Below are 136,742 nucleotides of genomic sequence, written 5' to 3' on the forward strand. Positions count from 1 at the left end.
GTGTGTGTGGGGGGGGGGGGCTAGGGGGATGGGGGGGTTGTGTGTGTATGTTGGGTGCTTTTGTGAATATGTTTTTATGAAATGCTTTCCGAGACACTCTCCAACTTTCCTCCCTCCTTGCCTGTCTTGTTTAGCTTCCAGTTGTCATAGAAACCTTTTGGCCTTTTTAGCATAAGTTTTGTCAAGGGTCGCCAATGATGCTCATCTCCATAGTAACTGACTTAAAAAGAAGAAAAGATTCAAACCTTCCAACAAGAAGTGTGACATTTACTTACAGGCATATTGCTGCAAGAATGTGCATTTTCTGGGACATAGAGCATTGACTGGCAGACATAAGACTAGGAGTTAAGAAAGTATTAATCTATACCAACGGTGTAGCAGCTGCAAGTCCATAAATGTCTTATATGGGGCTATAATTTGACTGTTGATGGGTTCCCCCCCATGCTTCCCATTTCACTCATAAGTATCTTTACACAAGCAGTAGCACACATGTTTTCTATAAATAAAAATGTGAAAATCAGGGAAAACAAAAGAAATCTCCTATTTTGTCTATTTACAAGCTACAGCACAGCTTGCCAATACAGGAAGTTAGAAAAGTGGTTTAAAACTTTAATGAGCCATTTGGGAATAAGAGTAACATACATAAAGCTAATTTTTTTTCTGGGGTCCACTAGATGGAATTTCACAAAAAACATTTCAGATTTATACATTGTGAAAAATATGTATGCCCAATTTAAAATGTATACACACATCTACATATATGGAGAAAATTGCTACAACAACAGGTATGTTTTAAGATGTCAAACGTGGCTTTGTTAACTAAAAACACAACACCAACTTTCAAACACGGCAGTGAGGGCAGGCATCATCCCAAGGGCCAGTTTTACTGTCAGAGATTCAGGCGAATTTCACAAAGTAAATGAAATGACGAAAGACACATACCATATCAACTCTATTTTAAACGCAGACACAGCAAGATTTTCCAATATTATAATTATCCAAAACATCCCAAACATTATCCAAAACATTTTTAAAGGAGGTCCACACTTAGCATCTTCTGAACAATCAACGAAATACAGAAAATAAAATATGACTGGCTAAAACTACCAGTTATATAATCTAATAAATCTGTAAGTTATATAAAATGTTTAAAGAGTAGAATAAAAACAGTAAAACAAAACAAGACCAAAGTTGAAACTGAGTCAAGTCTATTGACAACGTACAAATATTTCACAGCTAAATGAAGCTGTGCAGCTCGAGTATTCATACTGAAATCGTTTCCTTTCCAGTGGGGATCCTCATCATGTGTTTGTTTAAATTTGATTTCTGGGTAAATCTTTGTCCACACACATCATAATAGAAAGGTTTCTCTCCCGTGTGGATTCTCATGTGAATGTTTAAACTTGATTTATGGCTATATCGGTTCCCACATAGATCACACCAGAAAAGTTTCTTTCCCATGTGGATTCTCTTGTGTGTTTTTAAACATACTCTATAGCCAAATCTCTTTCCACACTTTTCACAAAAGTAAGGTTTGTGCCCTGTGTGGATAAACATGTGTTTATTTAAAGATGCTTTCTCTGTAAATGCTTGTCCACAAACATCACAATAGAAATGGTTTTCTCCTGTGGGGATTCTCATGTGAATGTTTAAACTTGATTTATGGCTATATCTGTTCCCACATACAGTACATCACAACAGAAATGTTTCTCTCCCGTGTGGATTCTCATGTGGGTTTTTAAACCTATGCTATGGCCAAATCTCTTCCCACATTGATAACAAAAGAAAGGTTTCTGTCCTGTGTGAACTATCATGTGAGTGTTTAAACTTGATTGATTGCGAAATCTTTTTTCACAAATATCACAGCAGGACAGTTTTTGTCCTGTGTGGATCATGGTGTGTTGGTTTAAACGTGAGTTATAGCCAAATCTTTTTCCACATAAATTACAAGAGAAAGGTTTCTGTCCAGTGTGGATTCTCTTATGTATATTTAAATTGGTATGTTTTCTTCCAGTAAATGTTTTACCACGGTCTTCGCAGCTAATCCTCACTCCTGTCTGTACTTTCCTTTGTGAGTCAACATTTTTCTTCTCTGTAAAACACGCATTAACCTCAGAGGTTGAAGACTCCATTTCTAAATGTGTCGCATGTTTCTGAGGAGAGCAACCGTGAACAAAATGATCAGTACTCTCAGATGAGCTAACAGGTTTGCGAACAATGTTTCTGTCTGACTCAAGAGCTTTGCTCCCCTTGCAGGCATTGTGCCTGTCTACATCATCGTCCTCTTTCTCATCCTCGGCGCCTATGGAAATGGAACCATCTCCACGATTTTGTCTAGTGATATATATTCCCCCATTATTCTCTTCTGGAAGCTCACTGCCTTTAATCTGGTCTTGATAAAACTGTGAGAGCAGAGGGGGTTGTTTATCATTTTCACTCTGTATTGGCGTGCCCGTGACTGGAAACCTGATAGCATTGATCTCCTGCGCCGCCCCCAGACTGATGCAGACTACATCCTGTTTCCCCTCCAGGTGGTGGAGCTTAGGGTCATGCAGGTCAGCACAAGATCTGTGATATTCAGGGGCTTCTTCTTTAATTGCCATCATCTGCTTAACAACTGCAGGAAACATTGAAGCACATTATACATATTAGAAAAGGTCACTTGAGTGAAATGCTCATCCTCTCTGGCTTCTTTAAAGAAGCTTTGGAGCAAAGATTTGTCTGTTGATTGTTTGTGTATCCAGTAACTGTAAATAAAGTCTGAAACTGGAATATCTGAGCTGTGGTGACGTTGCCAAAGTGGTTTTATTATCTCTAACCTGAGAGAAGGTGAATGCTTCATCTGTCTCTAGGCCAAGAATAGCAATAGCGTTTCACTTTACCCAGCCACCGCTGCGGGTAAACGGCTCCTTTGTTCATTGAAGCTGCAACTCATTGACCACCAGAAATTTTTCTGTTCACACAGTTCTAAGTAAGAGGCTGTGTTTTGGTAGAAGAAGCTACATCAACTGAGGAAGAAGAGGGAGCTGGTTCTAATGAAGGACAACAATCCAATTTATTTGAGCCATTTATTTGGGAATTGCGCAAGAAGGCAATGGCCAGGCTACTGGGAAAGTAGTTACCACTAAAAAAAGACCCCTTAGGGAACTAGATAATTTGTATGTTTGAAATTAATGAAAGATTTTTGATATTAGGTAATATATACGGTTGTAGTAATCAAATCAAAACAAAAGATTAATTTCAGAATTAATAATTTAAAAGATCTGTCTCAAAGATATCTAAACTGTGACATTATTTTTGGAGGAGACAACAAGATGGTAATGGATGAATGGCTGCATACGTAGATCCCCTTAGAGATTTCAAAAACATCATTACAACTCAGAACGTGCGCTGACTTTCCCACCACTGACAATGATCAAAGAAATATTTTGCTAGAAAAATTAATTGTTTAAAAGAGTCACCAAGACAGAAATCCCCAAAATTAGTCTCTTTAGCTTCATTACTTGCTCACCGGCAAGTGATAGGTCGAAACAGTCCCTGTGTGCTGCAGCTTCTACACATGTAACCTTTACACATAAATCCAGCCTTGGCTACAAAAGTATTTAATCTCTCCTTGAACTTTTGCCTCAGGGTGTTCCTGATGCCACACTTTTATGTACAGGAAGCAAAGAGCAGAGACGAGCAGAATACATTTTGTGACTAAAAGAAGCATAAAGGGTAGTGGGGGCGAAAAGAAAAACGAGTCGACAGACAATCAGGGAAAAGTGGACAAACAAACACCTGGTTTGTTTTCTCCCATGTGCTTTCATACAACACCTTCATGGTACTCAGAGCTGCTTTGTTGGTATTTCATCCACGATTTGTGCATTTGGAAGCTGAAAGGCCACAAGGTTGAAAAGGGTAAGAGGATAATGAAAGTTAAAAAAATAATTACGATTAGCCTCCACTTAGAGAGAGGTCGCAGAGACTGCGAGGGAAATCAGGGGCAACCGATTTCTCACAGATTAATCAGTTAATAACGGATGTCGCAGGAATCAGCAGTTTGAGTGTATTCGCAGAGATAAGAGCTGCTGCAGAGACTAATGGCAAGACAGACAACAAGAGGGGCTGGTGGGTGGACGTGTGAGACAGAAGGAGAGAGGAAAAATAATGAAGGCAGAGAAAATTGTATAAAATGGTGCAGGCAAATATTTCAGATTCTAACTCTGGTTGATTCAATCTGTTGTTTTGACAGTCGGCAAGAGACAGACAGAGTGCTGGAAATTACTAATCAGCCGAGAAGGAGGCATGACAAGGGCTAACGCAAGAGAAGACCAGACAGTGAGGGAGGACGAAGAAGGAAAGGGGTTCGTGGGCGGATGTGAGAGCGAGTGGCGATGAAGGGGACACCGGGGGAACGAGAGACGTGGGGTTGAACGGGCGAGGAGGAGAGAGGACACTGAGAAGTCAGGAGAGTTGCTGAGCGCACTTGCATATTTCATCTCAGTTGAGCCAAAGAGCAGAAGCTGCGAGAGCGAATAATGAAACAGGGGAAGCCTGAGTGAGGGAACAGCTTTGCACTGACTAATACTCGTTACTATAGCAGCGATTTAGCATCAGGGTTGGAGAGTGGTTACATAAGAGTGGCCAGTAGCATCCTTCATTAAATTTGCACTCGCATCTTGAGTAGGACCTCTATCCCGATCAGCTCATCAGGACTCTGCTTACCTTGGAGATGGAGGCTGGGGAGGCTGTTTTTAGCATTCTGCACCCCTTTGATGTCATCGTGCAGGTCTAATCTTTTAATCCCCAACTCCGAGATACATCCCTGATTCTCATAAGTCACAGTTATTAGTCTCTGTTCTTCTGGAAGTAAACGGGAGTAACATTCCAGCCACAAACGTGTACTGTTGGATGCACATTTCTCTGTACAGATGTGCAAGAAATAATCCCATAGTTCTGTTGGTTGTGTACCTTGAAAACATTTTTCCTTTATCTGTATTTAGATCAGGGCAACTGGCTTTTCAATATAGAAATATAGTGATCACATAAAAAATCAAAACTAGAGAAAGGAGTTTACTGAGAAACCAAGAAGGAATCTCCCTGCTGCAAAAATCAACAACTTTAAGTTTGAGTTACACCTGCAGCTGCCCAGAAGAACAACCCCAACGCCTTCACGAGGCTTCTCTTGTGGTCAGACGAGACAAAATCAAGCTATTTGACCACAAATAGTGTTGTGTCACCACTGCATGGTGTTGATAGCATTTATGCTGAGGGTCTATTTTCCTGGCAGCGATACTTACGCACAAAGAGGTTGGACTCTCAAACCTCAGTTCAGATCAGTGTTTAGACGATTGAGACAACGAGGAAACAACTGGATGTTCCAACAGGACAATGATTCCAATAACAGATCCAAGCTGTGTCTGGAATAGATAAAGCGGGCGCAAAAGGTCAGCACCAGAGTGCACGGATATTTAACAAATTTCCTGCTATCATTTTTGTGTCAGCTGCCGCTTTGCTTTCTAAACATCGCCTACAGAAAGTGGCTTAATGAAAATTGCGTGTTTTACAGAACAGAATGTAACCTGGCAGTTCGAAGTCAATGTAGCAGCTGTTTTTGTTTTTCTCTCCCCCTGGCAATCTGCACTTTATCTCAGTGACTGGAGCGACAGTTGTGGAACACCTGTCCCAATGGCGCGTGCCGTTTTTAGATAAGCAGTAAAATGTCTTCACGTAATCAGCATTAGTGAAGATAGTCTTGAGAATCATCACGCCCAATTGATGGTGATGGTGAATATATTAATTTTTAATCATGTGTTCATTTAAAAATAAAAAACAACAACAAAAAAAGAACCCTTATTTGTCCACGGTCCGATCAGATGCCCTTTATGAGGGAGAGGAGGACAAACATGAGGAGAAGAGGTGAAAGAGAGAGAGAAAGGCAGCTTTTACTTGGATGTTTTACGCAACATTCACAAATATAAAGGAACTCTGAGGCTTTGAAAGGGTGGCTTGTAATTAAATGGTTGTCTCTTTGACATATGAGTGTGCTGCATTTTAATGCCGGCTGGCGCAGAAGCAGGTAGACTGGAGACGGAAAGAGGAGCAGATAAAGATTTACACAGACAAAGAGTAAATCTGAATATGTGTTTGTGTGTGTGTGTGTGTGCGTGTGTGTGTGGGGAGATTTAGAGAAAGACAGAGAGAGAGAGAGGTGTGGAAAGAGAAACAGATTAAAAGGAAGGACTGAAGGGTTATCTCTAACTGTAATGATGCTCTTGTTGTGAGTGGGGTCATTTAACCTCAGACAAAAGGGAGGAGTGATGGGTGCCAGAGAGAGAGGAGAGAGGGAGAGATTGTTTTTTCCTGTTTAGTCAGGAAGGTTACGATGACACAGAGCAGCGATAATGAGAAAAGGAATAAACGGGTTCTGTTTGGACCTTTTTTGTTGCCGCATTCCATTTGTTTTCCTCCGTATTTGACTATTCCCTCCAAAACACGTGGAGGTGTGTCACTGTCACGAAATGGCAAATGGATCATTTTGCAAGGGAATGTCACTTTCCATAACAGGTAGACTCAAAAGTGCTTCAAAATTATTAAGTACAAACACCAGAAAGTGGGAATGACAAAGGAAAAGTTTTAAAAACAAGGGATGATGTTTGTTCATCTTTCAGAAATTACGTCATTGACACAATCAAATATTTTATTGCTGACGTTCCTTTCAGAGCTGTTCTTTAACAACTGTTCTTGATTTTACAGCAAGTTTTGAAAAGAAAACCAATCTCTACAAACTACTTTTATGAGCACATGAATAAACATTAATGAGCTTCTGGTCACTGCAGCCTTCAGGATATTAATGTCAAATTGGTGTTATTACTATGCTTGCTTATTTTCCCTCTTATTTTTATATATGTATATTTTTATCATTAGTACAACTTGAGTTTCCAAGAGCAGGAAGGTTGCTTTGTTTGTAGGATATCCAGGTGACATTTGGAAAGAATTAAAAAGAAGTAAATTAAAAAGATGTTTTTTTTAAACTCTGCTTGCAATATGGCTTCAGGACTAACATTGTCAGCAAGTTCGGAAGTGCCTTAAAAAAAAAAGAGAGAAAAGAAATAATTGCGTTATAGGAATCCATCCAAATTGTTGTCGACGCCTGTTTTAATAGACCTCCCTGAACAAATTATGACTGCTTTTAAGAATGAATTATAGTCGCTTAAGGAGAAAATGTATGAAGTATGTTGGACCTCATGGTTTCCCCCCCACAAGCAGGTTTTTTTTTGACAGTATTTATAGGCTGTTACAAACTGCAGGACAGGCCAGAGATGTTCTCAAGAGAATCGTTTTCACCTTCCAGAGTTTCAATCTTGATCTTGCGGCCATAATTCTTCCATTTGTGATCCGGTGGGTGCGTTGCTGATGTAGAAACATGCTGGTGAAGTCAACAGCTTAAATGCTTTAAAAACTAGTTCTTACCCTCAGCCTGATAAAACATTCTTTGTATATATAAGTAGTTGCTGTGAATCAGATGCCGTTGAGATTGCTGCAGGCCCTTCATTTGGTAATCTCAACATAATCAGAAACATTTAGATGCTGCATATTGCTTAAACTGTGTGCTTAATAAAATACAAAATCCAGTTTTTGGAAGAGGAGAGAAAAAGAGGGCAGGAAGGGAAGTTTTCTATTGCCTTCATGCATGTGCAGTCAGTGTGGAGCTGGCACCACTTGCTTACTTCTAAGGAGACTTTTTAAAAAATGTTATTAATCTGAAACAAACAATACGACCAATCAACTCATGTGTGCTTCTGGGTTCGTTTTCAGCTCAGACAAAGTGGAAATACGCGCCAAAGTTCCTGTTCCAGGATGAGTATTTTAATCCATATCAAGCTCGTGCAGCGTGACGTCTGACTGCCCAATTTCTGAAATTGCGCAGTGTGCGCGCCAAGCCTATCGGGAAGCCGACGCCATAGTGACTCACAAAATACTTGTAGTTTTCCTTCCATAAAGAGCAGAACCAAAAGGCGGAGTAAAAGGTTCACTAGAGCAATATCTAGCCACCATATCAAATAACCGAAGAGCTGACTGCTCCCAGTCTGACATCAGATTGGTATGGCGCCTCAAGAGCCCCTTCTGTTGACTCTGAAATGTCTCAGCTTTTAGCAAACGTGCCAAATGCTCTGGTATTGGCGGCGAAAAAGAACACAAGACTCTTCAAGCACTCTTGAGGAATAAAAATGTCATCGGTTATTTTTATTGTTGACTGCAAGTCCTAACGAAATCCTGTAAATGCTGTGTTTCCGTTATAGGAAGCAGTGTGCAATATGCTTTCCTTCAGTCTTTTGCTTAAGCTTGTGACGTTTGGTTCTGGTGGTTTATAATCTGAAATTTTCTGAAAAAAAAGTTAACTTTGTGGTGCCCAGATAAAAATATTTAGATTTACCAAGCAGCAGATGCAAGAATGACACTGTCTGATGGGGTCTGGACATGAAATTTGTGCTAACATGAATCTGTCTGACCTAGGATGGTTGCACCAACGGGACAATTACACGCCATTGTCCTTCTGCTGTAAGAATCAAAGCCTTCGGTTTGCTGGGTGTCAGATGCTCTCTTTGGTCCTCTTCCTGTAACACACACACATACAGTTCTCACACATACACACGGAGGGGCTTTTAAGCTCTGTGTAGGCTGCTCTGTGGATAATTTATAACTGTAAATGGAGTCATGTGTGTGTGTGCATTTGAGAGAGGGGATGTAGAAAATACAGCAAAGGAAGGGAAACAGGGAAAGATTTCAGGGGCACGTCTTTGTGCTAAAAAAGCTAATATCGCTTCAAAATGTCTTGAAGTGGAAATTCAGATGTCATACTTCTGTGCTTTTTATTTTTCTTTCCTGTGTGATTTTGTTATGCCAAAAACAACATAGCCTCCAGTTGTGAAAAAGACTTGATTAGCCGTTTGATTCAAAGCAGATGCTCCAAAGCTGTGACTCAGAGATCAGTCGTTCCCAACAACTGAGCACGAAGGAACTGTACATGTGCAGTGTGTGAACACATTTGCCTACAGAATAATCATTAAATCACAGAAAACACTACAAACACAAGCTGTGAGCACAAGGTAGTTTAACTGTGGGGTGTGTGTAGTTCAATAATAACATTAAAGTTATATCGAAACATATAAAAGACAAAACGTTTTCTAACCTTTGTAAAGAGCTGGGGAGTTAGGCAGTGGAAAATTTAATCTGAGATCATTTAACAGATAAATAGTTCAGTTATGGAGCCATTTCGTACCCAACGTTTCACAGATCAAAAAAAAAATTAGAAGCTAAAGTGAAGGTTAAAGCTCTGCGGTTTTTCTTCCAGCAAATTCTGAAAACAGAGCAAAACCAAATGGCTTTGCTTTGTGCTAACATGAGCACAAGTTGTGTCTGGGCAAAAGTCCAAAAATTGACACAATTTTCTCTTCAGTGTTTGTTGCTTTTTGTTTTGTTTTGGGGTTTTCTAGGTGAAAATTTGCACTCTAATCAAAAGTACAATATTTTTGAAGCTGCACTTCAAAAATATAAATATATCAGTTCATGTTTTTTGTCTTTGCATTGGCTGTATAGATATTTTGTAAGAGTTCATGAAAAGTCTTCTGTTTAAACTTTCTAATCAGTGTTACCAGGGTTACTATTCATCCATGGTCTGCTTCACAGTTTGTCATGCTAAGTGCCTGATAAAAATCTATTTTGTGTTTCTGAACATTTTGGTGCAGCAGTGGAGAAAACAGGTAAACACTGCTAAAAGAGAAAGAGAAAGACCTAAAAGGATGTAGTCGAAAAGCTTTTATTAATTAATCTCTTTCTTGTTATGTCACAAGAGGATAATGTGCTTTATAAAGAGTTTGATTATACGTCGACTCCTTAACTCGTGTCAACAACTTTGATGTTAACAATTCCTTATTCTCAGTGCTTTAAGTATTTAGATGAGACATATCTCACAAAGCCTGGCAAGTTTAAACAGATGTGGTTGTTACACTCGATAAATGCGACATTGCATGCAGATTAGACTGCGTTTAGCGAATAGATCGTATCCCATTGTGAGGTAATTACTGCAGGCAGCTGGGAAACTTGCCGATATGGTTCATTGTTAAGATAATCAAAAGAAATTCAAACCCTTTATATCCTCCACACACTAATCTTTGACTCAAAAGCCGTGCAAAATATTTTAAATAGAGACATCATTACGGTCACACTCTGATGGAGATGTGAGAAATTGATCTTGGTGACCTTAAAGGCTTCAGGATATCTTTTATATTTCTAAATTATTGCACTTTAATACTGCATTAGATTACCTCATTCCATTAAACACAGCAAATCTTCCTTCATTTCTATTGAATTCAGTTTTTTGTAGAGCATTGATTCATAGCAAATGCCTTTTTATGGTTATTTGCAAGATAAACACCCTATTTACAAATGTACAGATGTATTTAATCCAATCATGTTGACATTTTAAATACACTTCAACTGGATCCCAGTTTTGATGCAATGAAGAAGTTAGCATTAGCTTGTCTCTTGCTCATACGTTGGGTTCTTTGGTGGCCTCATCAGTACTCATCGTCACTATAATCCACAAAAGACGGTGCTCTGTCCCGAGGCTTGCTTTCACTTGTGTTAGTTGAAGTAAGAAAACCTCAACATGACTCTGCAACAGTTTGCACAGTCAACACAAGTCATGTTGGCGTCATGGACTGAAGCTGCAAAAGCCCATTTTTTTCAACCCACCGTCAACATGTTTGGACAGAATTTGGGATTCATTGGTCCATTTGGACCTCCAGTCATTTGCTTGTTTTTGCATTTTATTCTTAGCTTGGTCTTTTATTGCTGTCCATCTGCCTGAGCATGACGAGAAGAGCTGTTTGTTTGGAGATGATGTGTTCCACTTTCGTGATTCTGCTGGGATGGTATTTACAGGCGTAATCAGCCACCTGTCATGTGGAAGAATGTGCTTCGCCTTCATCTGATCCCTGCGGATCTTAGACATGGATTGTTCTCCTGATGGTAGTCCACGTGAAATGTCTCTAATATGGTTTGTAAAAAAAATGGCAGTGAGATCGGTGAACCCTGCTAGGGTGGTATGTTGAAGGACGATATTGTTATATTATGCAGGATTTTTCTCATAGTTTATGGTTTCTGCAAAGACACTTTACCCTTGCTGCAATCTATCATAATCACCTGCAGGTGTTGGTCCGATCAAATTAAGACTTTTTAGAACTTTCAGCACCAACTATTACGAGCTTCACTTGAATGCATGTTGTTTAAGTTGCACGTATCATGAAACATGTTTGGGGAAGATGCATCATGAATTCAAACTCAAGTACTTTTTAAAAATTATTTGTAGGTGTACCTTGTGTATCAATCAATCGAGTCTATTTGTATAGCACATTTCAGCAACAAGGCAGTTAAAGTGCTTTACATTATTAAAAAAAAGACAAATATAAAATGGCAGAAACACAACATACAGTCAACAATTGTGAAAACCAGAGACATTACATTTTAACGAGTGCCATCATTAAAATCATCAGCTGCGTGTCGAATATATTGTTCAATGTTCCATTTATTACGGTTCAAAAGCATCTCTGAGTTCCTTTAAAGCAAGGTTTTTAGGAACTCGGTGTTTCAGTGTAATCATTATTCTTTGAAAATGAATAATGATTGTAAAATGAGTGTAAAATTGTAAAGTGTTGGAAATAAATCTCTTACCCTAATTATTTTTACAGCTGTTAAAATATCATGCTTTAAATGAGATTTAGAGTAATCAGTTCATTTTTCAAATTTTGAGCTCACAACAGACCTTCCCACATGACATCCTGTGATGACTATTATGGGCTATTATATTCTTTTACATCGTCGCAACAAGATACTTGACTGAGGAGCACAATTAAGCAACCCAAAGAGCAAAGGGAAGCTCGGGCGCACTTACAAAGGATGGAAAGGAGAGACATAAATTGTGAGAAAACGAGGAACGGGAACTAAAAGGACAGCTAAAGAGAAATAAAGAAGGAGCAATGCACCTTAGGGATCGCATTTGTGAAGATGAGAGCAGGAATAACATACAGAATAGCCTGTTAGAGGAGAAAATGAAGAGGAGCACAAAGGACAGGGGGTGTTGGTGCCCCGAGGTCGTTCCTTTCAGTAAAACTAATTTAATTGCCTCGTTAAGAGAGATCTGGGTTCTTTCCTCTTGATTGGTTGGCTAAACAGACAAGTCCTGCTAAGGCAAGAAATACAGGGTCCATTTGAACTTAAAACATTTGAAAAACGCACAGCGGTCACACAGACTGGCACAGATTGCTTTACATATGAAGGAACATGTGAATGAGCATATGGGTTTAGGTCATAAATTTCCATATATGGAAGGGGAGACATAAATGTGGACAAACACACAAAATTTGTCAGACAGACGTTTGCATGCTTTATATTAATGCTCTCCTTCATTTACACACAAACACTGTAATTCTGGACGTCATGCATTCACTGCAGTTTATTAATGAGAACTGAGACCAAACAGCTGTCAGTGTGTGTGTGTGTAGTGTGCGGTGTGTTTCAGATACAGACAGTGATCTGTGTTTAGTGAAAAAGCTTTTAGTTTCAGGAGTCTTGAGGGGAACCCAACTTGAAGATTACACAAACTCACACACACACACCCCCACATGCACACACACCACATGTTTTCACAGCTATCTTTGCGGGGACTTTCCATTGACTTCCATTCATTTCTAGAGCCTTAACCTTACGCTTACCCTTACCCTTATCCTAACCCTATCCATTACATACCTAGCCCTAACCCTAACCAAAATTCAATTCACACCTTAGTTCTAAATCTAACCCCTGACCCAAAAACAGCATTTCCTGGTCCCCACAAGGAGCAGTGTGTCCCCACAAATTAGTATATGTCAGGAAAATGGTCCCCACAAGGTATTAGAAACAAATGCACGCCCTCACACACACACACACGCAGACAGCTGTGTGACCTCTCTGTCACTCCACCTACGCTCCCTCCCTGCGTACCCACGGACAGCTTTGTCCACAAACTCCCTGCAACATTTTAATTTCCCACAAGTCTCTTCCGCTCTCTGTCTTCGTTCCTTCAGTCCCTATCGAAAGATGGTTCAAGTGAATGCATTGCTGTTCATTTCCGTTGCGCTGCACATGTGTTCTTGATTAAAACCAAAGCCAGAAAATAGAGAGACTGCATAAACATTTGATTAATAAACTTTCATGGTGGAAATTTGCCTTTGGATAAAACCACCAATAGTTTGCAGACTCTTTCCAGTGAAAGGTAAGCGGTTTTCAAATTTCTTTGCAAATTAAAATTAGAAATTATTGTGCACCTTTGTATTTGACTCCATGTTATTTAATGTGAGTCCAAGGCACATTTGTGGTCATTACTATAAATGCATAGCATAAAGAGCCATTAACATTGCGCAGTCGGCAAACATCACAGTCTATTACATCAAGCACATGCCTTACACGCGGACTTGTTTTCACTCCTGATCACGAGACAAAGATCGTTTATAAGGCTTGAGTCTCAGACAACGAGTCCGAGTCAAGTCTTGGAAAAAACTAGCTGATATATCTGGTACTGTTTTGCTGTAGTTGCTCTCATACTCGTCTGACAGATCAGCTCTCTTGGCTACATCTACTTACAGATCCCATTCCGGTCCCATCCAGTTAGGTGTCCCACAGGGTTCTGTTCTGGGCCCATTGTGTCATATTTTACTGACAGCTATCACTGTTATGCAGACGACATACAGTTGTATATTTCTTTTCTTCCCCTTGAAGTTTCAAAACAGCACATTTTGCTAAAAGTCCTAGATTCAATTAAAAGCTGAATATCTGGGAGTTATATGCAATTAAATTAAAGAAAAAAATGGAAAAAAGTGCTCTTTGCACTGGAAAACATGGCTGTAAAAATAAAGTTGATCGTTGGGCTACTTGCTGTTTTAGTAAAATGTTAGAAACCTTGGGGTGACCTTCGACTTAGGTTTTACACTTAAAAATCATGTCAAATCTCTGGTTTGATCCTATTTCTATCAGTTAAGAAATACAGCCAAACTTAACCCCATTGTCTCTCATCCTGAAATGGAAATCTGAATTCATGCTTCTGTTTTATTATTATTTTATTACTATTGTGATGCCCGTTACACACGTCTAACCAAGACTTCCCTGGACTTGTTGCAGTCTGTACAAAATGAGGCGGACAACAAAATGAACTATTTATCTTTTCCCCTGCACTTTATCGTGATGCACATCCAAGTAAAAACACACCAAGGGTTGAGGTAGCAAAACAAAATGCGGGAATGTCACTTTAAAATAAGACTTTTAACCTGCAGCTTAATATTTTACTTGGTAAACGGGCTTCAAAAACGTCACCGAATTGCTTTTGCATTGCAGAGGCATTTCACTCGCAGATTCTCATACACATAACACTCAGTTCATCTTTACAATCAAGCCAAATTATCCATTTGTAAGTGTGTACTTCCTGTATTCATCTGCCGCAAATTAATTTCAATCAGATAATATTGATTATCTAATTAGCGGGGATAAACATCCACACTGAGGAACCAAGCGGGTGACGCGTTGCTGCTCTAAGAGAATTGTTTCAGAGCTCTTCTCATTAGCATCTCTTTCCACCTGTCTGTCTCAGCGCCACTCACTGCAGAGAAACTAACATTTTTAAAGCCATCCTTAACACAAAGGAGGGAAGCTGAGCCCAGGCAGATACAGGGCTGGGAGAGAATGAGGGGATCAGAGAGACGGAGCCAGAAAATATAAAAAATACGAGGGAATACGTAAACAGGGTGCAGTGTGAGGGGAGGAAATAATTGAAAAGCTCAAGAAATGGATGAGGGGATGATGAAGGCAGAGCGCAAACTAGGTAGAAGTGAAGATGGGGGAACAATGAAAGATGAAGGAGGCAGATGGGTGAGGGAAGAGAAAGACAGAAACCAAATTTCAATATAAAGCAGATGCAAAGCTCGCCGGTGACTCACCTGGCGCTGACGCTGGATGTGTTTGGTTTAATCAGCTTTACTGAGGAGGAATTGGGCTTGGTATGAATCAGAAAAATCTCGCACATCACAGTTGTGTGCACAAAAACTTTGTATTTTATTTACTATTTCAAGATGGCTTCTGCCATCTTGAAATTCTTTAATTTGCAATTTCATACCACCTTTAATTACTTAGACTGAAGAGCAGAAGAAGATTCGTGTCAGTGCAGAAAATGTAACACCAAGTTGAAACTTACTTAGACACCAGTTTTCATGTGTTTATGTTAATCAACCTCAGTTCTGTTCAAGCTTGATTTGTGTATCTTCCACTTCAAAGTGACGTTGAAAGCAGAGAAGTAATCCATAGTCTGAGAAGCAAACATAAAACAAAGACAGGATAATGATCTCTCTCTTCAGGTTGAGAAACCTCAGCGTTGGTGGCAGGTTTAGATGTTTTAAATCAATTACTGGCATTTTCCTGGGATCCCTGATTACATGCTGATATCTGCAGGAAATTAGAAATTAGTTGTTCCTGAAATACATGATGGAAACTTTTAAAGCCTATTTCAGGTGTTGGATTATTACATCAGCTTGTATTTCATTCTTGCTGCCAGTGAAAATGCTCACATGTCAGCTTAGTTACAAGGACATGAGGACAGGATGGATTTTTGACCAATTTTTGCAACTATGTTTGTATAAAGCAGCTCATAGCTTTTCCTCCCATCAGCACATTGAGGTCAATGCATCACATAAACTCTGCTGACCTCAGTCGGTATTTCTGTTATCTCTGTGGCAGTCACAGAGTCAATTGCTTGAACCCCACCAAATTACTGCTCAGTTTAGCTTTTTCCTGGAGGGGTGAGCGTTTCTTTTAAAAGCTCGATTTGTGCTTGTGTGTGTTTATTCCTCAGGCAGGGGTCCAGAGCACATTTCACGCTGCTATGGCAACTGGGCCGGCACCCCCCACCTCTCCTTCGTGGCAAGTGCGCTAACCCACAGACAAATGAGCACACGCTAAGACAAGCGCCATAAGGCTCTTCTAGGTGATGCACTCAGTTTTCAACTTGATTACAGAGGATTTGCTACACTGGGACAGGAAGTGACACGAGAGAGGTTAATAGGACAAACGGTGGCAGAGCCACTGAAGCACTTGTGATGTTAATCTGTAACTGTATCTGAACATCTACAAACACAACACATTTCGAAAACGTTCACTTGTTTTTCCACTTGATTAAAAAAAAAAAGACTTGAGCGTTCACTTGCTCTGGACGCCAATATGTTTCTGAGCGGATGACTCACTTCCATTACTAATTCAGCGTTGCTCATCCAAACCACAACGCTCTGCTTTTATCTGTGACAGTTCTGCTGATGCAGTACACCCCTGCTGCCAGCCAGCCTCCACTCTGCACACCATTTCATTTGGCCTCCAGATGTGTCGTAGTAATTAGTCTGTTTAATGGCTGAGGATGTGAGTGAAGTGCCCACATTGCTACTGTTTAGATTGTTTTTTTAGGGGGGAAAGGGGAGGCAAAATCAACAGGAGCCTAATACACAAAACACCTACTTCTCCCCCCCACCCTCTCCAGCCAATTAGAGCAAACACAAAAGGTTTCAAACAAGCAAATAAAAGCTCATGACATGAAACTTAATTTAATGTTGGTTTTGTGGCTGATGTGTTTACATCATCTTTTTCTGCGACTATGATTTCTTTTCTTTGTGACTTTTTAAAAAGCCTTTCAAGACTTTATTTGGCCGTCACCAGCTGAATGCAAATCATTAGAAAAGGTCAGAACTGACAGGATTGTCTAGCGAACCTGAAATGAACTTTATAAATGTTATTTCACATAAAGTGCACGTTTCTTGTGCATGTCTATACAGAAAAACAAAACTTTGTTGTAGATTAGTAAAAACTGTATGTACACACACACATAGTTTTGATGACTTAACCGCAAGGTGAATTTTGTGTCAGTTTGTTTTATTTTCTAAAGAAGGAGCAAGGAAAGTCAGTAAATCTTTTTTTTTTAATCTCTTGTAAAGTTCTCAGTTAGATTACGATATCCAACACTGCTGCACTTTGCTGATTCGGTTTTTTTGACCATAGGTCTCTTTTAAATTCATGTATATGCATCTTTTACTATCACCAGGCTTGGCCTAAAGCCTAAAGGTAAACGTATGGGGCAGTCATCATCTAATACAACAGACAAAGTAAATATTGAACATTTCAATATTTTCTTTGTTTAAATAATTCTAATTTAAAGCTCACACTAGATGTAGACAACATCCAGTGGATCAACACAAACAAAGGAACCAAAGCAAATTTACAAAATCAGATTGGCACAGACAATAAGTATTAACGCCGTTGTCCAAATCTTTACTCAAGCTCAAGGTTTTCTTCTGCAGTGGAGAATTACAGCATGAGTGTGCACCGAGGTTTATTCCTTATCTAGTTTTCGGTGAAAATCTGCTGTTTCCAGGTCTTTTTGAAGTCCCCTCCAGTGTCTAATCAAACAGCTCTTCTGATTATTCCTTTGACTCCTCTGTGAAAAATCTCATGAGGTGCACCTGGCGGTGGCTGCTTTCTGACTACAGCTCCAACAGAGCTCACTACAGAAGTTTAGAAATGCAAAAGAAAACATTACCGTTAATATAATTTGATTCCTCTCACCACTTATTCATTTTCACGTGTGCAGCTTACTTGGGTTGTTGCCAAAAAAACGATGTTAATTTTATGTCAGTGGCCCCACCAGTACGCTAGAGACCGAGAAAACATATCAATGTGTCCGACGCATATTTTACCCACTGTTTAAATGCAGGGGACGTCTCGTGTAAATGCACTTTTGGAAAATTAAACATTGGGCTGACTAGAATTTACTTAAATGTCAACAGCTCTTCAAAGTGTGCGAGAAGGCCTGGGAGATGGGAAAGGTCTGCCTGTGGGATACTCAGATGATGGAGAGTGATAAAATGAATGCAAGTGGTGCTAAAGCACAGAGAAAGAGAGACAGACAGAGAGGGAGTTGAGATTGGTCCCCCCCCCCGTCGGAAGATTGAGGATTAACCATGGAAAGGCACTTTTCTGGATTAATTTCAGTGGTTAGAGTGAATCATTTTGAAGCACTTTATTCGGATGCGTGCGCATCATTTAGCCATCTGTTCTTTCGGGACAAACTTAAGTGATGTCATTCGCAACTAAACTTTCGATGGAAGAGGTTGTTCCCGTATTCCCTGCCAGCTGTAAAGCCTGAGGGTAGTGCATGGAGGATACAGAGAGAACAAGTTGTTCATTGAAATGTCTAAATCTGTGTGGTCATTATTATTATGATTGTTTGTGAGATAACAAACCAGAACAAACTTTTAGAGTCTGACCATATGAGTTCAGATTTCTCTGGCCTCCTCCCACAGTAGAAAAACATGCATGTTAGGTTAAATAGTTTTTCTAAACTCCAGTTAGGAGCGATGGTGTTGTCCTGTGTGTCTCTGTATCCATGTGAGGGACTTGCGACCTGTTGAGTCCCTCCACAGCCCTGCATCGATTAGCAGGTATAGACAGTATAAACGACTTTCAGCTGATGCTGTTCTAACCTTTTTTTCATTTTTTACCTAATTTCTGTCTGTTGGTCTTTTGTCATCCACTCCCACACATCAGGTAATTCTTTGTACTTTCCCAGATAATTGTTTCTCATTGTTTATTTGTTCCCTTTCTCTTTCCCCCTCCAGGGTGTTTTCTGTTTTCTTGGTAGTCGTCTGTTTTTGGACTCGGTGTGTGGGTGTTTTTTTTCTTCATGTTGTTTTTCTTGAAAGAAAAATCTACTCTTTTTTTAAAAGTTTATTCAAATTCCTGTGACATGCCGTGGTAAAAATGCAACAGGAATGCAATATCACAATGTTTTTCTGGTTTGTCTTTGTAGCTGATTTCAGCAAGTTCTTGTGCTAGATGTGTTGAGTTACTAGGCTAATGCATGTTTGCAAAGTAATGATGTCCAACTAATTTGAAGCCTTATTACACAAGAACATGGATTACATGCAATACAATTGCACACAGAGACAGAAAGCTGGATTTCTGTGAAATGTAATACCAAATATGTGTGTGTTACCAGGAGGCAGAGCCAAGATCCCAGAGATGGCCAGAAAGTTAATTGTACCATTGTCTGATACAGAAATAGGAAAACAGCCTAGCATCCCCTGGGGATCAATGCCTCTGTGCCAAAAACAGAAAACTATTGTGAGTTCAGGCCAATAAAAAGGCAGACTGGGGTCCAGTAAATCCCAAAGGCAGCTACGTTTCTGCAAGTTCCCAGTTCATGCCTCAAAATATGCAGACATGCGAGTAATATTAAAAGGTTATCCATTTTAACAGGAAACACAATTGTATTTATCTAAGAACGCGTACGACTTTTACAGCTAGATCTTCTCTATGACACTGACAGAGCAACAGGCAATTGCATAGTTATTTCATAACCTGTAACATTTGAAAATGTCAAGCCATTCGTCATCAAGAACAGAGACGGAATCTGGGAAGTTTCAATATACAGTCATATTCAATAGAGGATTATTGAAAAAGTGTACTTATTTCAGTAACAAACTGCTTTTTTAAGCATGTATTTTTGCTACTTATGATTATTTTCTACTTAAAGCTTTTGAAAACACAAAGATTTAAGATTAGAATATTACACCAGAGCAAAAAGAAATCCCACTTTTAAAACAGAAACATGGACTAGGTTTCATACTTGTTTGTGACTTTAAAAAAAATAAATTCTTGTAATTTGAGAAACCTGATCCGAATGCATATTCTAATTTATTAAACACGACTGAATGTGACAGCTACATATCTATCTTATGATACAGACTGTATGTAAGGCTTATCACAAACATACTTAGCAGCAGAGTGCAGCAAATATTTGTATCCTTCTGCTGCTATGGCTTAACAATGAGAACAGAAGCATGGCCCAATATAAAAAAAGGTTTCACCAAACTCTTTAATAAAACCAAAAAAAGATATAAATCTACAAAGATATGGTTTCATTATTAGTACAGGTACAATAATTTCCAAAATTATTATAAGGCTTTAAATAAAAAGCTGGCTGGATGGAGATACTTATGTTTTAATTCTCTTCATTTTTTTTTTTATTAAAAGTTAGCATGTTAACACGGATGCTCTCCCACCACATATGGTGCCGCTGTAAAACCAGACATGCCAGCTGCAGACTTAAAATTCACTTCCTGTGGTTTGAATTTTCTGATGTCGCAGCAAAATCAATCTTTCACTGTCATCTGCAGCCCACAGCTGCTAAAAAGCAACACTTTCTATGTCCCTGCAGAAACAGATGTTGTTATTTTAAGTAATAAGAACAACGCTTTTCAGAGAAAATAAATTTTATTCTGAGAAAAAAAACAAAGCAAAATTGAACAGTGACTCACAGACCACTAGGAACTAGTTCATCTGAAAAAGATGCTCAACACACATCAGACTGTAAAACAATTTTACTATTCGACCTTGGTGGTTCAAATGTAGCGGAAAATGCTACAATAAAATACGTTTACAGAGGTGTCAACAAAGATGGCTGCCATAACGTGTCTCGTGACTTTTATCTAGCAGCCCAAACCAAGTTTAAAAAAGATAAGTAACATCATCAAGAATTGATTTTATTTCAGTAATTCAGTCAAAAAAAGCGAAACTCCTCTATCATATGAATCCTCTTTTTTATCACCCTTTTTCCTTCCACTCAACTTTCCATCTACCGAATTGGATACAGCTCACCTGGCAGTGATTTTTTTTGTGACTTTTTGGAGAATGTTGGCTGGATAAGTATCAGTCAACGTCATGTTTGTGTGGCTTTTTTCTGTGTCTGTTGTTGATGTTTATTTGTCGCAATGTTTGGATATTCATATTCTAGTTTTCCAATAAACATAATTTTGCTTTATAATTGACAAGAATTAAATAAGTAAAGGTGAAATAAATAAAAACGTTAACAGAAGAAGTAGCTGCATTGCTCTACTTTCTGTTTCCAAGGACAGTTTCAGCTGCTTCATGAATTCTTATGTTCCATTTGCTTTCAGTTGAATGGAAGAAAATGCACGATGACAACTTGTGATGGAACAAAAATATTTACAAGTGCCAATCTTTGGAAACTAATGTGTGAAAAAAAATGCTTCAAATGGTGATTTATGAAAACACGACCAGAAACACTGAGGAGTCTTCAGTCTCACATCATTTCTTTTTAGTCCTGACTGACATTTCCATTCCAGATACAGCTGGAAGTACAGTTAAAGAAAAATATTCCCTTAAATCTTTTTTATTTATTCTCTTTGTTGATGAGATTGGGTTCAGATATGGTTATTAAACCATAGCCAAATGATTTCACAAATGTGTGAATTTGGTTTTATGAATTAAACAGTAAGGCAGGAAAAGATCTTGTTTCAGAGATGTTCATTTCTTTCAGGAGTTATTGCAAAAATGTTTCTGAAAATATTCCTCAATCAATGACACAATCATTACTAATAAAACAAGAGATTTTCTGCACTCCAAGTGGGTTTGAGGCCATATGTAGAGATGACTAATCCTGAGTAAAATCTAACCTAGCAGTTAGTTGAAAATGCCCCTAGCAGAGCCGCTGCCACAGATACCAAACTGTTGGTATTTGCAGCCATCTTTGTACTGAAGTTCCTGGGAAAGGTCAATATTACATGGCCACAGGGCAATGAGGGCCTCTTTGTTGTATTTATTAGCAGGCACACCGTCTTCATTTAACATCGCTGTCTGAAGCCTGGTCCAGATTGTTAAACACCACAGCATATTCGTGTAATTTGAAGTCGTTGCATTGATCCCCACAGGGAGCTTCTCCTTCAACAGCACCTCTACTGCCGTAAAGTAGGCCTGTGGGGTCAGACAGCCATTTAAGTGCAAACCTTCTTGCTGTGCAGGTTCTAATGTTACTTACTGGTGCTATTGCTCCTTGTTGCAAAAACCTTGTCTTAAAAGCACAACTTAGTCTCATAGTCATCAACTAAGACAGCGTGAAGAACAATTTTACAGACCAGGAGAGAGTTGGTGTTGCCTCTTCCTTCAGAATCGAGTTTCCGAGCTTCCTCTCTTCAGCGTGCTGCTATTAAACTCCTCCTGCTCGAAGCTCAGATTATTATGCGACCTGGATATCATGAGCAGCTTCTCTCGCTTGCTGTAGTCGCGTCTGTCTGTCGGGGACGCCGACGCGTCCGAGAGCCGCTCCGCCTGCTCTTCCCGGTCCTCCAGGCGCGTGTATCCCTTGCTGCTGCCTCTGTTCCCGCTGTGACTGCGGCTGCTGTTGCTGCGGTCGAGCCGCGGCCAGCTGGGGTGCTTCCGCTGTTCCGAGCGCACGCTCAGCACGCTGGGCCCACGCTCCAGGTCCAGGGATTTGGAGTGGCTGTGGCTGTTCAGCATGTGCAGGGAGGAGTTGGAGCCAAAGTCGCTCCTCGCCGCTCCCGGCGAGAGCCAGCAGCCTGAGGTAGAGGAGGGAGCCGGAGAGAGGCTGCAAGAGGAGAAGGGAGAGCAGCGGGAGGAAGAGGACGCCGAGTGGCTGCGTTGCAAGCCCGGTGGCTTGGAGGCCTTGGCGACAGATGCTACTGGCACCACCAGAGACTCCATGGAGCACAGAGGCGCTGGCCTCTCTCCCTCCCTCCTCTCGCCTCCTCTGTCCTCTTCGGTAATTGCCTCCATTTCTGGTTCATCAATTACGCAGTTGTTTAGCTTAATAACGGGGAGAGTAAAGGCAGAGATGGAGGAGGAGACAATAGACCCCGCATGGTGTCCTCCCTTCTCCCCGTCTCCGTCCACTGACCACTGGTGTCGCACTGAGTCGGACTGTGACAACCCAAGCCCGGCGCCGTAAAAGGGCCCATCTTTGTACAAGGGCGCCAGCAGTCCCGCAAAGCTGCAATCCAACCTGGCCTGCTCTCTGTGTCTGTGCAACTCTTCATCCCCAAGCAGCACCTCCTCCTCCTCCGTGGACCCGACTCTGCTTCCAGAACGAGACGAGAAGCCCAGGAGGGAGTTGCTGGCCAGGCGCGCTGCTGTGTCAGCCCCAAAACCTCGACGATCGCCCACGTCCCGCGCACACACGCTGCTGCGGTGATGGTACTCCCTCTGCCGGAGGCGATGGATGTCGATGACCGTGGAGTACATGTCCCTCATGTGGATTATCTAATGCAGAGGACAGCTTGGTTAGCTGGAATCACCTGCGGTCGTTTGCCACATCTAGGCCTCGTCCACATAATAGCTGGATCTCTGAGAAACCGGAGATGTTTTAGGTGATTTGGCACGTGAACTCTATTTAACATGATTTCAAACGCTTATTAAAAACTCTGACCAACGTGGAGATTTGAGAATTCTCCTTATTCACATTTGGGTGTGTGCAATGGAAATCGGAGACTTAGAGGTCTACGCATTTCAATCCCTTTTTGCTTGTTCGTTTGCACAATCCCAGCTGCACCAAAATGTTGAGCTGCAGAGGAAGACTACTTAGAGGCTTCCTCTTTTCCAGCAGATGTCCCTCCCAGTGTCTCCCAACAGACACAGAAAACTTGCTTTTACATGATTCCCAATTAACATTATCTTGTGTTTTATTAACTTTATATTCTAACACGGTATTTAAAAGTAGTTCAACTTCTCTGCCTGTCCACCCAAATGAACCTCCTGGCGCCATATTTCGGTCCTAACAGGAAGTCGTGGTTGTTTTTGAAGGATTGTGATTGGTTGACATACATTGTAGCTTTAAGCTACACTGCCCCCCATGGGTCTGACATGTTTAAAACAACGCTCAGTGGCGTAATTCAGCAGGTTTGCGTGGATGAACGCTTTTCGTAACCCAATCCCGTGTGTACGATATTATTTATTCAAACGATCAGGAGACGGATACTCGTTCATTTAAAGACTCGGCTACATGTGTACGAGGCCTCAATTGCAATAGATTACTCAGCACATTTGGATAACTAGGAAAGGGAGATGCTGAGAGGAGGGGTTTGATCAAATCAAGGAGGAGAAGAAAAGACCAGACGAGACGAGAAAATGTCATCAAAAGCAAATTGCAGACATAAAAGTGAAAGCAGGTCCAAAGAAATCAAATCTGGGTGTTAGTGGGGTTGCGGTACATGCTGAGAGCAGAGTACATGCTTTTCACTTTATAAAGAGACAGAAATAAGAGAAATGGGAATATGGGACTGGCAAGGAATCATTTAAATCATCACTTATCCACAAAGTAAAATCGGCTTGCAAGCGTTATTTAACTTATCTGATGCAAATGGAAAATTGATGGATGATCTGAGAAAATTTCACCCCCACCTTAGTCTCCCTGTCTCTGTTTTCATGAAGTATTGCATTAGCGCAGATGAAGATAAAAATCCCTATGCCCATGGTGAAAGGCCCGAGCATCTTCATCCTCTCAGAGTGAAGATGTTGTTCCAGAAACCGCATCAGAGCGCCGCCCGTCTGCTTTGAAGGCGAGTCTAAAATCAGAGCACAGAGAAAAACGAGTAAAAAGAGTTTAAGGGAATCAGGCTTGGAGCAGCTTTGTGAAGAGCTAATGTTACCTTGAACATCATGGCTTGCGTTGGTCACACCCTTCCCCACCTTGACTTCGTTTCCTCCTCCTGTCGATACGGCTTTATTGTGCGGCCAGTAACCTAGGGTCGCCATACCAATCCCTACTGCCAAGATGATAAGTCCCAGGAAGAGAAAAAAGCCAGAAGCTGAGTAGAGTCGAAGCTTTCCTCGGACCACCACGACGTCTGTGCGTCGCTTCCGCTTTCTAAGAGAAACATTAGAGGCATAAAATATTGATTTATATATTGGTTCAAAGCAACCATACTATCTTCTACTCTTTTATTGGTCTTGGACAACATTCCTGGAACGTATTTATAAGATTCTGCTTAGAGTTCGATGGCTTTTTCAATCAGAAATCTAAAGCAGCTTTTGTGTTTGAGAGAGTTGGATATGAGGCTTTTTCATTTGTTTCTTACTTTCCAGGTAAATTTTTAATCACACACTGCAGAACATAATGTCAGGTGCGAGTAAGAATGAGGTAAAAAGTTAAAAAGGCAAAAATCCTGATGAAATATTCATCAAGACCACTTCAAAGTGTATTCTTTGAAGGAACATTTGAGTAATTGAGAAAGTTTTATAAGGTTTCAAACTTGAAATTTACTGAAAAGAAAGCTTTTCAACAGATTTTTTTTTTGCTGATTTCTTTAACGCAACAGAAAAAGTTGCACAGCTGAAAGAAAATTTGTGTTTGAAATTCCCAAAGAAACATCACCTGGGCGCGCCCTCTTTAGCCAAGCCTTGTGACGCGGGTGGTATGGGCCGATGCTGAGAGCGGGCCGAGTCCTGGCGCTTGAGCTTGGCCAAGCCTGTCAGTACACCTGCTGCTGCAGTCATCCTTTACCTGCAGACACACATCAAGAGGTCGTTGAGTTAATTAGTGGTGCTTAATTAAAAATATATATATATATATTCTAATCATTCAACATCACAGATGATAAATTCACTGGAAAAGCCGTTTTCTATTCAGTTTAATGCTGCAAAATCATGCCATCCCAATACCTGAAAATGTCATTGCTAAAACTACAACGCACCAGGAATGCATGGAAACAAATGAATACATTCATTTGAAATGAAAATGCAGTTTTTTTATGGTTAGAGTAGATCTAGGCATTTTTCTTTTACAGTCTACAGCAGGGCAAACAGATATTTGCAACATCTTCAAACGCGTTCACTCAGCAAACATGAACCTGGTTGAGTCGTGCTCCTGAAGTCTGCGCCCGGCTATCAGCAGAAAAAGACCATTTCTTTCCACCTTTCTGCTTAATCAAAAGCCATAAATCAGCCAACTTCAGGATAACCAGTACACAGAAGACGAAAACTGATAAGAGGAGAGAGAAATTTCTGCAGAATAGTGATAAAAGTACATCATTCTGTTGATAATGGTTGAATTCATACAATGGATGACCAGCCTGGAACGTTTTATCCATTATTTATATTTTCTTTGAAGCTGTCCAGTCTATTTTCTCTTTATCCAAACTACACTAAAAGATGCTCACCTGCTCTCATCTACTACACATTTCTCCATTCTATGATATATCCTCTAAACATAAATAAATGAGTCAAATTCCTTTAGAAAAAAAATACTGGTTGAAACCACCTTTCTGTGTATTATTGATTGTGGTGATATAGTGTTCATGTATTCATGTATCCACTTTAAGGAGCCTTGATTCGATGCAACAGACTTCTTCACATTTCAGTTCAAGTGTAGAATCTGACTCATCGCTGCATTGTCTGTGACGTGGTCGGTTTAATCAGCAGCAGACGACGGCATTGGCATGTTTTTATTTATCAGGATCAACCAAGTGAACTCCCACTTTACCCCAGTAACCTACTCTGTCGGCTTGAGTAGGCTCTCATCAGTTGTTTCTGAATGTTTCTAGGGTTTTCAGAAATTTGAGCTTTTATTTCGCCGCACCATGCCACATTCACATCCGCGAACATTTCATGTGTTTCATAAAACAAACTTTAAAGGGGGAGTATTATGTAAATGTGTTTGTCGTTCAATTTTGTTTATTACATATTTATTTTATTTACTTCTGATTTGTGTGGTTGTGATCTGGGCCACGTCTCTCATGTGAAATAAATTTCTAATCTCAATGGGACTTCCTGGATATATATAAATGTAAAAAAAAAAAGAAGAAGAAATTTAATGGATGTATATACTTGTGCGAGATACTGTAGCGTTGTTGCACCCCAAACTGACTCCCACCTTTTTTATATCCAAAAGGCGCAACATGTTTTGCAGGCATGAATCTCTTAAACCAGATAACATAAAGCAGAGAAGAAAGGGGATGTTAGATACGACACATTCGCATCGTTCTTTGTAGTAATGCGAAGAATATTAGCAATACAGTAGATGAAAAGGGCGGCACGTTACGCATCTAACAAACGTCAGCTGGCTGTGCAGAGGGACTCTACTACCCGGCACAGCATCCCTCCCACTAAATGGAGCGGCACTGATCTGAATAACTTCATTGTACCTGCAAGCTTCGAATTGAGAGCCATGGAGGACACTGAAGCACAAAGACATTTCATTTGGCATCCTGAGGGGCAAACGTCAAGAAAACTAAAAAAAACTGGAGTCTGGATGTTGCAGACAGACAAGAATTACAAAAATTTAAAACAGGTACACATATTAGCAAAGAGAAAACAGACTACCAGCTACTTTGATGAGCAGATATCCGTGGATGTGCATCTGCAGTGTTCAGAATGCTCTACAGACACAAGGACACTTAATAATCAGAGTATAGCATTTCTCACAACGCTGCCGAACTTTGTTGTAAGGGATCATAACTGCATTTGTCTGTGTGGTTCAGCCAGTGCAAATGAAACGTACATGATGCACAGATTTGCACAGCGAGCACAACAATTTGCGCTTATTATAACCAATGTCATGTTTTAGGTAGCCAGCCTCAGGACAACATGACTTTGCAGAAGCTGTGTAAATTTAATTAGAGTTCTCCTGCAAGGGGGTTTTTAAAGATAGAAAAGTACAAATAGTCACCAAAACCAGATCAGCTCCTAAGTCCCAGTCAAACCTTGTTTTTGTTACATTTCAGTTTTTGTTGCTCTCCTTATGTATCATTAAGTTATGCAAATGTAGCAGCATTTAAATGAACCCTCAGCGCTGCTCTCCACCAGCTCTGATGTCTATTAATAGCTATTAAAAGAAGAGAGCTTGAAAGAAACACCAGATTATGTTTAAGAACCTTCATTTGGGTTCAAATGTTCTATAATCTGGTTTCAGATGAACATTATCTTTGTCCTCGTGGAGGATTAAATTGACTGTTTTTAATTCTGAGTAACTTGAGTGTTGCATTCCACCAGAAATGCTAAATATTTATCTTGAATGTCTAAACTTATTTGTACATTTGCAGTTGCTGCGTTGTTCATGACATTGTCGTAAGGCCGGGAATCTACATTTAAATACATAATAGCAAACATTGCTTCACAAAAGTGTCATCCCTCAACAATCCCAAACAGCTAACAGCACGATAACAGGAGCTGTTCGCCATTAGGGAATTATCAGAGGTCGTGATCACTCAGTTTCCTTGTGCGAACATTTGGCTCAGTGCTTAGAGTTTGTGCATTGCAAAGTTGTGTTATGTGTTGTTGTGTCCTTTGGCAGGGGGCTTGACCTCATGCATATATTGGTGTCTAGTCCATTCATCAATATGTGTGAGTTCAGGTATTTCATCAACAGAACCCTCCAAAAAAACTCACAGTCAACAATTTTTTAATGCAATCTTTAGTCCTAAATTGAACTGTGGACCAGAAAGCACGACTTCATCTTGTGAAAGCAGTCTGTGTCATAAGCGGAGAGCGAGACACTCAAGCTGTCGGTCTGTCATTAGGCGAACATGAGGAGAAGAAGAAGAAGAAGAAGAAGAAGAAGCAGTGCTCTCTCTTATACATTTTAAGCAGGTTAGACTTTCATAATCCTGTTACACTTTAATGAATATTACAAGGAAATGAAAGTAGAACAACCAGGGCAGTTGTTGCTTAGTTACATTAACCTCATTCTAAAGGTATTTTACCATTCTGATCGCTAAAGGCTCCAAAAACCAAACTAAAATTTTTCAATATTGGACACAATATTGTGTCCAATATTAAATTAAATGGTAACTGAATTTCTTGAGGGAAACCAGCATCCCCCCATGTGGAAATCTGCACAATTAATCTCAAATTTATTGTTGTTTCATCTTCATTGTAATCAAAAATATTACAAAGAACTGTTCGGTCAGCAATAAATGTCTAATTACTTAATCACTATGTAGTCAGGTGTGCATGAGGTAACATTTGTTGTTGCTAATAAGTTGTTTCATTGCCACAACAGTACAGAAACAACAATTTAAATAAAACCTGACTGAAATGAATTTTGATTTTTACCCAAGAAGCACATGCAGTTATTTTTCCCTCGAACCCTCTCATCGAAGTCTCAGCACAGCTACCCAGTTTGTTAGACTGATCCTAGTTTTCAAATGGTCATTTGAAAACTTTTTGCGTGGACTCGGATTATCCTTGTCTGATATTAAAATAAGCTTAAAGGTCTGAACATTTCCATCCCAGATCTAGTTTCACGTTGTTTATCTCGCTCCCCCTCCCATCTCATGTTGTCTTCTCACTCTATTTTTATCCTCTCTCTAATTTTAAATCAGTCTAATTTGGTCACTTCTTGTTCTTCTTCTTTCGTTCCCTTTCTCCTCTACCCTAAAGGAATAATCAAAGCGCTAACAAATCTAAGGAAGCCAAAAATTGCCTAGCACCGGAGGGTCTCTCCTCCTCCTACCCATCTTTTCTCCTTCAGCCATATATATATATATATATATATATATATATATATATATATATATATATATATATATATAAATATATATGTATATTTATCTTGTCAATCATCCTTTCAGTTACCAAAGAGGGCTTTATCACAGATGGTGAATCACACACAAGGATAAACACAAGCAGCCACTTTTCTCGGGATTGATCTGGTTCAGCTCTCTCCTTTTTGCTCCTCGATGTGCGTCAAACATGAACCCACACAGCGTTTTTCAGCAACAGGAGAGATTTCTTTCGTTCACTTGTTCCAGGAATAGGAGGCTAACGGCTGACAATAGAGAACAAGAAAGAGAAAATTGACTGAGTGAGGAAAGGAAGGGGGAACAGAGAGGGAACAAGGAAGTGCTTTCATCCTTGCACCTGCCAAGGTGCAACAATGAGTCATGACCTAAACCTCGCCGGAAAAAAAGCTCCTCCGAGACAAAGTGGCGGCAAGCAAGGGAAGCGAGATCTGTCGATCAACAAGATAAGAGAGAGAGAAATGCCTTTTTTTGGGAAAATGAGGGGAATCAAGCCTGTTGCGTTTTGTACTGTAGTCTTAACGAGTCTGGAGTGAGAAACACGCAGAGCGGAGAGGAAGAACTGTTGCTGTAACAGACACGCCAGAAGCCTAACGAGAAACCACTCTGGCTCTGACACAATGAGCCGAGAGCCTAAATCAAATGGAGAGCCAATATTCAGAGAGCGAGCTCGACGGCTAACAGACAGTCAGTTCATCTGAGCCCATCATGCATATTAAACGTTCTCCGAAGGCACAGGATTTAGTTGTTTAAAAATAACCACATCCCATCAGTTCTGCGATTACATTATGCTTTGTGTTTGAATTCACGACCCTTTTCTCCCCCTTAGCTAATAAAAATGTGAAATCTCCATTTGGTGAATAATGAATTAGCCGTGCGATCACCTCAGTATAATGAATAAATTGCTCTCGTTGTTAATCTGCGCACACTCACTGCCAGGCAGGGATGATGTTAAAGCCATTCGACATCCTCAAACATTTTCTTTTACACAATTCACTCAAACATCTTGAGAAATGTTTCCCACCCTGTGTTGTATCTTTTCCTCACAGCGCCGTCACCCGCTGCACGTCTATGTTTACCCTGCACTTATTATGTCTTTGAGCAATGACAGGTGTTTTTAAGGATTACCACAAATTCCCAGTTCCATATGACACATCGCACGAGATTATTGTCCCTATAGCAACTACATCTGCTGCTAGGTGACATGTTTCTATAGCAACAAACCAGCTGTGTGCACAGGAATCACAACTACAGAGTAATTACGGAGTAAAAGTGAGCCATCTCTCCTCTTCATCTTTGTTTTGCAGTGAAGAGATGTCCCTCTGTTTCAGTTACAATTCAAAGTGGGCCTGTCTGAACTTTAAGACGGCTCTTACCAGCTGCTTACTGCCTGCTTAACTTTATTAAGGTGCTTAACCTTTGTCACCAAGAAAACATGAAACGCAGCGTAAACAATGGGCAGCATGACATAACAGACGACTTCGCAAAAAGTCTATGTGACATTGGATGCTTAAAGGTATACCACATATTTCTGGATGGATGGATGGATGGAATCATAAAATTGACATTCTTGTATACTTATTTTTATACATCCTGGACAATGTTTCCTACTTTTCCACACTCCAAAAGATGTTCAAACACTTTCTTCAAAACTCGCAGATGTCACATTTCAGCGGCATTCTTAAAAAGAAAGAAAGGAAAAAGTGTGACACAACTGCAGTTAGCCTCGCAGCACAGCTGGCTGCTGCAAGACACGAGGAATGTGGATCATGAACAAATCCTTTTAAATACGAGTCCCGTTCTGTAACTTTTATGGTGTAAAGTAAAAATTTGGAATGAAACGGTTGCCGTCCTCTTATCAGTTGGAAACGGGTACGGCTGAGAGGAGAAGGAGGAGAAAAGGAGGCGACGCCAAAGGAAACTGGCAAGGAACAAGGGGGTGGGTGTACAGAGGCGCACGGATCTGGCAACGGATGCGACGTGAATAGAGGTGATGGTGAAAGAGAGACCTAGATTCAGGTTGTTAATTACATCTCTTTTGGATTTGCGCCAGAGCTCTAGATTTACGCAGTCTCCAGCTCCTTGCTTTAGGAAGAAAAGTGGAAAGGGAAGTGAGGACAACAGTTGGGATAGTACTCAAAAAAGGAAATGGGGAGGGTGGAGAGGTTGAAACCAGACGGAGGCAGCATGAGGATAAAGACAGAAACGGCTATTCTACATGTGATTTTATAAAACACACTGATAGACTTTTCATTCTCTGTACACAGACTTTGTTATTTACTTCAATAAACTGCGTGCACAGATGTCATAGAGTAAGGCGAACTGAGATTTAAAAGAAAGAGAAAGACACGGAAGGTCTGACAAAAGCCTGGCAAAACAGAAGCTCTCCACTGAAAGACGTGCTTCACAAAACATCCCAAGCAAATCTTATACCTTTAAGTTTAACTGCCTGGGAATCTGTCCGAATAAGCACTTCAGATTACACATCAAGCAACTCACAATTTTAAAAACCAGTGTTTTAATTCAATTAGAATGATAGGAATCAGTTATGCTTTATGTTTAACATGTGAGTTGGAGAACCCAAGTAAGGTTTAGTTTTCAGAGGCAGATATTGAGAGGGACACTGAGGTAGCTGGAAGGAGACCTTTTGTGCCAGAACAATAACAACTAGATCTGACAGGAGGGAACACACAAAGCAAGAATAACATCAGAATCTGACAAAGAATAAACACCCAGGGAGTGGTTTATGTTGAAAATATGGCTAAAAAAATCACAGATTGACATCAAATATTGTCCTTTTTCAACATGTTTTGGGTTACCTATTAGAAGTCCAAATATAGATCTGAGTTTGACAAGATAATACGAAAAAAAATAAAAAACTCAGAACCTGGGTTCGAACTCAGAATTTTGAATTAGTAACGCGTCGTCTTTACTTGATGAAAAATGCAATTACCCTACTTCACAGTAGTCAGTAGAATACAAGTCCAGACTTTCCCCTTTCACTAGTTGGATATATTTTTATTGCTAGAGAATTAATGTATTTTAATTACAAAAACATAACCCTGCGACAGACTGGCGATCTGTCCAGGGTGAACCCCGCCTCTCGCCTGGAACGTAGCTTTAGATAGGCACCGGCAACCCTCCCGACCCCATTAGGGACAAAGGGTGAACAGAAAATGGATGGATGGATGGAAGATATACTGCACCGACATACATTTGCATTATTGCCGCAGTATTACAGCAGAATAAAATGACTAAATTCATTTGCACAGAACAAAGCGAAGTCTAAGCGCAGATTCCTTTTAGACCATGGGAATCATTAGAACCTGTCCCAGCTTTCATTGGGCAGCCATTGTATGCCAGCATGAAACACACACACCCACCTTAACTCTTAAGGGCAGAACACATAAACACCACAAGCTGTGTAAGAGTGCTACCCCTCTATTAATTTATACTACCAACCAACCCCCGGTGTGGGTGTGTTCAGCGAGGTTCCAATAGATTTGAGCACATGAAGTTCTTGTGTTTTCATTCTTTGCCAGGCTCATCGTATGTTTGATTTTGCTTCTAGCCATGTATCACGTATCAGGATTTCAAAAGGTTAGCTGGGAAACAAATAAAAGGTTCTGCCACTTACAGTAATTGCCATTATTAGGTTTAAATATGTTTTAATTAGATGAGTTAGTGCCAGAATCGCTCAGATCTTCTCTAGCTGAATGAAGCAAACAGTAACACAACTCTCCTCCCTTTACCACCTGTTGTTATGGCCTCCCACCTCTTGTCTTGCTTTAAAAAAACAAAACCTAAAGCCTGCTGGTTTGGAGTTTATGGTGGGAAACTAAAGGAAGGCATATATATATATTTTTTTTTTTTCAGAAAGACTTGGCTGTGAGGGGCACGCTTGTAAAGCGGTGGATTCCAGGCTGGTAGTCAAAGCAGATAGCTCAACTAAAGGAACCAGCTAACATCAGCTTGTTTGACTTCTTGCAATACCCGTTCAAGAGCAATAGTCTTGTTTACTTAAAAAAAAAAACAACAGAGAAGTCTATCAACATGACTGCAAATATTTCTGAATATACACAGCACAGGAAACTCTTAAATTTTCCTCCACATACAGGAAGAAACGAAGTGAGTGCTGACAGTCCTTAGAGATGCATGGGGCATCAGTGTTGCCCAAATTAGTGGCCATTCTGCTTGGGTCTGGGCCTAGAACACAATACACACTCTGACACTTTTCCATTCACGAGAACTCGTGCACACCCAGCAGCAGAAATGTGAAAACTCTACGTAGAAAGGAAGATTCAACTCCACAACCTTCTTGCTGTAATGTTTTCCTTCAGCATCGCAAAGTTTCTCCATCCGCAAAAAAATCAAACACTTCTTCTCAGTTGTGTTCATAAAGCCAAAGAAGCGGATGTCTCACAGAAAACATCAACTGTTGTCTTGGTTTGAATTTGTTCTACAACCTGTGTGACGGAGATCTGTCTCTTACATGCGGTGTGAAACTACCCAGGCTTTAAATATAAATAATTTATGACTGTGTGCTCACAGGAGTATGATTAGAAAAAAATTTGTCGAAAGCTATTACCTAAGTGTTTTAAGGGGAAAAAAACCCAAAATGGGCAAAAAGGTATCAGCAGGTAAAAGATGTGTAAAACCTGGAGCTTGGAAATCAGCCATAAAATTTCAGATGTTGCTGATGTTTTGAGGTATCCAAACATAAGGAAGAAGAAGACAGAATCATGTTTGAAAGTATTTAATGAAATAGCTAAGTTTCCATAAAGGGAGCACAAAGGAAACACCAGCAAGTAAACATGTGGAGAAACAGCTGGATCTGAATGAAGTATTTGCACTGAAAACTGAATGCGATGAAACTGAGTTTGGAAATGAACTAAGATGAAAATAGCAAGAATTTGTTACAGTTGGAAACAGGAAAATGGCTGAACAGATTAATCACGGGGAAGTAAATAACCCCAAAACACAACATAAGTTCTAAAGAATGAATCGAACGCAGAGAACTGATTAAGCCATAAACACCAAAAACGAAAAAAATCGACATTTTCTGTATTTTCAGTATAAAATTGTAAATGTTTGCAGAGAAATTTGTGCACCATTATTAGGGGGTTCGTCAAAGCTGACTTTCCTGTTCTGTCAGTGAGTAACATTAGTCAGGGAAATATTGTGCCACGCAGAAGCAGAAAATCTCTACCCCGGTAGTCAGATGTTTTGTTCCTGATTCACTTTAACTACAGTAAGAAGGTCAAAGGTGAAGTCTAGCTGCACAGATGTTGCCCAAATGAGGCTTCAGTCATGCTTTTTACTTAATACTGCTGTATGTACTTTGCTTTATTTAGCCTGGAAGAGAACATGAGGTAACCCAAATCCTCTAAGGGCCATTCAGTCTTTATAATTTAAAAGAAGTCCAAGTCACCTACATTTAGAGGCATCCACAATTCCCACAGAGATTTCTCACTGATCCAACACTAAGTTTGAAATTTAAAAAAGACATAACTAGCACTGGATGCACAGCATTTGTCTGACAAGATATTTCTTTATTCAATTTTTAAAAAAATATTTCCAGATTGAGAGATTACAGATCTCAGATTTCTTTTTTCTGGACAATTGCAACTCAAATGTAGTTGCAAGGTCAGTAATCTGTAACTTTAATGGTGGCAAGGTGAAAGGACATGATCTGCCCTCTGCCCAGAGAGGGCAAAACGTGAAGCGCATAGGGGGAAAAAAAAAACTGTCTGGCAAGGGTAGAACAATTTCCCGTTAGCTCTTCCAACTCTGTCGTTCTTTATGTTTGTCAGTGTTGTTTCATTTTAAAACTGATCTCGGTAATTATGTAGCCGCTGCGTTGCCATTTAAGCTTAGACGACTGGCAATTCTCGTCAGAACGAGTGTCAGAAACAAAAAAAACCAAAAAAAAAGCAAGCCAAGGCAAAAGCAGATAATGAGCGAGCGCTCGTGCTGTTCTCGTACGGGCTGGCGGTCACGGGTGAGTCATCTGTCTGGAGGATATGTCACTACGTGTTTTCACACTGACCTTTTGGAAGCATATTTTCTGATGTAACCACGTAAGTGTCAAATCCTGCACTCCCTTCAATATCATTCTATTTTTTTTAACCTTAATTAGATCGATGAAACAAGCAGTTTTTTCTTAAACGACTCGTATTGATCGCACTTAATAAGAAATACAGCCTCATATGAGGAATGGAGCTCCATGTTACTAAATTACCCTTCGGATCGAGAAGCCCCCTGTTGATTCCAGTCAAATGACAATTTTCTTTTGTCATCCCAGCAATCCTGACTGCCAGCCAGCCACATGTTTGTCCAAACTACTCCAGGCATTTAACCAGGAACCAATAAGCCCCATCTGAACTGAAGCAGTAACGAACATCTAAGGTTTTGATATCCATATGCGCTCTCTTTTTGTTGTTGAAAAATTGCAAATCTCGTCGGTGTTTCTTTGAAAAATCCCCACTCTTGTCATCTTTTTGGGGTCTTAAGAGTGACAGTGAAGAAACTGCTGACCTATTGCGACAGAGGTTCTTCAACAGGATTATCCAGACTGCTTGATATCACCGAAGGAGGATTAGCAAGCAAGTCACTTGACTTTCTAATGATTCTTAAATCCAAGCTCTCTGAGGATGTCTTATTATGATTCATTTGGCTCAATGAGTAACTCTGTTTTTCTGTAAACAGGTCCCAAGGTTGCAGTGACTCTTGATTTAACATAATTCAGCTAATTCTGAAAAAAATAAACCAACAACTGAGCATCTGTCGTTACAAAGCGCCTCTCCGTTTAGAGGTGCTGGCTTATCGGTTCTTCTTTTATTGTTTGACTTTCTCCACAAAAAAAGGAATCTGCTGGTTGTACAGCTTCATTTTTTTGTTCATTAGTGTTTTTTGTCTCAATTTTTAATCAGAAAGATTCATCCAGGGAAAATCCATTTAAAAGTCCATTGCTATTACAATTATGATATATTTTGTCTTCAAATTGTACTCCTCAAATTAGTGGCAAATTTTAAATTACATTTGGAAAGAATTTTCAAAAACTGTGAAAAATACAAACAAGTGGATTCAGTGTGCCCAACAAAATATGATAACTTAACACAGACTGGTATCAACCTGTACTAGTTCATAAATTATGGACTACTTATTCTTAAATATGGATTTATACCTTTTATTTTCTTTTTTCTTCTTTTGTTCTCTCCTTTGGTTTGTTGTTTTGTCCTATTTCCTTCTAATTCATGAAAAGCACTTTGAATTGCCTTGTTGCTGAAATGTACTATATAAATAAAATTACCTTACCTTACAAACCCAAATTTAAACCAATGATGTTCCAGCGGTGAAGGAAATTTCTTAAACTTCGTAGTACAGCTCTAGTTCACTTGTCAATTTTTAGTTATTTTAGACACTGCAAATTTTTTATTCATTATGTAATTTTCAAAACTGACATAATCCTTGCAGGGTCAGTGGATGAAGAGTAGGGTGAGATCTGGACCAGTGTTGCCATTGTGTGTATGTGTTTACATGTGTGCGTGAATTGAGCCATTTGAAGGGGGAATAAATGTGTTACATTATGCAGAAGAAACTTAAACATGCAATTGTCCAAATTCAGGCTGTTGTAGGTTCTCCTGACTTTTTCGCAACATGTCAAAGCAGTGTCCAATCCGGGGCTGTTGCAGCTCCTCCTACAGCCATTTGATTGGGTGTTGGTGAATTCCTCCGCAGAGACTTGTTCCAGGTGTGTCTTACACATCTTGATCTTCACGCTTTGAACCTTGCAGAGACCACAGTAAATTTAAATCAGGCATATCTTGCACAAAAGTTAAAATGTATTCAAAGTTGGTGACGCTTGACAGTTAGTATTCCTGTGGTTACCCATCATATTTCCTGGATGCTGTGCTGGGTCCAAAACGAAGAAGGTTATTCCGATTAAATTAGACTCTGTGCTGCTCTGTTAGTGTAAAACTGAATATTTTGTATAATGGCACGTCCCTCCAGTATGGGGATAACTTTGTGCCAGGGGCTGGTGATGCATTGCCACTTTAGTGCATAACCTTGTCACAAATCTTTACTCATCATTAGAAATCCATGCAGCCTGGGTTAATAATCGATGTCTTAAGCATGGTAGCATGCACTTAAACTATCCCAGTCATGTTGAATCATTTCACTTTTAATGAAGCTTTAATCCTTGTCTTGTTTGCAGGACATAGTCAGATGGATGGTGAAGATTTTTGTTCTTTAAAAGGATGGATGGTAGAGCTTATTAACGATAGATTAATTAATTATTGAGTGTTGTAAATGTTAGAAAAGAGGCATTTGTTTTTATAATGACACCAAATTGACATTTGATTCAGTTTTACAAAGTCGTGTTTTTGGAACAATCAGTTCTGTCCAACATAGGGACAGAATCAGATGTTGATTTTGATTCTATCAGAATCAGGCGAGACTGCCGAAATCTGGCTTTCATGGACCCCTTTCCTTCATTGATTTATTTCCTTTAAATAAATAAATTTTTTTGGAGGCAACAAAAAGATTTATTTTTGTTGCCTCCTACAAATTTTATCTGAAGGAAATATCCTGATTATGTTTTGTTTTGTCTTAACTGTTCATTAATTGGATGAGAAGATGCCCTATTTTTCTTCTTTCCCTAATATAGAGTGCCTTTCTCGTTCAAACTGTTAATAGCACCTTTGATAGAGAGTGCTTGCGACTATATTCAACCACACGCAGTGTGAAAGTAGTAGATTGATTGTCAAATACATCAGTATAGCTTAAAGAGTGTCTCTTAACATTTAAAACTGCACTACTGGCAAGAATGAAAAGCAAACTAAGGCAAGACATTGATTACGTACTCAAAGGGAGATTTAAATTCAGTATTCCAAAATTGCAAAAGGAAATTTGACAATTTATAAAAACAATGACGCTATTTTTGCTGTCTATAAAGAGACATGCACTACAATGTTTTCCATTAATTTGACCATGTCAGTGTTACAAAAAAGCAACAGATGGTTTAGTTGTTCCAAATTATTTCAACATAAAACCACATCGATCTGATTCAAGACACAAAGCAGCATCTTTTACAAAACAAATTCTTTACTTTATAGGCGAGGAAACTCATTTCAACTTTTTTTATTTCAGTCTTTTGGTCAGGAATGTTGGACCCACCAAAAACATCTGCTTACGACATGGAGGAGCTGAGGTTCAACTCAGAGGTTTTCTCCCTGTCTGTGTGACTGAAGGCCATTTCAGCTCCAGGATATTATTCTATGTCATGATTCATATGCCATTACGCTAGGTGAGGCAGGAACACAGATGAACCAGTAAATCAACAGCTTTGCTTTTTAGCTGAGCTCCTTTTTTCACCACAACAGACATCCAAGATATATAAACTCTTTCTATTGAGGCAGGGAGGAACAGTTATGTCAACGACAAACTGGTTCAAAGTAAAATGCACCACCGAACTTGCTAACATTTTCAGAAATAACAAGATAAGGCTGCCTGATCTTACCCAGCTGAAGGCTGAAAGCCGTCAGCGTTCAGCAAGGAAGAACACCTACTGGTCAGACCTGGGAATAGCATGTACTGAACACACTGCCTTGTTTGTCCAACGCTCAAATGCTAAATGTGATTTTATGGTTCGGCTGCACAGCGGCGCAGTTGGTAGCACTGTGGCCTTGCAGCAAGAAGGTCCTGGGTTCGATTCCCGGCCCGGGGTCTTTGCACGTTCTCCCTGTGCATGCAAATTATTGGTGAATTGGTCTCTCTAAATTCTCCCAAGGTGTGTGTGTGTGTGTGCATGGTTGTTTGTCCTGTCTGTCTTTGTGTTGCCCTGCGACAAACTGGCAACCTGTCCAGGGTGAACCCCGCCTCTCGCCCGAAATGTTCGCTGGAGATGGGAACAGAAAATGGATGGATGAATGGATTTTTATGGTCGTATACTATAACTTTGTTATAAATATATTCAAAACAGCAACTTGAGAAAGGTAATGACCTCATTTGCTCGTTAAGACAATGAAGTAATCCAAAAATGTTTTTAAAACCACTGCTAACACATTTTGACCTGGTTGAGCCTGGTTGTGTTTCTGGACTAGTTTAGTTGCCAGATCTCAGTTCAATCTTTAGACAGCTGAACGGCTATTCAGTCCAGAGAGCAATCACAGAGGCATAGCATCAAATCAGTGTGCACCTCTGTTCCAGCATTCAGTTCACTTTAGGTAAAATCAACCTTGAAACTTTCCAGATTATTCAGAGAACCTGCACTGAACGTCTGTACCCGCTTATTTATCATTATTTAAGAACATTAAGAACATCCAATTAATATCCATTACTGTCTTCTTATACCTGAAATGAATTTTAACAACTAACCAATAAAGTTTGGTGCAATTTTATTTGCAATTTTATGTGCTCTGCCCCTCTTAAGATTTGGCCAAACTCATAAAAGTTGGCACAGTACATTAGTCTCTTGGTAGAAAAAGAAAACAAAACAAAAAAATCAGCATCAGGATATCACAACTTCTCACTGAAAATAGATAAGCTTGGAAAAAATGTACATTTAGGCCAAAAAACACTTGATTTGATCAAGTACAACCAATATTTAATATGTTAGACGTGAAGAGTACTGAAGTGTTTCAACTGTTTATCCAGACTCCAAAACTGCACGTTGAATTAATAGATAGAAAACATGAACAGCATTCAATAAAAATCCACTCTGGCTGATTAAATGTTAGCCTGTGGAGCCAAAATAAAATTAGAAATAGGGAACTGATGAATCTGTGCACCATCATAGAGCAGTAATGAGCAGAATGTACCCTAGCGATGATAAGATCTTTGCATTGGCATATCAGCAGCCACTTCTAATCCCTCTTGATCTAACTTTGCAAGATTGCCCAACTTTAAATAGTCCCACCTAAAAACTTACTTATTCCAAAAGAAAAAGAAAAAAAAATCAGAATCTTGCCACACATCACATATTTAAAGGTCACCTAAAATATTAATGAGCGAATTTCTGTTTCTACACATGGCGGTTTTAATATTTTTACTTGTAGGTGTTAAATCCCATGCCCTAACACTGTTGTAGCTTATTCCCTGGGACCAACAAAACAGCCTGCTAGTCTGGAACAGGTTTTCTTAAATTACATGTGTTTACAATTGCTAAAAACTGGCTGAATATTGGGAACTGGCTGTGAAAACATTGCATGTCTAAACTTATGAGTCAGTCCAAAAGGGAAATGTCCCGGTGGTTTATGTCAGGCAAAGGTCAGCGCTGACACTCTCTTAACAAGTGGTAACAAAACAAACAACCTTAAATGGAAAAAAAAAGATAATTTCACACAAAGACAAACACATTTTTATTTTATTTTAAAGTGGAGTTAGAGTGCTGGCCACATATATGAGGAGAGATGAAGAGGATGAAAGTTTATCTTTTAACAGCACACTGGGAACAAAAGATAGGTGAAAAATCTCCAACGCTAACTCGCTTGAGAGCTGCGGAAAAGAGTAACATCTCGGGGTCACAAAGCCACCATAGCAACCATCTGCATGCCAACCAGCTGTTTTCAGCTGCATGCCAGAAACAAAATAAGCATTTTCTGTATAAACATACACATTTGGAGTTTGCTCAACTCTGCTGGGATTTAGACTGGAACTGTTTGCTTTTGTCAGATGAGACTAAGATTGATCTTTTGAGAGGCAAACAGTCCAGGTCGGTTTGGAGGATTGTGATGCTCTGGGTTTGTTTGCTTTACAAAGGCAATAGATGTACAGTGTATGACACCATGAGCTCTTTAAAATGTTACAGAATTTTAAAAAAAAAAATGCTTTCTGCACCAAATTTAGAAAGTGTTAAAACAGAAGAATCAATGATGGCTCCCTTGAAAAAGGGGGATGTACAAGAGGGGCACCAAAAATTGTAACACCATTGATCACATATAAAGCAATTTTGCCTTCACAGATGATTTCCTTCCCCACTGAATGATCTCACGAGTAAAAGTTAGATTTTCTAGAACTTTAATTGAGCAACTGCAATGAAAGGTACTTTTATCTACTGCAATTTCGAACACAGTGTTATCTGTGAATGTCTGAATGTGTTGTATGTTGCACACACATAAAGCTGAACTAAATTCAGAGCTACAATGGAACGGTTTAGATCAAAGGATGTCTGAATGTTTGTATGTAGACCAAAGATTTCATTTTGGTCTCATGTGGCCAGAGCACCTCCTTCAGTGTGTTTGCTTTGCCCTCTATGTGGCTTGTAGCAGATCCAAAAGGGGACTTTTTATGGCGTTCTTTCTCTCTTTTTCTTTTCTTCTTGATACTCCTCCAGGAGGGTCAGATTTGTAAATTGTGGATTCTGGTGGGGTTTTTTTTTGTTTTTCTTCAGAAAGCCACTTTGTTCTCAAATAAACCTTTGAGGCATTCACAGAAAAGACGAATGAATGGGATTGAATTACTTTTGTTAACTCGTTTGGTTGGGCTGGATTTTATTTATGAGTACCAGAGTAAAGGGGGATTAAACACATATCTGTAGAGCGTTTTATATTTTTAGTTTTGCTTTCCACCTCATAATTATACACTACTTGAGTTGATCATCATATAAAATTTGAATAAAGTTTGTGGAGTTAATACGACAAAATGTGGAAAAAAGAAAATTTCAAGGGTCACGTTTCTCATTAAGAATCGTTAAAATATAGAAGAAATCCTAAGTTTATATATATGTGTTGTATGTTGCAATATATATATATATATATATATATATATATATATATATATATATATATATATATATATATATATATATATATATATCATAAAAAGCATGCGGGGCTGTCAGCTTTAATTGTTGGATCAGAAGTTGGATCAGAAGCCCGGTCGGTTCCTACCTTACTGAAAGACGAGTTTCCACTGTCTGTGTAATCAGGCATGCAGAGGGATTACGCTTTGTATCCTGGGGGAAAGTCAAAAGCCATCTTCCACACTGAAGCCTGCTACTTCCAGCGAGATGATGCCACGCCGTGGAGAACTAAGATGACAGCTCGCTCCCATGCAGCCTTTTGGAAACAGCAGCAGCCCTCACCCGCATCCCAGCTCCTTCAAGGCAGACCAAGACGCGTCATTTCGACAGTTTCCTTGCCTCAAATTAGGACTTGAGCGATAAGAAGCGTCGATTTGTGCGCGGAACACCTTTTTTTACGCCTGGTGGAGAGCACAGTACGCGCGCAGAGGATGATGAGGGCGGAGAAACACGCTAATTAAAGGAAATCATTTTCCTCCTCCTCGTTCGGATTATTTAGATGAGTAAAACCTTGCGTTGTAATAAATATATTACAATGCAAAAGAAGAAGAAGACGACGAAGAAGAAGCTAAAGAAAAGCGGTCAATGTGACGCCCTCTGTGTTTGCCTGAAGCGTAAAAGTCGTTTTGTGGAGCGTTCGGGTCCAAAACTTGATTGCGCGTCCAAACAAAAAACAAAGTACTATAAAAAGGTCAGATGGAGAATTTCCGTTTTAAAAAGTCCAGGTTCAAGCGAGATAATGGTGTTTTGTTTTGTTTTTATAATCCAATGATTAGAATCGAGCAGCAGCTCCATCCAGGTCTTCTGAAAGCGTTTACACTCGTGGGAATGCGCGAGAGAGGAAGGAGCAGAGAGACAGAGAGAGAGATGTAGAGGGGGATGTATTATCTGCATGTACGCCCAGGAGGGAGAGCATGCATGCGTGTTTCATTTATATTTAAGAGGAATAACAAGTCAGGGAGCAAATCCTTGCAGGGAGCAGATAACACCAAAGAGAGAACGCTTTGTGACGTCTTTGTTAATATCCATGTCCTTGGAGAGAAATAAATGCAGCAAACACTAAACATATAAAATACAAAAAAGTCATTGTGAAGCTAAAATTGTGTATGACTGTACAAGTAATTTGTCTACTTGGCTGCAACGCACAGTCTGTGTCTTATCTATCCGTTATTTCCAGCACTGCTTTGTTCAACTTTCCTCCCTCCTTTCTCCTCCTCACAAACTCATGAACTCACTCACACACACACACGCACGCACACACACACACACACACCCACACACACGCACCTACACACACCCACACACACACACACACACACACACACATCAGGGCAACAGCAAAAAAGCGGTGCAGATGTTGGCATTCGTGTCATTTCCTGTGTTTACATGCAGGAAGTGATTCAGTGAAAACACAGCAACTTGTAGCTGAGGCGAGGGAATGTTAGCAAAGATGCATTATTTCAACAACAAGCTGTGCGTTAAAGAGAGAGCCAGAAACTCCCTATCATTTATTTTAAGTGGCTTGGATTCGATTCATGAGAAAAGAAAGAAAGAAAGAAAGAAAGACCTCAATGGCAGCTGAGCACGCACATGGACAAACGGAGAGGTTAGGCTTGGACACGACTGAGGTGTTTCAGTTGGTCTGTAAAATGTTTTCCTTGACCTTAAATGCGACAGTGACATTCACACCTTAACACTTACTAAAACGTCTCCCATCTCACACATTGGCATTCTGTGAAATGCTAAGAAACAAAACAAAACAGACAGGATCAGCAGAAAGCTGAGATCCCTGCTGAAGCCTCTGGTCAGTTCACGGCTTATGTATTTACATTCCATGCAGGAAAGAAAATGAAAACATACAGAGGCGACAGAAAGGAGCAGAACACGAGGAAGATATAGACGGAGTGTGGGAAAAAGGCAAAGTGAGGAGGGCGTAGTGGGGGAGAGAAACAAAGCGTTGCATTGTTAGCTGTTATATTTGTTGTTTACAAGCCTGCACAGAGTCGTGAGAATTGCAAAAAAATAAATAAATAAATAAAATGTTGTTGCACTTATTGTGTGCAGCTGTGGATGGGAGTGTTCAGTGGAACAATTAAAAGGAAAAAGAGTTACTTAATCGAGGAGTGATAAGTGAAGAAAAGACACCAGAGAAACACAGGGGGAAATAATTTGAACAAAGTGTTGTTCTGAATGGTCATTTTTGGATTTTAGAATATTGAAATGAGAACATGGGAAACCGAAGAGAGATGCACAAGGGTCATATTGACTAATGCATTTCTCTCTGTTAGTGTGCACACAGTAGTTTAATTAAAGCACCTCTACCCCTTAGACGTCCCTCATTGACATTTACAGTGGGTCAATGAGCCTTAATGTTCCCCAGAGTATCTCTTCCTCTCCTGATGCTTTACTTTTTACAAACCTTAGAATAAATCCAATCTGGGAGAAAGACGTCCCTGTCTCTGCAGCTGGAAAACTTATTGCTTAAACTCCCTTCTTCTGTAAATAGAGACTCCCGTTTACCTGTCTCTATCAGTCCCCTTTTTTAAACTGCAGGCCTCCAGATTTACTGTGTGATTTATTTTTCGGATTTTTAAGTGATGAATCAGACAAATACCTCCTCAAATTTTTACAGCTTGGAAAAGATCTAAACAGAGATCACACTTTTACAATTTTCTTGCTTCCGAAACTTCAAGGTTATCCTTTTCAGCTTAAGTACTTCCAGCTGCCTCACATCCACTTTACCTGTTGTAGCTTTCAATGTTGCAGCTGATTGGTGACTATAAAAGAATGTGTTAATTACTAAGCTTTAGCGGTCTTATGTTTTTTTATTTCATCTTTAGAGCGCTCTACAAGCTCTTTTTGAGTCTGTCTCTCTTAAAAACTAGTCTGATAGTGTTAAGAAGTCCAGAGATGTCTTTTTTTTTTCCTGCAAAGAAAAAATCTGGTAAACTTTATGGCAACACATATGTGCAGTCTAATTATTCCGTTAGTGGATTTGCTGGCATAAATTTGCATGAAAGGTGGGGAACGGCAACATTTCTAAGTGATTGTTTTTTATTTTGTCCAACAAATCCAGAGTATTGTTTTTTTTAAATCTTGATCCAGGTATGTAATTATCAGTCTGCTATTGTAGCTGCTGCTTTTTCACTGCTTGTTTTTTAAAAATTATTTTTTCATTGCTATTACAGAAAATACCTAAAACACATGCCTCTCAGGATAAAACCTCATCAATGCTGTCTGGCATTTTGACAATATTCAGCATGATTCAGAGGAATAAAATAAAGATTAGCATGAGTCGCTCCTCGTCAGCCGCAGAGCAATAAAATATGGCACGGTTCACACAGTGTGTACACACAGAGGGATGCTCGACTATGACGCCTACCTTACTCCTCATGGAACCCCCTCTTCCTTTTCCTCTGCTCTGCCGTCACCATGGATACAATGATGCAGGTTACCGTGGCAGCCGAGTGAACCCCAAACCCACACAAAGGAGCACGTGCATTTGCTTTACGTACGCATCTTATGACGTCAAACGGTTAAGTTTCTTTTGGCTATTTCCGGAGGGGACGGGGGCAAAAGAAAACGGCAGTGTTCATATTTATATTGGTCACTATGGTTTCTGTGTTGAGAAATCACTTTTCGTCGCTTCACACTTTTCAGCTTTAATCTGGACAAATAATGGTAATAAAATCTACCTGGCTTTCTTTATGATCCAAATTCCATCTATAGTCGTCAAAACTGTGCATATGTGAGTCTTGAAATGAATTGTTCTTGTGTTTATTCCACTGGATGGAGTTTTCTAAAGGTTTGCAGGCTATCCTGCCATCTAGTGTTCATGTAGCTTATGGTTGATTTAATGTTCAGATCAGGAGCTTTCAAGCTTGCAGACATGATCAGACATCAAAATAAAGCCAAATTGTACCAAATTCCACTTGTAAATTATATTTAAGGCAAATGTTTGACTGTCATGCATGGCATAAGTTGTCTTATTTTATTCTCTTTAAATTATTTAAATGTCTGACTCCTGTAGGATCAAACTGAAGTTTGTGTGCCATTGCACATGTGAAACAAAGCATTGAAGCCAACTACCTAATTGTGGGTTATGAGTATTTGTCCACACAAGCATTATGTGTCTTATCCCATGTGGGATTTACTCCAACTTCTTAGCAGTAATCTCATTTCATTCAATCCCGCCTTCCTTGCTTCCCTACAAGATGCTCTCAGGGACTCATAAACACACATGAAGGCTACTTTTACTCATTTAGACCGGCAAACATTCATGTTGTTGGACTACTGCTGTCGTTGCTGTGGAGTCACACTCATAAAACGCCATGGACCCTTCTTCCTCAAGACTACACCCAGCGACACCTGGGTAAGGATAGAAAACCATATAACAGAGAGCTATATAAAAATGGAGGATTGAAGAAAAAGTTACTTATTCACAAATAAAATGTTATCATAGTTTCAATGTTGGTTTGAGAGGACTCTGTGGACATTTGTATCGATACTATTGATGGTAAACATCGGTTTTAGCCAACGATTATTGTTTTAGTTGTGTTCATATTAACTTTTAATGCATGTTACCCTTGCATGTATTAGGTAATTCCATTTTGTTAACTTTAATTGCAGAAGTTAATCCTCATTATACTTGTAGACTGTAGCAAACAGCAAAAGAGTGTATGATACAATGTTTTTCAAACATCCAATAATGGATAGGTTTTATGAAGGATTCTGTCGATACAACTTGGAAGAACGTTGGAATTTTATCTGAAAATTTTGTTTCTAGGTCAGTTTTTTTTTTTCTTAAGAAAAGCTGCAAAGTCTATTATTGAGATGGCAGACAAACAAAACAAAGAGTTAGCCAAAGGTGTTTAGCTGTCTGAAGGCATTAGCATTTCGTGGTTTTACAAACACCCACACATTTGTAGCTGTTAAAACCAGAGTCAGTTTGGGACAGCATTCACTTTTGCCTTATGCAGTTTATTTCTTTCAACTCTTAAACCTTTGAACAGTGGTGTGCTTACAATAGTCTAAAAAATGAAATAACAGCAAAGATGTTCAAACTGAAGTCATCAGTCTGCTATATTAGCATCATGCAGAGGAATTAAACAAATAATTCGTATTGCAAATGTAAACTTATTTTTAGGTTAGGTGAGATTTTTCTGGAAATGCTGCCTGCTTTCAGCTACCTGTTAGCACCTACACCAGTTGACCATTTTGCATTATCTTCTGTCTAAGCTACAACTAAATGTGAATGAACAGTGAAAAATGACAGACTAAGCGAGGCAAACTAACTTTGAGTGTGTTTGTTTTGGCTAAAACTGGGCCTGAACAAGTTCAGCTCCCATTTTTCAGAATGGGAGCAGAAAAAGCTTGCATTCAATTTTGACATCTAAATTTGACCAGCCAGCTTGACAAACGCAGCTCCAGAGTTTGGCAAGCTGTGTTCATGCTTGAAAAATGCATGTTTTAAGCAGGTTATATAGTGACATTTTTATTTACCTGCTGTAGGTGTCTTACACATTCCCCCATAATCCTCTAAACACAATTTATTTTAATCCAAGGTGCTCAATTTCTATTAACTTAAACATGCTAATTGTCACCAATTAGCGATAAACACAACAATTATCTTGTGCAGTTTCTTTGTCCATCCATCCATCCATCCATCCATCTATCCATCTTCTTCCGCTTATCCGAGGTCGGGTCGCGGGGGTAGCAGCTTCAGAAGGGAGGCCCAGACTTCCCTCTCCCCAGCCACTTCTTCCAGCTCTTCCGGGGGAATCCTGAGGCGTTCCCAGGCCAGCCGAGAGACATAGTCCCTCCAGCGTGTCCTGGGTCTTCCCCGGGGCCTCCTCCCGGTGGGACATGCCCGGAACACCTCACCAGGGAGGCGTCCAGGAGGCATCCTGACCAGATGCCCAAGCCACCTCAACTGGCTCCTCTCGATGTGAAGGAGCAGCAGCTGTACTCTGAGTCCCTCCCAGATGACTGAGCTTCTCACCCTATCTCTAAGGGAGAGCCCAGCCACCCTACGGAGAAAACCCATTTCTTCAGTTTCTTTGTTTATATTTAATTGTCTTAATCCGTACATAGTTTTATGTTTTCATAGACATGTTAATCTTAATAAAATAAACATAATACAAGGCTTTAAATGTAAATGTAAAAATATCAGATCCTACAATACAATTAATAAGTGATAGATGGCTATATTTGACCTAGAAAACTGTAAGGTCTACTCTGTTCACCCTGCATCACAGTAGACATTTGACTTGTCCCAGCCGGAAATCACAAGTGTAACTAATAAGATTACCGGTGACCCCCATTCCATCAAGGTGCGCCGATAAGCCAGAGAGGCCTGGCACCGAACCACCAGAGTGGAATGGAGCTCATTAATAAAATAATTAGTTACACCTGTGTTTAGCCACCTGAAATGTCAGCCACGAGAAAAGGGCTTTTATCTCTGCTCCCGGGGAGTCATGTAGCTCATTTCCTGTTAGGGCTGAAGGCAGCCATCTATGAAAGCAGGATTTAGCTGGACATTGACTGTCTCCTGTCAGGAGGGTATGTTTTCTAGGTCACTTAGGATAGGGGAAATGGAGGTGCATACATTTTCTGTTAGCTTGGGGCATACATAAGACATTGGGTGTATATGGATTAAGTATTAAATATGTCAAATCATTGTTAATATGAAGCAGATGTAATGTTTGGCTTTTTTTTATTTGCTTGTTATTTACGCTTAGTACAGAAGACAATGGTATATAGAGTTAAATTCAGCTTTATTGTACCTCTAAACCCAATAAATAGTTTTTCAGGAAGACATTTCCAGGGTTTCCCCCAGTGTTTTATAAGCCTGGCGGGCCACCAGGCTTTACTTGTGCCCCCACCAGGCTAAGCTTTGCTTATTTACTTAAGAATTTTTAAAATGTTTGCATGTTTTAAGACTTCATTGTTCGTGTTCAGGTATTAATCTTCCAATCTTTCAATAACACATAATTATCAAGTGATATTTTCATATTTCCTGTCAACTTTAAACATTTTTTAACTAAAAAGACACGACGGGGCGCTGGAAGAACGACTGCCCTAGCACCCAACCACTGGGCTTAGCAAGATTTCTGGGGGAAACCTTGTATTTATTACATTTTTACTCAATATGACACTACCAGATAGGTCACCATCGCTCTCACTGCCTTCTCTCTTCGCAGGTTGTTCTGCAGAATCTGCTAATGTGCATGGTGTGCTTCTACTCTCTCTACTACATTGTGGTCAGTCTTTGCATTGGACTCTTCAGGTACACACACTCACATACAAATGGTGATGCCAATGGAAAAAAGGCCAGGTTGAAAAGGAACAGACAAAGTTCTTCTAAACAAACTGGACACGCTTGACGATGTTCTCTTGTCATTTCTTTAGGGTTCACGAGATCAACAGCTTGTTAACGCCATTTGACTACACAACACAACCATCATGGCAGAACCCCAAATACTTGGGTGAGTTGCAGTTGTGGATTCAACAATAGATAACGCATGAGTATTTAGAGAAGTGTGTTACTTCCAATTCTCCTACCACTCATGCTTGACAAAACATCATAGCCGCAATTTTATTAGAAACAGCTGTTAGAATACAAATAGCAACACTGCCAATCACTTGGCAACAACTCAGTGCTTTTTGATGTCATAAAGATGACAGGCTGAAGTAATGGAAAAGAAAGGAGGTTTAAGTAAATTTCAATGTAGCATGGCTAATTATGCCAGACATTGTTGATCAACTGGGATTTTAAGCATAACCAGCTGCTAGGTTTTTAAAAAATGGTATGAAAAAGAAAGAAAATCCAGACAACAGGCTGTTGTGTGGATAAAAATGTCTTATTGATGTAATAGGTCAGAGGAGAATGGCAATGTTCTAACGGCTGCTTCCGAAAACGTAACGCAACGCGCCGCAAATCGTCTCCATCTTGGTTTTAGAGCATGTGAATGGGTTTTCTTCATCCAGTCCTTGTTTGGGATGAGGTCGAATGGGGATGACAACTTACATAGACGTGCAGCCAACAAATCTGCAGGAATTGTGTGATGTTTTTATTTCAATATATTGTGTGATGTTTTTATTTCAAATTCTCAGATGTTTCCGACAATTTGCTACATCAATGCTACCAAACATTAGAGCAGTTTTAAAGGCTAATAGTGCTCTGGTAAGTGTATGTCTTTAACTAAGAAACATTTAAACAGAAATAGTTTTAAGTGCAGATCATCAAAGAAAGCACCACTTATATTTGATATGAAAAATTACTGATAAGTCCCTTCCAGTGTTGAGGTTGCTAAAGATTGATGCTATATTTTGCATGGATAGCCGGCAAGAGCAGTTTCTATAATTGCTGCTAAAATACATCCACCCACTTCAACAATCCAAGAAGTAGAAAACATTTGCATATTTGGCAGACATTGAATTAAAAAACAATACATTGAAGACCTTTTAGGGTCAGTTAAAGACACAGAGATCCGTTTCCATTCTGTAATGGCATGACAAGAAAATGTCGAACGAAATTTCTGTGTAATTAAGTAAAATATTTCTTCCTTCCAGTTGGGGTCATTTCCACAGAAGTGACTTATGTTTTAGGAGGGCTGGTGTTCGCGTGGATTGTGGAGGAGTGGGTCTGGGATTATGCAATAACTGTCACGCTGCTGCACGTTGGGATGACTGTAGCAGGTAAACACACACGTGCTCACATAAGTGGATGAGTAGGCCAGGACAACTGATAGGATTGCAGACCTGATTACATAAGAAGCTGTCATTAGCAGAGATACACACACAAAGAGTTAAAAAAAATAATTAAGAAATTGCACTAGGATACGACAGTTATAATGTAATAGTTTTGATATTTGTTTGTCATTTTCAAACCCATTATCTTGATGCGTTTTTGCAGTGATGTCAGATTTCCCTTCTGCCGAGCATTGGTGGATCGCTCTGGGTAAGGATTTTATTTTCCTATTCATGTCAGCTTCTGCCTTCTTATCAGTTTTTCAATCCCTTTTGGACAGCACACACAAAAAAAATCTCTCTATCACTGTCTCTCTGTCTGAGGAAGATATGACATTTCCCCCTGACTCATCCAACACACCTCCAAATTGATCTGCTGCTGCTGACCTTTCAAGCTCCCGCTTTATTGGTCGCCTTCTGCCATTTATCTCCTTCCATCTCTCTGCAGGTTCGGGCCTGGTCATGATGATATTCGGAGGGCAGCTCCTGGCCTACAAACTCTTCAGGAACAACTTTGTCTATCCTGCTGAACTGCAGAACTTCTAATAAAAACAAGGAAAGCTTTTAACTGGCTTAATGGGTAATCCCAGGTCAGAAGTGTGCCAGTCAGTTCTCTTTCTGTTTCACTGTTTAATCCATGTTTATAATGGTGTAGCAAAGTAAAGGCTTTCGGATAAGAACATAAAAGAAAACGTACATGTATATTGTTTGTACTTCATAACATGGATTAGGCAGTAGGCTGCTCCGAACTGTTAAAATGGCTTCACTTTGCCTATTGAACGCCACTTTTTTACTCATTAAAGGTAGTATTTTGTATTGTTTATTTTCAAACATCTTTCAATAAGCCAACTTTGACAGAACCAGGTAATATTTTATAGCTGAAACATTTGTACGGTTATATAAATCTATTAATAATTATTTGCTAATGTATATTTCTGACATCATTGTACTTAGGAATATAACTCATAACAGACTTACATTTTGTAATAAAATATCAGGTGTACATAAAGAAAGACGTGGGCAATGAAATCTGTTATGTGGCAATGAGTCAGAATGTTTTATAGTTCAATTTCTTTGTGTTTAAAAATGACTGCGTTCAGCAGCATTATGAAAAGTTTATCATGTTCTAGTAGTGTGTTCTCTTGTCTTTCTCATTTTGAAAAGTGGGCAAGAGAAATGATTCATACAATGATTCAATGGCTGCATACGTTATAGAACTTGTTTTAGGATTACCACGAGTGGTATGAGCACCAGAGGTGCTGTATGCGCAGTGTGGTATGCTAATTTAATTATAATAAACTGATGCAGACAGACAAAAATAAATGTATGTCCAAATTCTAAACGTTTAGCTTAGTGCTTTACAATGATAATTAACATAGCTCAAATCATTAAGATGGAATTAGTCGTTGAATTCAAAGTGCTTCCACTGCGTCTTTCTTACAGCCAAGTGTAAAACAAAAATACTTTACAGGCATAAAACCATAAGAGACACACACATTAAAATGACTACACTAAGGAAGAACAAATAGTTATAAAATTGGCGATAAAACTGAAGAATTAGACAGATGTAAGTTTACCAATCATAAGAAATTCATCATCCACATAAGGTCCAACCAATTGTTTCTCCATCTATGGGTCCATTTTGCTTCATTCCTTCTGTCCAGCCTTGGTTCCCCGCAGTTTCTGTATTTATTGCATGACCATTGTGGGTCATCATGATATGTTGTGAACTTTTCAACAGGTTAAGGAAACATAATTTGGGGAAAAAAACTGTAATTTAATCTCAATTTGTTAAAATAATATTTTGAGTATGCTGTTAACTTGAGACGCTGAGTGCAAAGTGACAACTTGATATAAAATATTTCCATAAACCCTGAATCATTAAGAAGATTGGTCAGTAAACTGAGCAGGAAGTTGTTTCACCAGCCCTACTCGTGCAAGGAGTCAGCTGAACCAATTAGCTTAAACCAGAAAAAAAGAAGAAAACATATTACTCCTCTTTACATCTCGAGTAATATTTTTTATACTGTCTGGACAACTCTGAAGACGGTTGTAGGATTTTTTTTTAATTATCAGACGCTAAATGTCAGGAAACGGGTTAATACCGAGCATCGGGAGGCGGCTAACGATGAGCACGCTGGTAAGTCAACATGTTGGGCTAATTAGCATGTCTAAAAGCTCACATATAAACCAATACATTAAAATTAACTTATATTCCCTTGTGTTAACATTACTACGTTAAGCTACGTGGTTGTAGATACATTTCAATGTATGCAGTGACTTGATAAATCACTGCAAATATAGCGGATGATTGCTAAACTTAACTTTGATGCTAATCTGTAACCTCTTTACATGAGGAGACTAAATCGGTTCCCATAACAACTTCGAACTTATTTACTATTGTGGGAACCTTTGTATTTAAGCATTACAATAAATTGGAGTCTCGCATATGGACCACTTCAAATAATATTAATTATATATTTGTAATTCCCATTTATTTTAGTTCTCGTTTTGGAACAGCTGACTCTTATTAAATATGACCCTAATTGAACCAATAGAGCTCAGAGACCTCATGTTTATATGTGTTTATTGGAATCATTAAAAGAATTTGCTGATAATAGATTGAGTTTATCATAAAAGTCAGAACAATTACTGAATAAATTTTGATGGCGCCTACCGCTTGATGCATGGCGTGTCTCAATAAAGGTTTTATTGCTTTGAGTCAGGCCCAGTAAGCGTCAACTTTTGGATTTAGAACCGAATAGGAATCCAGGACCTATAAAACGGCACAAAACAGGTTTTTGAAAAAACAAAACATTTTGTAAAACTTTCTCTTTTTTTTTTAATTAATAGTAATGTGGAAGCTACTTTTGAAATACTGGTGCTTGTACTGGACCAGAAGGAATTTCTACCCTAACCTTTTAATAATCCAACATTTACACCTGTTAATTTTATTTTGATAGTCCTAGCTATCTATCTCTATTTTATAGAGTCCTTTCGAGCAGCTCAGTCGGCGGATGTATGACATCTTGGGCGATGGAGGAATCCTGAAGGAGGTGGTCCAGCCTGGAGAGGGCCCACCTGTGCCTCAAAACGCCTCAGTAATAAGTAGCTACAATGCAAAAAAAACAATCTAAAACCTTTACATGGGATTCATGCTCTATTTCTCAGCTGGTGTTTAGCATGTTGTATCCTCTTCCAGTGTATTACTCGGGTTACTTGGAGTATTCTAATCAACCTTTTGAAAGCACCTCACACCTCCAGTACCCTCCAATGATGAAGCTGGGAAGGGGTATGATTTATTTATTTTTTATTTTTAATGTAACTTTCCATCTTTGTCTGATTAGAAGATAATTTTTTCTATCTAAATCCTAATTTGCAGATGTGACTCTAGCCGGACTGGAGCTGGGGCTGTTGACCATGAAGAAAGGGGAGTTCTCTCGGTTCCTGCTCCAACCGCAGTACGCGTACGGCGAAATGGGCTGTCCGCCCTTCATCCCGGCTGCTGCTGCAATTCTGTATGAGGTTCACGTCCTGGACTACCTCGACTCGGGTCAAGTGGATGAGTTTATTGCAATGAGCTCGGTGGGATTTCGTTGAAGGACTCTGTGCATAAAGGCATTGTTTTCCCACTTGAATGCGGGGCTTCCATACAGTCAGGAAAAGTGTGGAATTTGATTAATGAACATGGGAGATTTGGAAGGAAACGGAATAAAACAACACATTCTGTTTTCAGGCTTTATTCCCTAACTTATTGCACAATAGTTGTTTATCACTCCATTTTATCAGAACTGATAACTTTGGAAATGTAGAAAAGAATAGCATTTTGGGGCATTAAAGAGCTGCAGGAACGTTGTAGAGTATTTTTAGTTGAGTTACAGAAATCCAAGGACCGTTACTTCAAGAACAAGTTTACAACAAATCGTGGATCTGCCTGCTTTTGTCCCCAGGAGGAGCAGAGCAGCGTTCCTCTATCCACACTTGTTGAAGTCATCAACACACTTCGCAGCTTTGGCAACCGCTTCTTCAATCAAAGCCGATACGACCACGCCAAGGATCGCTACAAACAGGTACTGTAAAAGTCAGTCGGTGTCTGATAGCGAAGAGCCGTGCCTCGTTCATATGTGCTCTGGTTTGCCAACAGGCGATAATTCTCCTGAGAAATTGGGACTCGCAAAATGAGCCGGACAAGGAGAAGATCCAGGTGGCTCTGCTTCCGCTCTACATGAACCTTTCGCTCGCCGAGCTTCGACTGGAGAATCCCCAAAAAGCCCTAAAGTATGGCAAAAAGGCCTTGGAGATCGACTCAGCCAACACAAAGGCCCTGTTCCGCTGTGGACAGGTCAGGATGGAGCTTTGCTTTTGAAGCTTGGAGATAAAACTTCGCAGTGTCTGGAAAGCGGGAGATAAATCTGGCGTTAAGCAGAGAGCCTGGATTTTTATCTGCTTCCTCAGTTGCTTCTGTTAAGAGTAACCTTTAGAGCAGATCAGCGCGTGCAGCAATTTATTCGTTGGTTATTTTGTTTATATTTTTTCTCGCAGGCTTACCACGAGCTGCAGGAGTTTGAGAGCGCTCAGGATTGTCTCATAGCGGCTCAGTCGAAGAAGCCGTTCGACAGTGACATCAACAACCTCCTGAAGAAAGTAGCGCTGTAAGCCGATGTTGTTGCTTAGAGTTTTTCAGGAACTTTTTTTTTTTATGTCGTAAGCGTATATACCTCTGAAAGCTGGGTTTGAAATTAAAATCTTTGATTTCTGATTGGGCTTCTGTATTTAGTTTTTCTTTTTGTTTGTTTGTTTGTTTTCATCCTAGGGCTTATAAAGATGGTTTGGATAAAGAAAAAGATATGTACTCCAAGATGTTTAGGGAGCTGAGGAGCTCAGAGCAATGATTGTGGTGAGGAATCCCGATAATTAGCCTTTTGACTTTCTACTTATCATGAGAAATATGAAAAATGTGATTGGGTTTGAATACCTTTCCAAGACACTGCATAAAAAGGGCTTCACTGTGATTAGTTTTTGTGTTAAAAGTCTTTCTAACCGACTGAAACTGCAAATAATGTAACTGAATACCTGATCTACTTCATTTGCTGTAGGTAAATATATGCCTAAAGAAGACTTGGAGAGCTCCAGTAATATATACTGAGAACTCTTAAAACTTGGTTTCAGTTTCATCACTTTTGTTTTTAATAAGTTATTGAAGAAGTTGTATGCTTTTGGGTCTTACTTTACTGATTAAACTGGAGGCGAGTTATAGAAATCTTGAAACTGAGAAACATAACCCTTGACATTATGATTTCAGGTGTAAAAATGAGCTTTTATGAGAAATTACTAAGGTTCTTGTTTTTTCCTGCTAATTTAGTTTGGGAAGAAGGAGCTCACACAGTTTCCACTGTATCAAAACCTCATTGAACTAAAAAATTTGGACAAATTAACCAGCCTTTGTTCACAAATGACAGGTGTGAGCGTTTTAAGGAAATTTACTAAAATCATGTTTTTATTCCCTTTTGCAGGTGTGAAGATTTAACAGCTTGCTTGTTGTTCATGTCCCCCTCTTCCAGCTGTATAAGTAGTTTTTGCTCACATTGTTCATTCATTTCTTAATGAGTAGGATTGTTGCTTTTTGGTTGCTGTTCTTTGTAATATATGCTCATGTTTTCTTTCTTGCCAAAGTCAGACGTTTGCATTACCTTGAATCATTCCTGAGGTTAATTTAAATAAAATTGAAAAAAAGCACTTTTCCTGACTTCTCAGATTTTCTTTTCGGTTCTTTAAATGCTGAGTAAAGTATGGAATTTGAGTTATTTTAAAAAATCTAAACAATTATGGGATGGGGTAGATATTTATTCTGAATTATATTTATATCAGATTATTTATGTTTAGTTTGGTGCATCAGAATGTCATGTTCAACTGGACTGTTCCTGTGTTTAGTTGCTGTTTTTGGGGGATGTAGACAGTTGACTACCTTCCGTTCTGAAACTGGGTCCAGGCTGGGTGCCATACAAAGCATTAATACTTTAGATTTTTCACTACAAGAAATCAGACTGATCTAAGGTTGGAATAACATATATTGTAAGATTATTTTTCAACCTGTACAGACTTTTTGAAAAGTGTTGAAAGTTAGTTCAGATGCCCCCCCCCCGCCCCCCAAAGAATCTGTGAAATACCTCACAATGATAAATCTCATGTTTCGTAATGTTTTGAACTTGAAAGTAATGAAACCTAAATGTGTTTATGTCAGGTGTATGAAAATGAAAATCCTGGAAAAGTCTAAAAGTCAATCCAAATCTGGAAGAATCAGACATTTTTAAATGTAATATTAATGGAAACCTTGAGTACAAGGAAGAGAATTGAATTTTACAAACACTGCTTTAATAATGCAGCCTATTCAAAAGAGTCACAAACACACCTGGGAGACTTTGTTTGGACCGACTCAGTCTGCATCTATTCTCCGTCGTCCCACGTAGCTGTAGACATGTAACTGAAGCCTCAGTTTTTCATTTGGTTTTTCACTGTCCTCATATCGTCAGTAAGGGGAGCTCTTTGAGCTGTTTAGTTTGTTTAAAACTGTCACAAAGTTTCTTTGCGTACCAACAAATATGAGGAGTATACCAGAGCCACAAGTTACAGCAAACCTCTGTAATATTTTTGCTTCGGTTTAAACGCCAACAGAGGGGATCTGGAGTTTTGTTGCTTTTGATTTTACATTTCACTAAGATGAATCATTTCATTTTGACAGCAGTCATCAATCTTTTAAACAGTGTAGGCCTGATGCCTCCTTATTTACCAAATGCATGATTGTGACCTTTTAAGCGAGGCTGATAACATCTTTAAGAAGGTATGGGAGTTACTGGGCCAACTGGGAATACTGGAACCAAAGAAGTTGGAGTGACAAAGGATCAGAGACTGGGAGGAGCAGAAAAAAAAAATAATCTGATTGACCTTGCTGGTTAATCCGCTTGCCACAGTGTCTCTGTGTGAGTGTTTTACCACCATTTACCAGAACATGGCCTGTAACCCAGACGATTGGACTCCGAGACAGACGGACAGAATGGTCTCCAGGATCACGGAGTGCCTCCATTTTAGGTAAGCAGGTCTAAGCCAAGCTGTTTGTTTGTGTTTCAAGGCTTCTGTGTACAAACCAGTGTGTGAACATGCAAGTCTGGCTTTAATCACTGTCCCATGGCTCTGAGCCATGTGTTGTTCCCCAGACTTTATTTTTTTTGTAGTCAGTAATGTTCTCGAGGATTAAAATTATTTAATTCTTAATCCACAAAATCTTGTTTCTTCGTACAAAAATAATTATATCCAATTGAGTTTTACTGTACACTTTTTGCTTTTGCTGCTCTCTATCTTGTTTTTTTCCTGTTTTGTAGAAATTGAAGGATTCTGGTTGTAGTTGGTGGTAGAGTGGTCAGCAAAATAGTTTTAAACACACATCTGTGCTCATGTTGTACAGTGTCACACCACCGAGTACGTTTCTAGTTGTTGCAGATGGAGGTTGGACTTCATAAACGGAGGTTTCATTTAACTAGACTGATTTAACAATTGTGCAGAAATAAAAATCTGTCTTTGCTTAATAAATAAAATAAACAGTTTTTGATGAAGATGTTCAGTTTATGAATTTATACAAAGTATTCATCCTGTTGGGATGCCAACAGGGCTAGTGTTTTGTTTAGGGTGATATGGCTCACCGCCCAGGGTGCCATTTCATTTGGGGGGAGCAGACAATTCAAACAGGCCAACTTTATCATAAGTTACATTTTGGTTGTTACAGTATAAGCAGTTTAAGAAAGTCTGGCCATGAACCACCAGAGACTATGACGCTAAAGTTTGTAGCTAAGCTGTAACTTTTTATTGTATGATAATGTGAAGGGATATTTCACCCCCCTTTTTTTTTTTAAAGAAATCCAGATTACATTTGATAATATGTCATTTAAAATATGAAAGAGTAAGACACATGACTGATCTCTCCTAAAGAGAAATTATTTAAAACAGTTTAGAACATTGTTCTGATTGTCAATACTCAACAAAAAACTTAAAACTTGTTCAATGTCTTCTTGACACTGGGTTCATCTTAGATTGAGACGAGGATCCAAACCAGACTATATAGACAAGCCACTCAACAACCTTGCATGAACAATGGATTATGAGAACTATGTATTCTCTTGTTTTTCTGTATGAGCATATCAAGGTCCCAGCAGGTTCAGTGATGTGGTCAAAAACACTTTGGCACATCGAGGTTTTTTTGCGGGCTAGTCATTGAATTATTCTAATATATCTTGGGTATGCCAATAAAAGTCTAATCATTTTAATTTGCTCATGGCATGCATTACATTTTTTCTCTTCAATTTAAAACTATGACAGTACAGCGAGTGAAAGAAATTGCACAGTTAAATCCAAGCATACTCATAATCCTGGCAGATTTAAAATATTTTTAATTTCCAGTGAAACATCATTTATTGGTTGAGTGACGCTTAAATCTGCCAGGGGTACGAATAATTTTGGGGTTCTCTCACTGCATACATACATACTGTACAGTACATGCCTCTGGGATGCGGACTTCTGCCAGCAGGAAATAGTCAGTACTCTCTTCCACCAGGAGGGGGCGGTGTTGTCTCTGGAAAGTTGACCTGCTGATTCGGCCAATCCCTGATCTGCGGTCAGCGTGTAATCCAGCCCCAGTCCTGCTCCTCCGCTCCGGGAGAGGACACACCAGAGGAAACGAGACAAGGGGTCCGGACGGAGAGGAGTTTTGAGTCCGCATGAGTCGGTAACAGAGAAGTCCAGCAATGGAAAGCCTCCGTAGATAGGACCTTAAACACACTCAGAAGCGGAGGCGGAGCTCATCTATAGAGTATAGTTCGGATGTCAGCCGTGTACGAGACAGACGGAAGAAGAAAAAGGGGAGAAACATGAGTCGGCACCAGTCTCAGGGAGTGGTTTTAACGGGTTACCACAGCAACGCCGAGCTGCTACCGCAAACGGAACTATGTGGTGGTTCCACTTCCAGCTGTCCGCCTGTACCGAACCGGGAGCCCGACTTGCTCAGGTGGGAAATGTGACTTGGTATTGTCACTTTAATTCATTTCTTCAGGGGGAGCTGAACGGAGCTACGTGTGTCTTGTGTGTTTACGAGCAAGTGGGCAAAGGTCAGAGTGATGGCGCACTTTTTCTCATTTTGCAGCCTGAGTGGCGTGGATGTGCTGACATTGCAGGAAAGTTATACTTCTCGGCATGCGAAGTGGATCCTGCAGAAAGCAGTCAGAGCAGTGTGTAAACCCGCTAAGCTGCACCACAGGCAGGCACTTTTTTATTGTAGCTCCTGGGATCACGCAGCTCCACCCTTGGGCTCGGGTTTATGTTTTTCCTTTACCTCATTTCTAATCAGCAGGTTCACCTTGACTTTGTCACACTGTGCTAGATTATACAAAGGTGGCTAATTTAAAGCTTCCACACACACCTGCAGGTCTAAGGTTAATTAGATTTATTGTTCCTTAAGTCCAAGGTCGTGTAATTCTTGTGTAGTTTGACATAATTATAGACTCATTCTGTATGGATGATTTGAGCGGTATGGTCATTTATTTCTGTCTCTGTGGAAAAAAAACAATAAATGAAAACCAATATTGGCTGAAGGAAATATCGATGCTCTCATATTAAATGAAAACGGTGTACACCAGCATTTCTATGGTGACTAGGAATTTTAAGACTTTAATGAAAATAATTTAAGCAAAAAACATTCCTTGTCATTTATCTAACTGTGGGACTTTCTTTAGCCATGACTTATTTCAGAATAAAACTATGTATTTTGTGTATTTCCACATCTACAGCCATGTTTTATTTATTAAGCCAACACAAAGTAGTGCATAATCGTGAAACAGTAGGCTGATTATTGCATTTATGTTAAGACTTCATGGATCATCTATGAAAGCAAAGTATGGCACTAACCTGGTCACTGCTTTTTATGGAGTGGGGAAAGTGTCAAGAAGTTCCATTTTAACGTTTACTGGGTGCCTTCTAGAGAAAAAGGCATAAATGGGGAAGACGTGTTATAAAACAAACTTTGAACTTTCTAGCAAAACCCTATATGTACGTGGCTGAAAACTACACATCATCTTGACCACATCAGACCTATTGGTGTTAGCATCATGCTGTGGGGTGTTTTTCCATCAGCACAGACAAGAACCAGAAGAGCTTTGATAGGAAGACAATGCCTGAAGCTAAATATGGGGTAATCCTGGAGGACAACCTACTAGAGCCAGAGCTACAATGGCGTTTGTTAGACCGAAGGATTTATGTTAGAACGTCCCAGTCAAAGTTGTCACTTCATTCCATTGAAAATCCATGGCAAGGCTTTTGTGAAGAGTTAAAACTTTGCCACAGCTCCCAAACAGGATGCCTGAAATAGTGAGAATATTGCACTGTTGAAGGAAAGAGATGACCAAGCATACTGACTATACTAAATATTTCATCACCCAAAAAGGAAGGAAAGAGCGCTGAAGTGTCTTCCTTCATAGCTGGCAGGAATATTTCTCTTCCTATTTATTCTGTGGGTCTTCTGTCGATTTTACTAATTCAGTGTGATCCTCTTGAAATAAAAATGTTGTCCGTACATTTAAACTCCTCTTCGCCCTCTATTAACACTCCTGTTATGTTCGTTTCTGAGGTACAGCAATAATGTTTGTGGGTCAATTTGACCCAGGAAGTGTTTAATCATGCAATAGTGTCAGAAACCAAAAAAAAATCCTCCAAAACATTTTTGTATCCGCTTATTAACTCCAATACTAACCATTTCAATCAATATTTGTGCAATGATGTTTCATTATTTCTCAGAAATTAAGGACCAATGACGACAACCTACTCATTTGGACATAAAAAATGGAATTAAAATTTTTTATGTCCACTGAAAAAAAACCTAGACACACAAAAAGCAATATTTTCCTTGAAATTGATCTTTTGAAAAAACTTTTATGTTACATTTTGATTTTTTTTTTTCAATGGGTGATCTTTATAATTGAACTTGAGACACATATACTGTTCTGGGTCAAATTGACCTGCTGATTAAAATCAAGACAAATGAGTCATGCAGAGAGTTTTTATATTGTCCTCCACTTCTGCTGAGTGTCCACTCAGTGTGGGTGGAGTTTGCCCACGGGAACAGAAAAGATTCCTGTCAAAAGGTGTATGAACACCTGCTTTCTCGCAGTTTCCTTGCGAAGTAAAGAGAATAGTGAGAAAGTGGGTTCGTGTGCGTGCGTATGTAGGGGTGTGCGCGCGTGTGTGTGTGGTGAAATGTGGTTCATAGCTGCAAGGAAACATATAGAATTGGACAATATTTTTGTAATCTTTTTTACCCTTCAACTTGACTGCCGGGTCAAATTGACCCGAACAGTATCTATGTAAAAAGTAGACGCAGGGAGGGTTGGTTGCAAATATGTAAAATGAATAAATCTTCAATTTATATGTAGAGTGCACCTATTAAGACAAAAGAAAAAGTTTCATGCAAAAAATATACTTCCAAGTATTTAAAAAAAAAAAAATTAAACTTTAAAATGGGTCAATTTGATCCACAACATAACAGGAGGGTTAAATAAAATAAAAAATAAAAATAAATCACAAACTTTCAGTACAGACTTGCTGATTCAAAATTGTGAATCAATTATTCTTGCGTTGAACGACGACCTTAATTTTAGGACGTTGCTCAAATAGTTGCATACAATTTGAGTCCTACGTTTATACGATATCCTCAGCTGTTCATCCTCGTGCAAGATGTGAGGATGGCGCATCAGCAAAAACAATCTGTGATGTGGTAAAGTTTAGAAAACAACTACCCTTTTGGTTTATATTGGTACATCAACCACTGTGAGTGTGCAGTAGATAAAATGGAGATGCGTGTGTTCCAGATGGCTTGCTTACCTTGCTAAAAAGAAAAGAGTCACATTACAGACTTCCTTTGTCTCACCTCTGTCAGCAGAGTGTGTGAGTCCCGTCTAGGCTGACCTGTGTGAGGCTAAGTTTGGAGGCCATTGTTCCCCTCAGGTCAGGAAACGTAAAACAAACAGACCGCAAGCTTCTGGCCTTGCACCAGCTAGACATCCTACCTACGGAGTCTTGGGTTGCGTGTCTGCTCGGAGTCTTGCACTCCGAGGACAAAGACAACACGTGTTGTCTTTGTCCTTTAAATGGAAGGAAGTGTGGAAATTGGGCAGAGAGGTTTTGTTTTTCGGTTCCCTGCAGTGACCAGAGTTTCCAAAGTCTATTTGTCTGACTTTAAAGGGCTAACTTAAGCTCAATCACTTGTATTAATTCGGATGCATAAAATAGAGTCAAGCAAGATGATCAAGAATGGTAAACAGTCTGGGATGTTAGGAGTTTTCCGTCACACAAGGATGAATTGTATGTAACAGATTCATCCGATCTGAAGGGCAGATTGTATACTGAAGCATTTGGTCATCGTTGAGGCTAGTAGCTGTGGCGGTGGGGGGTGGGGAATGGACAGAGACATGCTCTGTCTTCAAATGCGCCAGCTGACATCTGTTGATCTAAATGCACGCTAAGTTTTGAGGCCATTGTGGACGGGGACAAGCAGTACTTATCCCTTCATAAATTTCCTACACTCTCCCATTCTTTGCTAGTAAACTGTAGCTGTACAATCACATAGCTATTCATGAGGGCTATTTGAGAAGCCCTAGACCCTGTGTCCACTGAAATGGACATAGTGTATTTCTAAGCCAAAAAGAGCAAATTACTTTATCATTTAAATAATGCTTGACACTGATTGCTTGCTGATTAACCAATGACAATGAAAAATAATTTTAACTTTGTAGGAGAACACATCCAACAAGACATAACTCTGAAACCAGTGATGGCAAGAAGCTATCAATCAACAATCTTTTATTTGGATTTTCCACTGGTTGGCATTAATTCATTCCAGGTCCTGGTTCTGGTTAAGAAGTCAGGGTTTGATTATATTCTGAGGTAAAACTGACTTATTGTTGATTGTTTAGGGAAATGAAATCAAAACTGACTTTTTCTGCTCTGTTTGGAAGAGTGTGTGTTTTTTATTTATTGAACTTTGGCTTGAAAGGAAACAGATTTGAATTCTCAACTAAGTTATATTTTAACTTTATCAAGTTACTAAGTATGTTAATGATTAAACTTAAGAAAAAAACTTTAATTATTTTTTATGTTTACTTGTAGATCTTATTTGAATAATAGTGATCCTGGAAAGTCTTAGATTTGATGTTCTGGAAATTGCAGGTCTCTTGTCATTTCTCACAATTTTGGTTAATACCGTGTTATTTTAAACTCTATGCTAGCAGAGTTAGCACTAATAACTTAATTCCCTTGAGAATGCAGACCCTTTCCTTAATTCAGATTTGAAATAGATGGCCAAATTTTAGGGTTATGGTAGGGTTCAGCTTGTACAGAAATTGGAAGTTCATAAACAGATCAACTTTAATAAGTTCAACCTTCCTGTTAGCTACTGCTTAAAAGTAGCACCCTGAATGAACATATCTGTAAATTCTCAGGGCATTTGTAGAGGTTCATAGCACCACAGGTCCGCCACTGTACCTAACAGTAGACACGATATGCCTCTTCACATGCTAGATCTTCTTAATAATTTTTGCTTCCAAAAATTAAATCTTAGTGATATCTGATCAAATCACATGGTCACAGCTGAAGTCATGCAGCAATTGGCAAGCCTGGCAGGTTTACAGTTACCTTGTAAACTGCTTATAGTGGTTTTCATAGAGACGTGGTACATTTTGTCATAATTTTTAAGCTTCTCACTAGTACAAAAAACTGCAAACGTTTGAGTTTTCGTTCCTCAGTAACAACTTTAACAGTGAGGAGTGTTTTTATCGCTAAATGTTAGTGCTTTGGTTAAGCCCAGTATTATTCACACCCCTTGCAGGTTTAGGTTTTGACTTGATTCTGAAAGAAAGTCTGTGGAAGAAGTTAAAGATTAAGGTGATGGCAACATCAGACGAAAGTCTTTATTCATCTCAAGTAACAAGTCAAAACTTTTAATGTTTTTCTCACAGTGAGATAAAATCAAAGTAACAAATTTAATCTACATTGTCAACGTAAGCTTCAAAGAAAACTGAAAATAGTTATCCGTAACAGGAAAGCCAGGTGGAAACACCTTCACCCAAGAAGTCACACAAACTGATAATTGGCATTGAACAGTCTGGGTGAGGCGTTTCCTCAGATCCCATCTTATGTTCCTCTCACCAGTGTTGAAATTATTGTTTGCTAGATGAAAGGGTTTCCTCCCTGCTCCCCCCACTCACACACCCAGACACACCGACTTGCTTACACCCTCCATCTAGCTGATCAAAGGTGTGTGGTTGAAGAAGGTACAAAGTTTAGAGCAACTGCGCATCCAGTTGCATCTCCGTTGTCCTTTTTCGGTCATCTCTACTCAGAAAGTGTTAAACTGTTGGCTTTATTCACAAGAGCAGCACGCATAACTTCTGTCAGGTTTAGGACTGTAAACATAATGTTGTCACAATAAACCTTTAAACTTATAAAAATTGTGCCCAGTGTGTTGATAACCTTATTTCTAAAAGGAAGACTTGCATGCACTCTGGCTTTCATTTTCTCATATGTTAACATGTTAAACTCTCGTTTTAACACTGTTTAAATTCATATTTTCTATACAACAGGGGGAAACTTAAACAGTCATTAAGGTAGGAAAGTCTTGTCCAATCAGAATGCTTGGATGGTCTGTATCGAATTGAACATTTTGCTTGTTTCTTTTGTCAGCCTTGGGTTTGTTTTTGACTAACCATGCTCGTACCTCTGTTATTCTAAATACCTATCACCCCATGATATCATTTTTAATTTAAAACAAGGTTAAAAATATCTCTCTCGTTAGATCGATACACATATTGTTAAATATCAAACTTTTAATTATGCTGTCCATGTTGCGTATGCTCAGACGCCACTAAAACCCTAACAAAATTTCCTGAAATTTGTGACTAGGCGAGGGATGGTATGATATTCTCTTATCCTCAACATATCGTCACAGTCTTTTACACTAAAAGCTAACAAAAACATTTAAAATGATGTATAGTCTTTTATTTTAAACTGAAGAGCAAGATCATTTCCTCCCCTGCTAAAATAAAATGACTTCCTTATGGTTTGTACTTTTATGGTGCTTCATCTTCTGACTCTCTGCATATTCTATTGAGTGGAAATGCTTCAGATGGTGGAACAGATTTGGTGTGTCCCCATCTCTAGTTGGCACGACTCTCCGGCACATTTTGAAGCGCACCGAAGCCTGATGTTGATCAGATCTTAGATAGCCGGCCCACTTCCATACAATCAAATTAATCTTCTTTTCTCTTATCAACTATTTCGTCGTCTGACTCTTTGCTTGTGGAAGCTTGTTCAGTCACATTTGTATTACAGTCATGGATGTTTTGTCCATGACTGAAATACATTTTGTAGCTAAAACTTACTATGTTGGAGCTTAGCTTAGCCTAGTGCTGCTAGGCACAGGCTTCTTGTTGTGGTGTAACTCACTTACATAGCCAATGTAGCGTGGCTTTTTCTCTTGTGAAAAATGTTGTAACCATAGACTATAATGGATATCAGAAATGTGTTTAAAAATCATACTAGCTTTGTTGAGTAAAGATATGATGGGATATATATTATTGAATTATTTTCTAGTCCTAATTTGTTGTTTGACAATCTGATGAAGAGGATACTCGGAGCTATTTTTTCCAGTTCTTCCACTGTAATCCCCAGACTTCTTTATTAGGTTGTTGAGCTTTTTGAAATTCCTGGTTTCTGATGCAGCTATGCCCCAACAGATTACAACAGAAAAGATGGCATTCTCCATAGCAGACATATATGTTCTGTCCCTTGTTGTAGACAGCATTAGTCCAGCCTATTATCCAGATGAACACTGAGGAATTAATTTTCCTCAACCACCTCCACTTCTTCCATGAAGCAAATAATGTTTGACCTAATCCTGTTTCCCCTGAAATCTTCAATCATCTCATTTGAATTACAGTAGTGTCACTTAGTTCAGATAAAGACAAACTATAGGATTGAAATAACTGCCTATTCATGGCATAATAATGTTTTTTATTTAATTCCAAGAAGTTTTGTTGGTTTGACTTTTTACAATCTACTCCCGTCTTTACAGCTTGTAAAAAAAAAAGCAAGAAAAAACTTCTTTCCATCTAAACAGCTTTTTCCCACTATTGTTTCTTATTTTTGGAACATTATTTCTATTTATTACATGCACACTCGAGGTACAGTTGATACACTTTAAGATCTGTTGGACAATAAAACGCATGCTTTATGCAGTCCGGGAAGAGGCAGAGTTAGTGAATCATTCTTGCTCATTATTTCCTGACTTTATTCTGCCCTTTTATGCCATCCAATGAAACGTTGTAACTTCCAAGAGACTCATCTAGATTTCTGCCAGTAAGAGTTTTTATTCCTGATTCGTCAACAACAGAAAAGTTGTAGGAATCAAACTGCAGACTCTGAGGTGAACAGCTGAGGATCTGTTAGCTGTTATTTTGTTCTTCTTTTTTGAAAGCATGCACATGTGATGGCCAAATTAATGAATGAGAAACTAACACGGCTTGATGTGTCCATTTGCAAGCCTGATTTATAATTTAAACAAAGTACCTTTAAAGCTTGGTGAATGTAAACAATTAACTCGCGTTTGAGTGAGCTGGCGTGTGTTGATTAGATTTAAACCAAATATTCTGCAGTAAACCAGCAAAACATGAACATTTTTGCAATTCCATTCAAGTGAAAGCACTTCAGCTGGAGCCACACAGATCAGAGCAAGTTTATGTAATTAGGAGCGCAGAGGAGGACATGGATCACATAAACTCAACTAAATCTCAGCGGGTGGATGGAGATAAGAAGAGGAGGAGAAATATTTGAAATGAAGGAGCTGTGAACGAAAAGGAATGGTAATGATCTGGGGTTTAATCTGATGTCTGTCAGAGTTTTGCTGTAAGTTAAGCAGAGTTTGGTGGAGGGTCTGCTGTGGTATGTGGCCTCACTCTGTGAACTTTCAGATTAATGCTCTCTGCTGGTAATTCCAAGTTAATTAATACAGTACATCAAGTCACAGTGCTGTCCTTCTCATGCATTACCAGTGTTGTATAAAGTACTGAAATCTCAGAGTCAAGTAAAAGTACAAGTACCTCTCCAAAATACGACTTTGATAAAAGTCGAAGCCACTGACTGAAATGTTACTTAAGTTAAAGTCTTAAAGTATCTGAAACTTCTTGTACTTAAGTATGGAAATTACTGTAAAAATGGATGTACTCAAGTAATGTAATGAAAAGTACAAGTAAAAAGTAAAACAAAGCAAATGCAGTTTGAATGACATTTTTTATATTTTGGTAAACTTGTCAAATACACTTAAAATAATGTACCCAACCAAGTGCAGGCAAAATTAAACCTGCTAATAGATATACCTGCAGGCATCATCTAGTTAAGAAAATTAGGTGCTTTACCTATACAACAAGGTTAACTTAACCTGCTTTACAACTGAACCAGCTAATGCAGCATTACCTTGATGAACTTTTATAACTCCAACAAAATGTTTCTTTCCTACATAAAACCTCTTGTGGATCAGTGTGCAGCATGGACTATTTTCAAACACCAGAGCTTACAGTCCGAAATTTTTTTTTTTTTAAAGTGAAAAACTTGCCAGTGTTTTTCCTGTAACTTGTAGTAACCCAAGTCTCACCGATTCATCCAGTTTATGTTGTTTACGTGTCCCAGGATTTTCTTTTTAACAACCAGGCTGACGAGTGTGGTTGTTGGTGATGGTGTGTTTGACTAGATGATCATATGCAAATAGATGGACACGACAGGTGAAAATCCACGTTCAGCAGCTGTTGATGGAAATATGACGGCGGCCACGCAGAGCTGTGGGAAGCTACAACATCTGCTCTGCAACAGCTGCAACTGCAGGGCATGAACAAGGCTGTTCTACCCTTGGCAGCAACAACTGTCATTACATGAAGCATTTGGGATGAATGACAGAGACGCATCACAGTGGAGAAATTTTGCCCCCATGCTCTTTGCAGAATTATTTTTATATAGTCACATTTGACGATTTTTGAGCATAAACAGCCTGATTAAGGTAATCAAATTTAAGTTCACACTTTGACAAGGCCTTTCCAAACTTGTACTGATTGTGCTTAAGGTCACAAACTAATGGCTGGCCATTTGTTTTTATACTAGATGCAAAACAGTATGGCTCTATAAATTACAACAAGTCGTCCAGATCCAACAAATGACTTTGTAGACAACCACACAGCTACCTTCATGTTTTACTATCAGTATGATCCTTTTACCAAATGCTGAGTTAGAATTGTGAAAGAAGTAATGGAGCACAAAATCCTCAAAAGTGGTCCATTTTGGTCTTGTCAGTCCATAGAGGATTTTACCAAAAGTTATCATTAGGGAATCTTTAACCTCCTGAGTCCTTGATGCACTTTCAGAGTCATTTTTGTAGACCAGCCACTCCACTGTTAAGGTTCACGACTCTGTTTAAGGATAGTGGTTCTCACTGTGATTTGCCTTAGTCCCAATATGTCAGAAATATCTTTCCTAGCGCGTTGCAAATGCCAGTAGCCTTGTTCTTGAATTTCTCTGAAATAGTGCAGGAAGTGTTGCTTTTTGAGATCTTTTCCTTGATTTCTTATTGAAATACTCAGATATGAGTGTAGCTCATGAAATTTAACTCAACTTTCAACATAGGATGGTAACTCGTTTATAATTTATGGAAAGGGCAATTTTTTTCCCCGACAAAAGAACAAGTTGATTCAGACTGCTTTTTTTTTTGCTGCTAAAAAACTAAATCATAATTTAAAGATGGCTATTTGGATTTACCTGGATTATTTTGTAACTTTTATTAAAATTAGTTTGATCTGAAACATGTAAGTATAACGTTACTCTTGTATTTGCATTCCTTTTATTTTTAGCTGTGCAAACATCGTTGAGTTGTTTGCTAAATGTTGTTGTTTGTGCTTGGGTGGTTTCACTTGCTAAAGGATGTCACTCTGTTATTCTTAGCAGGGCCACTCTGTCTTGTCTGTGCTAAGCAACGTTAATGTACTCCTCAGCAATGGACCGACTAAGATTTATGTGTTTATCTATAGTGAAGCGAAGGTTGAGGGGCACAAGGTGTGCTATTTTTGTTCCCCGGCAGATGTTGCCGTCATTAGCAGCCTGGTTGAAAATTCAACATGTTTATTGGTTTTTCTGTGCTTTGAACCTTTGGCAAACCCTCCTCTGTTTGACACACACTCACAGATTTGTGTTGAACACATTTACCGCAAGTCCAAGAAGACATGACTGAATGTAACAGCTCTGACACAACACAACACTTCTATCCAAGGAATAGTTTTATGATCGGTGTATATCTTTTATCGTGTCTGATAAACATGGTGCAAAGTACACAGCTACAAGTGAAACAAAAATTCATTTCCAGCTGGAATGTTTGCAAGGAGTTTAGCTATACATATTATATATTTCTTCTTCTTAATCAGTTTTTTCCTCTTTTTGTGTGTCATTAACAGTCGCAAAACAGGCCACTACAGTCTTGAACATAACCAAAGCACACAACAACAAGAAGATAAATATGGACCTTCGTTGGCCACCAGTGGTACAGGAGCGAGCAACACTGAATCAGGTTCACGTTCTGCCGCTCATCCCGGGTCTCAGCCTTCCTCCAGCCCTAAGCTGGGCTCCAGTCCGAGGCACAGTCCCAACTCCAAACCCAGAAAACAGCCCACATGCCAGCGCAGCTTCTCTCAGGTAAGGAGGGAAGGAATATAGTGGGTTGGCTTGTTGTTGACCATTTAAACTTTTGTAGTCTACAAACCAGTGCATGATATAGAGAAAAAGCTATTTTTTGTGAAGTAGATATACTTGAGTGAAGAAATCTTTAGGTCAGTTGTTTAAAAAAAAAAAAGTCAGGATGAGCACGAAGAAGAAGAATGCTTTTTAAATCTAACCTACATGTTGAGGCACATCTGTGACTAATTTAGTCTACGAAAGAGAGAGCAATGACTTTGAACAGAAAACAGGAAGGCTGAACATATTACATGTTTTATCTGTTTCACCTCTCAACCTGCGTCTGTTCTCGATTAGGCTAGATTTTTAAATGTCAACACAATATCCTGAAGCGGGTTTAAAATATTTAAAACTGGAGATCACTAATTGGATTGATGTATCTCTAATATTTCATCTATCGCAAGTCATATCACCATCAACATCTCTAATGCATTTTGTATTTAAATGTTTCACAGTCCTATATTATGTACTTTGGGGCTAGCTATGCCAGGGGTTCACACTCCTGCTCAATAGGGGGCGACTGTGAGCTGTTTTGTTAACTGTGTGACCAACAAAGTGGTTTCTCTTCATGCTTTGACATATTTGTGTCTGTGTTCTCAATTGTGCAAATGTTTTTCAGCATTTTTCTCAGTGGGTCTTCCAGAAACAACCATACTTGTTTGTAGTTTAACTTGAGCCGCTATTTGTTTCTTGTTTCCTCAGCGCAGCTTTTTGAATGGGAGTTTATTTTGGGAAGCTCATTAGCCAGCCATTTTTAATTATCCTAAGCGACAAATGGCTCTATTAAAAATTAATTCTTTGCGTTATAATGAGTGTCATAAAATTTAGGGGGATTACGTAAAAATATATATTTGTTTTAATGATGGGAACTCTGATGATGGGGAAACTACCTGAGGCTTGTTCTGACAGGCTGTGCTTGTTTTTGTTTTTTTTTTTCCTTTCTACCGTTAACTTGTTGCGTCAGGTCCTGAAGGGTTTTTCGTGTGTGAAAATATCAAGGAAGACAACCTCAGCTGAGGACGGAAACGAGAACGTCTCGAAGCTGTAAATGTTCACATCCCAGTCCCTGAGTGTTTGCACTTCCCACAGGACTCCCTGGATGAGCTGGAGATGGACGACTACTGGACGGAGATTGAGAACATCAAGAGTTCAGGGGAAGGACATGAGAGGGGGGGAGGAGAAGGAGAAACTCAAGAGGAGGAGCAGCAGAAAGCTCCTGAAGGTGGGATATTCTATTTTTATTGACGGGATGTAAATAAAACTTTATTTTCCTACATGTCCAAGAATATGCAGATATTTTTCTACTGGTAGTTGGGGCATGTGTGTGTAGTTCAGTTTCTGTCATGATCTGAATATTAGATATGAACTTGGAAAAATGCCCTTTGTCTGCCTTATGGAAACATGCTGGCAGTAAGCTTGTTTGACATTTTGTATTTCTTTTAGCGAAACTTTGTTGCCGAATCAGAACTTACTGTCTGAACTGTGCATGTGATGCATCAAAAAGACTGTTGCTCTTTAGTTTTTGCAATTTTCATCCTTGAATTGGATAATTTTGTTTCATTGGAGACATTTACTGAAACATGCTTTAAAGCTGAGGACTAAGTGAAAGTCAGCTATGACGTATGCAGACTGTTTTCATGCCTTTGTTCATTAGGAATTAAATATTTGTCTGTCTTTTTCCTGTTATATTTAGCCTACTAGTCTGTTGTTCTCAGGAGGCTTTTTCCTGTATGATTTCTTTGTTCACTTCTCTTTGTTATTAATCTTTTCCATGTAATAGAATTATTTAACTGTTTTCCTCCAGAACAAACTATGCCCATTTTAGTCATTTTTATGTAAAACATATTTTTATAGGCTGGAAAAAGAAGACTAAGTATCGAATATTATTTCTCTGTTATATAACCTTTCCCATTTTCTTTCCTTCCTTCTTCGTCCTTTTGGTCCTTCGTGTCCGAAACCATTTTAAAATGACTTTTTCTCCTTCTTTAGAAGGAGAGCATGAGGAGGCGTGGCTTACAGAGGCGGGGCTAGTACGACTGGTTGACGATTCCTTGGCAGCCGAGGATCATGTGAGCAGATAAACAACCCGTATAGATTCACAGATCAATGAGAATCGGGACAATACACGAGCAAATTTCTTCCTCTATTTTTGGTTCCTATTGGTTGACAGGAAGAAGACAGCGCTGTGTTCCTGTCCACCCTCACCAGAACGCAGGCCGCCGCTGTGCAGCTTCGCGTGTCGTCTTATCAGCAGACACTGCTCCGGCGACGCAACCGCCAACACTTCCCTGATGTTCGGGATATATTCAGACCTCCTGAAAAGGTGATCAGATGAACGTCACATCAGCATGACAAACACGCTAGAAACCTTAAAATAAAAACTTTGAAAAAGTCACCATTTTTTCCCTGCCTCTCTATTGTAGTTTCTGATCTTGAGCATTTACACATATATATAGTATGTCAGTTTGTTATTTTTGTAGACAGTTTTCAGATTTTACTTATTTATTTTTTTTGACTTAGTTTTGTAATTTCGTTTACATTGAAAACTTTCAAACAGAAAAAGTATATGGATTTGGCTCAAATATACACGTACATTTTGCAAAACGGGTGCAAAAGAGGAGCGGCAAAAACAAATTAGATGGATTAGCAGTTCTTGCCAACAACAGGTGATTATCATTCAGGACCTGCTATGAGTTACAACATTTAATTTCCTTTAAGTATAAATACAATATAGCAGTTTTGAGTTGGGTTGAGTTGATTATATATATGTAGCGTGTTGCTCTGTGTTATAACGTCTTGTGCTGCACTGTCTCACTGTTATGCTTGTTACAGAATGAAGAGCCTCCAAAACTGAAAGAGGAAAGTGACAAAGATGCAACTACTGTTGGTATGAGCAGCTCACTCCTTTAAAATAAAACACATTCAGGATTCTTCAGTATGGATTTTATGAAACCGGGCCCAAATAAATGTCTGCCTTGGAACTGAGATTTAATCTCAGCGTGAAAGAAACAAAATCCGTAGGATTCTGTTTAATATAGTCATCTATAATAGGAATTGAGTCAGGATAGAAGCAGAAGTCTGTGCTGCATTTTAGAGGAAGTGATCTCAATGACTGATGCATCAAAGGAAATGTTTAGGGAAGCTGATTAGATTCAGATCAAAATACTGACTTACGTCTGAAAAACAGGGCATGAATACAGGTGAGCGTAGCATTTCTGCAAATAGTTGGAAGTTATGCGACTCCTTGTAAATGCGGGTTAATTTTCTATCACAGTAGTTGAAAGTCAACAGACCCCTCTTACTTCCTTTTTGTGGTCTGCAATGACTAACACGCAGGGAGATGAAACGACACTTAAGCATTTTTTTTCCTGCCTCGTGGTTTCAGATCATCAGCACAAAAACATTCAAATTGAGCCACCTGTTGGGCATATTATTTTATTTCTCCGTACTTCTCTGCAGAAACGGAGACGGAACTGAATGTAGAAGTGGCGTTTTCGGAGCAGGCGCTGTCTTACCGGGACAATAATCAGAGGTTGAAGGTCAACAGCAGCCTTAACTCCTCTGATGACAAACTTCCAGTGAGTCATAAAATTGTACACAATGGCTGTAGCATATCTACATGTATACTTATGCTTTCAGCACGTCAGCGTTTGTTTAAAAGCTTGAACTTTGAATATATACATACCACATTAAGAGCCTACGTAAATTGATCATGTTTTGTATTCAATAGTTGTTAATCATTAACAGTAATTATGTTTTTTTTTTTTTTTTACATAGATAACGTTCGAATAAATAGCAACATTACTCTGCTTTGTTACGTCATGTTGATTACAAGCAGAGAGCAAGGTTGTTATTCCGAGTCCTCACTGACTGTAGTGACATCTGGTGGTTGATGTTTGTATAGCAGTTAAACTCATTCATAAAGACAACGTTGTAGAGATTTTGTACCTGGTTTAAATGCAGGCATTTTTTTCTTTTTTTTTTTTAGATTTTTCTATCAGCTACTGAAAACTCTGTGCCCTAATGTTATTGCTTTTGTTTTGCTTCAGAACTTTAAGCTCCTTCGGGATAAAACGGGTCAGACCAGAGTGGGAGATCTTTCTCCTTTGGATATGAAAAAGGTAAAACCCCCGTAACAGGGTGATCTATGGACACACAGTTAAAGATCAGGTTTTTTTTAGATGGCAGACTGATATAGTTTTGTGTGTATATCTGTTTTTTTAACACAATCTTTCAGGTGCACAGACTTGTTCTGGTAGAGATGACTGCGCTGTTTGACACAGCTGGGATAGATGTCAAGGCCAATAAACCTGGCAGAGTGAAAAGCAAAGGTATTGTTGTCCAAGAAGCAAAAAAAACCGCCAGTGTGTTCCAAAGCTGTTTATATTCCCGGAAATTTCTCATTTCTCAACAGCCCACTTTTGTATATTTCATTAGGATTTTATGTGTGAGACCAACATAGTGTAATTGTAAAGTGGACAGAAAACAGTACACATCGTAGTTTAGAAAAGAAAAGTGTTTGTATTTTACCTAATGAGTCGATCAATCCTTTGTAGAACTTTTACTATTGCTATTCTTGCTGTGCTAAATAGCTAGTTCAAACCCCATTAAAGTATATAGATTTTAGCAATTCTAACATGAGAAAATATGGGGTTTCAAGGGTTGTGAAAACTTTTGCAAGGCCCTGTAGCGTGTATTAATGTGTTTAAACACATTTTGTTCACTCTGTATGTGTTTGTGTGTGCAGAAAGTGGCCTTTTTGGTGTTCCTCTGATAACTCTTTTGGATCAAGACCACCGACGGGTTTCTGGGACCAAAGTGCCACTTATTCTGCAGAAGGTGAGCATCCTGTCATTCATTCATTCATTCACTCACTCATTCATTCATTCACTTAGAGCCATGCAAAGGTTATGATAGCAATGAAGGACAATGTTAATTACTCATTTTTCATCTAAAGTTTAAAATCTTTTAAATTTCTCTTTAGGATGAATAAGTTACTTTTGAGCTGAATTGAATTGAAACCACAATACAATTGCACTATAATATGTATTGTAGCTCTCATTGCTTTCACGGTTTGATATAAAACTTCTTTTTTACTTCTTTACCCTTGTGGATGTTCTGTAATGCCATTCGTCTATTTTCAGCTCATCAGTCATGTAGAGGAGGAGGGATTAGACACTGAAGGTTTGCTACGTATCCCTGGATCAGCCACTAGAGTCAAGGTATTTTGTTGCATGAACACTATAAATTTCTAGATTATTTTACACTAGATTTCACCCCAATTCACGTCGCCTGCTGGTGTGTCTTCACCCAAATTCAGTCACTGTGCCAGGAGCTCGAGTCGTCTTTCTACGACGGGACGTTTCAGTGGAAGCAGGTGAAGCAGCACGATGCTGCGAGCCTGTTGAAGCTGTTCATCAGGGAGCTGCCCCATCCACTGCTCACTGTGGAGTACCTCAATGCTTTTATTGCAGTCAACAGTGTGTATCAGGTCTGTTTTCACGATTTATGTGACATAGTGTGAGGTCTGACCGTGCTGTTGTGCTTTGTGTTGTGAAAGAGCTTCCCACAAAGAAGCAACAGCTTCAGGCTTTGAACCTGCTGGTGCTTTTGTTGCCTGAGGCCAATCGGGATACTTTGAAGGTAGGTTTATTTGTATAGCACTATACATGCACAAGGGAACTCAAATCACTGTACCGAAAAAATTAGATGAAGAGAATTGGATTGAAAACCTGAAATATGGTATCCAATACTATGCAACAGTACAAGCACCATTTATAATAAGAATAAAAAAAACATGTTTAAAACAAACAATTAAGGGATGATTAAAGAACTTCAACAGAAATTCTAGCAACTCTTTATTCTGAAAATGAGTAATTACCAGATGACACAAGGTATTCCCATTCTGAAGTATTTGCAATTTACAATATGTCAAATGCCATGCAGCTAATTAATCTTGATAAACCTATACTTCTGGAGGTACAGGAGACATGATCAACCTATCAGAGGTGAAGGTTTGTACTCCATGTCTTAGTCTTTGAAGCTAGTAGCACACTCCCCTCTAAATTCACATTGCACATGTGTCTTTCTTCAACAAAAGAACTTTTTTTTTAAAGTAAATTTCCTTTTGCAGGCACTGGTGGAATTTTTCCAGCGTGTCATCAATCATCAGGTCAAAAACAAGATGACTCTAAACAATGTCTCTGTTGTCATGGCACCCAACATCTTCATGTTCAAAGGCTTTCGATCCAAGGTGACAGAGCAGCAGGAGTTCTCCATGGCAACCAGCACAGCCAACATCGTCCGGCTGCTCATAAGATACCAAAATCTCCTTTGGACGGTAACTGAAGATGTTAAACATGACTGTAATCAGCAATGGAGATGCTTTTTAATGTGTTCTGATTGCTCCTAAAAACAGCATCTTCTAAAAGACAGTTTTATCTCTCTATTACCATCTACTTCAGATCCCAAAGTTCATTTTGACTCAGGTCAGGCAACAAAATATGGAAAACCAGCGAAAACTATACAAGGACAGAGCTGTACGGAAGCTGCTGAAGAAGATAACCACCGACAGACCAATTGATAAAGCTATCCCAGAGGTAGGAGATGATTTCTGGAATAAGCTGCTTTTAGTTATCTATTTTTAGCAATATCTAGTAATTATTAAGTAATTATCAAATAATTAACTCATAAAAGTGGTCACCTTGTGTAATTGTCATTTTTGAAACTTGTTTCTAAGTTGAAACAGAACAAATGTATCATTTTGAAAGCAGAAACTGGAACATTTTGATTAAGTTTTAAAAATGGGTTGTAACACTGACAACAAACACAAAAAATTGGGTGGTCATTATATTAAGTGAGATAAAAATTATAGTAATTTAATAATTCTGGAATATTAAAAGTTTTATGGGGCTCAAACACAATACAGCCAAGTTCAAAATAAGAATCCCAACAGTTGATACCTGCTGGTCCTTCCACAGGTCCAATATTTAGTCTAATGAGGAACAGTGACATCTAGTGGTGATGTTGTAGAATTTTACTGAAGCGTTGAAGCAAAATTTCAAATTGTCAATCATTTCCAGAGCACTACAAGCCTTTGCTCAGCCCTTTTCAGCCAAGCAGTTTACACATCTTATTTGCAGTCTTGATTTTATCTCCGATATGATATGATATCTGACTGGCAGAGAGTAATTACACAGCTTACACTTCGTCTTTTCATACAATACTGAGAAGTGGCTGTCCTTGAAACAGATTTGCAACAGTAACAGTTGTTTGGAAAGTGTAACAATTTATTAAACAGAGAAGTAATTTATTCCTAAGTTCTCATTTAGGAGACAGATGTTTTGGATTATAACCTTGAATTTATGTGTGAAGTCAAATTTATGGTTTTGACCCTTAACTCTCCACATCTGTATTTTTTCACCAGGAGAATACTCAGGGAATTATTCGAGTTCAAGCACCACAGTTCAGTAAAATATCCATGGCGATTCAGCTTACAGAAGATTTGCAAGCTGCTGATGTACTAACTCGCTTCCTAAGCCAAGACAGGTAACGTCTACACCTATACTCAATTCGCTTTGCTCCAGTAAAATGTAGACTACTGGCCTGTAGCTTTCTGTTTTCACCTTTGTTTCCAGCTCAGTGTCAGTGAAAAAGGAAGATTTGTGTCTCTATGAGATTGGTGGAAACATCAGTAAGTTCAACTCCCAGCACTATAGAACAGAGCTGTTTAAATTTTCATTCACTTGTCTTTTATACATGAAAGTTACAGTGACTGCAGCTCCTGATAATCCATCTGTTAATTATTTCTCTCTGTCTGCCCTTCTCTAAAGAGGAGAGATGCTTAGCTGGAGAAACATACATGAAAGATCTTTCCCAGCTGAATCCTGCAGCAGAGTGGGTCATCAAAGAAGTACAGCGATGAATTCTGGCCTGCAATGTTGTCCTGCGGGGTCCTGGCCTACTTTAAATTTCCTGCTGAGACAAAGCTGCAGCTGGTTCTCTGGAGTTTCTTGGGAATCCGGATGCAATGGGGGAATTCTTCATCTGTAGCGAAGCACTATTTGGTTTTGGAACCCATAAGAGAACGCAGGCGGTTCAGTTGCAGTTTATTGTGTGGGGAAAAACTTTACAGAAAAACCATTTTTTATGTAGTTCTTTGCAATGTAATGATTCCCAGGGAGATTTTATAAAGAATCGTCTACATTTTTACCGAAGCTGCCCTTCCGAAGCTACAATGTATTTTACTGCAACTTGAAGTGATAAACCAGCAAAAAGTTGTGCATGATTGTAAAGTAGAAAGAAAATCAAACATTTCATCTTGATTAAAAATATCTAAAACATAGAAAAAAACTATTGTACAGCTATATTTATTTCAGTTTACACTTGTGCCATACTTTTTCTGTTTCGGGAAGGGAGTTGAAACCACTGGGAAATATTGAAAATTCTGGATAATATTTTATAACCGTTCTTCCCCACATCGTTGTACCTGACCTGTCTGTCGTGTCCCTTTGTCTGCATAATGCTGTTTGCTCCTTAATGTTTTCTGACAAACCACTGAAGGTTTCGCAGAACAGATGGTTACTCTGGATTTATTTAACGGTATCAGAGTAAAGGGAACTAAATATAACTGCACGTTATCATTTGCAAAACATGGATCTGTTTTCTTTCACTTCACAATTACATTTCACTTTGTGTTGGTCTATCACATGAGATTATTGTAAAGTACATTCAGGTTTGTGGTTGTAATGTTATTAAAGCATAAATAACTTTAAGGGGTGTGTATACGTTAGCAAGGGCACTAAACAGAAACCACTTTTGAAAGACTTTTTCCACTGGTGGAGAAATTCTTCCTATTTTCATACTGTGATTTATTGGTTGGCTTTAACGTTTTTGCTTTAATTAGATGTAAGACATGGTGCCGTGCAATAATATGATCATTAGCAGATTCCACATCCGTCAGATGAATTATTTTAAGCTTATGGTTATAGAGAATTTTGTACTTATTTTTCTTTACCCATTTTGTTAAAGTTCATGACCACTTTATTGAATCTTGTATGACAGCAGTTGTCCAGGAAGGTTTCTAAAGGGAATTACGCATTTTAGGTGAAAAAGCTCCAGTTTTTTGTTGTTTTTCTTTTCTTTTAGGTATTCTTAAAATGATCAAAAGGATTCAGTATCATGTCTTAGATTTTCAAAGGCATGCAGTGAAGACATATGAGTAAAGTTATGTACGAAGAAACCTTTATAATCTGTGAGTGTCTCAACGTGTGAATATGATTCAATCAACAAAACTGCACAGATATTACGAAAGAAGCTTTTTTTTTTAAGTGAGCTTATGCAGTGATACATTTGCACATAATTAATTTTGAGCCTTTGTGCCTTACCACTAATGTCAGGTTCTGTGTACTTGCAAACCTTTTTGTTTGGGAAAAGAAAATGTACCGTTTATCTTTTTTTTTTTTTGCACATATTGTGCTTTTAGTAGCAGCTTTATCTAATAGTTTCTCACATTGTCACATAATATCTGCATTGCTATGTCTAACTTCCCAAATGGTTCACTTCTACAAAATCATGGAGAGTTAACAAAAATGTGATGAACCTTTTTGATTTGTTTGTAAAGTTTACACTGTCACTTTCTGTAATGTATGATGTTTTGGTGATTTGTTTTCTAAAAATGTATTAGCTGCCTTTTACCACCATGACTGCCTGTAAATAAACGTGAAGTAATTCATTATCACAACTTCTGCTATGATTATTTATTTGCACTCGTGTTTTCAAAGTTCAGTAACTATTAAGATCTGGTCAAGGCAGCTTTAGGAACTCTGTTTCAGATCTTCATCAACGAGTGGTTATTTATTAATTTGTTTTATTTCATTTAAAACTTGGCTCGGAAATTTAAAAAATCTATTTTGGTCATTTCGGGTAAATAAAACATGACAAATTGGATTCTCTCCCAATGGCAGCTGGAAATTCGAGTATATTTTTTTAAAATAGTGCAACGACAACGACTTGTAAACGTGAGATTATAGCCAGGTGGCTAATTTCCATCTCTAGTTCCATTGGCAGGCAGGTTGATGAGAAATCACATAAATACAAGGATAAAGAACACAAAATAACACAACAGAATCAGAAATGCATAAATCGAACTTAAAATCCATACATATTTGCATATAATTAATGGTTCTTTGCAAGAACCAGTTTAAAGATGTTTCCTTTTTTTTCAACGGAATTAGCTGTTTCTAACGCCATGTTCTCTAGGTCATTTGGACAAATACTTTCTTGATGTCAAAAGCTGATATACTGTGTATATTCTACTCATAAGCTAACGCACACAGAGAATGATGAGAATATTGAAATGACAGAAAATTGAGGAAAAAAATAATTGTATTTTATCATTGTAATGTTAAACCATTTCTAACATTGGTTACCTCAAGATGCCATATAAAAACATACTTTTATTAAAGAGAAAAGTAAGTTTTTCTCCTAAAACTTATTTATTTGGATTTCTTTGTATTTTATCTTAAATATGAAAATAGTGTATGGACAACTATCTGATATTTAATTACTTAATTTTACAAAGTATTTTAAGCTTAAATGTCAGCACTGCTGTTGTTGATTTGCTAAAGAAACTGAAACATGGCTCAAAATAACCATCCCCAAACTTTCATATTCATGTCGTCTCTCTTTCATGTTTTGGTGTCGTGGACCAGCCCGTCACCTGCAAAGATAATTGTGTATCCACTTGATTCGCTGAGACATTTTTGGCCATCTCTGATTGGCTTCTGTCATTCGAAGCGGGTTCTGATTGGTGGAAAATTCCAGAGTAGGAAACGTTGATCCATAGTAAGAGCTTAACATGGTTAGCTAAGTGAGGTAGTGCTGGTTTAAAACTAAATGTCAGACCTCAAAGCGTTGTCTTTCACTCTATTGCTATAAAATCTACGTATGTGCTTGCTATTTTATCAGGAAGCTTAGTAATAGGTTGATATTTTGCCCTTTTTTTTTTTTTTGTCTGTATGCGGTTGTGTAGAACTAGCCTGTTAGCTCTGCGTCGTTTCAGTGGAACTCCTCAGCTCGCTAGTTTTGTTGCATTGGAATTTCTTAGCTTGTTTGACAGTTGGGGGAAGCTAAAATTAACCACGTTTATATGTAGCGATCCGGCCTCCGTTCGACCGGGTTTGTGTGTGAAAGTTTATTTTGTGCTAGTTTTCTCTGTGCCCGAATGTTTGGTAACAGAAACAGCAACGGCTGCAGCTAGCAGACGGTTAGCCCGTTTACATCAACAATGGGTTATAAGGGAGGTTTGAAGACGGCTAAAAGGCTTTATTTTGTGGCTATCCTCCTTTTCGTCTTCGCTGATCGACTGGCAGCAGGTAAGAGATGACTGTGTTTGTGATGTGCAGACGTTTAGAGCACGTTTCCGGACCATTGAAAGCAGCTGTTTTATCTTGGTTTAGGAAGTTGATCAGTCAATTTGGAGAGCCCGTGTCTTTACTACTGCCCTGCTAATGTGTTTCAGATGAAGATCAACACAGAGACGATGGATCTGAGTTAAAGGTGCGTCAGGAGATATCGGATATTGATCGAAAGATATGTTAGAGCAGGAATACGTAATGATAGACACGATTATTTACTGTTTATCTTGTGACCTGTGCAAACCATGTCGACCCTAGTTTGTTTTGCTTCCACTTCAAGTGATCGTAACGTTACAAAAAACTGCATAAACCCGAAATGTTGCCTTAAAAAACCCGTAAACCTAGTTGTAAAATGTAAATAATGCCTATTGAAGTCTGTTGAGTTGAAGCTTCATGTACATTAGCAAACTGTTCGGTTAGTTTCCTTTTCCCTTAAATGCATCAATTCTAAGAACTCCCACCATTATTCTTTTTAATGTTCAATAAATTCTATTCATAGAATTCCCATGCGAAAATTTCTATCCATGAAAATGAAAATAGTTTGGACATTACAATCAAACGATAACAAATAAAATCTGCTTTTGCATTTGAGATCACATACTCGGTCAGATTTTGACAGTCAAGTTCATGGCACTGGGGGAAATAAACACATCAAGCAACATTATATACTCTGATGTATTAGTAGAGGCATTCCTTCATTTAGATCAAAATTAGAGCTGCACAATATATTGAATGGTAGTCACTGATTCAATATCTCAGCTGTAAAAAAATATGCTTGGTGATTATATTTTGGCAGGATATTGTATTTCAAGTAACGTGCATTTACTGTCTGGTTGTGTGAACACATTTAGTCAGTTTGGTGGACCCTTGTGCTGTAGATGCTGAGGTTATTACACATATGAAATGATAAGTTCCTCTTTCTTTTTTTATGAAGTGTACTGAACAGTTCCTGAACGCGCCACTGACGTTCTTTATGTTTTGGTGATCTCTGTTAAACTTTAATTTTGTTTTGTGCAGTCGTATCACGATCCAGACTCTGATGAGGAAGACGTCCATATTGTATCAAGGATTCTGGCAGCCGCCGCGGCGACGCCTCGTGTCGACGGCTCCCAAACAGAAGAGGAAAAACGGTCACTTCGAGAGACGGAGGAAAAGGAAGAACTACTTGAACAGCCGCCGCCTCCTCCTCCTGAGGAGAAACCTAAAGAGGGTGAATCACATTTACTTCAATTTTTTTTTAAATATAGTAAGAAGAAAATGAATTGCATATTTCTATAATACTTATTAAAATAACTTCCCCTTTTTAAATTTTTTTAAAATTTTGTTCGCTTGTGTAAGTCTCTGCATGTCAACCTGCTTTCTCTGTTGCCGACGCTAAGAAAGGCAGCATGTGGTTTGAGGACAGGAGCACTTTGGGTAAACGGTTTAACCCCATGAGAGTTTAACAGCGTCCTGCACCTGTGGCTTCTGTTGCAGTCTGTTACGTCATTTCACTCAGGGGTTGCTTTCACCTCTACAGTTGTTGTTTTATATATAGGTAGAGATGAATTAATACTACAAATACTCAGCTCTTTAATTGTAAATAGAAAAAAAATAGGATTTATCTGATTTAGTTGTAATTGTCACTCTGATTTAGAACTAGTTTTTAGCATTTTATTATGTTATTTCAGTACCTCTAGTGAATGGGGGCACAGCCCATGGCGAGCCCTGCATTTTTCCATTCTACTTCCACGGGAAGGAGTACTCTGACTGCACCACTGACGGGCGGGGGGATGGACGGCTATGGTGCGCCACAACCTATGACTATGACGAAGACAAGAAATGGGGATTCTGCGAGAGTAAGTGTTCAGCTGTGGTTGAACCGTCTCTCCGGCTCCGAATTTGCAGTTTCAAGTTGTAGGAATCAGGATTTTGCTGTTTTTATTCATTTTCAGGTGTCATTTTATTGACAGAAATATAGACTGTTGGATTAAAAAGTGAGCGTATTATTACATAGAAAAAGAGACACAAAATGTAAAAGGACTGCATTTGAACAATAATGTAGCTTTGTGTTTGTAAAATGGAGAGGCCATCAAGTTCACAACCTGGTCAGGGATGACGGAAATCAGATTGAACAAACTGTAGTTTTACTTCAGCCCCTCCCCTCTCCTGTCAGTGGGTGTTATGAAATCTGAATTTCATTTTTTTCTCATTTCTTTATGCTTCTTTTTATCTTCAGCGGAGGAGCAGGCGGAGCAGAGACTGCAGGCTGAAGAAGTGGAGGAGCAGTATCAGACAGTCCTGCGGCTGCTTAATGGTTCCACCAGGAAGGCTCAGAAGAAAGAGTGAGTTTATTACTTTCAGTATTTCTCCTCTATTCTGTTTAGGCTGCCTTTTGGTCTCCAGGCTCAATATTAACTTACAGTTTGGGTTAGATTGGATTTGATTGTAGGTGTTAATTTATTTAATATTGTCTTAGCAATTTATTTGAACTCCTTTTTTATTACCACATGTATTAATCATACAATTATACAAGTATTGCAAACAAGTTTCCTGCCACAGACTTGACTTTTAAGCCTTGTTCATACATTTTCATTTTTATTCGTTGATAACTAATTCTGCCATGTGTTGGGCTGTTTATATCAGTTGAATCTGAATAATTTGAAGGTACATTATTGCCCCAACAACACTGATGGTTCAACAGCTCTACTGAGTGATACTCTCACTGCCACGCTTGACTGTCAGTATAGTCGTCTCATGATTTAAAGCCTCATTTTGGCTCTTTCAAATGTGCTTCCTGATTGGGTTTGTTTGACCCAATCATTAAACTTTTCTTCAGAAGTCATCTGACTAGTCTTTGTGGGCAGCTGCAATTTCCATTTGATTTTGAAAGAGTCTCTTTTGAAGCATCTCAGTCGGCACCCTTTCACTAAATGCTTATTTTGCTTCATTGTGGATGGTGACAGTGATGTTCTAGCATTTTCCAGTAGAAGATCACTTTCAGCTTTGGTGGTTTTTGGGTTGTTTTTCAAACCGTTTTTCTGAGTGGGGCTTTTAGTGAGACGGTTGAAACTGGGACCAGTTTGGTTCTACACACACATCAAAAATGTTTTGACTAACATTGAGGTTCTTGAATCACCATCACCCAAACCCTGCTGTAAGAAAGAATGATTAAAAACCAGGTCCATGTCAAGAAACCAACAAATTCTTAAATAAACTTTACCAAGTGTTGATTGCTACAACAAACATGTAGTAAAAGTAAGAGACATTTGACCAATATATTATTGACGAGGTATGTTTTAATTTTGATCCAATAAATGAGAAAACCCAATTTATATATATATATAAATAACTGATTCAAATGTATGATCTTTCCATAATGAAAAAAGAACAATTTCAATTCCATCTTTTTTTTTATATGGGTCAAAACATTTTTAATGTTTTGCAAATGGTCTAGAATTGGTCTAGAATCTAGTAGTGGCCTTTGTAGAAACTGCTGTTTGTATTTTTTGGATATTCTCGACTGTCGTCATTTGAAAGCTTGGTTTTGGTTTGAAAGCCTTTTTCTGTTTCTGTTTTACTACCAGGTACTGATCATGTGACGTTGCACATCCTTATTTGCTTTGGAGGCCATAACACTGCTGGTCACGCACATTTTATGAGCTGTTTTTGTTCCGTTTCACTTGCATCACCTCTGCTTCTCTGATCTCTCAGGTTGTACGAGAAGCTGTTGAAAGTAGCGGAGAAAGGCCACCAGAAGGCCACGGAGAAGGTTGCATACGCCATGCTGTTTGGAGACTACATGAACCAAAATATCACCAAAGCCAGACAGATGTTTGAGAAGCTGGCTGTGGAGGGCTCACCTAAAGCTCAGATGGTAAAACGTCTAGCAAAGTTTAAATACCGCCTAAAGTTTGGAGGCGTTTTGAGCTGCCATCTTCAAGCATTTGTGTAAACCATCTCTCTGTCATTTCTCCTCAGGCTCTTGGCTTTCTGTATGCAGCAGGACTCGGAGTTAACTCAAGTCAAGCCAAGGTGTCTTTTCTACACTGCAATTCTGTCTTACAGTAAATCTGGCCATTGCATATTAATTACATTGCTTCATGCTGACGGTTTGTTTTTCAGGCTTTAGTTTATTACACCTTTGGTGCATTGGGTGGAAACCTAATAGCGCATATGATTATGGTGAGTTGACTTGCTCATTCAATTGCTGCACTAACGGACATGTTATTTGCATATTCATAATAGATTAAATATCTTGCTACATTGTGATTAGGGTTACAGATACTGGGCCGGTGTGGGTGTTTCCCAGAGCTGTGAGTCAGCGCTAACGCATTATAGAGTGGTGGCAAATCACGGTAAGCATTTTTTTTTTTTATTTGATCTTTTTGCGCTTTTATTTCACTTCTGAGGGTAATGTCTTTTAAATCTGCTTCGTCCATATTCTGTCCCTGTGCTCCCCTAGTGGCGAGTGACGTGTCACTGACGGGAGGCTCGGCAGTGCAGAGGATCAGGCTGCTGGATGAGGTGGAGAACCCAGGCTCCACCAGTGGGATGCTGGAGGAAGACCTCATCCAGTATTACCAGTTTTTGGCAGAGAAAGGAGACGTTCAAGCTCAGGTGTGTTTTGCTTTAGTTTGAGGCTCTTTTCAGCCACAACCATTAGCATTAGTGTTGGAGCAAATAAGGCATTTCATACCTCTTGAACTTTTTAATGTTTTTTCATGTTAAAACTGCAAACGTCAGTGGGGGGTTTTATGTGATACATCAACAGAAAGTAGAGCATACTCTGGCTCTGTTAATGTTACTAGGAGAAGCTCAAAAATACACAATAAAATCCACAAAAAGTGAGATGAGGTGCATTGTGTTTCTCTACACAAATGTATGCTATGCTTTTTCGTTAAAGTTTTTACTTGCACAAATTAAAGCCATATGTTCTTTTCCTTTCACTTTATAATTAGCCGCTACCTTGTATAAGCTTAACACATGGATTGCATTGAAGTTTGTGGTTTTGACGAGCAAATATGCGAAAAGATTCAGAGGGTATGCACACTTTAGCAATGCATTGAAAAAAACAAATGCCAAATTAATATCCAAACCTCTGCATCCAACATGGAGTCGATACTGGTCAGAATGTTGATCTTAGTGTTACTTTAGTGCTTAGTTATTTGAAATCCAATTAATTTATCTACATTTCAGGTTGGTTTAGGTCAGCTTCATCTACATGGTGGACGTGGAGTGGAGCAGAATCACCAGGTAACATTAAACCACCAGGACCGCATATGAGTCTGTACTGCAGCTGTTTTTTCTCTTGTTTAGCATGTCTTTGCCCTCTGTTCTCACCAACAGAGGGCGTATGACTACTTCACACAGGCTGCGAATGCTGGGAACACACATGCTATGGCTTTCCTTGGAAAGGTTGGAAAGATTCTGTCAAATTACTTACTGATGGTTTATCTCCTCTCTATCTATACTGTTTTTAATTTCAATGTCTGGAACACTCTCAAATTGTTGCGCGGATTGACAATAACTCTAGAGCTGTGTTAGCCAGTAGTTTTGTACCACCGTTTTGACACAGGCATTTATGCATGAAATCAGTTTTTTTTTTTATATATATTATTTTATTTGTTTGATTCTTTCCCCCTCAGATGTATTCAGAAGGCAGCGAGTTTCTCCCTCAGGACAATGAGACAGCTCTGCAGTACTTCAAAAAGGCCTCTGATATGGTAATGTAGAAAGCCCTCACATTTTTAAGTGCATATATATTTAATTGACTTGCTTTGAGTGGCTACATCTGATGGGGGCAGAGTTCTGAATATTTGTTCTGAGACGACATCTTTATTGTTCAGGGTAATCCAGTGGGCCAGAGCGGACTGGGGATGGCTTATTTATATGGAAGGGGAGTCCCTGTGGTAAGAGACGCATTTTACAAAATGTCTAAAATTATTTCTTCTTGACTTTTGATGTGTTTTTTTTTTTTTTTATTAAGCTTTTAGTACTAACTAACATTTTCAGCAGCTACTTTAATTATTTTTTTTTTTGTCCTCAGAACTACGAGTTGGCTCTAAAATACTTCCAGAAGGCAGCAGAGCAGGGTTGGGTGGACGGACAACTCCAGCTGGGAACCATGTATTACAGTAAGATGGAAAATATTTAAGTTCACTGGTTTTTCTGTATTTATTTTGTCTTCTTTTAATAATATATGTCCGTCTGTCTTCCTTGCAGATGGCATCGGTGTGAAGCGGGATTACAAACAAGCGCTGAAATTCTTCAACCTGGCATCGCAGGCCGGCCACATCCTGGCTTTCTACAACCTGGCCCAGATGCACGCTACCGGTACCGGCGTGATGCGCTCCTGCCACACTGCAGTGGAGGTAAGCAGCTGGTCTTAACTACACGTATTAAAACATGCAATTGTCTTCCGATGGATTTGAAACGCTTATGCAGAAATGAAAATGTTCCTATTGAAACGTGGTGTGTGCGCTTCCTGCTGTCAGCTTTTTAAGAACGTGTGTGAGCGCGGCCGCTGGTCCGAGCGTCTGATGACGGCCTACGGCAGCTTCAAAGAGGGAGAGACGGACGCCGCGCTGGTCCAGTATCTGCTGCTGGCAGAGCAGGGATATGAAGTGGCTCAGAGCAATGTAGCCTTCATTCTGGACCAGAGTAAGAAATCCAAGATGCATTTGTGTATAACCTGACTATTCCTTTGAACTGATGATGGTGAGTCAAAGTTGACGTTTTGTTGCTCCGTGGATTTTTACCAAACAGAAGGAGCAAAAATCTTCAGCGACAATGAGACCTATCCTCGTGCTTTACTCCACTGGACAAGAGCTGCTGCACAAGGTAGGCTCTTATTCATTCATGCATCATAAATTCATAATTTAAGTTTTTTTTGTTTTGTTTTGTTTTTCTTTTAACTCATGCTGTGACAAGCTATTCTGCATTACATGCTGGAAGAAGCTGAGGTTTAAGAGTAATTAATCATCTCCTATCTTTAAAACATCTGATTGAATTCACATTGTTTTAAGAAATGAGATACTCAACGAAAATGTTTTTATTTAGATTTTGCGCTGTGAAGATTCCATCATGTACCAGTCTGAACAAACGTTTTATAATTGCTAGATGACTGCGACATAAAACAGTAGCTGTTTTATGTCGCAGCGACTTTAAAATAAGGTCGGGGCCTTATTAATCCAAATAGAAATGAGAAACGAAATAAAAAATTAAATAAACAACAAAAAAAGAAACTGCTAACACTGGTTCAGTAAACATCAGGGGTAGTTAAACATCATAAAATGGATTGGGTACAATTGTACACTCAGAAGGAGATTGGACTCTCCAATGACAGTTTAATCTGCTGTCTTGAAGTGTTAATAGTCTTGAAGTGTGACCTAAAAATAAATGATAAAAATAATAATTTATTATGTGAAACTCTAATTTCATTGATTAGATTAAGGTGCGGGCTGTGTCAACTCTTCACTGCTTTACATTTTCAGATTTTCTGTCGTGTGTTAATCAGAACGAATGTCAGACATTATGAGAAGTTTTCCTCTCGACTCTAGGAAAAAGAAAAATCTCATGTACTTTTCCTTTCAAGGTTACACTGTGGCTCGGATTAAACTGGGCGACTATCACTTCTATGGCTATGGAACAGATGTGGATTATGAGACGGCGGTCATTCACTACAGGCTCGCATCAGAGCAACAAAACGGCGCCCAGGCCATGTTCAACCTGGGTTACATGCATGAGAAAGGTCTGGGTATCAAACAGGTGAGTCTACGCTACATATGAACTTATAATGGCAACTTATGTATGTACATATTTACAGATTCATAAATCAGTGGCACCAAATGTATGATTTCTAAACTAGAAATCTGGAAGTTTAATGTTTTTTTTTTTTTTCTTCTGCAGGATATCCATTTAGCAAAGCGCTTCTACGACATGGCAGCAGAAGCCAGTCCTGATGCCCAGGTCCCAGTTTTCCTGGCCCTGTGCAAGCTGGGCCTGATTTACACTCTGCAGCACCTGCAGGACCTTAATGTAAGTGCTTCAGCCCTGAAACATTAACTCCACTGAATCTTCAGCCTTTTTTTTTTTTTTATATTATCTGTGAGATAAATGATTTTATTTATGTCTGCCCCGCTCTCTCCCGCCGCTCCCGTTTTGGCTTGACCTCTGGAAGCTGAAGGAGTTGATTGCTCAGGTGGACCTGGACCAGCTTCTGGGCCCGGAGTGGGACCTCTACCTCATGACGGTCATCGCCCTGCTGCTGGGCACGGTCATCGCCTACAGACAGCGGCAGCATCAAATCATCGTGGCGCCCCGCCCCCCGGCTCCCACTCCAGCGCCCCCTCCCAGACCCGCTCAGGACGAGGAGGAGGAGGAGCCGCAAGCTCAGGCAGAGCCTCAGGATCAGGAGGAGACGCCCGCCCCAGGCGAGGCTCATGAGGAAGAGGAGGAGGAGGAGCAGCAGCAGTGAGGAGAGGCCAGGGAAAGACGCAGAACTGATTAAAAACCTGCTGCTTTGAGCATGTCTCCCACTGCTCTCCTCCACATTATTAGAAAACTCTCATTGGCTGCTGAAACTGTTCAGTTCTCCATTCGAGGAGTGATGAAACAAACACAAGACCTAGGACTTTTTTTTTTTTTTTTTTTTCCTGTGACTCGGGATTCTGCCAGAGGCAACCATGGCCTCACCGTGGAGCTATGTTGCAGTTTCCTGATTAAAAACATTTTAAAGTCAGCTGATTAGAAGGATTCTAATTTCTGCTTTAGTTTCTTCTCACACGTCCCTATTTTGTCAAATGTTTTTTCGCCAGGAGTCGATCCGCTTCAGTCCTAAATAAAAGCAGATCTAGAAAATTAAAAGGGTAAGGGAATGTGAATTAAGCTTATTTAATGTTTTAGTTGCTAAATACAAGATTCTGCTTCATTTTTTGTTTGAGGCATTTTTTTTAACAGTCTTAAGTTAATTCTAGCTAAATTTCCGTCAGTATTTTTGCCGGAATCCATAAAGTTTTAATTTCTATACTATAATATACAAAATCCATCTGCTTTTTTTATTATTATTTTTAGAGAAACAATAAGGATGTTGGACAATTTTCTTTAAAAAGCTGAACTACTGGAGTGACTGTTTGGCTTTCAACAATGAGGAGCATTTGAATTTGGTCAACAACAACAAAAAAACAACCTTACGTCAAAATAAGATCCTATTAGAAACATTTTGTGGGAGAATATTTGTTCTTTAAACAATGATGCAATAATAGGTTTTTAAATTCATATTAAATGGCAAGTCGAAAACATGCCAAACTACAATTTAGTGTCTTTTTGTTATTTATTGTGGGTTTTTTGATATCATGCATGTCTACTCAGTCAGTAATAATTGAAAAACTACAACTATCAGTTATATTGTGTTTAAATTTTTTTTTTTTCATTTCCTGTATTTTTCTTTTTCTTTAAAAGTGTTTTAAGCCCACACTTCAAATCAGCTCTCTGTCAAGCGTGAACCAAAAATTAGATTATACATTCAAACAAGATTTTAACATATTCCTCCTACTCTCTGTACCCGTGTTATGCTCTTAAGAAACAAAGCTGCTGTGCGACTCCATGACACGTTTGAGGACGGGAAGGTTTACAGAATTCACCAGCAGGGCAAGTCTTGTTTGGGGAGGAAAAAATTTATTTTTTCCAAGTACAGGCTTAGACATAATAAATTAATAAATGATTATGGATATTTGATGGTTTGTTATTGACTTAATCTCTGCCGGGTTTTCATCTCAAATTTCTACTAGGCAATTAGAAAAGGGACAAGTTAAGAATTGGCTACGAACATTAAACGTATAAGAATGGAAGAAAAGTCTCCTTAAAGGTAAACTATTATGCTTCTTTGAACAGATTAGAACAGCTCTATGGTTACGGATGCTAGGTGAGTTGCTAGGTAACTGCACTGTGCCTGAGTGCTTTTTGAAATGGCTCTTTTTCCAGATACCAAAAAAGCATGGACTTATTGCCAAAAAACAGTTGGGTGGGTTTTTTTTAAGCTCTTTGGTTTGGTTGTTTAGAAGCAGTTGAGACACAACTGGAAGCATAAAAATGTGAATTTTTCATAATTCTCTTCTGAGGCCTTTATCTCAGCCTGGATTGGTTTACATCACCATTTGAAAGCTTTCGCTCTCAATAAGAAAAAAAACCCCACAGACCATCGATAAATACATTATTCTGGTCCAGACTTTCTCATTGGTCCCTCAGCTTGAATTGGTGGCGTTGACACAAAGTGACAGTGCTGTAAAAACAGAAGCATCACATTGTGCTGTGTGTAGGGGTGACCTATTGTCTGGTACATATGCACTGCTATGGAGGCGCTTTTGATCGCCGTGGCATGTGCGCTCCTGTCCTGCTCTGTCAAAGGTAAGTGCTAGAACAAGCAGGGCTGTGCTTGTTAGCATTTTTTGTTATTGTAGCAAACTTTTTAAGATAATTTTGGGTTGTTTTTTTTCTTTAAGAAAGAAGCGTAAGAGTTACATGTATGAAACAGGCCAAGGATTTCATGACTGATGTCTTTGGGAATGTTTAGAAATGTTTTAAATCTGTATTGAGAGAAATTGTGCATATTTTAGAGGATTTAAATTTGTTTCAAAGGTGACGACTGGTGGGGGGAGTATCAGGAGGGGATACGACACTACAGTGACGAGGACCTCAATAAGGTACTGTTTGCCGCTTGTTTTGAAACCGGCCAACAAACGGCTGTTGGGAACAAAAACATAACTGCTGATTAGAAATCAAAGGTTCTGTCACCTGGTTTTTGTCTATAAATCATTCCAGGTGGTACGTAGTTTTAAAACACCCCAAAGATTTATAAACCAACAGTATTTTAAAGTCTGTTCTCTGAGCTGCGGGGTGAAAACTGGGATGACGTGCTGTATTTTCCTGGTTTTAGTGAGAACACAAGCAGGAAATTTTAGAACGTTCCATGCTTCCTTTGCTGAAAAGCTTTTTTGGAGAAGCTGATTTGACTTCCTAGCAGGACTTGACACCTGCTCACGCTGCCAAAGGTCGAAGCCCTGGGTTTATCACCATGGTGTTTCTGTGCTTTATTGGAACCGCCCTGGACCAGCATAATGAGTCACTAGACCAATCGTTTTTAACATGTCTTGTGCTTTCTGAAGCACATTGTGATTTTCTGTGTTAAAGGTGACAAAATCAAAACCCCTCAGCAGTACTTCAGGCTGATCAACTTCATTTATTGACACTTTCAATGCAGTAATTAATGTAAAATGTTCTCCAGGCAGGGAATGAGTAAATATACAGTAGAGAACATTGACACACTGTTCAGTAAATGGATATGTTTGTAATAAAAATCTGTCTTTTTATTAGTCCCAGATAATATTTTAATTTTTATGAAATTGAATCAGAGGGTTTCATTAGCTCTAACCTTGAGAAATAAACAAGTATATCGCACTGTAGGTGAGTCTATGTGTATGGGAGTTTCCCTTTTTGTGTTTTTTGATGATCTAATTTACTGAGATGCACCTATAAGTATGTATGCTCTGATAAAATATGGCGAATGCACAACAAAGAAGGTTTAAACCAGTTCCTGCATTGATGATGATGATGACGTAGTTAAACTGGCTTTTAAAGCTAAAAGATCTCTGGAGGACAGAAGCTTTATTATTCAAAAGAGTGGAGAACGTATGCCATTACGTTTTATTTAACTTTTACAGACGTTTCCAGAGAAAACTCGACCCATGCGCTTCAAACATCCTCCGTTCCAGTGTCCTGACATGACCCCGTCTGCTACTGTACCCACTTCAGGTACGTCCACTTCCCAAGTGACCCCTCTTTCACTCCTCAGTTCAACTGACACCCTTTTTCTGTGACTCTCTTTTAACATTCGCTGTAGTTGAATTTGTGAAGGCAGCGGATATAAAAGTCATTGCCGCCTTGGGAGACTCCGTGACTGTAGGTACTTTTGTTTTGACGCCTAACAAGCGTATATTTAAAATCTGAAAAAAGTAAACCTGCTTTGTATGAACACTGAAACACTTGCTAAACATCAGGATATGAATTAATCCATAAAAGTAACTGGGAAAAACTACCATTTTGATTTTCAGACAGCCGTAGGTGCCAATGCCACCACTGTGCTGGAAATCCCAGTAGAGTTTCGCCATGTGTCGTGGAGGTGAGATTTACTCCTCACAATCAGAATATGTTTGCTTTAGTGGTCCTGCATATCAACTCCTTATATTTCTGTTGTACTAATAATATACATGTACCCTCTGAAGTATTGGAGGCTACGGTACTTTTCAAGACGTCATAACTCTGGCGAGTAAGATGCCGTTTCTTACCGTTATCTCTTGTCAGATCAGTTTGATACCACGGCTTTTCTTAACTTATTCCTAACTTTGCATTTTAGACATCATCAAATTATTCAACCCCACTCTGCTTGGCGCTTCTCCTGGAAAGACTATCCATGGGAAGGGGGCTCATATTAGTGAAACCGGCTTTAATCTGGCCGTGACCGGACATAACACCTTGTAAGACCTTGTCAATCTAACAGACGCTGATCTGCCCTAGTGAAGGCATCAGTTTCTGTGATTTGAAAGAACTGAGATCTGTAACTGTATTGAAATCTGATTTATTTATTTATTTTTTTCCTAGCAACCTCCCAGATCAGACAAGAGAATTAATTGACACTCTGAGACGACATGAGGTAGTGTGGGTACAAGAAACAAAAAAAGAGAGAAAGCTTTAGGACAGCCTTCTATGTTTTAGATCGTGCTTTGCTCCACTTTAGGGTCTTAACTTTGACGAAGACTGGAAGCTTCTGACCATTCTCATAGGCATGAATGACATTTGTGATTACTGTAAAGATAAGGTGAGTGTTTTTTTTATTTTTATTTGTTTGTTTGCTGAATTTAGTTTAAAGTAAAAGCATTTTTGCTGGATTGTTTCTCCTTTTTCTCCCTAGGCTCTGTATTCGGTGGATAACTTCATTCACTACATGACCCTCTCTCTAGAAATGCTTATGAATGAGGTGAAGCCAAAACGAAAAGAGGGACGTGATGCATTTTGAATTTGCCGACCATTTCTTCGGAGTGAGGGTCTAGTGAGTCTCCATGATGTGTTTCAGGTTCCCCGTATGATCGTCAACGTGGTGCAGATTTTGCGAATGCATTTTCTGAGGGAGGTACAGAGGCCTACCCCAGGGTGTCGTCTACAGCGGTGAGCCTGCAATAATCCCCGTAGTAACAATTCTGGGCTTTTTATGATTTATTTAAATCGTTATTTTGTCAAGAGTGGGCTGATAATACGTGACGCAGCTCCAGTGATTTGATTGTAAGCAACACTTAGTTTAGGAAGGCTCAGCTGGACTCCTACCATTCATTCATCATGTTGCTGAGGCCAAACAGCTCAGCCTTTGCTTCATCTGAACCGTAAGCAGGTTGCCGCCCATTTCAGCCGTTTATTTGAAAGCGGTGATGTTGGAGAGACTGGTGAACTTGAGTCTTAGTGGTTTCTGGGCTGTTCTTAAACGACCTAACCAAATGTTATTGATCTGAGCTTTGGTCTGATTCTTGAAGCAATGCCATAGTTCGTGACATAATGGGACAATGACTCCAAACACACATATAAAATGTTGCTTGAATGGATAAATTTATCTTCCATTAAGCCTCTGGAACGGTCTAGACTTCAACTTTTAAAAATGTACGATTTGAGCCTGAAATCTTGCCCTGTGTTAGCAAACAAACGACTTTAAAATGAACTTTACCTCTTATGATATGAAGACTGGTGAAAAATTCATTCAGGATTGTGACTGAAAAACTACACGGTTCCTCTACAACTTGCCAAACGACGCAGCAGACGCAGCGCGGGGTTTACATATAAATTGTAATGGGACATTTTTACTTTAGATTTTGTATCCTTTTTATATGCACGTCATAGTTAATTACAAGGTGAAATAGAGCAGAGAGGGTCTGTTAGACATCAACAAAGTGGTGCAACTGGTCCAGCTGCTGGAATGTGAAGGTCGTCTTCAGGAGTGAGTTGAGTTGAGCGTTTTAGTTGATGCACAAGTTTTTAAAATGATCTTTGGACACAGGATATGCAAAGCCTTGCTCTTTTTGTGCCTATTAAATCTAAAGATTTAGGTTTTGAAGTGTCCTACACTTTTTTTTCTTTTACTGAGTAGATGTTTATGGTGTTGTTTCGATTTATTGGCCCAGTTTTTATCTGGTTCAGGTCCTTCTGCCCGTGCCTGATCGAGCCAGTGTCCAACTCTCCTGAACTTGAGGAGGTGATTGAGATCAATCTGGAGTTTCAGGTGCCATTTATTACTCTCACTGTGCCAAACAGTACTTTTGTTTTGCATTGATATTTATTACAATTTTATTAGCCCTGAATTAGAAACACAGATTTTAGATTAGCATTAGAAATAAATGACAAATAGAGTAAGTATTCATGAGTCCTGCATTCGTCTTTTATAAGTAAAAGCTAGTGGGTGCTTTTGTGCTTTTACAAAAAGGATTATGCAGTCGCAGATCTTTCCTAGAACCGTGGGTGGATGCTTCTTTTTGAAATCAGAAGAATTACTTTTTGAATGATTGAAATTCTGTTTTGTTTTTTTTCTCTTGCAGAGGAGACTCGAGAAGCTGCTGCACAGCGATCGCTTCCTCAGGAAGGATTTCGCTGTTGTCCTGCAGCCCTTCCTCAAACACGCCGACTCCCCACGCCTCCCGGTAATCTACTTCACACAGCAAAAGTGAAAACGAACAACAGCACCAAAAAACAAACAAGCAAACAAAAAAGAAAACATTCATATTGTTGTGATGTGAGCATCTGCTTTCAGGAGGTGAATTAACACAAATCTTTGCACCAAGGGGATTGAATCATCAGGATGCCTGTTCAAACAGCTGGAGCTTTTGCTAATTGAAGCTTGTGATTCTGATTAGTCAGAGAGTTTGTTACTGAATCTAAAGAGTAGATGTTTTATCCCTCTGAGCAGAACGGGAATATTGATATGACCTTCTTCACTCACGACTGCTTCCACGTCACCATAAAGGGACAAGAGGAGCTGGCTAAAGGACTGTGGAACAACATGGTGAACTAATACGTACCCCGACTGAATGTTTGTTTGTTTGAACCAAACATTTAGATACATCTTCAGCAGATAGCAATGCTATAGAAACAGATATGTTTGGAGAATAATATTTGTTCTACCACTGGCACTGAAGCACAGCTAGCTACTCCGGGAAGTTAGAAGAGTAGCCGTTAGGCCGTTGCTTTAAAATGTTGATTATTTAAGGCCTCGTTCTTGATTATTTATATTGCACTATGTTTAACATCTACGCCCTCTGGGAAAAAATTGCACATCTCCTGCAGAGATATGTTATTTCAAACTCCAAACTACTGTTCATAGTTGATAAAAATATCTTTCTTTAATTGAAAAGTAAACACCGAGCTGCAGCATGTTACCATATATTTCTGTATCCTGCACACAGTTTCAGCCTGAGGGAGGGAAAATGATCGTGAGCAGTTTTTCTGAACCCCTCAAGCTCATCTGTCCACCAGAGGTGAGTCCCAGTGCGGCGCTGAACTGGACTAGTTCAATAGGAAACCCTGCACCAGTAAATGTTTCACCACATGATCACTGAGTAATAAAAAAAAAAAAAAAGTTGTACATAATAAATTTGCATGCAAATATGTTATTTTCATACATGTTTGAATTTTGTTTTGCTGAGCCGGGCTCCATGGTGTTGATTTTATTTATGGTTTAAAGGAGATGCAATACTTTCTCTTTGGCACACAGGAAACAGAAATGATTGTGGGATATTTTTAACAGTCTCTCTGAGCAGCTACTGGTACCCGAATCAGGAAATTATTTGCAAATTAGTGTAAAAACAGCCAAAGTTAAGAAAAACTGTGCTTTTTTAAAAATTTTAGTTTAATTGTAATTATACCTAATTATATGTGCTTTTTATTATTCGTGTGTCTGCAGGAACACCCGTACATCTTCATCCGCCCGGTCGCAGCCAAGTCGAGTCCGTCTCTTCTTCACTCCAAGTCCACATCACCAGCTGCCGTCATCCTGCTCCTCTTTTTCTTCTTCTTCTTCACAAACATCTCTCGTTACTCATAAGTGTACTCATTTCACTGCTATTTATGAGTTACAATCAATCAAATAAAATCCCAGTAAACGATGCTTCAGCTAGCGGCTGTATGTGGAAAAGCGTAAATACTTTTGCAAGGCGTTGTATTCCAGCTCAGACCTGAGCTTCCGTAGAGAAGCACAGCTGTAATCTGAGCAAGAACGATTTAAATATGGAAATGCTGTCATTCTCTTATCCACCAGAGATCTCTTCAGACAGCTCTTGTCTTTTCAAGCAGCATGTGATTTAGTTGCATGTTTGCTCCTCGGATCTTCAGGCTGTGACTGGCCCACTTTCTCTGTTCTCTCCAGAAATTGCCGTGCAATGAGAAATGAGAACTCCTGCAACACAAAGCAAGCCACTGTAAAAAGCATGCAGATCTCAAAAGTAAGATGAAACCTTTTGAGTCGTTGTCATTTGTAAACTGTGGTTTCATAGGATGACCCAGACTACGTTGATGTCTGGTTAGACAGAAAATTAACAGAATGTATTGAATTAGTTTATTTATTATGATCACAAACAACGATGGAGGCTATTGTGGATTCTCAGAAGTAGTACATTTACCTCTTGAATGAATAAATGCACAACAGAGTGGATGAACTGGATATCATAGCAGATAATGACGGTTTATTGAAACTTGCTGCAATGTACACAAGTCTGACACATTATACTGTGACTGAGTGGATATGCAGCCTTTTAATGCGTTCTTGTTTATTTTTCCTTTATTTCAAAGGACAAAAAAAACCAAACAATTATGAGGTTATTTTGTATCAAATAAATCAGTTCTGTATCTGGAATATGTACGTTCACTCAAATTTCATTTCATTTCTTCTGGGAGGGTCATCAGCATGAATTTCAATCAGACCACTTAGCTGTCAGATTTTATAATGATGCCGTTCAAAGAAAAGCCTCTTCATGTTTGAACAGGCCCACCGCCGGTTTATGCGGGACAATATGGATCCGTCTCTGACGCAGGCGGGTCTTTATTGCCGCTCTGCAGGCACAATGGGAACTTTGGGATCTCTGTGGATGGTGCTGTGGGGAGAATATCCACTCCTGGAAGCCTCTCTTTGCCATTTAGTTTTGATGAATCTCCCGCTGACCAAAAACAACAATAGCTCACAAGCAAGCAGTTTCCACGATTTATGTGTTTGTTTCTTGGGAACACAAGGGGCACTTATGTAATGATGCTAGTTATAATTCAGCTGGAAAACTGTTCCCTTCACCGCTGCTTTGTGTTTCCCTTTCACATAAAATCACAATAAAAATACATTTTAAAAAAATTGTAGCTGCAGCATCACAAGATGTGAAAAGATTTTTAAGAAGCACTTTATGTGCGCGGTTTATGTTTATTCATACAAACTGAAAATTTTATAACATTGACATTCTACAAATGGCTGCAAAACATGAGAATGCAGACTGTGAGGCAGCCTGCAGATTATTACCATGATAATGGTCGAGACATTATGCTTATCCTCTGTTTGCACATATCTCAACCCGAATAGGTTCTGAATGATGGTTCTCTGAAAATGACGCTTGTCATTGTCACACAATGTCCTTTCAAATTATGTAAGAAGTTGAACTAATGATAAAGATGATTACAATAAAAGGCAACATGCGATTTTAAAAAGCTTTCACAGTGCAAATTTCACCAACAGGATTTGACTGCAGAAGGGATCATTCCTAATTTCTCCAGCCACTGCTGGTTATATGAAAGATGGTGTCGTTAAACGTGGAGACACAGCTTAAAGTGAAGAAGTAATTTTAGCCATTTTTCTCAAATAACCCTAAATTAAATTCAGTTTAAACTATTAAACTGAGCTTCAGCGGCACCAGTTACAGATATCCGTGACCTTTAGTGAACAAAAAAAGAAGCGTGAAACTGAAACGAACACACGCCACGGGTTTCGGATTTTGTAACATTTTTAACATTTAATTTTCACAGTTATGTTCTGTTTTGTGTTTATCACAGAAAATCTTAATAAAATGTCCTGAAGTTTATATCATTAGAAGATATGAAACAAGTCCAAAGGCTCTGAATTATTTTGCTCTTTAGTTGTTCTGCAGTGAACAGCTAAAGAACTATTAAGCTATTGACTATTAAGCTATTAACTAGAGAGCTATTTGCTATTTATTTGTGCATCACCTCCACAAATAAATAGAATTAAAAGCAACTTGAAGATGAATAGCAAAGTCACTCAAAAGCCTTATTCTACTTTTCGTCATGATTTACCACTGTTTATGTGTTTGCAAATATTTGTTCAACCTAATGCACCTTCTCATTCCAGACCTTTTACAAAAAAAAAAAAAAAAAACTTTGGAAAATCAAACAAAAATGCTGAATGGCAGCCGGTTATTTCACCCCTACCTGTTCACGCCCTGAAACCTACAGAGGTAAGCTCACGAGGAGCGATGTTATCCTCTTGTCCCAGGATGATGTCATTTCCTCCCTCCACCTCGCCGTATAAGAGCGCTGCTGTTGCGGGGAAGTGTCAGCAGACAGACCGGAGGAGGACGGGAGGCTGCCAGGTCGCTGGAGGAGAGAAAAATATATTAGCTCTCCAGAAATACCGAAAGACGACTAAGTTTTTTTTTGTTTGTTCAGAATGCGTCTGTAATTCGCCGTTTTATCGCCGAGCTTCTGATTTAAAAAAGAAAAAAAGAAGAAGAAGAAGAAGAAGAAGAAGAAGAAGAAAGCTTCGCTGTTTTGCTTTATTCCTGGAGAGCTTAATTCACCTCGTTTCCAACATGATCGGGAGCGGACTGCTTCTTCTCACTATTGTGTCCAACTGCGGTAAGAAATGCATAAGTAACCTTGCGGAAAGTGAAGCGGTTCTGACGATGAATCCAAAAGACGTGTAGCTGCAGAGGTTCAGCACCAAGGACAGCGACAAGCAGCGCGTCTCTAGTCAGCGACGAAGTGCATCCAGCGATTCACCTTTTTGGCACATTTAGCCCCCGTTACTATCGTTGTTTTTAATGACAAAACAGCTGAGACAAAAGGGGTTTTAAACACAAGCCTGTTCTTACTTCTCTTGCAGTTCTGTCATTGCCAGTGACTTCAAGTCAGCTGGAGAATGAGGACGTGGAGGTGAGATGCTCTGATTGTACCTGTGATAGTAAGGCTTTACATAACACGCCCAACTTCTATTGTATCACCCTTTAAAAAAAAAAAAAAAAACCCTACAGCTGACTGTTTTAAATTGAATGACCATGAAAAATCACAATGTTTCTGTGTATTACACTAAAGTTGTGCAGTGATTAAATATACTCAGTCCTTGCAATTGAACTCAAAGCACTTTCTCCGCTTGGGGAGGTTTGTGAAATCAATACATACTAATTGGAAACCCGCAGAGACTCTTGACCTCCAGGATTTAAGATGGCAGGAGTCCAATTACCAGGGCAAAATGTTTTTTTTTTTTTTTTGTAAAATAGGGATCCAAGAATGGAAAGAAAAGATATGGAAAACAATGTTAAATGAAAAATTACATGGTCAGCAAAAAATATATTTGAGAAGACACTCTAGTACAAGGAATGTGGAGCTTTTATTGATATGGTCTCAGAATGATTTAGGTATCCTGGCCTCTCTAGGTCATGCGTCAGGATGTGCATAAGTTAAAAAAAGAATAAAAGGCTCCCATGTGAAAAGAGAAAGTGGCTATAAGAAGGATCAAAGGCATTCTGATTGCTATAGGTGCAAAAAAATAAAATAAAAATAAAACAAACATTTCAAAATGCAATATTTTGCATGGCGGTTGCTATCAAATCAGAATTGGCCAGGCCTTTAGAAAGTCATTTTGACAAATATAGACAAACATATTAATAACTTTCTCTGTTGTTAGAATCAAGGAACTTGATGAAACAAAATCCAAATAGACCTTCAAATTGTTGAGTAAATTCAATAAACTGTATCCACATCAGCTAAATAATTAAACGTTTAAATATTCTTAGTATGCCTATATTTATCTCAAATTTAACAGCATCATCCCTCATAACTGGGTGGTGCACATGGATATTTAGCTTTCAGTTAGATTAAAAATGTGCTTTTTTATTTTATTTATTTATTTTTTACCCCAAATGTCAAACTCAAAGTCATTCAAGTGAAAATGTTGAAGCACAGATTTGGTTACAGTCTGTTTGGTCAACTTGAAATACTGTTCAGCCATATTTGGGCATCAGTGGATGTCTTTATGTAGAAGTCTTTTCCCCTTTTGACATTTCAGCCATATTTTGACTTTGTTTGGACAGAAGGCAATGTTGTCTCGTCACAGTATTTTGCTCTGGCTAAAGTAATAAGTTTGACCTAAACAAGAAAAACATTCAAGATCTTGTTTCAGTTTATTATTTTATTTTTGGTGTTATTTATTTTCAGTGGAGCAGGTAACAGCATTTATGTTGGCATCTAACATTTGTCAGCATACAAAAAGTACAGTTTGTGCTGCTGCTTCATTTTTTAAATGTGAACGCTCTGCTGAGTATATACTTAGTTGCCACTCGGGGCACAGCAGTCCAAGTTGTCTGCTGCAGCCAGGTGAGATACTGACTGCAACGTTTTGCACAGAATAAAAAATCTGAACCAAAAGCAAGGAAAATTTTTTGGGCTTTGTTTCTCCTTGTGCGCAGGTGATGAGATGTATCGTCGAGGCGCTGGCTGATGTTCTGTCAAGACCGAAGCAAGTTCCTGTCAGTCAGGAATGTCTAAACACTCTGAAGACCGGTAAGTCAATAGAGAAGCAAGACTGCTGTTAGATTTTCTGGGATGCGCAAGGAAATAAATATTAGTTCCTATCATTTGATTAAAGCATTTATCAAAGTCTGCATGACTATTTTCATTTATGGAGATCTTACAGCTGCAACTGGCTTCCAAAGTAAATTACATCTATCAAATCCTCACAGCTTAGAGTTTGCTATATTGTTGATGTTGTCTTGTTGCAGCACATTTTGATCCAGAATCAACCTCCCATATCTTCACATGGCAATGTTTGCTCACTGTAGCTTTTTTTTCTAAATCATCAGACTCTGAGGACATCTTTTGTCTGACTGGACAAGTCCAAGTCTGTGACTTTCTTCTCATCCAAAATGTGAGTTCAAAATCTCATCCTGAGATTTTGAACTCACTATAGATTCCTTTATATTTAATATTTTTAGCCTGGTTGCTCCCCTGAGCATATTCAGTCGCCTATTTTCAATACTGGGGGAGAATTTCTCTAATGTTGCTGTTGTTCCACATTTTCTCCAACTATTGCTTGCTGGTATTAAGTCAGGGTAACTGAACAATGATGCGGAATCGTACATGCAATTTACATACCTTTAAAATAATGTCCTTCTAATCCTTTGTAGCATTTCTGCAAACTATGCCTGAAGCTAAAGAATGGAAATGAGGAAAAGTTGAGAAAATCTTAAAAGGAATCGTAAAATGCTTCAAAAAAGTACTAATTTAAGGATGTGCACACGTTTGCAAGGTTATTGCATCTTTAAATTTTTTCTATCTCCCTGGGAACAGATTGTGTTGTAATCACTATTTTTTAATCAAAGCTGAATTTTATTGACAAAATGCTAAATGATAACTGGAAAACCCTGAATTATCACAGACAATTTAAAAAAAACAATAATAATCTTACTTTTTGTTGCTAATTAGTCTTATAGTAACCTATGTATGTCCTTCAGTCAAGTTATCATTTCTTGTTTTTATAGATAAATGTTAAGAGAACATCTAAATAAATGATTATTAGCTTATTTTGGAGAGATTATGCCCATAAATCAGTGAGTTTTGCTCGCAGCCTTCTTTTGAAGGTTGTAACTCTTCAGTAGGACTATATTAAAAATATTGCAATGCCTCGTTGCTCCAAGACCTGCATCTTTAATAAAATAATCACTTTTTGCTTTCTTGCTCTTTAAAACACTCACTTTGTTTTTTATTAAATCTAAGAACCTAAGAAATGCTTTTATTTGCTGTAACTCCAGCAAATAAAAGAAAACACTGACGCCACATTCATCTGGTTAGTGTAACTTTGCCCAAAGCATTTCATTAAATTTTAATGAGATTCTAGTGTCTTGTAGCTCTAGTGTCTGTGTGACGCAGTTGCCGTTTAAACTGACCTAAATGAATTATTTGATCATTTTGTGGTTATTGTTGTGGTCATTAGTGGCAGAGTTTGAAATGAGGGACATGGCTCACCGCCTAGGGCAGCATCTGTGAGGGGGAAGCATTAGTGTAAGAAAGCATGACTGTACATTTTTGGCTGGCCAATGACAATGTACAGTAGTTGCTACATGATTTTTTTGTAACCAACTACAGTGGCCTAACCTGAATCTTCATTGAATTACTGGGAGATTTACAAAAGCTTTTTCCTCTATTTTTCAAAATGCACAAGTTTGTTTTCCACAGCTTTTCAAACGTGGGTTAGCAAAATCTGCTTTGTGGTGAGATCTGGACTTTATTTTTCTCTGGTTGCACATTTTGTGGGGGCTAAAACAGGGAGCCGCCGCTTGGTGTCCTGCTCAAACAGAAACCAGAACTAACAGCATTCCTAAAGAAGCCGGACTTCACAACCTGCAGTTGCATCAGTCTGAGCAACGGCCGCACCGAAAGGTTAATGGATTGATGCGGTCACGGCTGGATGAAGACCCGCTGCAGAGCAGTATACACATCAGGGCCACTCGCTGAAGACTATTCAGTTACATAGGCATTGTTTTACCTTCATGCTGTCCTTGCTGTATAAAAAAGAAAAAAATCAATCGGCACTCTGAGCGCTCAGAGCGGGCTCTGTGAGCGAGGGAAACAGCACACCACCAGATGGACGAAAAGAAAAGAGAGGAGGAGGAGGGAGGAAAAGAAAAATCTGAGAATCGTACAAGAGAGTGCACAGCACGGTGCAGGAGTGGCTGCTGCCTACGGAGTGCAGTGCTGTTTGTGGGTCAGCAGAAAGTCCACTTCTCGCTGCTGCTGTAATTCACAGAGGGAGTCTCCATGAGCCAAGTGATTCATTGTGTTTCTGCTTTGAAAGCAGTAAATTCACTGGCAATTAACTTCGATAAAAAATCCCCAAAGCGAATTGCTGAGTCTTCTACAAAAAAGGAAGTCAAACAGAACTAACAGATTTTGCTGCCTTTCTCCCATTTTCGTCGGCTTTCACGTCTCATGTTTTCTCTTTTTAAATGAAACACCTAACTCTAAAAACTCGTTTGCATGTCCGTGCAGACGAGAAGCTCCTCCCCATCCTCCGGCACCATAACTTTCTGAAGGAGCTGCAGGAGATCGCTGCTCAAGGTGAGTCACTCATTAGTCACAGTCAGTGTTTGTGTGCTGAATGCAGGTGAAGAAGGAGAACCAAGACTAAAGCGTTCAATCAGTCATTCAATATTTGTTTATTGATTGACTGTTTTAGGTGATCATGAGAGAGGTCAGCTGCTGAAAAACAAGGAAAAGCCAACTTCAGGCACACAAGTCCTTCAAACTACAGCTGATGGTGCAGGTGAGTCTGATCAGCGACTCATGAGAAAGTGCAAATAGCAAATATTGAATCAATATCTTTAAATATGTCATCTGTCAAACCAGCTGTAGGTCTCAAAAGTATTCAGATCCCTTGAACCTTTCATACAACCACAGACATCTGTACTTTTTTGTTAATATTTTATTATTTGGCAGAATTTGTATTTTACAGATTTAACTCAAGAAATTAGAATATTTTTGAAAGATTAGTTTATTTCAGTTAATCAGCTAGCTTAGTAAAACTACACACAGACGATGTTTGCAAACCTTTATTTCTGTTCATTAAGATGATTTTTTGCTCACAAATAATGAAAACACATCATTTAAGATTCCAATGTTATTTGATAAATATACGTTTTTAATTAACAGATGGATTGAAATGAATTAGTTTTCAGTGTCACTTTCAACTGCAAGTCTCTACCAGCTTTGCACATCAAAAGAATGAGTATTTTTCTGATTTCTCTTTGCAAAATAGGCCAAATTCAATCAGATTGGATGGAGAGCATTTGTGAACATCAACCTATAACTCTTGATTTACAGTTGATCTGGACTTTGACTGGGCCATTTTAACACCACATAAAAAGGTTTTGCTTCATCTGAAGCCACTTGGTTGCAAACAATTTTATTCAGGGGTTCCCGAGTAAAAGGCCTGAATACAAATGCAAGCCACACTTTTTACATTTTTTATAAGTAAAGTAAAATGAAAATGTAAAAAAAAATCCAGAGTTATGTTTTGGTTTTTTCCCCCTTTGGTTTCATTCTTTACTGATTCAGTCAGACAGTGAAAAAGCGCTGAGGTGAATTTTAAAGTCTGCTGATGTTTTCTGTGGACAGAATGAGGGCATGCATAATGTGTTCCCACACTGAATTTCACCTGGCTTTTTATAGGCACCGCAAGACTCCCTGTTATCCACAAAGGGGAAAACAGGCAATACGAACAAAAAAAAAAAAAATTGTGCTGATAGTAGAACATATGAGCTTGACAAATACCATGCGGAAATATCGCTGCGATGAAGTGGAGGGAGAAGCTTTTAACATGACAGGAGAATCAATCCCTTTCAGTGAATTAAAGCCTCTGTTGTTAGATCGATCCATGTTGGAAGCTCTGGGAGGACCCGGCGAGCGATCCATCCTGTCCCAGAAGAAGAGATCAGGAGACGGCGGAGAGCAGAAGGATGGGACCGAGGAAGAGTCACGGGAGGACGACGAAACCGAAGAGGATGTAAAGAGGGACGAAGACAAGGCTGAACGCGATGAGGACCAGATAAGCTCGGAGGAGAATTCAGAAGAGGAAGATGAGAGAGGCAAGCCGATTGTTGTGTCTTTAAATATTTTTTTAATGGATCTTCACAGAGCGAGCCCAGACAAGATGCAATCTCATTGTCAGGGCTCGATAGTTCAGGTTGTCAGATTTATTTTCACTCAGGACATGTCAAAATAAAAAAAAATACACCAATAACTAACGATGGAGAGCTCCATCTTGTATGCAAAGGGAGGTTATAAACTGCCTCGCATACGGCGGCAGCTGCCATCACACTCTACTGGAGGATTAATGGAAGTGCTACCATATACATGATGAATTTTACTGTTTCTGCAGAGGGAGTGGAGCCAATATAGCTGCCAAAGCTGACAGCACACAAACAGAATTGATTAAGTTTGTTCATGTGATAAAATTCAAATGAGGCCAGTGCCCGTAATTCTGGCTGGAAATCAATCTTAGAGATCATGATAATTGTCAGAAATTGAGCTTCCATTCTCAGAATTATGAAATACATTGCAGAAAATAATCCATCACGAAGATATCGTATTGGCTCACTTACTGTTAATTCGCATAAAGCATAGACTGCACTTCTGGAGACAGTGCTGCCAGCTGGCAAGGGGTAGTTTATTACACAAAGTGGAATCTTGCTGACAGGGTGGACTCCTCCCCGTCGTTTCTGCCCCCTAATTTTGATGTGTCATATTTCCAGGTGATCAGTCTAATAAAAGAGAGGATCCAAAACAAAAGACGGCGGGGACAGAAACCGAGGAGAGAAGCGACAAGAGGTCCGCGGTCTTCTCACAAAAACACGACGGCAAGGAAGAAACGGAGGAGCAGACGGCAGTAAAAACAGGGAGCAGGGAAAGCCTAAATCACTTAACCCAGAGGGCCCGGAACTGGCAGCAGAAGAAGAAAGCAGGAGGAGAGGAAGAGCCTCGGTTGGGCAGCCAGCAGGAAGTGTCTCACCATTCGAAGGAGGAAGCAGAGGAAGAGAAGCAGAAGAAGAAAAGAGATCCAGAAAGAACTCCAGAGGAGAGGGAGCTGCAGATGATAGCGCGAAGATCGCCAGAGGAGAGGAAGGTGATGGAGGAAGAAGGGAGTGGCACCAGGAAGTCAGAGGTAGACTTTACCCTTTATGAAAAGTTTTAACTTAAATACACATTTTCATATTCCCCCTTTTCCTCTATACTATCACTATTTTGGACCATCACTTAACTTGGTTCATTATATTTCAAATCGTTTCTGCAGCAAAGTTACAATCCGGATGCAGTTGCACACTAACTGATTCAGTCAGATCCATCTCAGTACATTCCCTCTTTATTTATCCATAGATCAACCCAATAAAAAGAACATAAAAACATGCAGTCTGCTCCTCTGCCAGCTTTTCGACCCACTCGTGTATTCATAAAAAGAACCAATCATGATTCAAAAATCTTGGATCTTACTGAACAAAGCAAGTGTTCTGTTAAGCATGATGGTGTAATTATATAAAACCTGAGAGCATATTTTTAGATGCTCAGCCGTTGCGTCACTTAATGGCTCCTGCTCCCTGAATGGTTTTAAAGTCAAGGCCAAAATGTAGGATTTTTTTTTATGTAACTTGACTTGTGAGAGTTGCAAAAGGATCTGCTTGTTACGTGACGGCTTCAGAAAAACAGCTGCCATGTGCTTTTAGCCACAGTTGCACAAGCGTTACCTCACTTTCCTTGTGTGTTTTCTTGCCTCCTTCATTATACCCGCAGGAGCCTGAGATTGAGAGTCTGGCAGCCATCGAGTCGGAGCTCGAAAACGTGGCCCAGAAACTCCACGAGCTGCGGCGGAGCTGAACGGGAGAGCGGCACAAAATCCGACACCGCGGTCTGCCTCCTCGTCCTTCTGCGCTTCACCAGACGCCTGGTTTCCATAGATAGATTGTGCAAATGTGTGACAAGGTTTTAGTATCAATCTCCTGTTTTTCCTCCAAGATGCTGCTCTGCTTCTTTAGAGTTTTTTGGGTTTTTTTGTTAACACGGTTTCTCTCACATAAAGTAGCACACAGTAGATTGGAGCTAGATTTGCATTGAAACACATTCCCACATTGCAAAGACAAATTCCTCGAGATATGTTTATGTTTTATGGCAGTCATCTGCTCATTCTGCACATGCATTTTGTCTGCTTGTCAGATTACAAATGAAAGGTTGTGACTAATCCGGTTAGGATAAGACTGAGATTGTACACTATAGCCTTGTGTAAGAATATTAATCTCTCTCTGGGATAGTAATTTGCTTTGAAAGGAAAACAAAAAGAGAAAAGGATAGAAATTATTCCCTGATGTGATAGAAACAACTAACCCCAATCAAGCCAAGGCAATAAGTTTAGATTTTTAGCAGGAAAATAATTGTGTTTTATTCTAACACTGTACTGAATTTCTCTAAGAAAATAAACAAACTGATTCTGGAAGCCTCTTTTTTGATAAAGTTTCTATATGCATGAACAACCCTACTGTGATAACCGAGGATACTGCTGAATGTGAAGAAGATTAATGCATCTTAAACTGTGGAGGTTGCCGCTTTTGCAGGTTTTCGTCTCAAAGCAAATATTTACTCATGGAGGAATCTGCTACAGCAGGAGTGAAACTAGTATTTTGCTGCAAAAACACATCATTCTTGAGAGTAGCTGAAAGTTTGCACTTGTTTGTTTGTGGGCGTTGAAGCCGGCATGACTCATCAGGATGACACATTGGCTGTGGACACAGTCTATTCAGGCGCAACATACATTTCAGCCATTAGCTTTGCCATCGAAATCCACACTTTATTTGTCGCGAGTATTAATGGGAAAACATCTAGTGACATTTTTTTTTTTTTTTGAATGAGACTTTGCAACGTGGGCAGGAGAAAAAGTGAAGTGCAAAAGTTTATCTCCTTTTGGGACTCAAAATAGAAACTGTGGACGCAGCTCAGAACAGGTTCAGAAAGGAAGTTTGTATCTTTCTTTCACGAGGCAGCAGAAAATATGGACACAGTGAGTCATTAAAAGCCAGGTCAGGCAGGAAGACTCAAACTGTATATCTATGCAAGCAAATAACTGAGAAAGTGGCGGTGGTTTTCTGCTAAACAGTAACTCAGCATTGCATTTTCCTCATTATTACTAAATCCTATTCTATGCCAGTTATTTTAAAATTAAAGCTGGACGTATGCTGCCGTTCACAGCATCCTCTTCACGACTCCATTTGAGGTTTGCTGTGCATCAACCCTGTGAAAGATTTGTTAAACTCAATCTGAGTTTAGTCTGCTTGAAACCTTGAGACAAAATGTGCAGAACGCCTTAACAATTCCATAAATCTTTATAGACACACCGCAACCCACTTACTCTGTTTACTGGTGAGAAAAATCAATTCCTTTCTGAATCTGCTTTGTTGGAATGCTGCACACCCAGAGGGACGAGTGCCAAACCCAAACAGCAAAACAGAAAAAACATGATGCTCTGTCCTTTTAGGATATGTTGTCTCAAGTCAATTTAAGAAATCAAAAGTTAATGTACTGATTGAAATAAACCTATTTGCGGTAAATGAGCAATAACCAAACAATCTAGCACCTCCCAGAGCTTCCACATCATTTCACATAATAGTGTCAGTGGTGCCGTTGTGATTTGGGGGCCTATCTGTAATCAGGCCCCCAAATCAGTCTCTGCTTAAGGCCTTAGATGGCCTTGGAGCGGCTCTGGTCATTGCTCAAAACCAGAGCCAAATCCTGGACTCCTTTTGCGTTTGTTGAGCTTTCGTTGCAGGGAATTTTTTTCAAGGGAAACCTTCAGTCTCTACATCACAGAGAAGCTAATCTAGAGCTAAAACAGTTTATTCTGTGGAACTTGACGTGGAACATGAGTCAGTGCAGGAAATGTTTTAGACACAAGATGGCGACATCATACCTCCCTTTTTATTGGAAGTGATTGCTGACAGTGGAGTCAGTTTAAAAGGGGGCTATATTTGCTTTTGCACCCAATCAATGTTCCAGCTCATAGTAGATGGTAAATAGTGTCTGATTGTGTGAATTTTTATGCACAAGGTTGCAATTTTTTGTTTGCATTTTTGTTTTGAATTGCAGAATTGTGTTACACCTCCCCTCCCCAAGAACATGCCATCGCACACTACTCTATAAAGTAATGTTTTCCCACAGCATAACACTCCTGAGTTTGTAGTAAAATAATTGTTATTTTAGTCAAGATGATCAAACTAAACTGACAGTCTGAGCAATGAACTTTTCGACTTAATCTGAGTCGAAAAGTTCATGTCGACTCTTAAGAAGCTCAACAACTCTGATTTGTTAGTCCTGTTTAAAGTACGCCATAGGGAAAACAGCAAATATGCAAGGTGATCTGGTGAGGTGAAACCAGAAAGTACCTTTTTGGCAGAAAACTACCGCTGTAGATCACCATGACTACATCATACCGGTGGCGAGCTGGTGGCAGCATCAAGCTGTAGGGCTTCTGGGAAAGAGAAATTGTTGAAGGGAAGATTGATGGAGCTAATAACAGTACACACCAAGTTTAAAACCTGTTAAAGGTTGCCAAAAACCTGGGCAGTAGAGTAGAGGTTCAGCTTCCAGCAGGAGAGCAACACTAAACATGCAGTCAGAGCTACAACAGAGTGATTTAGGTGGAAGTATACTCATGGATTATAATGGTTCAGTCGGTCAATTCTTGAAAATTGTCAAGCTGTATGAGCTTGAGTTGTTTTGCAGAGAAGAATGAACAAAATATTCAGTCTCTGTGCAACGCTGCTAAACAAATACACCAAAACAAATCTGCACACACTGTATCTTTTTTCTTCTTTTCACTATTATTACTATTTTGATCTGTAACTACTTTTTTGTGAATCACGTTAGATTGTAAAAACCTACCTTGAGGTTTGTTGGTCTAATGTGACATAATATGAAAATAATGGTATAATTTTTGTTAGTGGTTGTTGGTCAGTGGAAAAATAAAAATGATCCAACAGCTTTTTGTTCATATTTAGAGTTGAACTAAGTCAGTGGTTGTGAGGACAGAAAAACTGAGTTTGGTTTTTATAAAAATATAAGATTTTATTTTCTGCTACACAGTGAAACATGCAACATTTTTGTCACACTTCTCAATAAAAACAGTACCAAAAAAACCCCACATCAACATATACTATAGATAGACTTTTGAAGCGCAGAACAAATTGGGATCTTTACATTAAATTAAACTGTACAAATATTTACAAAAAATACATATGAACATGTAAAAAAGGAATGAAAATACAATCCTTCCAGTCTGTTCTTCTACTTCTTTTTTTTATACAAAATAGACCTGAATTAGTTACAGTCAACATGTTTTTTTTTTTTGTTTGTTCTTTTCTCAGTGCCATTGCAACTGCGTTCCTTATCTAACCATAAACTCAGCTGTTTCTCAGTTGGTTTCTCATCCACATGTTGGACCAAGGCTCTGACCTTTCCTCCACTCTCTAAGGGCACACACACACACACGCCCACACACACAAGGTCGACATTCAGTCCTGCACTCACATACACTCGCACAAGGACACATTCAGACCTGTTTGGACACTGGCTCGCTGTGGTCGGCATGCTCCCTCTACAGCTGCTGAGAGTTTACAGGTCTGGTTTTTGGACTCAGGGAGGGGGTGGGGGGCTAATTAGACACCTCATTTAGAGAGGAGGTCAGCGTTTAAATATGCTATAAATATGCATAAAGAAAAATGGATGGATTTGTAACAAGAAAAATAATGTGGAATGGGCGGAAACCACACAGTAGGTTTGTCATTTAAAAAATAAAAAGTTATAGTGCATAAAATCTTTTAGAGCTGCTGTGCAGCCCTCTGTCTGAGTCTATTTGGCTGACATGCTTGAGCCATTCAGAGTCTCTGGACTACTTTTACAATGGGAAAAATGACATGTTCAAAAGGCAAATATACTGAGCTGCAAACTGAGATGGAGTTCTGTTTCTTTTCAAGTCATGGGCTTGGACTGTGCCTCGGCGGCTCATGCCATGTCGCCGATCATCTTCTTGTAATACATAGCCTCGAAGATGTCGTTCTCCCCAGGGCAGTTGTAGTGGCAGGCGCAGGACTTGATGAACATCATGTGCTTCTTCATCACCTGCCCATCGGGACACTTGAACTCCATGGGCAGGGTGGTGGTCCTGTGGGGGGTGCAGCAGCGGCCGTCCAGGCAGACGCCGCAGAACTTTGGCCTGTAGGACTTGGTGGTGGTGCAGCCTGAGATCTCAAACTTCATGGGCTTGGAGACCCGGGGAGTGCGGATGCACTTTTTCCCTTTCTGCAAGTGGAGAATGAAGGTTTAGCTGATGCTCTTTGGTGAAAACATTGTGACATTGTTTTGGAAAAGTTCTTCAAGAGCCATATCTGAAGAAGAACTCACCCTGATGCTCTGCTCCAGCTGGGACTCGCATGGTCTCACCATGCACAGCCGGGTTTGCTTTTCAAGCCTGCACTCGTGATTGTCATTGGTGACCCTGGTAGATATCCCAAGGCCACAGGTCTTGGAGCAGGCACTCCATTCAGTAGTCTGAACCAGGCAGTTCTCCCTCATCATATTAGGATCTGGACCATAAGTCTCCTCCTCTCTGTATGCTGTAAACACATAAAAAGACCCTGGATTAGACAAGAGCTCTGAGTATGTCGTATTGATGTGGGAAGACTGAGAAAGGACATTTCTCTTGACTCACCGGCCAAAGCAGTGCCTGCGAAGGAGTTCTTTTGGGGAGATTCACATATCCACTCCTCGCAGCACTTCCCGGGCACCTTGACACGTTTTGGCATGGGGCAGTCTGGGCTGGGCAGACGGATGTCCATGGAGCAAAGCGGGACACAGCCCACAGCTCCATCCAGACAGGTACACTGGTACTTGCAGCTGCTCTGGAATGACTCTCCATTTTTGTACACCATACCGCCAAACACGCAGGTCGCTCCCTCCCGAGCTGCGGAGACAAAGCTCAGTTTAAGATTCATGCTTTCAGGACCCCTAAGGTGACAGACAATCGAGAACAACCTATCGGCTCACCTGTGCACACTCCGATGCGTCTGTTGGTGGGGGCTCCAAAGTCACAGTAGAGACCCTTGTGGGGGTCACAGACGTCTTTCTCAGTGCAGAGCTCGCCCATCTGTTTGGCACACACCCTGCAGCAGCTGCAGCCATCCAGCACTAGACTCACTCCCGGGGGACACTGAGGCAGGGTGGAGGGGCAGGAACACTGACCGCTGCACTCCTGACCTGCAGCCTGGGACCAAAGACACATGCACAGGTAAACATCAAGAGCACATGGCTACGCTTGGACAGGGATAAGCAGCTAGTACACTCATGATGTATGGTGATATTTGAGATTAAAACTCATGTTTAGAAAGTTATAATAGCATCAGTTAATTGTTTGATCTTACCATGTAGGAGAACATGATGCACAGCACAGGGAGTAGGATCGTTTTCTTCATTCCAGCAGACATCGTTTCTAGTTCTCAGTTATAAATTCAGATTCTTCCAAAGCCTTCGTGGACAAAGTCTTCCTTTAGTCTCAGAGCCTGAGCCTGTGAACCTCCTCCGATGAAGTTAATCTCTTGTCAAGTCGCTGCTCCGGTCACACTCTTCCTTGTTTCTGTTTTCGGTGAAAGCTGGAGTTCAGCTTCGGTAGAGGAGTTGATCTGAGTTCTGACTGCACACTCCGGCTCCCTTTATACTCCCCGGCCCTCGCGGCACGTCACTGGGGGCTGAATGGAGAGCCAGCCCTGGACAAACATGGACATACTTGGCATTCTTTCCTCGCTTCCTGACCCCCACTCCAGACATCCCACATTCCTGCTGTCTGAAGGCAAGGCTCTGCTGCTTGGGCCAAACAACACCATCTCTCTCCGAGAAGCTTTCATCTGGGATGGAAGGATAAGTCTGGTTTAGAGGCTTGGGACCCCACACTGGGAATTCCTGAAGACTGACTTCACAAACAGGCTGCCAGCGCCTATAAATAATACATTTTATAAAAAGACAAGAAGAAAGAGGAAAAGACGGCAGGGTTCAAATGTGAAGCCACAGATAAGTTTACATGAAAGAGGAACGGTGAACAAAAACAACAGGTGGAATCTCATTAAAATGCAGGCATAAAATCATAAATTAAATGGCTTGATGTTTAGCAGGTGGTTAAGACTTTAAGGCCTCAACAGCATTCCACCAACCTGACTTCAAAGGTGCACAGACACCGTGTACTTTGCTAAATGAACATTAAGCTGTTACACAAAGGAAATCATTTGAGCCATTAAATTGAGCTGGTTATCTGTCAAGGTGCTTGTTCCAGTAAAGAAACTATGAAATGATGTTTTGAAACTTAGTCTTCTGCTCTCATGCTGTCACGTCTGGGAAAATGCTACAGTTCTGTGCTCTAAGGTTATTATTTGCACATTATGATCTCTTCACCATGTTTTTAAGCAATAATTCTTACGCTATTTCTACAAGTTATTGACCTAGATTTTTTTTTTTGGCCAGCAGGGACCAGCTCAAAAGTAGTTTTGATACAGTTCATAAAGCAAGTATCTACAAAAAAGTTGTGACAGAATCACTTCTGGATGTATGCCCACATTTCAGTTTTTCCAGCATACCTGGAAGACGAAGTGAAATGTAGTTTGCTGCATTCTGCAAGTTTGTCACTAGGTGTCAACAAATCTCACATATTGTCTTTTTATACAACCCGAGACTCAAAATCAATGTACAAACACATGACAAGTGCACACACATTCATTGCAGTTGAAATCCTCTAATATGACAAATATTAAAACACTGTTATTACTAATTTACAAGGTAATTTCTGTCCCATTAAAAAGTTAGTATCATGTATTAATGTAGCTGATCTAATATTGTTCAAATGCCTGTCTTTCATATTACCATCTTGCTGGCACTGAGTAACTTTTCATGCCTTTAAACTGCATTTCTACCATTCCAACATTTAATGATTAGGGTTAGGAGAAAATCCTCAATATATTTAAGTGGGACCCTGATGTAATACATTCATAGTTCAAATTATGAATTACAACGCAATGTTTTTTTTTTATTATGTAGACATAATACCTGAGTCAATATTTTGAAGAACCGCCTTTTGCTACAACAAGAATTTTAGGGGATTTGTATACCAACTTTTTATCTGAAACTTAATTTTCAGTTCACCTGCTCAAAGAGAATCTTTTAATATATATATATTTTTAAGTTTTGACAAAGCTTCCCTCTCATGAGGATTTCATTCTGGGTTTTGACTGCCCCATTATAACCAATGAATTTGCTTCGATTTACTGTTGGCTTTTCCACTCTAAAGTACACAACTTTAATTTCAGAAAAGCATATGCAAAGGAGACTCTGAAAGTAAATGTCATCTACTACCGATTCGAGTTGTCAGTTTGTGATTCTGAACAGAAAATTGGATCATTGCGGCGTGCTTCCTGGTTTTCATTTAAAATGAACAAAGAATGCAGTCACGGTAAGCTGAGCTGGTGTTCAGAAAACGTTCAACCTATTGTTTCGAGGTAAAATGCTAAAGACTAACAATTTCAGTCTGAACAGTTTTTTCCAAAGGACATGCTTATACATTCGAACATCCAGATGCTTTTCTCACTTCTTGATTGGGGAACATTTTGCTAGGGTACTTTGTTTGAACTGGTGGCTGAAGATTTGATCTCACATTGAACAGGACATCTTGAGTCTGACTCCTGGTTAAGGCTGAAAGGTAATAAGAAACCATGAGTCGACTCCAGCGAAAGTGCATGCACGCCAGATATGACGGGAACAAAGACTACATGCTCTTTGAGTTCTCACCTGCCTAATGAGGTTTAGTCTGTGATGGACTTGAAATGGCCAGGTGTGCCCCATGTTGGGCCAGGCTTATTTTACTACATCAAACCCAAAGTAGAGGTTTGCAGGAAAGAGGCTAGACGGAGGTTTGTGTATTTTCTTTACCTTTTCTTTTTTTAAGAGAAAAAGAGGGGATCACACACCAGGCTAGACTGAAACACTGCTCTGCTCCTTCTCCAGCCAGCAAATCGGAAATGGAAAAACTCCCAGAGAAACTAGGAGCTGAAGGAAAGGAATGTAAGAAACAAGCCAGCAGACTGGGTTGTTACTAGACAGGAAGCATCCCCATATAAGGAGGCCTGTGCTTTTCCTAAAAAGGATATGTTCTCTTTCTGTGCAGGCTCAGTACAGTAGAAACTTCTACCTGACTGCCTGAACATGGCTGGGGGTGAAAGTGTGGCGTGTGTGTGAGGGATTCCTGCGTGTCTCTAAAGCTGACAAGAGAAAATGTGTGTGTTGTATGTCAGCGCAGCTTCAGGAGCTGCACTGATATCTAACGGAAGCAGCTTGATGAAGGAACGTGTTCCTATCACACTGCAAAACAACACCCAGACACAGCAGCCGCTGTTATCTAACATGTTGAGTAATTTACAGTAGTTGCCGTCAGGCCGTCTATTTATCTTCCACTGCAGGACATTTTCGCGAGCTTTTTTAATGACTGTCCTCTTAAGATAAAATGAAATGTTTTTGTTTCATGCTTTCTGTTGTTTGCGTGTGTGTGTTTTGCTACCATGAGCCTGTTCTCCAAAAACAGCTTAAACCAAACAACAATGACAATGCTAAAAAAGCCGCAAGAAAAATAAATATACAATCTTTGGCCAAAGCAACAGACAGAAAAAGAGAAAGAAACAGAAAAAAAAATTTAAACAAAAACAAGAAAAAGTATGATTAAATTTAACCCCTAACAGTGTGGATTTATTTTATTTACAATGACTTAAAAATGACTATTAGTTTAGTAGTAGACGAACAGATTCTAAATAAGGTATACATAGTTCATGCTATTTATAGTACATATAGAAGACATACATTTAGATCTGCACTGTACAAATTTGCTAAATTAACAAAAATGGAATATAACTCAGACCATTAGATGGCAGCAAAGTGCTTCCTATTGGAGCTCTGGTGTATACAGAGTATGCCTCAACAGACATAATGCTGTTGCCTGTTGCATATTCTCAACAGGCGGTTGGGCGGTGGTTTGAGGGGTTAAGACGAATTTGCGAAAAACGTTGTGCGCTCTCTGTTCTGTTTAGTTCCGGCGTCATCATGACTCAGGACCAAATTGCTGTACAGTTAAATAAGTTAAAAACAAACGAAGAAGAACAATACACATTTAAACACAAGTAAAAAGTTCTATATTAAAACAATATGTAAAACAGAAATACTATCGACTATAAACAACTAATACGAAGGAGACCAAATCCCAACATTTTACAAACCATCTCAGATTGCATGGTAGAAGTTTGTCTTTGGTAAACTTCATAATCTATGGAGATAGATAATTATAAATACAGCTTTTATTGTGCCCCATTTCCAGTAATTCTGAAACCCGCTTAGTCCGTTTTCGCCACGGATCACTCCAACTTAACCCCAGTTGATTTCCTGCTTGTAGATGATTTTTTAGAGTCTCATCACCACATAAAGTTACCACCGACTTCAAGGAAGTTGGTTGTCTGTCTTTCCCAGCCCCTAAAACTTCACCCTAAACTACTTCCTTCCTTTTTCCACCAATAAATGAGAAATATTTAGATGAATCATTCAGAAAACATTTCCTAAAAATACTTGGAGCGTTGCTTTATGACAGGGATTGAGCTGGAATATGTGTGATTAACAATGAATCTGTCTATTGGATTGGAACATCCTCCAGCTTGTTTGCTTAAAAATGAGGGTTCAATAGGACTAAAATTGCCCAGTTACCACTGTTTTTCATCTACATTTTTCAATTTTTGTTGCGCTTCATGAATGATTTTGATATATATATATATATATTTTGCACATTGAATGTTTGAGATTTGCCTGTAGGACTTAACATTTCCTGTGGATATTAGTCCAATGACTGTATTTATTCTCTCTAGTTTCCAGATCTGATTATGTGGATGGGATGGTTGAGGTGGCCAAAGGAAATACACAGCTCTGTGTGAGGTAGAGTCGGATATGTCAAGGCTAAGTATAGATGGATGTATTTGTCTAAGAGAGTTGCTTCAGGTTTAAATCAGAGCTGGATGTCTGGTGGTGCTGTAATGGTAGTCTGCTCAACTTTGTACTTGTTGGCATCGGTTCTATTAAAAGAGGTGAACTGTCTGATCTTTCGTCTTGTTCAGATTCAACACAATAGAAACTGAATGTGAAGTTATTACTTAGTGTGTCTCATTTTCAGTTATTTATCTGTGAGTGTGATTTTACCTCACATGAATCTGGTAGCTGTTAGGTTTGAATATCTCTGTAGACTGGTACACATAATACGAATTGTACAAACTCAAATCCATTGACAAAAAACTTTATCTGCCGGAGAGATACAAATTATACTGCATAAGTGAAAAAACCACTAAATCGCAATGATTACGATATCAAATCAAATGGAATAACAAAGTTGATTTTACAGGCACTCTTCTGGTCTCATTTCATGGATGTGGTATTGCTTGTAGGTGGATACAATCAAGACTCAGGAGATCAGCACCAGTTCAGAGTTAGTGTCCAAGCTGATCCTAAAAATTTTAAACTACGGAAACATCCGAAGACCAGGATGGAGGCAGTTCAAATATGCCAAATAAGGATGGGCATCCTGGTGAAGGTTTGCACCAGGACGCTGTCTTAGAAGGGTTTACATTTTGCAAAGACTTCTGTCTTCTGGGAGCCTACACATGGTAAACCAACTCATAGTCTAGCTAATGCTAGTCAATGAGACTGGGTTCAGTGATGCTAGGTGCTCAAAACAAAAATCCTCTCTGGATGAGGTCTGTCTCGATCACCTTGAAACTCTGCAATGAAAGGTGTACATGAGGTGTTCACAATCTAAATCTCTGACATATTCTTTCTCTCTTTATTGTGGCATTAACTCTGGTGGATCTAACTAACCTCAGACAAGAGAAGATTGGTCCGATTTAACTTGAGACAGTGAGAAAATAAAAGTGTGTCAATTTATTCGGTGTATGTAAACTTCTGATTTCAGCTGTACCTGAGCACAGTAAAATATGGATGGAGTTATACTTTCATGTCAATGAAAACTCTGGCCCTGCCCTCTGAATTTATGATCCTTCAGACCAGTCAACATTTTTCTAATTTCTTATTATACAATTGTGGTCAGCTTGTGTAATTTATAGCCTCAATTTTCAGTTTTATTTTTTTTGTTTGTTTGTTTTTGTTTTTTGGGGGTGGGGTGGATTGCTGATAGGATTGAGACCTGGCATAGTATTGCAACAGCAACCAAACTGTTTAAGTTATTAATATTACCTCTAACAAGTCTGTCCATTCTCTTCTAACCTCTGTTGTCGAAAATACATTTGTTTACAGGTACTTTCTCTTTTCAAACCTGAGAGATGATTGTGTTGAAAATCCCAATAGGTCAGCAATTTCTAACATACTGGTACGAACTATTACCTCTGACTACAATAGTAATAAATCTTTTCTCTTTCCTATTCTGATGCTTGGCTTGAATTTCAGCAAGTTATCCTCACCACAAGTGAGGCGAGTTGCTTTCATGTAATTGGGTTAATCCCTATTTTTCTTAACAATTGATCAGTCCGTACTGGAATCAGTTTCATACGGATTCTACTTTTTTGCTTTCTTTTTTTTTTTTATATCATCTGCTAATAATCTTCAATAATGCACAGTTACAGAGAAAATCAAACAAACAATTGACTAAGTTTCTAAATTAGCCCTCTAGTTTCCATCACATCTGAGCTCACACAACTCAAATGGTATTTACAGGCCCAGGCCTGTCTCCTGTCCTAGTCCAGATTTACACAAGCTACTACCCGCCAGTTATAGCATGGTGTGATATTCACGCTCATTCGTAGTTACCCCGTGACATCACAAGCCCGCTAAAGCAAAATAGCTGGGGGGTTTCCACCTTTAGGCTCTGTGGAGAAGACCGACTTTGTGTCTCACAACAACACCTTCCTCATTTAGTCTCACCTTCGGGGTCAGAAAGTGGAAATTGCACAGCTCTCCGTGGATCGTGATGTCAAAGCCTGATGGTGACGTTACAGAGCGAGCCTCTGTGCCTCTTGTGGGCCATCCCATCACTGTTTCCATGATTCCCAAACACTGCCCGCAGTCAGCAGAGGCACACTCTTACCTTCCCGTGATTTCACAGATCCGCAGGGAGAAAAAGAGACTGAAAACAAAAACCGAAGCAAACATGTTGTTTTCCGTTTGTGCTTCACGTTTGCTCATTTTTGTTTAATCTTCATCTCGTTCCCTTTTGACAAGACTAGAGCAACAAGGGTAGGATTCAGAGATTTAATGACATCTAAATCCAGTTTCGAATTTATCAGGCCCATCTGGTTCACGGTAATTCGGACTAACGAAGCCTTCATGAAAGGAATAATCTGTTTCTGCTGATTCAGCCGTGCTAACGCTCTAAATATACATTACATGAAGGTGCATTCTGTGCATGCAGAGGTATACCTTAGACATGCTAAGCTGGTGGGTTTTTCCCAAAGCGGCTCCACATTTGAAACTTCACTTGTGTTGCCTACATTCAGCTGAATTAAACTGAATTCCATTAGTGGTTGCTGGCAATCTATTTGAAGAATGTTCCATGGCTTTAACTTCAAACACCCCATCTATATACCACTGTGCAAACTGAACATGAGACCCAAAGCTCAAAATGATTTTCCTGCCTGCGCATTTTTCCCCACTTTGAACTATTTTTCCACTCTTTAGGTTGGAAATCATCGTGGCTGCAAACAGCAGAGAACGCTCTTGTTTTTTTTTCTACTTATTTATTTATATCTTTTATGATTTAAGCATTCCACTTGTAAAATCATAAACTAAAAGGAATGCAGAATTCGATCTGCCAAGGCAGTAGATTTAGTTTATAACATTCCAGTGTCGTTTGCAATATTTGTGTTTGATCAGCAAAGCAAAACAGGGTGAAAAAAAATAAAATAAAACAGAAAGTCTGGGAAAGTGAGCTGTTGCTTTTCTTTTACAGTTTGAAGCCGGTCTGCAAAAACAGTTGTGGGGGGGAAAAGTCTTAAATGTTTTGGATGGTGATCTGTGGACATTTAACAATGAAGGAGGCATGCTCCAGTCTTTGACAGATGAAAGGGTTGGAGGCCGATGGAAACTTTCTGAGGTTCATCCGTGAAGAGACAAGCAGTGGAAACTAATAATGGATTTGGAGCCTGTGGTGATCTATTGAGATTTAACAATGGGGTTGGTGGGCAGATGAACTGTGAAGATGGAAAGTGTGCCTATTTAAAGCCCCGAGCGGTGGAAAACGTCAAGCCTGGAAACACGCATCAGGCCTAATCTTTTTTGCACATAGCCTGCACAGAATGGCTGGGTCTAATGTTACTTACGGTAATGGGCTGAGATATGATGTATTTTTGATGTCAGCGGGATTTTTGTTTGAAGGTGGATTTCTGTTTTCGGTTAAATTTTCTTTTGAATCATTTTGTTATGGCAAAGTGAAGAGGGATATCAGTTTTATTACTTCTGGACAAATCGTTTTTGACCGGTTGTAAAAAGAAATTCGCAGGTGGAAAGTTGCTGTGGACCAAAAGTCGGGAAACATCTGCGCAGATACAACGAGCGAAGCCAACGGGTGGCTGAAATCTCAGAAACAGAAACAGAAAGTGGAAACTATCTATTTATACAGCAGCCATGGAACGTGTTTAGACTAGAGACACTGATGAGAATTGGGGGCCGTAGCTCTTTCAACAAACAAAGAGGAACTCGTCTCGGCGGCAGATTCACTGCCACACACAGCGACACGGAAGTCAGATGGTCTTTACCAAAACACGGCTGCATGTGGGTCCCCGACTGCCTGGGCTCTGTTTTTGTGACCTCTCAGCTGGAAGTCAAAGGGTGGGTTTCTAATTTTAAACGTACTGTACACATTAACTCCGTGAGCTTCCTCTTTGTGCCTCCCATTGAACATACCAGCAATCTCAACAAGTAGTGAAAGCTGTCAACAGTGATGAGGACATTTCTCCAAACTGTGCTTGGGACCATGAAGTGTTTGTGACCCTTACAATGGTCTGTACTTTACAGATGATATCCCCTTATTCTACCGTGGGACAGGCCACACACAGAGCTACAGTAGAAAGACTACTAAAAGCAATTCAAAGTCTGTTTAATAAAATCTTCGAAGCTGGGAGAGTTGGTTATTGCAACAGAAGTAGTTTTTTTAAAGTATTCACCCAAAGGAACTGACTTCACATTCAGGGAGCACTTTGATATTTAATTAGGAAAAACAAATAAAAAAAAATCCTTGTATTATTTTCCTTCCACTTCTCTCGTTTGTTACCAATGGCAATGCAGTCGACAATGAATGTGTTGTGACTTTCCAAGACAAGTCTTTTAATCTAAACAACACACACTGAGCTGACTTTTTGGGGCCACCGCCTCTCTGCAGGAATGTCAGTTCCCCCACATTAGCTTGGCACACGACCGCATACCTCGGCTAATTAGCTTCCTGTAAAAGCGTTGGATGAAAACATCGGCTTTAATCACGCGCTGCTGCTTCGTCTCATTCACTGCCAAAGAAAATGTTACTCCAAGCACAGAACCCCTCCCCCCCCAAAAAAACAAAAATAAAATAAAAAAAATAAAAAGCCAGTTGCTGCTTCTTGGACAGGTGTTTCCGCGATGTGCAGGTCAAAATGTTACCTTAGCATTCCTTCAAAGAAAGAGTGTTTTTTCCTTTTGATTGACTCAAGAGATTGTTTTCTTTTACTCTGGGTGCATTTGAGGTGTCAAATTGGTTTTTAAGAGCGTGTGTTTACTGTCTGTTTTACCGGATGGTTATTTACCGGTTGGCCGTGGTCTCATGCAGATTCATGAAAGCTCCCTGTATTTTCCAGCTGTTGCAGTTTGCTAGCTGTCACTCTGCAAACAGCATAACTGCACTATGACTTGCTGATGAGTTTCTGACTTACAAATGCTTGTTAAAAACACAAGATTTTGTCTATTGAACAGAATTGCTGTTCAATAAACAGTAAAGGTTCCCTCTGAGATTTCTGTTTACAAGTCCATAGATGAATCATTTGAGATTGCAGGAGGATGAACAACAAACAGAAAATTAGCTATTAAAAGCCAATTAATCAGTGTTTTCTAATTGCTGCATGAGGCAAAGGTGGTCTTTGTTAACTTGTTGCCTCTTTGTCACAAAGTGTCATGGAACAGTGTGGTGAGGAGGTGAGGCAGACGCTTGAGACCCAGGTAGAAATGAAAATGATGATTTTAATGATGAGAATGGCAAACCAAAATCCAGAAGTCCAAAACCCTGGCAGCACTGCTGAGCCGGAAACAGGGGCTCAACACAGGTAGCAACAGAGCAAACGAGTGGACTGATACAACTGACTGCGGACATAGACACCAAATGAGACGAGGACGCGACAGAGACGCAGACACACAGGTGGCATTAAATACACGGGAGGGTAATCACAGAAACGAGACACACCTGGGAACAATTAAGGGGAAGACAGGACAACACGAAGACTCGGGGACACAGAAAACTCTAAATAAATACACAGAAAACACAGAACATGACACAAAGACTATAAAACACTTGGAAAGCTTAAGTCTTTTCCTCTTATCAATGATGCAATTGCCAAAGCAAGCTGTTGTCATTTTTGGTGAAGAATTGACAGGCGTTTTATTTATATAATTGTCTACTACTAAATAAATACTTTTTGGAGTTGGATGGCCCAAGCTGGGCTAAGCCCTGGGAAGGGTCACCATTTAATCACAGAGACAAAACATGGAGACAATCTTGGACATGCACACACTTCACTTAAGGGCCTCACATGCATGTTTTTGGATCCTGATAGGGAAAGCAGATTGTGCAAAGAAAACCTGTGCAAGAATGGTTAGGAAATACAAACTCCCCAGGGAGGACTTTAATATAATTGAGCACATTGGCATGGGTAACCCCAAATTCCTCAACACCTACTAAATGAACCCATGTAAAAAAAACTGGTTCTTGAGGGATTTACAATCTCTTCCAGAGCTTTGGAGTAATTTGGATCATGAGATAAGTTTTAATTTTATTTTATTTTATTTTTTTTTAAATAGAGCCCACGCCAAGTTCAAATCTATGAGTCAACCTCAAAAATGCTGAATTGGACATTCCCATTAATGCAGCTCATATATTTTTGTTAGGCCCTCCCTGCTCGGTCAGCAGCCATGTCTGTTTAACACCAGAAACTTCAGTTCGCAATGCAGCATTACTGTTATAAAACCCGAAGCTGAGACAAGCTTGGCATCATTATTGGGTGAAAGTTGTGAGACTCTGCCTAACTTCCCTGGAGCTGGAAAAAGACATAATAAACACAGGATGAAAAGATACAGACAGAGTCTAAATGAATCTCTTCCTCATGTAAACAATTAGCAAAGATGACTTTTTGTTAAGGGTCAAACAGATCCGCTTTCTGCTCTAATTACAAGGTTTTCTTCTGTTACATAAGCTATTTTCTGTTATGTAATCTAATGAAACAGCTTTAGCACAGCTGCATAACTAATAATAATATTTGTGTGTGTCGCTTTGGTATGGAACCAGCTCACATGTTTAATGACCTATTCTGCCACAAACGCCAAAAAAAAAAAAAGAAAAAGAGGGAGAACTCTCCAGAACAAAAACACGATGTTCAAGCCACAAAGCCACTTACTGGTGAAGTGTACAATCAGGGCATCTCACCAACTGCTGTGCTTTTGGCTTTGCCTGGGAAATCTGGTCAGACGTTCTGGCATTACTGGGGAAAAAAAAAATTAAATAAAATCCCAGCATCTGTGTGATCCTGCGAGAGACGGAACATTGGATAAAGTCAACACTAGATGGGTTTGTTGCAACTGAACACAGCAGAAGGAAACTGTTTTCAGATGACTAATGGAGTGGACAAAAGGTGAAAGATAAGTTCTGGGACGGCCCGTATTCAACAAGCAGCTGTAACAATGTTACTTTTTAAGATCCGCGTGAGGTGTGGTCAGTAAAATAAAGTATGAGGCGGCATCGCTAGCAATGAGAGTGAAAGTTGCCTTTCCCTCACTTGTGGTTTCGGTGTGAACACCGGAGATCAAATTGTTCCCAAAAAGCTCTTTAGAGGATTGTGCTACTCTGTACAAAAATGGTCCAGTCTGGGTTTTCATCTGAGCTAATTGTTTCCAGATATGAAGTTCCTGCAACAGTGGCTAACAGGACCCCTCCCTGTCTGTCTGCACCTCTGGAACCAAAGGGCCATTTGCCATCTGCCTAAGAGCTGCAAGGTCAGACTGAAGTCTACACCTTTTCCCCGCATATATGTGGCGTGTTTCTGCCAGTCCGATCACAATCAGATCTTCTCTGAGTGTCTGTTGTTGCATCCGGATTTTCCTAAAAGTTGACAACCTCACTCTTTTTGAGATCTTCTACAAATCGTGAAGTGCCGCACAAAACCCAGCACACAGAGGACAATCTGTCCACCCAGAAAACTATTTACCACTGTTATCTCATTCTGCTTTACCTTCCCACAATACCTTCGCTCCTGGAAACTGACAGTGGAAAATATTATCTTCCTATCATCCTCTTCTTCTTCACAACAACAACATGGATTATTCCACAGCCAGAGGAGTCAAATGTGAATTCCTCAATAAAGTGAGGAGGAAGTGATGACGCAGGAGGAGGGGGTCGTCACACACCTACACGGCGAAGCAGCAGCAGACAACACAAAGTTTCACATGTTTCTCCTACCTAAGTCCACACAGACAAGAAACACATAATCCAAGTGAATTGGAAAATCTCTGAATCGGTGTTATGTTGAAAAGTGTGGAGAAAACAACAAAATATGTTTCATAATTATTATTTTTTTAAACTAGACTGACAATTTCTTAAATTGATTCACATAAATTGTATTTTCCAAATTTCACTGATGTAGCCATATTTAAAACCTTTATTTCAATATTTTTTCATATCATTGTTCTGTACAGTGGGAGATTTCTTTATAAAAATGTATTTAGGAAGTAGTTACCTTTCTGAAGCCAGCATCAGTACCTAAAGTTAATGTAATACTTCATAACTAAGTTATAGCTGAACAATAAATCATCTACTCAGGGTAACACATTTTTTAGCAAATGTCTAACTTAGTTTAGTTTTTTTAATGCCGCAAAAAGATTTTTTACACTCGGAAGAATAGACAAGTCGCCAGTCCATCACGGGGCAGCATAGACACACGCAGGACATATAACAATGCACACACACTCACACCCAAGCGCAATAATGTGTTTGAACTTTGGGAAACCTGCTTGTTTTTTTTCTGCCAATATGCTAAAGTTTATGAGGGTCAACTGAAAACGATCTTGAGAGTCCCTAATCAAGTCAAGTCAAGTTTATTTGTACTTAAGCAACAAGGTAGTTCAAGGTGCTTTACATCATAAAAACACAAAAATACAAAGTAATAGAACACAAAAATCCAATGGCCTTGAATTTTACAATTACATGTGGTCAGTTGTTTAATAAACTGTGGTGCAAATGTGTTAAGTGTGATTTCAGTCTGAATGATACGACTCTTCCTCCACCAGATCATATCCCGCTGCCTCAATCAGGAGCCAAATAGCAGCCTTGTAACATCATAGTGAGAGGATTATGACTCATCCCAATGTGTAATGTTTATAAATCCTCTTCCCCCCTGAAAGCAGGATCTTTATCCATGTGTCTAACAACCAAATGTGATTTGTGCATCACCAGCTGTCAGCTCACTGTTATTTCTCCAGCTGAACTTCGCCATCGGTATGATGCAGCTCTGTCAGAGCAGAGGTGGAGGAGCTGATGACGCATGAAGAGCTCATCACTTAGGTACCTGTCAACTCAGTTGCAGCAAACTGGGATTTTTAAAAACTGATGTAATGCATTCTGTTGTGAAAAACAAATTGCAGTATTTTTCTAACAATGTTGCGTTGTGTTATACTCCAACTTCAAATGTTTGTGTATTTTCCAGATAGAAAGTGCCATTTTATTGCACAATCAAGTAACTGTTACCTTCAGTTGTTATACATATATCAAACATATCAAACAAAGAAATGTAACTTCGCAATTTGATGGATTGAAATTGGCCTCTGTCTCTTTAAGAAGCTCCTGTTTTTTCTGACACTCAGCACAACATCACTGGCTTCTCGTTATGCAGTTTGCGAACTGTTGGATTGAGAAGTAGCTTCTATACAAACAGTTCCACTAATCACTGCTGCCGCTAGTCTGAAGGAGCTTAGTGGGAAAAGCACTGAGGAGGACTTTACATAATATATTTACAAAGAGTGCCTGAAGATGAAGCGTGGAGGCCCATTGGCTAGAGAGTAAGTTATCAAGCTGTAAAAGCTTGCAGGACCAGGGTCTCCTAAGGGGTCTCTCTTACCGCCCAATGATTGAAGGGTGCGTCGGTTATGTAACTATGTGGTGTCATGTGATTCTGTGTGAATGTGAGGCCTTGTCCTGGTGGGAAGAGTCTTTTACAGGCCATGTCTGACAGGTAGGTGTTCTGCTGAGTGGGTCAGCCCTCTGGATGGTCATTACACATTTTTCCTTTGTATCCTTTGAGTTAATTATACCCTTAAACGTTTCCAAGTCGTTATCACCCGATCTGATTTTACTTGCCACATTTTCCATTTGTTTCTGTCTCCTCCACCCCACCCTTCATCTTGTTTCTTTTTCACTAAGATCTCTGTTCTATGTCACATGTCTGAGGTGTTCCTTCTCAGGGACGGCTTGTCTGCACCTTGCACGACTGACTTTCATTAGGTATGTGCAGACTCGAGGCTGTGGCTGTCGTTTAAGCGCTGCCGTTTGTGGGAAACTGTATTCCCTGTTACCTTTGCTTCTCACGGTAACTGTTCCCAGGTATGTTATTTTCCTGCTTCTCGGACATGTGGTTTAGCGGAGGGCGGTGGGTCGCTCTCCTGGCTCGGAGTGTTTGTGCAGGTGCAGGATTTACCCGGCACACCGCCCTGCTGAGTGTTTTGGAGGTGCTTTTCGGAGCAGCTCACCCCGTAGCGTTAGAAGGTGCCGCCTATATGTGGCATTTAGTGGGACAACCCAGAACAGGCATTTCCTCGGCTTGGTGGAAACTGAGCAGTTACAGCAGACAGAGAGCGAGAGACTCATGAAAGCAAGAAATGTTTTAATAGCAAGAGATTGATAGACGTTTAACCAAACATTGTGAGGTAACCAACAGGTATGTCCACTGCCTTGCAAGAATAATTATACTTTCCCAAACTTTTCCACATGTCACATAAAAACTGCAACCCTGAATGTATTTTATGGTAATTTCACGTCTTTGTGTTGTGGCAGAACAACACAAAGTAATGGATAAATGTGATGTGGAAAGAACAGGACACGTAGCCTTCACCTTTAATTTCTTTTTTCTACAATAAACATTTTTAAAGTCTGGCATTCAGTGCTATCATTACAGTGACACCCCTAAGAAGATCAGACCAGTTCCTTCATGATTAGTAAATACTGTGTGTAATTAGTTATTATAAATAACTATTATAAATAACTATTATAAATAACTTTTATCTTGTAACCAGGTTGTTATGTATTGCAAATGTTTTGCTCAGGTCCCTCTTGAAAATGAGATCTAGATCTCAACGGGGTTTACCTGATTAAATAAAGGAATATATATATAAATAGTAGTGGTATTAATAGAAATAAATTTTATTCTGAATATGCCGACCCATTTCATCCGGCTGTGTTGTGCAGGCTTCAAAAGTTTATTATAAAGAATATTTGCAAACAAACAGCACAGATACTGTAGATCCCCACAGCAGATAGATCAAGACGAAATCTGTGATTTTAGTAGATTGATAAATTATAAAACAATATCCCAAGGTTTAAACATCTTACAATCCACTGTTCAAGTGTAAGACCAGAAAAACGTGACCGTCCTCCTAAACTGTCAGCCAGAGCAAGGAGAGCGTTAATCAAAAAATCAGTCAAAAGGTCAGAGCAGCAGAGATCCAGCACTCAGGAGGAAGTCTGTTAACTGAACAACATTTTTATGGATAAGTGGCAAGGAGAAAGCCATAAGAAGTTCATGTTGCACTTTTGTCCACACAGCATGAGCCAGAAGAAGTCTGATGAAGAGGAGGAGCAGGAAGGTGCTCTGGTCAGAGGAGATGCAAATGCACATTTTTTGCCTCCATGCTTTATGTAGGAAAAAACTAAACACAACACAAATGAACACACTATACCCAGAATGAAACATGGTGGCAGGATCATGTAGGGGAAACAAGAAGCTAGATGCAGGGCAATTCTAGAGTTACACTTTCTGTCAGGAAATAACTCCGAATGTATCTAATTCCATTCTATTCTTACAATCATGTTCAATAAATTATAATATGCATTCTGATGAAGCTTGTTCATGAGATTAAAAATATCTTTTAAATGCGACGAAAATCCAGCAGGTGCTTAGAATACTTTTCACAGAACCCATAAATTTCTATTAAAAAATGTTTTTATTGATCTGATGTAACATTTTAATCTTAAAGACCATGTTTTTATGGTAAGTCATTGGCTTACCATTTTTCTTATTAAACAGGTGCTGCTACTATAAGTGGGTAATAATAGAAGTTGTCAAACCCAAGATTTCTTTGGGGTCTTAATAATAAAACACAAAATGCATTGCATTCAAGTAAAATTACAGTAAAATAACAAAATATATCTTAATTTTTTTATGACTATCTATCCAATAGTTTTCCTACATCAGGGTAATCAGAAAACCTTATAGTTTTAATATGGAGTTGGTTACTGTTATCCTTATTTCCAGGGTTCAGCTCATATATTCCAGACAGTGAAGGTCACTGAAAGAAGAATTAACGAGTCTCCTGTTTCACTGTCAGAAACTGCCTTGAATGCTTGATTGAAACTGTTGTGAAAGATTTCCGGGATAATGAATTCCTCTGGTCTGGTCAGCCAACGTTAAAAATCAGAATGAGGGGAAAGGAGGACTTAATGAGGCAGACGGGAGGCGTGAGGGGGTTGTCCAGTCAGCATGAAGGGCATTAAAAAGAACCGTATTTTGGATAATTGCAGATTATTGACCAAATGAGTGGACTTAGCTAGAATGAATGAGTGGCGAAACATTTACAGCACATACACCCGTTTTTATCCAACAGACATCCATCTGGGACTCTTCCATCCTATCTATGCATGGCCCAAACTGTTGTTGGCTGGAATTACAATAAGTGCATTTTACAGTGTGTTCCAGTTTAAAGCTTGTGAACCTTGGCACTGTCTTATAATGACCACACGGTCAATGGGCCATACTGTTGCTGTATTGATACAAGCGCAGATGCACACCTAATGCACACCTCAAGGCGCAGCAAGCACACACACATGCTTGTACATCAGAGCGAACTAGGTTGAGAAATCTGAAAGAAAACAAACAGGATTCCTGTGCAGTACGGTGTGGCGTGAGGCTGCTGGACGGAAAAACAAAGAGAGGCCTGTTCGCGGCGCGCAGGAGCATTCCAGCTAACAGAACAGGCTCAGGGACGCTGTTGACCTAAGCTACTTTAGAATGTTTGTGCAATAGCTTTTGACCACTTCATTAAAAATACCGTTTGATGCCGAGGCGGCCGTGTGCTGGCGAGGGGCAGTTCAGACTGGTCTGACCAGAGCAACACGCCGCCGCATGAAGGAAGAGCTGTTTTTGAAAAGCAGAGCGCCGACCTGTTTATCTGGAGCAATGAGCCACCGGCAGACCGCAGGTAGTCACCGTCTGTGTCACCACCACCAATTTCTTTTTAGATATTTCACTATATGTCCTGTGGAGGAATGACTTAACTGCAGTGCTCTTCTAGTTTTGGAGGCGTCCGTTCTCCAAGGCTGCTGATCCAGATGTCTGAATTAAACTCCTCGTCATGTCATCAAGTCCTGCAGAGGCATGGTAATGAACCATTCATTAGATTCAGGTGTGCTGAAGCGGGGAAACATTTAAAACATGCAGGGCACTGGCCCTCAAGGACTGACATTGGACACTGCTCTGTACAGTGACACAATAGACTGACTGTGTTTTCCCTAGTTACACAAACCCCCAGGTATTTATACCCCTTGGGCTTTTTTTTTTCTCATTTTGTAGCGTTACGATCACAAGCTTTAACCTTGGAGGTTTGCTGGCTACATTGGTGGACAAACAGCATCATGGAGACCAAGAAAAATAGGAGACAAGACAAAGTTGCAGACAGGTTAAAATGGGCTGGGTCATAGAACCCTGCTTTGAACATTTGTCCATCATATGATAATGGAAAGAGTATGGCAAAACCATAAACCTACCAAAACAAGGCTGTCCACTTCAATTGACAGGTTAGGCAAGGAAAGAATTAAAAAAAGAAAAGCAGCCAAGAGTTCAATAGGACCCAACTCTGAGAAGAATTTACCACAAACCATGTAGCAAACCTGTGGAAGAAGGTACTCTGGTCAAATGAGCCCAAAGTAATTGTTTTTCCTGCATTCAAAGCACTATGCGTTGACGAAAAACCAGCAATTTACACCACCCTATACCGACCATCCGCACTTACAAACATGGAGGTGATAGCATCATGTTTTTCCCTTGCAGGGATGAATAAGCTAGTCAGACTTGATGGGAACCATTATGGAACAAAATTAATAACTAAAATGTTGTTGGTCTGCAAAAGACTGGACACCTTCCAAAGCCCAAACCTAAGTCCAATTAAGAATCTGTGGCAAGACTTAAAAATTTATTTTCACAAAAACATTATCCTGATAAAGATAAAAAGGGGATTTTTTTTAAGATTTGAAAAGAAAATTACTTAAACCCATGTATAATTTCCTTTCCGTTTTATAGTTATATGCTTTTTTGTGTAAAGGTGCAAGATACACAAATGTTTCTGATTGCAACAAGACAAAATGGTAAAACCTTCAGTCGCTGCGTTTTATTACATATGTGCACAAAACTAATGTACAAAAACACAATTTGCAATTGCAGTGTTTCCATTGAATAAGAAATACAGTTAAAATCCTCAAAAAATAAAAATGCACCATCATCCTTCTACCACTTCTCGTCACCTTCCATGTCTTTTTTTCATGCTTTTTCACATGACAGAGGGATGCGAAAGAAAGAAGTGTTTCCATTGCAGTTTTGCAAAATAAACTAGTGCCAAAAGACTTTTTTCAAAACAGCCATGTTTTCATGAAACAAATTTATGTTCGTAATTCCAATTTGTGCAACATTAAGGTCAATGGAAACACAGCTGCTGACATGAATATTTTTGCTGAGTATTTTAACCAGTGCTATAATATATATAATATATATAATAATAATATAATATATTGATTGATTGATTGATTTCAGTTTGTGCTGGGTCTAGTAAAAACAATATGAAATGACCGTCACCTCAAGATTCCTCATTTTGGAAAAGAATATTAGTGCAACCTGAACATAGCGTGCCCATGTACACCACTATGGCTTGTTAAATTGTTGCTGAATCAATATAACACATTGGTTCAGATTTAATTTACAGTAAGCTGCTTTTTACTAAGAAGCTTGATGAGAAGATTGAGGCAGAGTTACAGATTTGTTATTCTGGTAAGTGAGTCTGACCTTCTCCCCTCCCCTTTTGCCTGTGAGCAATTTCTGAACATCAAAAATTGCTCTGATGGAGCGGCCTGCCTGGCCGACAGTAAGAAGCTGTGGTCTCACTCGGCATCTGGCAGGTTTCGATGTGTGTTGACCTGCCCGTTTGAACGTGTGAAGTGGCGAGTTGATGAAAGAGAGCATGTGTTCCTGGCAAATATCCTCGAGATAAATTAAAGCAAAAACCAAAGGTCTTTTACAGGAGGTGGAAAAAGAAAATGTTTTAATGCGGTGACAGACGTGAACCTTTGAGGGTTGGATTGATCTGTCCGGAACAGAAACATGGGGTTAGGCTGGTCTGGTTAGATCCTCTTTAGCCAGTTGTGTCTTCTTCTCTAATGCTTGAAGTTTGATCAACAAATAACTGAAATTGCAGATTGAAAAAAAAAAAAAAAACATTTAGCTGAAGAAATCAGCTATTATGGTTTGTCAGGAGTAAACATATCAGTGTGCATGTGCCCAGAGTCTGGGAAACAAAACAAGTTGATACATAAAAAAATTAAAAAAACAGGGAAGGTGAAGTATTTTTGAACTGGCTGTTAATCTTGAAAACTTGTCAGAAAACTTCTTTTTACTGATCATTTAATCCAACAATGCAAGTTTTAAAACCCATCAAACCACAGCTGGGACACTTGAATGCCAGTTTTCTTCACTCCTGATCTGAACAAGACTGATTCCCTCCTGCTAGTGATTAAGAAGATTTTCAGAATTGCCCAGGAGTCTTACAAGGTGCAAAACATGAAACCTCAGAGACAGAAGCAACCACTGCACAACAAATCAACAGCCGGTACGTTAGTAATGGATTTCCTTAGACATGTAAGTAAAAGCAGCAGAACAATGTAGAACCTGCAATATGTTACAAACCTGCATAATATACAATACGAACATGATGTTTTTTCTAATAACATTTTCTATTGACGTAGAAAATTCCCGTCAATGTCCAGTGATGGTTTAAAGGAGTAGTGAAGATGCAGATTTTGTATGAAATCTTACATTTATTGAACAATGACCTGATGAGTTTTAATCACACAGATCATTAGCAGACTTGCTGCAGACTGCACACCCTCATTAGTGGTGGTTTAATATTGGCATAATTTGGTACATCAGTTGACACATTGAGCTGGAACATTGAGCGTCTTTACCTCCAAGCTAAGTTATTGAAGCTGATTCAATAGCATGCAACCGTTTTTCATATCTCGTCGTTTTCTTTTAACACTGTAACTTTTTGGTGCTCTATCTGTTGCTGCCTCTTGGCCAGGACTGCCTTTGCAGTTTTTGATCTCGATGGGATCCTATCCTGGTTAAGCGAAGGTTGAATAAAAAAGCAGAAATGAAATGCAAAACAAGAAAGAGGAATCACAAGTGGGGCCAACAGGCAGTATCCGAGCCATCTGACAGTCAGCCAAAACTGAAAGTGAAGGTCACATAATGGAGATCGACGAGGTCATGTGGGTTTGGTCGCATTGTACAACTTACAAAAGGTCCAATGTTGAAACCACTGAGTGCTTGATAAAGGATAAGAGTCCAAAAAACGTTAACATGTAGCTGTCGATCAAGACAACTCAAATCTCACCCATGTTGTTGAGAAACAAACAGTCATAGGCGCAATCATAGACTCTGAAAACATGGCGTGGAGAGTTGTATGGTATATATGATTGACTGCACATAACTACTTTCCGTTCACGTGAGAGACGGCACCACACAGGAACATGACGAACATATCATGACATCGTGAATAAACCCGAGGGCCTCCCTCCTTCAACGTTTCTCCTTTTTTTCAACTTCCCTCACTCTCGTCTTCCTGTCTTGCACACTCATCTTCTTTCTGTTGCTGTCAGTGTAGTTTGTGTGTTTGTGATGACAAACTCTGTTTGCTGACCGGCTTTCACCCAACCACCACAGAGTCCCACCCGTCATCGCCTCTCGACTTTTGACCCCAAAGGCCCCACCTGCTCACTCAAATATGCTTGAGCTCCTCCTCGCACCTCCTCTGCCGTTTGCTTTGTCTTCTTCTGACGTCAAACGCTTTCCACCGCTGCAAATTACAGGAATAAATCACCGAGTGCTCCTGACAAGGATATGTTAATAATAGCAGTGAAATTCTGTTTTCAATAAGCTGCATGTTTTTGCATTTTTACTTCATATAGTCACATGGAAGTTTAGAACTACTAAAAAGTTAAATTCTCGAGAGCGCTGATAGTCGAAAAACAGAAAATGATGTGGACCTGGCTGATTTACTGCCTCAAATTACACATTTTGAGTGGAGCGCTGCTTGGCACACTCTTCTGGTATGTTTTTCAACTCCCTCCAGAATCTCCAACTCTGGTTTAGCAGGAACTTCCTGCTCCAGGCCAAATCCCTCCAGTCCCACCAAGACATACACCCTCAATTTATTACCCACTATTACAGAAACCAAGAGTCAAATACCTAAACATACTTATCCAGAATGTAATTCCTCTGGTTGTCCACCACAAAGTTAAATCTTACTCTTGCACATCAATAAGAGTTGCAGTTAGATATGACCTTGCTACTACAACTGGGTTGAGGTGTGTGCGTGTGCTGGCGTGTGTAAGCGTGTGTGGCCTGACCAGTGCCCACATCCTTCCAGCACAACATCATGGCCACCTAGAAGACACTCGTCCTGCCTTTCTCTGTCTCCACCTCCTTCTGTCCTTCATTCCCCCCTATGGCGAGGTCATCACGTCTGTTGGGAAGAGCGACTTTAGCTTACTTTGTCTTCCTGCATTTTTCCCCCCCGCTGGTAACATTTGCTGTGCACATAGTGTTGTGTGTTTACTGGAGATGATTCAAGAGTTGAGCAAACGAGGATGGTATTTAAGTCTGCAATATGTGAAGAACAGCTGACTTTAATGGCAAAGTGCAAGAAAGTCTTTGTTAATGTTACCTGAGTGTAAACAAATAATATTGTCCACTTGACCAGTAGCTTGGAGATGCA

At 39.4% G+C, this 136,742-nt stretch overlaps 8 protein-coding genes across 13 annotated transcripts; 6 read left to right on the top strand and 2 right to left on the bottom strand.

Moving 5' to 3' along the window:
• Positions 1-18,237: 18,237 nt before the first annotated feature.
• On the bottom strand, positions 18,238-43,375 carry tmem200a (transmembrane protein 200A). 3 transcript variants are annotated; one of them, XR_003598508.1, is made up of 6 exons: positions 42,332-43,373; positions 25,295-25,423; positions 24,570-24,787; positions 24,322-24,485; positions 21,857-23,184; positions 18,238-18,249 (listed from the first exon to the last, which is right to left on the bottom strand). XR_003598508.1 is itself a non-coding variant. In XM_028040860.1 (6 exons), exons 2-5 carry the CDS (start codon positions 25,414-25,416, stop codon positions 22,072-22,074), a joined length of 1,617 nt encoding a protein of 538 aa, XP_027896661.1. In that variant the 5' UTR covers positions 25,417-25,423; positions 42,332-43,375; the 3' UTR covers positions 20,364-22,021; positions 22,054-22,071. The 3 variants fall into 3 exon arrangements, 2 of the variants coding, with proteins under 2 accessions (XP_027896661.1, XP_027896660.1); XM_028040860.1 differs by lacking the exon at positions 18,238-18,249 and having other exon boundaries at positions 20,364-22,021; positions 22,054-23,184; positions 42,332-43,375; XM_028040859.1 differs by lacking the exon at positions 18,238-18,249 and having other exon boundaries at positions 20,364-23,184.
• A 2,738-nt stretch (positions 43,376-46,113) lies between these two features.
• tmem244 (transmembrane protein 244) lies at positions 46,114-52,041 on the top strand. Its single transcript, XM_028039623.1, has 6 exons — positions 46,114-46,615; positions 49,446-49,531; positions 49,654-49,730; positions 50,818-50,943; positions 51,161-51,205; positions 51,443-52,041. The coding sequence occupies exons 1-6, from the start codon at positions 46,484-46,486 to the stop codon at positions 51,538-51,540; spliced, it is 564 nt and encodes a 187-aa protein (XP_027895424.1). The 5' UTR covers positions 46,114-46,483; the 3' UTR covers positions 51,541-52,041.
• Positions 52,042-52,886: 845 nt separating this feature from the next.
• Positions 52,887-56,740, top strand: fkbp6 (FKBP prolyl isomerase 6). 2 transcript variants are annotated; one of them, XM_028039620.1, is made up of 9 exons: positions 52,887-53,134; positions 53,985-54,102; positions 54,197-54,286; positions 54,377-54,579; positions 54,945-55,064; positions 55,139-55,336; positions 55,537-55,646; positions 55,808-55,891; positions 56,508-56,740. In XM_028039620.1, exons 1-8 carry the CDS (start codon positions 53,078-53,080, stop codon positions 55,884-55,886), a joined length of 975 nt encoding a protein of 324 aa, XP_027895421.1. In that variant the 5' UTR covers positions 52,887-53,077; the 3' UTR covers positions 55,887-55,891; positions 56,508-56,740. The 2 variants fall into 2 exon arrangements, with proteins under 2 accessions (XP_027895421.1, XP_027895422.1); XM_028039621.1 differs by having other exon boundaries at positions 53,985-54,095.
• A 2,919-nt stretch (positions 56,741-59,659) lies between these two features.
• Positions 59,660-80,590, top strand: arhgap18 (Rho GTPase activating protein 18). Of its 2 annotated transcripts, XM_028040403.1 has the most exons (19): positions 59,660-60,046; positions 65,667-65,690; positions 70,572-70,809; positions 71,938-72,070; positions 72,838-72,917; positions 73,019-73,171; positions 73,681-73,735; positions 74,308-74,426; positions 74,898-74,969; positions 75,086-75,179; positions 75,596-75,687; positions 75,993-76,070; positions 76,169-76,328; positions 76,409-76,491; positions 76,982-77,188; positions 77,313-77,447; positions 78,275-78,396; positions 78,486-78,541; positions 78,681-80,590. In XM_028040403.1, exons 1-19 carry the CDS (start codon positions 59,910-59,912, stop codon positions 78,770-78,772), a joined length of 2,130 nt encoding a protein of 709 aa, XP_027896204.1. In that variant the 5' UTR covers positions 59,660-59,909; the 3' UTR covers positions 78,773-80,590. The 2 variants fall into 2 exon arrangements, with proteins under 2 accessions (XP_027896204.1, XP_027896205.1); XM_028040404.1 differs by lacking the exon at positions 65,667-65,690 and having other exon boundaries at positions 59,663-60,046.
• Positions 80,591-81,656: 1,066 nt separating this feature from the next.
• Positions 81,657-91,559, top strand: sel1l (SEL1L adaptor subunit of SYVN1 ubiquitin ligase). Of its 2 annotated transcripts, XM_028039857.1 has the most exons (21): positions 81,658-82,223; positions 82,370-82,407; positions 83,283-83,475; positions 83,936-84,103; positions 84,484-84,589; positions 85,959-86,121; positions 86,226-86,279; positions 86,370-86,429; positions 86,521-86,602; positions 86,710-86,864; positions 87,444-87,500; positions 87,594-87,662; positions 87,893-87,970; positions 88,094-88,156; positions 88,294-88,381; positions 88,470-88,618; positions 88,742-88,907; positions 89,013-89,087; positions 89,842-90,014; positions 90,156-90,284; positions 90,427-91,559. In XM_028039857.1, the coding sequence occupies exons 1-21, from the start codon at positions 82,136-82,138 to the stop codon at positions 90,721-90,723; spliced, it is 2,451 nt and encodes an 816-aa protein (XP_027895658.1). In that variant the 5' UTR covers positions 81,658-82,135; the 3' UTR covers positions 90,724-91,559. The 2 variants fall into 2 exon arrangements, with proteins under 2 accessions (XP_027895659.1, XP_027895658.1); XM_028039858.1 differs by lacking the exon at positions 83,936-84,103 and having other exon boundaries at positions 81,657-82,223.
• Positions 91,560-91,709: 150 nt separating this feature from the next.
• On the top strand, positions 91,710-99,186 carry LOC114158411 (phospholipase B1, membrane-associated). Its single transcript, XM_028039860.1, has 16 exons — positions 91,710-92,651; positions 92,883-92,947; positions 93,965-94,055; positions 94,144-94,202; positions 94,355-94,422; positions 94,526-94,569; positions 94,657-94,777; positions 94,902-94,953; positions 95,038-95,118; positions 95,212-95,277; positions 95,374-95,465; positions 96,483-96,564; positions 96,878-96,979; positions 97,246-97,341; positions 97,742-97,813; positions 98,239-99,186. Exons 1-16 carry the CDS (start codon positions 92,597-92,599, stop codon positions 98,377-98,379), a joined length of 1,287 nt encoding a protein of 428 aa, XP_027895661.1. The 5' UTR covers positions 91,710-92,596; the 3' UTR covers positions 98,380-99,186.
• A 1,720-nt stretch (positions 99,187-100,906) lies between these two features.
• Positions 100,907-109,586, top strand: chga (chromogranin A). Its single transcript, XM_028039859.1, has 8 exons — positions 100,907-101,183; positions 101,431-101,480; positions 103,013-103,106; positions 105,591-105,659; positions 105,778-105,864; positions 106,967-107,185; positions 107,852-108,261; positions 108,885-109,586. The coding sequence occupies exons 1-8, from the start codon at positions 101,138-101,140 to the stop codon at positions 108,966-108,968; spliced, it is 1,059 nt and encodes a 352-aa protein (XP_027895660.1). The 5' UTR covers positions 100,907-101,137; the 3' UTR covers positions 108,969-109,586.
• A 2,833-nt stretch (positions 109,587-112,419) lies between these two features.
• ccn2a (cellular communication network factor 2a) lies at positions 112,420-114,832 on the bottom strand. The gene is made up of 5 exons (XM_028039861.1): positions 114,554-114,832; positions 114,180-114,396; positions 113,845-114,096; positions 113,538-113,749; positions 112,420-113,435 (listed from the first exon to the last, which is right to left on the bottom strand). Exons 1-5 carry the CDS (start codon positions 114,614-114,616, stop codon positions 113,139-113,141), a joined length of 1,041 nt encoding a protein of 346 aa, XP_027895662.1. The 5' UTR covers positions 114,617-114,832; the 3' UTR covers positions 112,420-113,138.
• Positions 114,833-136,742: the final 21,910 nt, after the last annotated feature.

This window comes from Xiphophorus couchianus, chromosome 15 (genome assembly GCF_001444195.1).
Source record: "Xiphophorus couchianus chromosome 15, X_couchianus-1.0, whole genome shotgun sequence".
In the NCBI taxonomy this organism is placed as follows: Eukaryota; Metazoa; Chordata; class Actinopteri; order Cyprinodontiformes; family Poeciliidae; genus Xiphophorus; species Xiphophorus couchianus.

What these genes read in the sequence shown, in the direction of transcription:
- arhgap18 (XM_028040403.1), top strand. Translation starts at nt 59,910, where the DNA reads ATGAGTCGGCACCAGTCTCAGGGAGTGGTTTTAACGGGTTACCACAGC. An exon ending in CCTTGGCAGCCGAGGATCAT is followed by an intron (nt 72,918 to 73,018) that starts GTGAGCAGATAA and finishes ATTGGTTGACAG; the next exon opens with GAAGAAGACAGCGCTGTGTT. An exon ending in TGGCAGAGTGAAAAGCAAAG is followed by an intron (nt 75,180 to 75,595) that starts GTATTGTTGTCC and finishes TTGTGTGTGCAG; the next exon opens with AAAGTGGCCTTTTTGGTGTT.
- fkbp6 (XM_028039620.1), top strand. Translation starts at nt 53,078, where the DNA reads ATGTCAGGAAACGGGTTAATACCGAGCATCGGGAGGCGGCTAACGATG. An exon ending in AGTTTATTGCAATGAGCTCG is followed by an intron (nt 54,580 to 54,944) that starts GTGGGATTTCGT and finishes TTTTGTCCCCAG; the next exon opens with GAGGAGCAGAGCAGCGTTCC. An exon ending in CTCCTGAAGAAAGTAGCGCT is followed by an intron (nt 55,647 to 55,807) that starts GTAAGCCGATGT and finishes TTTTCATCCTAG; the next exon opens with GGCTTATAAAGATGGTTTGG.
- chga (XM_028039859.1), top strand. Translation starts at nt 101,138, where the DNA reads ATGATCGGGAGCGGACTGCTTCTTCTCACTATTGTGTCCAACTGCG. An exon ending in TGGAGAATGAGGACGTGGAG is followed by an intron (nt 101,481 to 103,012) that starts GTGAGATGCTCT and finishes CCTTGTGCGCAG; the next exon opens with GTGATGAGATGTATCGTCGA. An exon ending in GCAGGAGATCGCTGCTCAAG is followed by an intron (nt 105,660 to 105,777) that starts GTGAGTCACTCA and finishes TGACTGTTTTAG; the next exon opens with GTGATCATGAGAGAGGTCAG.
- sel1l (XM_028039857.1), top strand. Translation starts at nt 82,136, where the DNA reads ATGGGTTATAAGGGAGGTTTGAAGACGGCTAAAAGGCTTTATTTTGTG. An exon ending in GAGTGGAGCAGAATCACCAG is followed by an intron (nt 87,501 to 87,593) that starts GTAACATTAAAC and finishes TCTCACCAACAG; the next exon opens with AGGGCGTATGACTACTTCAC. An exon ending in AGCCTTCATTCTGGACCAGA is followed by an intron (nt 88,908 to 89,012) that starts GTAAGAAATCCA and finishes TTTACCAAACAG; the next exon opens with AAGGAGCAAAAATCTTCAGC.
- tmem200a (XM_028040860.1), bottom strand. Translation starts at nt 25,416, where the DNA reads ATGACTGCAGCAGCAGGTGTACTGACAGGCTTGGCCAAGCTCAAGCGC. An exon ending in CGCAAGCCATGATGTTCAAG is followed by an intron (nt 24,486 to 24,569) that starts GTAACATTAGCT and finishes CTCTGATTTTAG; the next exon opens with ACTCGCCTTCAAAGCAGACG. An exon ending in ACAGAGACAGGGAGACTAAG is followed by an intron (nt 23,185 to 24,321) that starts GTGGGGGTGAAA and finishes CCTCTGCATTAG; the next exon opens with ATAATCCACATGAGGGACAT.
- tmem244 (XM_028039623.1), top strand. Translation starts at nt 46,484, where the DNA reads ATGAAGGCTACTTTTACTCATTTAGACCGGCAAACATTCATGTTGTTG. An exon ending in CTTTGCATTGGACTCTTCAG is followed by an intron (nt 49,532 to 49,653) that starts GTACACACACTC and finishes TCATTTCTTTAG; the next exon opens with GGTTCACGAGATCAACAGCT. An exon ending in GCATTGGTGGATCGCTCTGG is followed by an intron (nt 51,206 to 51,442) that starts GTAAGGATTTTA and finishes ATCTCTCTGCAG; the next exon opens with GTTCGGGCCTGGTCATGATG.
- LOC114158411 (XM_028039860.1), top strand. Translation starts at nt 92,597, where the DNA reads ATGGAGGCGCTTTTGATCGCCGTGGCATGTGCGCTCCTGTCCTGCTCT. An exon ending in CCTTGGGAGACTCCGTGACT is followed by an intron (nt 94,203 to 94,354) that starts GTAGGTACTTTT and finishes TTTGATTTTCAG; the next exon opens with ACAGCCGTAGGTGCCAATGC. An exon ending in CCGACTCCCCACGCCTCCCG is followed by an intron (nt 96,980 to 97,245) that starts GTAATCTACTTC and finishes CCCTCTGAGCAG; the next exon opens with AACGGGAATATTGATATGAC.
- ccn2a (XM_028039861.1), bottom strand. Translation starts at nt 114,616, where the DNA reads ATGTCTGCTGGAATGAAGAAAACGATCCTACTCCCTGTGCTGTGCATC. An exon ending in ACGCATCGGAGTGTGCACAG is followed by an intron (nt 114,097 to 114,179) that starts GTGAGCCGATAG and finishes TTGTCTCCGCAG; the next exon opens with CTCGGGAGGGAGCGACCTGC. An exon ending in CGCAGGCACTGCTTTGGCCG is followed by an intron (nt 113,750 to 113,844) that starts GTGAGTCAAGAG and finishes ATGTGTTTACAG; the next exon opens with CATACAGAGAGGAGGAGACT.